The 144,179-nt window shown below is 43.8% G+C and overlaps 1 protein-coding gene and 1 long non-coding RNA gene across 2 annotated transcripts; both read right to left on the bottom strand.

The window, feature by feature from the left end:
- Window positions 1–52,666: 52,666 nt before the first annotated feature.
- Window positions 52,667–106,482, bottom strand: LOC106600477 (supervillin). Its single transcript, XM_082973098.1, has 43 exons — window positions 106,138–106,482; window positions 104,112–104,175; window positions 102,037–102,128; window positions 101,782–101,839; window positions 101,146–101,300; window positions 99,808–100,681; window positions 98,474–98,566; window positions 85,399–86,637; window positions 84,736–84,915; window positions 84,351–84,388; window positions 83,908–83,972; window positions 83,531–83,664; window positions 83,108–83,203; window positions 78,285–78,452; window positions 77,751–77,904; window positions 77,123–77,182; window positions 75,409–75,621; window positions 74,551–75,175; window positions 72,982–73,468; window positions 71,789–71,933; window positions 70,256–70,312; window positions 68,389–68,466; window positions 67,281–67,434; window positions 65,443–65,535; window positions 65,082–65,168; window positions 64,568–64,745; window positions 64,109–64,281; window positions 63,855–64,010; window positions 62,682–62,818; window positions 61,611–61,758; window positions 61,214–61,359; window positions 60,237–60,412; window positions 59,740–59,887; window positions 59,259–59,455; window positions 58,803–59,037; window positions 58,430–58,535; window positions 57,848–58,055; window positions 57,563–57,696; window positions 57,194–57,349; window positions 56,766–56,909; window positions 56,339–56,460; window positions 55,993–56,148; window positions 52,667–54,055 (listed from the first exon to the last, which is right to left on the bottom strand). The coding sequence occupies exons 1-43, from the start codon at window positions 106,199–106,201 to the stop codon at window positions 53,969–53,971; spliced, it is 8,280 nt and encodes a 2,759-aa protein (XP_082829224.1). The 5' UTR covers window positions 106,202–106,482; the 3' UTR covers window positions 52,667–53,968.
- Window positions 106,483–127,097: 20,615 nt separating this feature from the next.
- On the bottom strand, window positions 127,098–132,858 carry LOC145877577 (uncharacterized). The gene is made up of 3 exons (XR_014391903.1): window positions 132,319–132,858; window positions 132,095–132,178; window positions 127,098–127,565 (listed from the first exon to the last, which is right to left on the bottom strand). It is a non-coding gene; the product is annotated as an uncharacterized LOC145877577 (long non-coding RNA).
- Between the last annotated feature and the right edge of the window lie 11,321 nt (window positions 132,859–144,179).

Raw genomic sequence — 144,179 nt, 5'->3', positions numbered from 1 at the left:
CACAGTACATGTTGGCATTCATGGTTCGCTCAATGAACTGAAGCTCCACAGTGCCGGCAGCACTCACGCAGCCCCAGACAATGACACTCCCACCACCATGCGTGACTGTAGGCAAGACACACTTGTCTTTGTACTCCTCACCTGGTTGCCACCACACACGCTTGACACCATCTGAACCAAATACGTTTATCTTGGTCTCATCAGACCACAGGACATGGTTCCAGTAATACATGTCCTTAGTCTGCTTGTCTTCAGCAAACTGTTTGCGGGCTTTCTTGTGCATCATCTTTAGAAGAGGCTTCCTTCTGGGACGACAGCCATGCAGACCAATTTGATGCAGTGTGCAGCGTATGGTCTGAGCACTGACAGGCTGACCCCCCACCCCTTCAACCTCTGCAGCAATGCTGGCAGCACTCATACGTCTATTTCCCAAAGACAACCTCTGGATATGATGCTGAGCACGTGCACTCAACTTCTTTGGTCGACCATGACGAGGCTTGGTGCACCCATGACCAGCTCGGAAACCAGATTGCATAGTGGAGAAGGTACGGTGGGATTCGAAATGGTCGGTGATCTGTTTTTTAACCTGGCTTTCGAAGACTTTAGAAAGGCAGGGCAGGATGGATATAGGTCTATAAAAGTTTGGGTCTAGAGTGTCTTCCCCTTTGAAGAGGGGGATGACCACGGCAGCTTTCCAATCTTTAGGGATCTCAGATGATACGAAAGAGAGGTTGAACAGGCTAGTAATAGGAGTTGCAACAATTGTGGTTGATCATTTTAGAAAGAGAGGGTCCAGATTGTCTAGCCCAGCTGATTTGTAGGGGTCCAGATTTTGCAGCTCTTTCAGAACATCAGCTATCTGAATTTGGGTGAAGGAGAAGCGAGGGGGGGGCTTGGGCAATTTAAGTTGCTGCGGGGGTTACGAGCTGTTGGCCGGGGTAGGGGTAGCCAGGTGGAAAACATGGCCAGCCCTAGAAAAATGCTTATTGAAATTCTTAATTATCGTAGATTTTTCAGTGGTGACAGTGTTTCCTAGCCTCAGTGCAGTGGGCAGCTGGGTGGAGGTGCTCTTATTCTCCATGGACTTTACAGTGTCCCAAAACGTTTTGGAATTAGTGCTCCAGTGCTACTTCCTGGCAAAGATACATTTAACCTTTGCACAGTATCATGTTTTAAAAATAAGGTGTTAATTGTTTCCTAAAAAAATCCTTTGGAGCAAATTCCTCTACCAACCTTCCTGATAAATATCGCAATATCTTCTGTTTCATGTTGAAGACATCAATGTCTTTATTATTTTCTCCATGTCCCTGTAGACTTACAGTAGTTTGTGTAGTGGTTGAGTAGTGGTTGGTGGAGAGGCAAAGGAAGAATTGAAATAACTGGAAATATTGAACTTGCTGAGAATTGTGAGGAACTTCAAAACTCAATTTTCAAAACATACATTTCACTCAAGAAAATGACCAAACAATGCTCTAAGGCTTAAAGTGGATTTGATATGATTTCCAGGAAATAAGAAAGCACAAGGCTATTGTCTGGTATTGTCAGGTATTGAGAGAAGGTGAAATGGTATTCAATTGGTTACGACATTATTCATGAGCTTTAAGCTGTCCTAACCCCTAAACGTGCTTTAATTCAACACACAGCAGCTTTTTGAAAACAGCCTTTAGACTTCTCAATCCCTTGAGATGTCACAGAAAGTCAAGCAATTATCCCTTCAAAGGTTCCACTTCCTTTCTTATGCCGTCAAGGAGACTGTAATAATAACCAGGAAATGTGATAAGTCACAGCATGTCAATTGGCTGACAACATATTAGTTAAAGTATTAAAGAAGCCATCTGAATTGGGTTTGTATTCAAGTAATTTTACCAAATTAGACAGACACTAGACAGCACATCTAACGATGGATTGATGTGCTGTAGCTCATTATGTCTTTGAATTAGCTCAGTGAACACAGACCACAGCCTACTACCTTCTGCATATACTCTTCCTATACACCTCACGTGACTTCAAAGAGATTCACTAAGTGACGTTGAGCTCAACAGACGAGCAAGGTTTCTCAGCCTTGGTCTGCATCCCAAATGGCACCCTGTTCCCTATATAGTTCACTAATTTTGACCAAGGCACATAAGGAGCTCTAATACCGTCCCATTTGAGACAAACTCTTGTTGACCTACTTTGATCTACTTTGGTTCGAGGTTCTACTGCATATACTTCAAAGAAATTCACAAGGTAACATTGAGCACAACAGAGAGGAAGGATTCTAGATCTGCTTGGTGGAGGTTTTCCGCATCTGTGTGTATTGGAGTGTGGAAGCTAGGGGCCTGCCGTCACGTATACTCCCTCTCCGGCCTCTAAGTCATCAGGCTACTGATTATCCCGCACACCTGTCACCATCGTCAAGCGTGCACCTGCGCCTCATGACACACCCCTGGACTCCATCACCTCCTTGATTATCTTCCCTATATCTGTCACTCCCCTTGGTTCTTTACTCAGGTTTTATTGACTCTGTTTTCATGTCGGTGCGTTGTTTGTGTTTCGTGTTCATTGTTGCCTTTATTTATTAAAACACTCACTGAACTTGCTTCCCAACTCTCAGCGCACTTGTTACACCTGCCTTAGGAAAGTAAGGTGGGCATTACAAATAGTACCCTACAGATGTAGGATCATAATTTGAGCCAGTCTCCTACAACATGAAAATAATCCTGCAGCAACAGGAAATGTGAATGATTATGTGGATTATAATTCATGGACATTTTTGAAGTGGTTGATACATTTTATATAAGGGAAAATCAAGTCTGAAATTTCAAAGTGGAAATTACAAACCTTAAAAGCCTTTATTTATGCCTCTAAATGTCATAGATGTGTGTGTTGCAGGAAAGTTCTCCTGCAACAAGGTGATCAAATTAGATTCGACATCTGTATTCCCATAAGGTTTTAGTCAAAAGCAGTGCTCCATATAGGGAATAGGGTGCCATTTAGGACGGTATGGATTCAGTCCTTGCTAGCATCCTGTGATGTAATCTGAGCTGTAATTGTGATGGAGCATTCTGCAGGGATCATTGAGGTTGATACCTGACCTCTGGGTGAGGGAGGGCTAGGATCAGGGCTCCACTGTGACCAGCCATCTGGATTACATCTGGACATGAAGGCTGTGTCACAAATGGCACCCTTTTCCCTATATAGTGCACTACTTATGACCAGATCCCTATGGGCCCTGGTCAAAAGTAGTGCGCCACAAAGGGAATAAGGTGGTGGCTACTTTGAAGAATCTCAAATAAAAAATCAATTATGACATGTATAACACTTTTTTGGTTACTACATGATCCATATGTCTTATTTCATAGTTTTGATGTCTTCACTATTATTCTACAATGTAGAAAATACAAAAAATAAAGAAAAACCCTGGAATGAGTAGGTGTTCTAAAACTTTTAACTGGTAGTGTATATATAATGTTTAAGTCCAAAAATGGATGTAGCAACTACAGATTGCCCCTTTTAAGTCTATCAAAAGTGTGCAAGTTTGAGCATGTGTCCATTTTTTTATCAGTATAAATTAGATTGAGCAATAAAAGCCCCACTTTTATTCCATAGTCCTTGATCCGCACTATGCAGCTGTTGCAAGAGCGCATTTTTCAAAAACAATGATTGATAGGCAGCTTAAACTTCTTGAATTCAACCATTATTGGGTTCAAATACACATTTAGATTTGTAAACAGCCATCCAAAACAACCACAATCTGTAAGGCGCAAGTAGCTAAATGAGAGAGCAGCAGCGTGATTCACATCAATGCGCTATGTAGATATCAATAATAAGTGATATCCGTATCGCCGTAGACTACACCACTGCTGTCATCCTTCCCTCCAAGCATTTATTCAAGTTGGATAATCTGTGGATGCCGACAACGGTCGCACCATTGGAAGACACAGCTTGGACTGTAGCCTAGAAAAGCCTATTCCTGCTCTTTTCCAGGATATATCAAACACATTTGGTGTGTCATCATAGCGGTCTCTGACTTGTGGTCAGACTCACTCAGGCTGATATTTTCAATGCTGATTTGAATGTCATTGAGATAACAGAGAAGTGTAAAATATTATTTTTTTGCAAGTGTCCTTTCTGAATTTAAAAGTAATCCTAGAATTAATCATCTAGCTTTTCAAAAGTATCTGTAATCTGATTGCAATATTTTGGCTGGTAACATAACGGATTATAGTTACCATTTTTTGTAATCCCTTACATGCTACTCCCCAACCCTGCCCCCTGTGCCCAGTACGGGCATGACGCGAACCATTCATTATTTACCTGAACACTTCACTCCTGCGATAACACATTAGTACTGCTGAAGACACCTGGCCGGCAGAGAGACGAGACGAGCAGCAAGCTGCCTCTCCTGGTGTCTCAAAGTGGGCATTATGTTGAAATATCAGGATTGTTGTCTGTGCGAGAACAAGAACCAATGATTAGAAATAGTAAACCCATACTCAATCTCAATGTTAATCGTTCTGTTAATCTTTCTGTCTCTCTATGTCTTAAGGTTAGGGCTATGGTTAGGTAAGGGTTATGGTTTAGGTTAGGGGTTAAAGGTAGGGATTTCCCAAGGATTCCGAATAGTGCTAACTGAGGGTCATTGGGGAGGTCCATGAGACGCTGCCTGAGCCCAGGAGGGTTTGGGGGGCCACTACAATTGACAGCAGAGACTGGGGACTGGCAGTACGGTCCGAAAGACTTACCGTAAATTCCGGACTATAAGCCGCAACTTTTTCCCCACTCTTTGAACCTCGCGGCTTAAACAATGACGCGGCTAATATATGGATTTTTCCCGCTTTCAATTTTTTTTTCTCCAAAAAAACACATTGTGATGTGCTCAGTTTTTTGGCGGCATGAAGCTTTCATTAGACCAATGAAATTGCCGAATGGGTTAAGGTCAAACAACTTTTTTGTTTACTGTTTAGATTAAATCGAGCGCTCTCAAACTTCCCATCATTCTGATTACGGTAGTCATTTTGTCACCCTCATCATGGCAAAGACACGGAGAAATGCATATGATACAGCTTTCAAGTTGAAGGCGATTGATCTGGCTGTTGGAAAAGGAAATAGAGCTGCTGCACGGGAGCTTGGTCTTAATGAGTCGATGATAAGACGTTGGAAACAGCAGCGTGAGGAATTGACTCAGTGCAAAAAGACAACTAAATCCCCGGCTTGTAACAAAAATAAGTAGGCTTTAACGAAACACGGCTTGTAACAAAAAATGTAACATTTGCAGTAAGCTTACCAACATAAGCTTACTGCAAATGTTTAATTTTTTGTTACAAGCCGTGTTTCGTTAAAGACTACTTATTTTTGTTACAAGCCGTGTTTCGTTAAAGCCTATTTATTTTTGTTACAAGCCGTGTTTCGTTAAAGCCTGTGTAAAGTTCATTTGTTTCAATGTACCGGTAGGCACCTGCGGCTTATAGACATGTGCGGCTTATTTATGTTCAAAATAAAAAAAAATGTTTTAATTCAGGCTTATATTCAGGTGCGCTTAATAGTCTGGAAATTACGGTACTGACTTTTACTGTAACACTCCGACCCTGGCGTTGTGTGATCTCAGTGTCAAGGTGAGGAACCTTAAAAACTGAAAGGAAGTGAGGAAGCATCAAAGGCAAAGGGTACCAGGAGCTCTACAAGCTCCCAGGGCTGAAAAGGACAGGAGACCTCCAGTGGAGGGTGGTTCGTGGGGCCCTGGCCAGAAATAGCTGGTTGGCTCGGTTTGACCCGGGGATCTGGGAGGGGTGTCTGTTTTGTGCATCAACTGAAACTGTTCAGCATGTTTTTTTTCCTGCGTGTACGAGGGTGATGCCGGTATTGTCTCTGTTGGACTGTGTATAAGGTTGGGAGTGGTCTTTTCTGTGGGGATGTTTGTCTTGGTCCAGAGTTATTTTAACAGTGAAAATAAATAATGTTTGGGCAGGCCAAGTTGGCCATATGGCTAACAAAAAGAAACCGGATCAGAGGTAGGGGGCAACTGACCCTGTGTTATTATTTAAAGGGAAGGTCTCTGTGCCTTTAGTGTTGAATTTTTGTTTAATATAATGGTGAATAATGTGGAGATGTTTCAGGAGGTATGGGGGTTTAGGGGGGCTGTCTGTATTTCTGACATGTATTTTTGTAGTGTGGTGCTGAATTGTCTATTGGATTGTGTTGGGTTGTGTAATGTGATTTTGTTGAAGTAGTGGTGCTATGTATGTTTTTTTTTGGGGGGGGGGGGGGTAATGTGGTGTTTTTATTATAATGAGAATGTCCCAATAAAGTAACACAAAAAGTCAATCTCTCTCAGTTTTTTCTTACAGGCTGGTACACAGCACATTGGTGCATGACTGAGGGTTGAATGTTCAAGTACTGTAGAGTCCAATACAAGGGATTTTACCATTCAAATTCTCTCTCTCCCTCCCTCTCCATCTGTGATGTTGTTATGATAACTCTGTGTGTAGTTGAGTATGGGGGGTCTGGTGTTCCTGTCTGCCATCTAGTGCTCCATAGAGACCTAACATCTCTGTCTCCCAGGCAAACAATTGACAGATACATTAGGGCTCAAAACATTTTGCAATGGAAAATTAAAATGCTAGACCAATCCCTGTTTTGCTTCAGTAAGTTTTCTTTGGTTTGGTGCCTAACGAATACGATCCTGCTATCACAGAAACAGACAACATGTGACAGGAGGGGCAGGTATGTAAAAAGAATGTGCTCTGATAAGCAGCACAAAGAGGTGGAACAGTGTGGTAGCCAACTGACTGCAGCCAAGGGTCCAAGCATTACCTAAATATGTGTGTGCCTAAATGATAACATCCAGCTAAGAGAATGTATTGAACCAGATCTAAATTGCATCCCAAATGTCATTGTATTTCCTATATAGCACTATATGGGGAATAGCGTGCCATTTGGGACCCAGATTTTTTATATTTTTTATTTATTTCACCTTTATTTAACCAGGTAGGCAAGTTGAGAACAAGTTCTCATTTACAATTGCGACCTGGCCAAGATAAAGCAAAGCAGTTCGACAACATACAAAAACACAGAGTTACACATGGAGTAAAACAACATACAATCAATGATACAGTAGACAAAAATAAGACTATATACAATGTGAGCAAATGATGTGAGATAAGGGAGGTAAAGGCAAAAAAGGCCATGGTGGCAAAGTAAATAAAGTATAGCATGTAAAACACTGGAATGGTAGATTTATAATTTGAAGAAAGTTCAAAATTAAAATAGAAATAATATGGTGCAAAGGAGCAAAATAATAAATAAAATAAATAAATACAGTAGGGGTAGTAGTTTGGGCTAAATTATAGATGGGCTATGTACAGGTGCAGTGATCTGGGAGCTGCTCTGATAGCTGGTGCTTAAAGCTAGTGAGGGAGATAAGTGTTTCCAGTTTCAGAGATTTTTGTAGTTCGTTCCAGTCATTGGCAGCAGAGAACTGGAAGGAGAGACGACCAAAGGAGGAGTTGGCTTTAGGGGTGACCAGAGAGATATACCTGCTGGAGCGCGTGCTACAGGTGGGTGCTGCTATGGTGACCAGTGAGAGGAGATAAGGGGGGACTTTACCTAGCAGGGTCTTGTAGATGACCTGGAGCCAATGTGTTTGGCGACGATTATGAAGCGAAAGCCAGCCAACGAGAGCGTACAGGTCGCAGTGGTGGGTAGTATATGGGGCTTTGGTGACAAAACGGATGGCACTGTGATAGACTGCATCCAGCTTGTTGAGTAGGGTATTGGAGGCTATTTTGTAAATGACATCGCCGAAGTCGAGGATTGGTAGGATGGTCAGTTTTACGAGGGTATGTTTGGCAGCATGAGTGAAGGATGCTTTGTTGCGAAATAGGAAGCCAATTCTAGATTTAACTTTGGATTGGAGATGATTGATGTGAGTCTGGAAGGAGAGTTTACAGTCTAACCAGACACCTAGGTATTTGTAGTTGTCCACAAATTCTAAGTCAGAACCGTCCAGAGAAGTGATGCTGGACAGGCGGGCAGGTGCAGGCAGCGATCGGTTGAAGAGCATGCATTTAGTTTTACTTGTATTTAGGAGCAGTTGGAGACCACGGAAGGAGAGTTGTATGGCATTGAAGCTCATCTGGAGGGTTGTTAACACAGTGTCCAAAGAAGGGCCAGAAGTATACAGAATGGTGTCATCTGCGTAGAGGTGGATCAGAGATTCACCAGCAGCAAGAGCGACATCATTGATGTATACAGAGAAAAGAGTTGGCCCAAGAATTGAACCCTGTGGTACCCCCATAGAGACTGCCAGAGGTCCGGACAGCAGGCCCTCCGATTTGACACACTGAAATCTATCAGAGAAGTAGTTGGTGAACCAGGCGACGCAATCGTTTGAGAAACCAAGGCTACTGAGTCTGCCGATGAGGATGTGGTGATTAACCTGTTAGGGCTAGGGGGCAGTATTGACACGGCTGGATAAAAAACATACCCGATTTAATCTGGTTACCACTCCTACCCAGTAACTAGAATATGCATATACTTATTACTTATGGATAGAAAACACCCTACATTTTCTAAAACTGTTTGAATGGTGTCTGTGAGTATAACAGAACTCAAATGGCAGGTCAAAACCTGAGAGATTCCTTTACAGGAAGTGGCCTGTCTGACCATTTCTTGAACTTCTTTTCCATCTCTATCATTTACTAAGGATCTCTGCTCTAACGTGACACTTCCCACGTCGTCCATAGGCGCTCAGAGCCCGGGAAAAAACAGAATGTCGTCATTCCAGCCCCAGGCTGAAACACATTATCGCCTTTCTCAAGTGGCCGATCAAGGGACACTGGGCTTAGGCGCGTGACCCGACCGCCCCAGCCTTTGGGATTTTTTCCTCTGTTTGCCGAAAAGGAGATTCCCTGTCGGAATATTATCGCTTTTCTACGAGAAAAATGTCGTAAAAATTGATTTTAAACAGCGGTTGACATGCTTCGAAGTACGGTAATGGAATATTTAGAATTTTATTGTCACGAATTGCGCCATGCGCGCGACACTTCTTTACTATTTCGGATAGTGTCTGGAACGCACGAACAAAACGCCGCTATTCGGATATAACGATGGATTATTTTGGACCAAACCAACATTTGTTATTGAAGTAGCAGTCCTGGGTGTGCATTCTGACGAAGACAACAAAAGGTAATCAAACTTTTATAATAGTAAATATGATTATGGTGAGTGCTAAACTTGCCGGGTGTCTAAATAGCGAGCCCGTGATGCCTGGGCTATGTACTTAGAATATTGCAAAATGTGCTTTCACCAAAAAGCTATTTTAAAATCGGACATATCGAGTGCATAGAGGAGGTCTGTATCTATAATTCTTAAAATAATTGTTATGCTTTTTGTGAACGTTTATCGTGAGTAATTTAGTAAAATGTTAGCGAATTCCCCGGAAGTTTGCGGGGGGTATGCTAGTTCTGAATGTCACATGCTAATGTAAAAAGCTGGTTTTTGATATAAATATGAACTTGATTGAACAAAACATGCATGTATTGTATAACATAATGTCCTAGGGTTGTCATCTGATGAAGATCATCAAAGGTGAGTGCTGCATTTAGCTGTCTTCTGGGTTTTGGTGACATTATATGCTGGCTTGAAAAATGGGTGTCTGATTATTTCTGGCTTGGTACTCTGCTGACATAATCTAATGTTTTGCTTTCGTTGTAAAGCCTTTTTGAAATCGGACAGTGTGGTTAGATTAACGAGAGTCTTGTCTTTAAATAGCTGTAAAATAGTCATATGTTTGAGAAATTGAAGTAATAGGATTTTTAACGTTTTGAAAATCGCGCCACAGGCTGCCAGTGGCTGTTACGTAGGTGGGACGCAAGCGTCCCACCTAGCCCATAGAGGTTAACAGAGTCAAAAGCTTTGGCCAGGTCAATGAATACGGCAGCACAGTATTGTTTCTTATCGATGGCGGTTACGATGTCGTTAAGGACCTTGAGCGTGTCTGAGGTGCACCCATGACCAGCTCTGAAACCAGATTGCATAGCGGAGAGGGTGCGGTGGGATTCGAAATGGTCGGTAATCTGTTTGTTGACTTGGCTTTCGAAGACCTTAGAAAGGCAGGGTAGGATGGATATAGGTCTGTAGCAATTTGGGTCAAGAGTGTCACCTCCATTGAAGAGGGGGATGACAGCAGCTGCTTTCCAATCTATGGGAATCTCAGACGACACGAAAGAGAGGTTGAACAGGCTAGTAATAGGGGTTGCAATAATTTCGGCAGATAATTTCAGAAAGAAAGGGTCCAGATTGTCAAGCCCAGCTGATTTGTAGGGGTCCAGATTTTGCAGCTCTTTCAGAACATCAGCTGAATGGATTTGGGAGAAGGAGAAATGGGGGAGGCTTGGGCGAGTAGCTGTGGGGGGTGCAGTGCTGTTGAATGCAGTAGGGGTAGTTAGGTGGAAAGCATGGCCAGCCGTAGAAAAATGCTTATTGAAATTCTCAATTATAGTGGGCTTATCGGTGGTGACAGAGTTTCCTATCCTCAGTGCAGTGGGCAGTTGGGAGGAGGTGTTCTTATTCTCCATGGACTTTACAGTGTCCCAAAACTTTTTAGAGTTTGAGTTGCAGGAAGCAAATTTCTGTTTGAAAAAGCTAGCCTTGGCGTTTCTAACTGCCTGTGTGTATTGGTTTCTAACTTCTCTGAAAAGTTGCATATCGGTGGGGCAGTTCGATGCTAATGCAGAACGCCACAGGATATTTTTGTGTTGGTTAAGGGCAGTCAGGTCTTGGGAGAACCAAGGGCTATATCTGTTCCTGGTTCTACATTTCTTGAAAGGGGCATGCTTATTTAAGATGGTGAGGAAGGCATTTAAAAAACATAACCAGGCATCCTCTACTGACAGGATGAGGTCAATATCCTTCCAGGATACCAGGGCCAGGTCGATTAGAAAGGCTTGCTCGTTGAAATGTTTCAGGGAGCGTTTGACAGTAATGAGTGGAGGTCGTTTGACCGCTGAACCATTACGGGTGCAGGCAATGAGGCAGTGATCGTTGAGATCTTGGTTGAAAACAGCAGAGGTGTATTTAGAGGGCAAGTTGTTTAGGATGATATCTATGAGGGTGCCAGTGTTTGCGGCTTTGGGGTTGTACCTGGTGAGTTCATTAATAATTTGTGTGAGATTGAGGGCATCAAGCTTGGATTGTAGGATGGCTGGGGTGTTAAGCATGTCACAGTTTAGGTCACCTAGTAGCACGAGCTCTGAAGATAGATGGGGGGCAATCAGTTCACATATGGTGTCCAGAGCACAGCTAGGTGCCGAGGGGGGTCTATAGCAGGCGGCGACGGTGAGAGACTTGTTTTTGGAGAGGTGGATTTTTAAAAGTAGAAGTTCAAATTGTTTGGGTACAGACCTGGATAGCAGGACAGAGCTCTGCAGGCTATCTCTGCAGTAGATTGCAACACCGCCCCCTTTGGTCGTTCTATCTTGTCTGAAAACGTTGTAGTTAGGGATGAAGATTTCTGAGTTTTTGGTGGACTTCCTAAGCCAAGATTCAGACACAGCTAGGACATCCGGGTTGGCAGAGTGTGCTAAAGCAGTGAATAAAACAAACTTAGGGAGGAGGCTTCTAATGTTAACATGCATGAAACCAAGGCTATTACGGTTACAGAAGTCATCAAAAGAGAGCGCCTGGGGAGTAGGAGTGGAGCCAGGCACTGCAGGGCCTGGATTCACCTCTACATCCCCAGAGGAGCAGAGAAGAATGAGTATGAGGGTACGGCTAAAAGCTATAAGAATTGGTCGTCTGTGACGTCCAGAATAGAGAGAAAAAGGAGCAGGTTTCTGGGGGCGATAAAATAGCTTCAAGGTATAATGTACAGACAAAGGTATGGTGGGATGTGAATACAGAGGAGGTAAACCTAGGCATTTAGTGATGATGAGAGAGATATTGTCTCTAGAAACATCATTGAAACCAGAAGATGTCATAGCATGTGTGGGTGGAGGAACTGAGAGGTTGGATAAGATAGAATGAGCAGGGCTAGAGGCTCTACAGTGAAATAAGCCAATAAACACTAACCAGAACAGCAATGGACATTGCATATTGACATTGAGGAGAGGCATGCTTAGCCGAGTGATCAAAGGGTCCAGTGAGATTCAGACAGCTAGCCGGGCCATAGGTAGCAAGCTGGTGGAAGATGGAGGGAGGTCTGTTTTTAGCCACCTCGTACGTTTCCGTCTGTGGGTTAGTGGGGTTCCGTGTGGAAGGGGGGACAAGTCCAAGTTGGCAAAATAGTTGGTTATAGTGGCCCAAGAAAAGTGTCCGATAGACCTATTCAGATCGCAGCCGATAAGACAGCTAACGATTAACGATTAGTGGGCCGCAGATGGGCGATCAGCTTACGTCGCGACGGAGGGGCCAGTTGGATAACTCCCTCGGGCAGATAACGTCGGTGGTCCAGTCGTGAAGGCCCGATGGGGCTCCGCATCGGCAGTAAAACGGGTCAGGATAGGTGATTGTAGCCCAGGAGACACTTCAGCTGGCTAGCTCAGGAAAAGCCCACGAGTGGCTGACAGAACTCTTCAGCTGGCTAGCTCCGGAATAATGTGTGTTCATTCCGGGACCGACGTTGCCAATAGTCACTCAGGTAGCAGCTAGTTAGCTGCAAGACCCAGGTGTAAATGTCCAGAGCCTGCGGTAGAAATCGGGGAAAGGAGAGAGAATAGGTCTGGTGTGCTCTGGTCTGAGTCGTGCTGTACAAAAACTGGCGATAGCTTTTCGAGCTAACGGATAGCTGAGGACAGCTAACCGTGGCTAGCTGAACTCCAACGTTAGCCAGTGAAAATGGCTAACCTCTGGCTAGCTTCTGTTGTGGATTTCAGATTTGAGGTAAATAATACTTTCTTTTTTAAATTGGTGAGGCGGGTTGCAGGAGAGTGCTTTGAGGTTGAGTTTTAGAAGAAAACATGTAAAAAGATAATGCGAAGAAAAATATGTAAATATATATATACACGGGACACGACAAGAGGAGGGTAAAGGACGTCTGAACTGCTACGCCATCTTGGAATCATATAGTGATAAAGCATTTTCAGAATTCTGAGTCTACGAAAAACAATGCTTTTAGCCCCCTGTAGTGGTGCAGTTTAGAGAGTATGCAAAATGGGTGTACTGTATGTGGGAGAATGAAGCATTGAACAAGCAGATTAAAGGGTGGATGAGGAAGGAAGCCATCCTTTCCCAACTCACAGCTTGGTCTATGGGGGTTTCCCAAATGGCACCCTATTCCCTACATAAAGCACTACTTTTGAACAGGGCCCACAGAGCTCTGGTCAAAAGTAGTGCACTATAGGGAAATAGGGTGCTATTTGGGAAGCAGCCTGTAATTACCACGTTTTCTCTCTTCTGCTACTGCTCTCATAGAGTGTGTTACACCACGTTCCCATTTCCGTCTCAGGCTTGACGGTTAAATGCAAATGAGGCTTGCAGCTGGAGGAATTACACTGTGGCCCTGTGTAAGTGAATGGCTGAACTGTAATTAAACGCCCTCTTCTTTCTCTCATGCTCCTTCTAGACACTCTCTGATCTGGTCCACTCTGGGTCCCTTCCCGGTACTGCTGTTTGATGACAGAGCACGTGTGTGTGTATGCATCTCTGTGTGTGGCACATTTTCCCCATGTTTCTGTGCAGTGTTTGGCCAGCGAGCACCATGATAATATTGTGAGGTACCCCTGAAGCTGGGTTGAGGGCTTCGCTCCTCCTCGATCAGTGCAACTAAGCTGAAGCAAATGGGCCAAAGGGACTACCTAAACGTGTCCTTTAAGAAATGCTTAAAGGGATCTTCAGGTGGAGGTTCACTAACATGAACACACTTACAGACTGTCCATTAGGGCATCATTGATGCAGGCACCTGGATGCCTTTAGGCCTACAACACCTATGCTTTACCCTGACCAGGCATTCTGGATACACACTCAGCCAGCCATGTATACACACTAAGCCAGCCAGCCACAACCACCAAGCAGAGTGAAATACAGTTGCTGCCAGTTAATGGAATTGATTCCCAATGTCTCTCTTTCCCCTTTTCCATTACAGGTTTAACCCTACCCTTATGTTCGATTCGGCCTACATCATTTATATTTTCGGATCAAATTGAGCAGTACAGTAAGTACAAAATATATTCTAAATATATTTTCCAGAAGCTGAGATTGTATTCTTTTGTATATTTTTTTTCCCTGAGTTGATAGACCAACTGCTAAAAATGTTGAGCCAAGTGTTTGATTACTGTACAAAAGTCATAAATCCATCAAATTAAGCCATTTTTTACATTTCACAAATGTTTTGCTACATTTTTGCCGAACTTAAGATCATTGTTCCTCGGCCTCTGAACATCACAAGGAGAACATCAGCGGCGCAGGTCCTAATCCAGGCACTTGTCATCTCCCGTCTGGATTACTGCAACTCGCTGTTGGCTGGGCTCCCTGCCTGTGCCATTAAACCCCTACAACTCATCCAGAACGCCGCAGCCCGTCTGGTGTTCAACCTTCCCAAGTTCTCTCACATCACCCCGCTCCTCCGCTCTCTCCACTGGCTTCCAGTTGAAGCTCGCATCCGCTACAAGACCATGGTGATTGCCTACGGAGCTGTGAAGGGAACGGCACCTCCATACCTTCAGGCTCTGATCAGGCCCTACACCCAAACAAGGGCACTGCGTTCATCCACCTCTGGCCTGCTGGCCCCCCTACCTCTGAGGAAGCACAGTTCCCGCTCAGCCCAGTCAAAACTGTTCGCTGCTCAGGCACCCCAATGGTGGAACAAGCTCCCTCACGACGCCAGGACAGCGGAGTCAATCACCACCTTCCGGAGACACCTGAAACCCCACCTCTTTAAGGAATACCTAGGATAGGATAAAGTAATCCTTCTAACCCCCCCCCCCCCCCTTAAAAGATTTAGATGCACTATTGTAAAGTGGTTGTTCCACTGGATATCATAAGGTGAATGCACCAATTTGTAAGTCGCTCTGGATAAGAGCGTCTGCTAAATGACTTAAATGTAAATGTAAATGTAACATACTTCTTTCCTTTTAGACAATGGGTGGGTTTAATCCTGGATGCTGATTGGTTAAAACCACATTCCAGGCGGTGTCTATTCCGCAAGTTACCACCGGCTAAGGCTATGATGTTGTAATACCTATTCACTGTTAAATCTCAGTGCGCAATCAGTTGTCTCATCAGCCCAACTACGCAATTCAGAAACTTCATCTCCACTGTAAAAAAGCTTTGGAAGCCCAGAGAGGATATATGCAGGGGCGGGGCCAGAGGTGTTTCCGGGGTGGGTGCCACCCCAAAATGCCATTCGCTACTGGCAGTTTGATGCTGATTGACATCTTATTTCACCTCTTATTGAAAGAAGCATTTATTTTGACTTTCGGCAGAGCATTTTTCAAATCGAGGATGAGGAAGAGAGAATATTAACGTTGGTTGCGAGATACGGAAGAATAAGAACATACAGAAGAAGAGAATATTTCCACAAGCTCTTTTCACGATTGGCGAAAGCATCATATTTGAAGTAAGTTTTAAGGTTTAGCATCGGGTTTAGGTTTATTGAACAACTTTTACAAAAGTTGAGTCTCTGTGTAAGTTAACCTTTGGCTCCATTAACAGACAGTTAATCAGATAAGAGAGATCGGTTCCCAATTTAGCCTAACATTATGTTTACGTCTGTGCTAGTAATACATGTGTATACAGTGCAGTGTCGAAAGTTACAGTATACGAATGTTTAGCTAATGTGGGGTAACTAGTAGGCTACAGCTGTCAGTGTTCAGCAAGTAAACATTCAGCAATTTGAAATCCATTAACTCAGTTAGATTTTTGTACTTGAACTCAAAACGAACAATTGTTATTATCAATCTGTTAAAACCTCTTAGGGATAGGGGGCAGTATTTTCACGGCCGGATGAAAAACGTACCCAAATTAAACAGCCTGCTACTCGGGCCCAGGAGGTAGGATATGCATAGTATTAGTAGATTTGGATAGAAAATACTCTGAAGTTTCTAAAACTGTTTGAATGATGTCTGTGAATATAACAGAACTCATATGGCAGGCAAAAACCTGAGAAAAATCCAACCAGGAAGTGGGAAATCTGAGGTCGAATTTTTTTCAAGTGATTGCCTTTACAGTCTACAGTGATTTAGGGTTCATTTTGCACTTCCTAAAGCTTCCACTAGATGTCAACAGTCTTTAGAACCTTGTTTGAGGATTCTATGGTGAATTTGATGGGAATAACAGCCCAAGGAAGTAGGTGTCCCATTATAAGGCATGGGCTCAGTCACGCGCAGAGACTTGGGAGCGAGCTGAGTTCATATTCACTCCTAAAGAGAACGGATAGGTCCGGTTGGAATTTTATTGAAGATATATGTTAAAAACAAACTAAAGATTGATTCTATACATCGTTTGACATGTTTCTACAAACTGTAGTATAACTTTGACTTTTCGTCTGGACTACGTAAGCACGCGCGTTGTGGATTTGGATAGTGAACCTAACGCGCGAACAAAATGGATGTATTTGGACATAAATATAAACTTTATTGAATATTTATTGTGGAGCTGGGGTTCCTGAGAGTGCCTTCTGATGAAGATAATCAAAGGTAAGTGAATATTTATAATGTCATTTCTTAGTTTTATTGACTCCAAAATTGCGGGTTTCTGTTTGCTTGTTGTTGGTGTCTTCTGGGCTGTACTCAGATTATTGCAAATTGTGCTTTCGCCGTGAACCTTTTTTGAAATCTGACAAAGCGGTTACATTTAGGAGAAGTGTATCTATAATTCTGTGCATAACACTTGCATATTTATCAGTTTATGATAAGTATTTCTGTAATATGTGTGCTCATTGTGCTCATTCACCGGTGGTTTGGAGGGAAAACATTTCTGAACATTACGCGCCAATGTAAAATGGGGGTTTTGGATATAAATATGAACTATATTGACCAAAACATACATGTATTGTGTAACATGAAGTCCTATGAGTGCCATCTGATGAAGATCATCAAAGGTTAGTGAATATTTTATCTGTATTTCTGGTTCTTGTGATGCATCTAGTTGCTTGGAAAATGGCTGTGTGGCTTTTCTTGTTTATGTGGTGTCCTAACATAATCTAATGTTTTGCTTTCGCCGTAAAGCCTTTTTGAAATCGGACAGTGTGGTTAGATTAAGGATAATCTTATCTTTAAAAAGGTGTATAATACTTGTATGTGTGAGAAATTTTAATTATGAGGTTTTGCTGTTTTGAATTTGGCGCTCTGATTTTTCACTGGCTGTTGTCAAATCAATCCCGTTAAGGGGTCACTAACAGGTTAACGTTACTCAAAAGATAACCACAATTTGCAGATAACCTGTTTGCTATCATAAAGGTGTAAGAAATTATAGCTAGCTAAGTTACTTACTTCAGAATAGGGCTAGCCATGATCTAACTCTCCTTCCAGACTCACATTGAGCTTCTCCAATCCAAAATTAAATCTAAAATCGGCTTCCTATTTCACAACAAAGCCTCCTTCATTCATGCTGCCAAACATACCCTTGTAAAACTGACTATCCTATCGATCCTTGACTTGGGCGATGTCATTTACAAAATAGCCTCCAACACTCTACTCAGCAAATTGGATGTAGTCTATCACAATGCCATCCGATTTGTCACCAAAGCCACATATACTACCCACCATTGCGACCTGTATGCTCTCGTTGACTGGTCCTCGCTACCTATTCGTCGCCAAACCCACTGGCTCCAGGTCATCTATAAGCCTTTGCTAGGTAAAGCCCCGCCTTATCTCAGCTCACTGGTCACAATAGCAACACCCACCCGTATCACGCAGTCCAGCAGGTATATTTCACTGGTCACCCCCAAAGCCATCACCTCCTTTGGTGTCACGTCTTGACCATAGTAAGATGTTATTTTCTATGGTAGAGTTGTGACAGGGGGTGTTTTGTGTTTTTCTATGTTTTCTATATCTATGTTTAGTTCTAGTTTTCTATTTCTATGTTGTGGTTTTTTGGGATGATCTCCAATTAGAGGCAGCTGGTCGTCGTTGTCTCTAATTGGAGATCATATTTAAGTCGTTTTTTTTTCCACCTGTGTTTGTGGGTATTCTGTTTAGTCTATGTACCTGACAGAACTGTGAGCTAATCATTTTTGCTTTTGTTATTTTCTTTAGTGTTCTGTGTTAAAATACATTTCATCATGAGCACTCAATACGCTGCGCTTTGGTCCCCTCTCTACGACAGCCGTTACAGAACTACCAACCACAAAAGGACCGAGCAGCGTGGACAGGAATGGACCTGGGAAGAAATTCTGGACGGAAAAGGACCCTGGAGTCAGGCTGGGGAGTATTGCCGCCCGAGGGAGGAGATTGAGGCAGCAAAAGCGGAGCGGCGTTATCATGAGGCGCTGTACCAACCACGAGGCAAGTGCGAGAGACAGCCCCCCCCCAAAAAAATTGGGGGGGCACACGGGGAGATTGGCAGAGTCAGGTTGGAGACCTGAGCCAACTCCCCGTGCTTACCGTGGGGGGCGAGTGATCGAGCAAGCACCGTGTTATGCGGGGATGCTCACTGTGTTGCCAGTGCACAGCTACAGCCCGGTGCGCTCGGTGAAAGCTTCCCACAGTTGCCGCGCTCGAGTTAGCATTCATCCAGGAAGGATTGTGCCTGCTCAGCGTTGGTGGTCTCCAGTGCGTCTCTTTGGCCCAGGTTATCCTGTGCCAGCTCTATGCACGATACCCCCCAGTTCGCCAGCACAAACCTGTGCAACCTGTTACAACACCCCGCGCTTGCCGGACTACGGGGGTTATCCAGCCAGGACGGGTTGTGCCAGCCATAAGCTCCAGACCTCCAGTGCGCCTTCACGGCCCAGTATACCCTGTGCCTGCTCTGCGCACCCGGCCTCCAGCGACGTTCCCTAGTCCGGTGATACCTATTCCAGCTCCACGAAAGAAGCCTCCAGTGATGATCTATGGTCTGAAGCCTCCAGTGATGATCCATGGCCTGAAGCCTCCAGTGATGATCCATGGCCTGGAGCCTGTAGGGATGATCCATGGCACGAAGCCTCCAGAGATAATCCATGACCCGGAGCCTGTAGGGATAATCCATGGCAAGTCGCCTGTAGGAATGATCCATGGCCCAGAGCCTGTAGAGACGATCCATGTCGCGAAGCCTCCAGCGACGATCCATGGCGCGGAGCCTCCAGCGACGATCCATGGCGCGGAGCCTCCAGCGACGATCCATGGCGCGGAGCCTCCAGCGACGATCCATGGCGCGGAGCCTGCAGCGACGATTCGTGGCGCGGAGCCTGCAGCGACGATCCGTGGCGCGGAGCCTGCAGCGCCGATCCGTGGCGCGGAGCCTGCAGCGACGATCCGTGGCTCGGAGCCTGCAGCGACGATCCGTGGCGCGGAGCCTGCAGCGACGATCCGTGGCGCGGAGCCTGCAGCGACGATCCGTGGCGCGGAGCCTGCAGCGACGATCCGTGGCGCGGAGCCTGCAGCGACGATCCGTGGCGCGGAGCCTGCAGCGACGATCCGTGGCGCGGAGCCTGCAGCGACGATCCATGGCGCGGAACCTGCAGCGACGATCCATGGCGCGGAACCTCCTGGGACGAGCCTGCAGCCCGGAACCTCCTGAGACGGCCTGCAGCCCGGAACCTCCTGAGACGGCCTGTAGCCCGGAACCTCCTGAGACGGCCTGCAGCCCGGAACTTCCAGCAATGATCTACAGTCCGGTTCCTTCGACAATGATCCACGGTCCGGTGGTACAAAAGCAGAGGGATCAGTGGGTGGAGCGGGGGTTACGCCCCGAACCGGAGCCGCCTCCTCTGCTGGAGGATAAGGTTATGTGGACTGCACTAGAGCCGCCATAAACAGTAGGTACCCACCCTACCCTCCCTTTTTTGTTTTTGTTTATTAGTAGCATTCGTAGTCTGCACCTTTGGGGGGGGTACTGTCACTGTCCTGACCATAGTAAGATGTTATTTTCTATGGTAGAGTTGGTCAGGGCGTGACAGGGGGTGTTTTGTGTTTTCTATGTTTTCTATATCTATGTTTAGTTCTAGTTTTCTATTTCTATGTTGTTTTTTGGGATGATCTCCAATTACAGGCAGCTGGTCGACGTTGTCTCTAATTGGAGATCATATTTAAGTCGGGTTTTTTTCCACCTGTGTTTGTGGGTAGTTGTATTCTGTTTAGTCTATGTACCTGACAGAACTGTGAACTGATTGTTTTCGCTTTTGTTATTTTCTTTAGTGTTCTGTGTTAAAATAAATGTAATCATGAGCACTCAATACGCTGCGCTTTGGTCCCCTCTCTACGACAGCCGTTACATTTGGTGGCCTTTCCTTCCAGTTCTCTGCTGCCAATGACTGGAACGAATTGCAAAAATCACTGAAACTGGAGACTTATATCTCCCTCACTAACTTTAAGCATCAGCTGTCAGAGCAGCTTACCGATCACTGTACCTGTACACAGCCCATCTGTAAATAGCACACCCAACTACCTCATCCCCAATATTGTTATTTTTTGTGTTGTTGCTCTTTTGCACCCGAGTATCTCTACTTGCACACCATCATCTGCACATCTATCACTCCAGTGTTAATGCTTAATTGTAATTATTTCGCCACTATGGCCTATTTATTGCCTTACTCCCTAATCTTACTACATTTGCACACACTGTACATAGATTTTTCTATTGTGTTATTGACTGTACGTTTGTTTGTAACCCTGTGTTGTTGTTTTTGGACTAATTAGATGCTAAGATGTAACCATAGACTGTCTTATTTTTGCATAGGTTCAATTAAACATAAAAAGAAAGGGAGAGATATCAGACTTATTTTTAAAGAAGCACAAACAGACCCCAGCCCTTGACTCACCACCGGATCCCAGAGAAGCTCCCTACCTGAGGCTAGTCAGAGTCAGTGTGTTCAGACTTCACAAGGACCCAGTAAACCACCACCAGGTCAGAGCATCTAGATGATTTTGTCAGATTAAGCCTCACTTTAAAATGTTGGCTGTTGATTCATGTGTACTTGTTTTGATGGCTGTGGCATTTTAATTGTGATTATGGTTTTTGTGTTATTTTAATGTAATAGATGTATCAAGGGATGACACAGAGACCTCTGGCTCTGAGCAAGACAGTGAGCCAGAGCTGCCAGGAGATGTCATCGAGCCCCTCCCAACTGCATCAAGCACCAGATATGCTGTTCCAAAAGGACCCAATGGTATGCCAGGCCTTTCTTTTAAACTACACATTTTAGTTAGCAGCTGTTAGTATCTAATCTTGTGGAACCCTTAATTATATATTTCCATAGAGATATGACACATTATTTAACATGTATTTCAGAAATTTCAAGATCCAGAGAAGAGGGTCCTGTACAGCCGTGTTTGAAAACATTTCCCAGAACTCAGCATGGTACTAGAAAAGAGGCTTTCAACAGCTCCTGGTATAAGGACAATTCATGGCTTGAATATTCTGTAAGTCAAGATTCGACTTATTGTTTCGCCTGTAGGCATTTTTCTCTGCCCAATACACCTGAATCTGCCTTCACATCACAGTCAGGTTTTTGTAACTGGAAAAAGGCGCTGTTTAAAGATTCTCGGTTTAAGCTCCATTCGAAGGCAGAGCATCATATCAATACTATGTATGCTTGGAATCAGCATAAAAGGGCTATTGACAGCAACTCATCACTTTTAGATGTCATAAATGAGGACCGGAAAAAGAAAGTGGAGGAAAAGTGCACTTACATTAAAACAATTGCAGATGTGCTCCTATTAACTGCCACTCAAAATATAGCGCAGAGGTCATCGAGAGTCTGACTCTCACAACAAGGGTAATTTTTTGACAATCTTAGAAGGAAAAGCAAAGCATGACCCTCTCATAGAGAAAAGGATGAACGTGAAATAATAAGACAAGTAAAAGAAATTGAAGTTTTTAGTGTAATTGCAGTTGAAACCAAAGATTTAATAAAAAAATAACTAATGTCTTTAATTGTGAGGTAATATTACAACGGGGCCACCCACGAAAGCTTTCTACACTTTCAGTCAGCTGAAAGCTTAGATACAGCAGGTCTCACAGAAATGATCATTGATTGCCTTGAAAAACATGATCTGGACTACAGAAATAATCTTGTGGGGCAAGGCTATGACGGTGCATCCGTCATGAGCGGAAAGCATTCTGGTGTGTCTGCATGGATTAAAAACAGTGCAAGATTTTATGTGCACTGTAATGCACATTGTTTGAATTTGGTTTTTGTCGATGTGGTAAAATCAGTGCCTGAGGCAGTTAACTGTTTTGCTCTCCTGCAGAAGCTTTATAACTTTTTTGCTCTCCTGCAGAAGCTTTATTACTTTGTATCTAGCTCATACGTTCATCTCAAGTGGCTTGCAGTTCAGAAAGAGCTGTATCCACAGCAGCAGCCCAGGGAACTACAGAGACTTACGGATGTAAGGTGGGCATGCAGATACATGGCATGACGTAATCTGAGGGACAGGCTTCCAGCAGTTCTGAGAGTGCTACAGGATATCACACTTGAAAATAGTGGTGTTTGATCAGTGGAGGCAAGGGGCCTTCTTTCTCAGATAGAATTACATTTCATAGGGCTTTTGGTTACCTTTTGTAAAGTGCTTGGTGATGCCAAATGTATTTCTGACATGCTCCAATCAAGCTCTCTTGACCTAGCAAGAGCTGTGGATCTAGTAGGTGCCCTTACAGACACATTACAGGAATACAGAAGTGAGGGTTACTTTGGAGAACTATGGAAAGAGGTTGAAGAGATTGCAGAGCACTGCAAAATAAGTGTACAAACAGTGTGTAAAAGACAGCCTAAAACAAGCTTAAGATTTCACAACTCATTGATGATGAGCACTGTAGGACAGAAAAATTGTGACCAAAGTGATGGTGAGAGCTTCCAAAGAGCTATCTTTTATCAGGTGCTTGACAGTCTTACAGCTGAGCTGCAGAGGGTATTTCAAATAAGAATTGCGAGATAATGCAATGGGTCCAGTCTCTCAACCCAAAGATTCAACATTCTTCAATGAGGAGCCTCTGTTTGCCTTTGCTCAGACCTTTGAGTCAGATGTAGAGGAACTCAAACACAAGGTTCATCAAACCAAGCAGCTTCTTGATAGGAGAGAGAAAAGTGGAAGGGATAGACCGTCTACTCTCCTTGACTTTGTTGTGTTTCTAGAACCTTATAAAGAGGTCTTCCATGAGCTATTTCAACTTTGTAAGATTTCTGTTGTTACAGTGCTTCTTGCGAGAGAAGCTTCTCAGCTTTAATACTGATTAAAACCCACCTTAGGACAACAATGGTTGATGACAGATTATTAAGTCACCTTGGAATTCTCAGTGTTGAGTCAAGGAGGGCACGCTCCCTCGACATGGATGAGTTTGTGAAACATTTTGCCAGGACTCACCAGAAATGACCTAGGATAATTTGGCACTTAGGCGGTCCCTCTGGTCATGATTAAAACCTTGCACAGTGTACTAGTTAGTACACTGACATTCTAAAATGATACATCCAAAGGGTATCATGTCACACAGATTTGATTAGGCCAATTCCAAGCCTTTTCTTTGCTATTAGTTAACATAATATATATGAGCGTAAATATGATACTGTAAGTTTTAAATATTGATGGGCACCAAAATTATTGAACATTTTCAAGTGCATTTCTGCTTGATTCCTGGTATGTCAAATTGCAGTGTCTAAATAAACTGCAATTTATGTAACACACAAATGCTATCTTATCTCCTTCGTGCTTGAGCTTTATTATATTTTGGATGTTCAACACTTATAGACCCAGATTATATATTCATGAAAACAGAGTGACCCAAGTCTCTCCAGAATGGGAGGACATTACAGTGTGTGTGAGAGGAAAAGAAATTGAGCTGCAGTTCCGAGGTAGAGACACTGACTATTCAGTGTATGTTAAAGAATTCTAGTGAAAAGTAACCCTTTTGGACCACACTATCTGCCACATTGAAGAACTCTGGGATAAGTGAATTATCACTTCTACCTCTAATCAGCAATCATAGGATTCATTCATGCTCCTTAGATGCCAGGTTAGGGTTACACACTAATTTTCTGTCATCGTCTAATGACCCCCTGAAGTAGCCTTGGCCATCCGCTGGCCACCCCGTGTATAAAATTCTAGATCCGTCAATGGATATATGAATAAAAAACTATTATTCCCTCGTTATGTCGAGATCACAACTTGTTTATTTCATGATCACAACATAAATTGTTTTGTCAAGATCACGAGATTAACTCTATAAATAGGAGTGGGACGTATTGATGATAGATTGACAGGTTGTTTGCAAGGAGCCTTGCATATGAAACAACTTAGAAGGCAGCATCCTGATTTATCAATTCAAAGTTTATTGGTCGCATACACAGATGATATAGCCAGTGCAGCGAAATGTTTCAAGCACCAACAGTACAGTATCAATAAAAAATACACACATTAGATTCAACCACAAAGACCAGGCAGATTTTCCAATGCCTCACAAAGAATGGCACCTATTGGTAGATGGGTAAAAAAAAAAGCAGACATTGAATATCCCTTTGAGCATGGTAAGTTATTAATTACACTTTGGAAGATGTATCAATACACCAAGTAACTACAAAGATACAGGTGTTCTTCCTAACTCAGTTGCCGGAGAGGAAGGAAACCGCTCAGGGATTTCACCATGAGGCTTATTGTGACTTTTAAACAGTTACAGAGTTTAATGTCTGTCATAAGAGAAAACTGAAAACATTGTAGTTACTCCAAAATAAACTCAGCAAAAAAAGAAACGTCCTCTCACTGTCAACTGCTTTTATTTTCAGCAAACTTAACATGTGTAAATATTTGTCTGAACATAACAAGATTCAACAACTGAGACAAGCTGAACAAGTTCCACAGACATGTGACTAACAGAAATGTAATAATGTGTCCCTGGACAAGGGTGGGGTCAAAATCAAAAGTAACAGTCAGTATCTGGTGTGGCCACCAGCTGCATTAAGTACTGCAGTGCATCTCCTCCCTATGGACTGCACCAGATTTGCCAGTTCTTGCTGTGAGATGTTACCCCACTCTTCCACCAAGGCACCTATAAGTTCCCAGACATTTCTCGGGGGAATGGCCCTAGCCCTCACCCTCCGATCCAACAGGTCACAGACGTACTCAATGGGATTGAGATCCGGGCTCTTCACTGGCCATGGCAGAACACTGACATTCCTGTCTTGCAGGAAATCACGCACAGAATGAGCAGTATGGCTGGTAGCATTGTCATGCTGGAGGGTCATTTCAGGATGAGCCTGCAGGAAGTGTACCACATGAGGGAGGAGGATGTCTTTCCTGTAACGCACAGCATTGAGATTGCCTGGAATGACAACAAGCTCAGTCCGATGATGCTGTGACACATCGCCCCAGACCATGACGGACCCTCCACCTCCAAATCGATCCCGCTCCAGAGTACAGGCCTCGGTGTAACGTTCATTGCTTCAACGATAAACGCGAATCTGACCATCACCTCTAGTGAGACAAAACTGCGACTCGTCAGTGAAGAGCACTTTTTGCCAGTCCTTTCTGGTCCAGCGACGGTGGGTTTGTGCCCATAGGCAACATTGTTGCCGGTGATGTCTGGTGAAGACCTGCCTTACAACAGGCCTACAAGCCCTCAGTCCAGCCTCTCTCAGCCTATTGCGGACAGTCTGAGCACTGATGGAGGGATTGTGCTTCCTGGTGTAACTCGGGCAGTTGTTGTTGCCATCCTGTACCTGTCCCGCAAGTGTGATGTTCGGATGTACCGATCCTGTGGAGGTGTTGTTACATGTGGTCTGCCACTACGAGGACGATCAGCTGTCCATCCTGTCTTGCTGTAGCGCTGTCTTAGGCGGCTCACAGTACATATATTGCAATTTATTGCCCTGGCCACATCTGCAGTCATGCCTCCTTGCAGCATGCCCAAGGCACGTCCACGCAGATGGGCAGGGACCCTGGGCATCTTTTTGTGTTTTTCAGAGTCAGTAGAACGGCCTCTTTAGTGTCCTACGTTTTCAGAACTGTGACCTTAATTGCCTACCGTCTGTAAGCTGTTAGTGTCTTAACGACCGTTCCACAGGTGCATGTTCATTAATTGTTTATGGTTCATTGAACAAGCATGGGAAACAGTGTTTAAACCCTTTACAATGAAGATCTGTGAAGTTATTTGGATTTTTACGAATTATCTTTGAAAGGCATTGTCCTGAAAAAGGGACGTTTATTTTTTTGCTGAGTTTACTAACCTAATTGACAGAGTATCTCTACTTGCACATTCGTCTTCTGCACATCTACCATTCCAGTGTTTAATTGCTATATTGTAATTACTTCGCCACCATGGCCTATTTATTGCCTTAACTTACCTCATTTGCAGTCACTGTATATAGACTTTTTGTTTTCTTTTGTTCTACTGTATTATTGATAACTAGTTCAGTCTTCTTTCCACCAGACACTGGGAAATGAATTTACCTTTCAGCAGGACAATAACCTAGAACACAAGGCCAAATCTACACTGGAGTTGCTCACCAAGAAGACGGTGAATGTTCCAGAGAGGCTGAGGTACAGTTTTGACTTCTACTTGAAAATCTATGGCAAGACCTGAAAAGGGTTGACAACCAATTAGACAGAGCTTGAAGAATTTTTTCAAAGAATAATGGGCAAATGTTGCACAATCCAGGTGTGGAAAGTTCTTAGAGACTTACCCAGAAAGACTCAGAGCTGTAGTTGACTCAGGGGTGTGAGTACTTACACTACTGTTCTAAATTTTGGTTCCATCCTAAGGCGTTATTGTTTCTGTTTCTGTGTCATGTCGTTTATGTTTCTTATTCTGTATTATGTTGTGTTTATTTATTAAAACACTTGCTTCCTGACTCTCAGTACACATCGCTACAATGACTACTGTAGCTGGAGACTGCTGATTTTGAATGGAATATCTACATAGGCGTACAGAGGCCCATTATCAGCAACCATCACTCCTGTGTTCCATTGGCACGTTGTGTTATTATTCAGACCCTTTACTCAGTACTTTGTTGAAGCACCTCTGGCAGCGATTACATCCTCGAGTCTTCTTGGAAGTGAAGCTACACGCTTAGCACAGCTGTATTTGGGGAGTTTCTCCCATTCTTCTCTGCAGATCCATTCAAACTCTGTCAGATTGGATAGGGAGCGTCGCTGCACAGCTATCTTCAGGTATCTCCAGAGATGTTAGATCGGGTTTAAGTCCTGGGTCTTGCTGGGCCACTCAAGGACATTCAGAGACTTGTCCCGAAGCGTTGTCTTGGCTGTGTGCTTAGGGTCATTGTCCTGTTGGAAAGTGAACCTTCGCCCCAGTCTGAGGTCCTGAGCACTCTGGAGCAGGTTTTCATCAAGGATCTCTCGATACTTTGCTCCGTTCATCTTTCCCTCGATCCTGACTAGTCTCCCAGTCCCTGCCGCTGAAAAACATCGCCACAGCATGATGCTGCCATCCCTATGCTTCACCGTAGGGATGGTGCCAGGTTTCCTCCAGATGTGACGCTTGGCACAGCGTCTTCCATTTAAGAATGATGAAGGCCACCGTGTTCTTTGAGACCTTCAATGTTGCAGACATTTTTTGCTACCCTTCCCCAGATCTCTGCCTTGACACAATCCTGTCTCGGAGCTCTATGGACAATTCCTTCGAACTCATGGCTTGGTTTTTGCTCTGACATGCACTGTCAACTGTGGGACCTTATATAGACAGGTGTGTGCCTTTCCAAATCATGTCCAATCAATTGAATTTACTACAGGTGGACTCCAAGTTGTAGAAACATCTCAAGGATGATCAATGAAAACAGGATGCACCTGAGCTACATTTTGATTTTCATAGCAAAGGGTCTGAATACTTATGTGAATAAGGTATTTCTGTTTTTTTATTTTTAATACATTTGCAAAAATGTAATTTGCTTTGTCAATATGGGGTATTGTGTGTAGATTGCTGAGGGGGGGAAAGTATTTAATCCATTTTAGAATAAGGCTGTAACGTAACAAACAACTTTGATTCCTCTTCAGGTGAATGTAGGGATGGTGCCAGGTTTCTGAAGGGATGGTGCTACCTGTTTCAGGGTTAGGACTTGAAAATGAGCCAGAGCTGAGAGGATCACCAAAACTAAAGGTATTTTGGTTTCAGGGAATTTTCTTAAAAATAAATACATACTGTGTAATAAAATCACTAATTGTATACTAAAAATGTAAATGTATTTTTGCAGAGCATACAACCATGCCGACTACCATCCGTGGAGTTCAGTGGTTAAAGGGCTAGACAACGGGCTGCACCCAAAAAAACGCATGGTTCCCAAGAAAGCGGTTAGTTTTGCTAGATTCTTAAAATGTGTTTCTGTACGCATCATTTGTATGTTGGAGTCACTTTTAATTCTTAACTGATCTACCGTTTCTATCATAGGCCACTGTAATCGATGGGGGCGCAGGGCGTTACCATTCTGCTCATCTGATGAAGGTGCACATGGATCAGATTCAAACTTTGAAGACCGAGATCAAGTCATTGAAGGCAGACCAGCAGAAAGAGAAACTTTCTCTTCGGGCATTGATACCCCCAGCTGTGCCCTCGATACCATATGTGAATTGATTGCCCCCCATCTATCTTCTGAGCTCGTGCTACTAAGTGACCTAAACTGGGACATGCTTAACACCCCGGCCATCCTACAGTCTAAGCTTGATGCCCTCAATCTCACACAAAGATAGATGTCATCCTAACTAACTCGCCCTCCAAATACACTTCTGCTGTTTTCAATCAAGATCTCAGCGATCACTGCCTCATTGCCTGCATCCGTAATGGGTCTGCGACCAAACGACCACCCCTCATCACTGTCAAACGCTCCCTAAAACACTTCTGCGAGCAGGCCTTTCTAAATCGACCTGGCCGGGGTATCCTGGAATGACATTGACCTAATCCCGTCAGTAGATGATGCCTGGCTATTCTTTAAAAGTGCCTTCCTCACCATCTTAATTAAGCATGCCCCACTAAAAAAATGTAGAATTAGGAATAGATATAGTCCTTGGTTCACTCCAGACCTGTCTGCCCTTGACCAGCACAAAACATCCTGTGGCGTTCTGCATTAGCATCGAATAGCCCCCGTGATATGCATCTTTTCAGGGAAGTTAGGAACAAATATACACAGGCAGTTAGAAAAGCTAAGGCTAGCTTTTTCAAACAGAAATTTGCATCCTGTAGTACTAACTCAAAAAGGTTCTGGGACACTAGTCCATGGAGAATAAGAGCACCTCCTCCCAGCTGCCCACTGCTCTGAGGCTAGGAAACACTGTTACCACCGATAAATCCACGATAATTGAGAATTTCAATAATCATTTCTCTACGGCTGGCCATGCTTTCCACCTGGCTACCCCTACCCCGGTCAACTGCCCGGCACCCTCCACAGCAACCCGCCAAAGCCCCCACCATTTCTCCTTCACCCAAATCCAGATAGCTGATGTTCTGAAAGAGCTGCAAAATCTGGACCCCTACAAATCAGCCGGGCTAAACAATCTGGACCATCTCTTTCTAAAATTATCTGCCGAAATTGTTGCAACCCCTATTACTAGCCTGTTCAACCTCTCTTTCGTATCGTCTGAGATTCCCAAAGATTGGAAAGCTGCCGCGGTCATCCCCCTCTTCAAAGGGGGTGACACTAGACCCAAACTGCTACAGACCTATATCTATCCTACCCTGTCTTTCTAAGGTCTTCGAAAGCCAAGTTAACAAACAGTTTACTGACCATTTCGAATCCCACCGTACCTCCGCTATGCAATCTGGTTTCAGAGCTGGTTATGGGTGCACCTCAGCCACGCTGAAGGTCCTAAACGACATCATAACCGCCATCGATAAGAGACATTACTGTGCAGACGTCTTCATCGACCTGGCCAAGGCTTTCGACTCTGTCAATCACCACATTCTTATTGGCAGACTCGACAGTCTTGGTTTCTCAAATGATTGCCTCACCTGGTTTACCAACTACTTCTCTGATAGAGTTCAGTGTGTCAAATCGGAGGGCCTGTTGTCCGGACCTCTGGCAGTCTCTATGGGTGTGCCACAGGGTTCAATTCTCGGGCCGACTCTTCTCTGTATACATCAATGATGTTGCTCTTGCTGCTGGTGATTCTCTGATCCACCTCTATGCAGACGACACCATTCTGTATACTTCTGGCCCCTCTTTGGACACTGTGTTAACTAACCTCCAGACAAGCTTCAATGCCATACAACTCTCCTTCGGTGGCCTCCAACTGCTCTTAAACGCAGGTAAAACTAAATGCATGCTATTCAATCGATCACTGCCTGCACCTGCTCACCCGTCCAGCATCACTACTCTGGACGGCTCTGACTTAGAATACGTGGACAACTACCAAATACCTGGGTGTTTGGTTAGACTGTAAACTCTCCTTCCAGACTCACATTAAGCATCTCCAATCCAAAATGAAATCTAGAATCTGCTTCCGATATCGCAACAAAGCATCCTTCACTCATGCTGCCAAACACACCCTCGTAAAACTGACCATCCTACCGATTCTCGACTTCGGTGATGTCATCTATAAAATAGCCTCCAACACTCTACTCAACAAACTGGATGCAGTCTATCACAGTGCCATCCGTTTTGTCACCAAAGCCCCATACACTACCCACCATTGCGACCTGTACGCTCTCGTTGGTAGGCCCTCGCTTCATACTCATTGCCAAACCCACTGGCTACAGGTTATCTACAAGTCTCTGCTAGGTAAAGCCCCGCCTTATCTCAGCTCACTGGTCACCATAGCAGCACCCACTCGTAGCATGCGCTCCAGCAGGTATATCTCACTGGTCACCCCCAAAGCCAATTCCCCCTTTGGCCGCCTTTCCTTCCAGTTCTCTGCTTCCAATGACTGGAATGAACTGCAGAAATCTCTGAAGCTGGAGACTCATATCTCCCTCACTAGCTTTAAGCAGCTCACAGATCACTGCACCTGTATATAGCCCATCTGTAAACAGCCCATCTATCTACCTACCTCATCCCCATACTGTATTTATTTATTTATCTTGCTCCTTTGCACCCCAGTATCTCTACTTGCACATTCATCTTCTGCATATCTACCATTCAAGTGTTTTAATTGCTATATTGTAATTACTTCACCACCATGGCCTATTTATTGCCTTAACTTACCTCATTTGCACTCACTGTATATAGACTTTTAGTTTTCTTTTGTTCTACTGTATTATTGACTGTATGTTTTGTTTATTCCATGTGTAACTCTGTGTTGTTGTATGTGTCGAATTGCTATGCTTTATCTTGGCTAGGTCGCAGTTGCAAATGAGAACTTGTTCTCAACTAGCCTACCTGGTTAAATAAAGGTGAAATAAATAAATACAAATAAATATGCTGTTCTGCTTTTCCAAGGATGTGTAACCGAAGAGAGATACCACGAGTGGACACAGAATACCAACTGGGAAGGATCCTGAGGCAAATGTGGCTTACCAGTAAACCTCCGGCTGTTCATCATTAATACTGTGTCTCAGAAGTTTCTGTCCATGACTGATGCAACCCGAAAAAGTATTAAAGACAGAGTTAATGAGTACTTGAGGTCACTGAGAAAGTCTGGACATGGCCTGCTCTCCCTTACGTAAGGAATTAGGCACTTTACCATGTACTGTAGGCTAGGTTTACTTGTCAGACTGCACAGTTGCTTAATAAACATACAGTATCTCACAAAAGTGAGTACACCCCTCACATTTTTGTAAATATTTGAGTATATCTTTTCATGTGACAACACTGAAGAAATGACACTTTGCTACAATGTAAAGTAGTGAGTGTACAGCTTGTTTAACAGTGTAAATTTGCTGTCCCCTCAAAATAACTCAACACACAGCCATTAATTTCTAAACCGCTGGCAACAAAAGTGAGTACACCTCTAAGTGAAAATGGCCAATTAGTCATTTTCCCTCCCCGGTGTCATGTGACTCGTTAGTGTTACAAGGTCTCAGGTGTGAATGGGGAGCAGGTGTTTTAAATTTGGTGTAATCGCTCTCACACTCCCTCATACTGACTGGTCACTGGAAGTTCAACATGGCACCTCATGGCAAAGAACTCTCGCTCTACATAAAGATGGCCTGGGCTATAAGAAGATTGCCAAGACCCTGAAACTGAGCTGCAGCACGGTGGCCAAGACCATACAGTGGGTTAACAGGACAGGTTCCACTCAGAACAGGCCTCGCCATGGTCGACCAAAGAAGTTGAGTGCACGTGCTCAGCGTCATATCCAGAGGTTGTCTTTGGGAAATAGACGTATGAGTGCTGCCAGCATTGCTGCAGAGGTTGAAGGGGTGGGGGGTCAGCCTGTCAGTGCTCAGACCATACGCCGCACACTGCATCAAATTGGTCTGCATGGCTGTCGTCCCAGAATGAAGCCTCTTCTAAAGATGATGCACAAGAAATCCCGCAAACAGTTTGCTGAAGACAAGCAGACTAAGGACATGGATTACTGGAACCATGTCCTGTGGTCTGATGAGACCAAGATAAACGTATTTGGTTCAGATGGTGTCAAGCGTGTGTGGTGGCAACCAGGTAAGGAGTACAAAGACAAGTGTGTCTTGCATACAGTCACGCATGGTGGTGGAAGTGTTATGGTCTGGGGCTGCATGAGTGCTGCCGGCACTGTGGAGCTTCAGTTCATTGAGGGAACCATGAATGCCAACATGTACTGTGACATACTGAAGCAGAGCATGATCCCCTCCCTTCGGAGACTGGGCCGCAGGGCAGTATTCCAACATGATAACGACCCCAAACACACCTCCAAGACGACCACTGCCTTGCTAAAGAAGCTGAGGGTAAAGGTGATGGACTGGCCAAGCATGTCTCCAGACCTAAACCCTATTGAGCATCTGTGGGGCATCCTCAAACGGAAGGTGGACGAGTGCAAGGTCTCTAACATCCACCAGCTCCGTGATGTCGTCATGGAGGAGTGGAAGAGGACTCCAGTGGCAACCTGTGAAGCTCTGGTGAACTCCATGCCCAAGAGGGTTAAGGCAGTGCTGGAAAATGATGGTGGCCACACAAAATATTGATACTTTGGGCCCAATTTTGATATTTTGAGTTAGGGGTGGGTGTACTCACTTTTGTTGCCAGCGGTTTAGACATTAATGGCTGTGTGTTGTGTTACTTTGAGGGGACAGCAAATTCACACTGTTATACAAGCTGTACACTCACTACTTTACATTGTAGCAAAGTGTCATTTCTTCAGTGTTGTCACATGAAAAGATATACTCAAATTTACAGAAATGTGAGGGGTGTACTCACTTTTGTGAGATACTGTATATATATATATTTTTTTTTTTAAATCATCGAACTCAATAATATATTTGTACCACTATAGATGCTGTGTTTTTATTTACCGTAGTTATGTACAGCTGGAGGCATTTTCTTCACAAGTATTTGTGAACTGCAAACAACGTGTCCCCTTGATGGGCTACCAGCAGGACAATAGACTCTTGCCGAGTTCAGGGACTTTAAATGTACAGTATTAATGGAGGACCGAGCACGCCCCAATTCTCATCGACGGGGCGTTAGTGGAGCAGGTTGAGAGCTTGAAGTTCCTTGTCGTCCACATCACCAACAAACTAACATGGTCCAAGCACACCAAGACAGTCGTGAAGAGGGCATGACAAAACCTATTCCCCCTCAGGAGACTGAAAAGGTTTTACAGCTGCACCATTGAGAGCATCCTGATGAGTTGCATCACTGTCTGGTATGGCAACTGCTCGGCCTCCGACCGCAAGGTACGACAGAGGGTACTGCGTACGGCCCAGTACATCACCGGGGCCAAGCTTCCTGCCATCCAGGACCTCTATACTAGTCAGTGTCAGAGGAAGGCCCTAAAAACTGTCAAAGACTCCAGCCACCCTAGTCATAGATTGTTCTCTCTGCTACCGCATGGCAAGCGCTACCGGAGCACCAAGTCTAGGTCCAAGAGGTTTCTAAACAGCTTCTATCCCCAACCATAATACTCCTGAACAGCTAATCAACTGGTTACCCAGACTATTTGCATTGCCCCCCCCCCCAACAATCTTCTACGCTGCTGCTACTCTCTTATCTATGTATAGTCACTTTAATAACTCTTCCTACATGTACATATTACCTCAATTACTTCGACACTGGTGCCCCCGCACATTGACTTTGTACCGGTACACTCTATATATAGCCCCGCTATTGTTATTTACTGCTGCTCTTTAATTATTTGTTATTCTTATCTCATACTTTTTGGGGGTATTTTGGTAACTCCATTGTTGGTTAAGGGCTTGTAAGTACACCCTTAGGCCTACATCGGCTACAGTAAGAAATGCATTTGATTTTTTTGGAATAGAAACACATTGTACAGTGCCATATTTATCAGGTATGAAGGTAAGAACCAGATGCAGACGTCAAATTGACAATGGTTTAATAATCCAACAGGGGCAGGCAATAGACAGGTCACGGCAGGCAGGGGTCAGTAAACCAGAGGTGGGGCAACGGTACCGGACAGCAGGCAGCCTCAGGGTCAGGGTAGGCAGAGGTCAATAATCCATAGGTGGGGGAAAGGTACAGGTCAGCAGGCAGGGGCAGAGGCAGGCAGAGTGGTCAGGCAGGCGGGCTCAGAATCTGGACAGGCAAGGGTCGAAACCAGGAGGGCGAGAAAAAGAGACTGGGAAAAGCAAAAAATGCTGGTTGACTTTTTAAACAACAGACAAACAGAGAACACAGGTATAAATACACAGGGGATAATGGGGAAGATGAGCGACACCTGGAGGGGGGTGGAGACAATCACAAAGACAGGTGAAACAGATCAGGGTGTGACAATATTTTCCTAACGGAAACCCTTAGGCCTACAGTACATCGGCTACAGTAAGAAATGCATTTCTGTTTTTCCCCTTGGGGGGGGGGGGTTCTGTCACGCCCTGGCCATAGAGAGGGTTTTATTCTCTATTTTAGTTAGGCCAGGGTGTGACTAGGGTGGGCATTCTATGTTCCTTTTTCTATGTTCTTTATTTTCTATGTTTTGGTCGGGTATGGTTCTCAATCAGGGACAGCTGTCTATCGTTGTCTCTGATTGGGAACCATACTTAGGTAGCCCTTTTTCCCTCCTTGGGTTGTGGGAAGCTGACTTTGTTTAGGGCACATAGCCTTTAGCTTCACGGTTTGTTGGGTAGAGTTAATTGTTTTGTTCGGCGTCTTTCCTATAAAGAGAATATGTACGCTCACCACACTGCACCTTGGTCCTCTCCTTTCAACCGTCGTTACAGAAATAAATGATGAAGTACATCTCTGAAGAGATGGTAGTTGCAGGCTCATATCTATCAGAGCAGAGAGAGGGAAAGAGATCATAGAAAGTGAATCTCATTATTTTTCATGCCACGAGAGGTACCGGATCCTGGAAAATAGGTTCCGGAACGAAACAGTCCAAAACTGAGAGGTAGCACAGGCAGGGATACTGTAAATATGAAATGTTTTTTCAGTCTCTCAGTCCTCCCAGCTTTGATGCACCTGTATTGTTGCCACCTTCTAAATGGTAGCGGGGTGAACAGACCATGGCTCAGGTGGCTCAAGCTGAATTTCTGTTACGCTTCCTTGACCACACTGTCTGTGTGAAGAGACCATTGCAGATCGTCTGTGATGTGCACCCCGAGGAACTTGAAGCTTTTGACCATCTCCACTCAAGTTTCAAGTTTTATTAGTCATATGTACTGGATACGCATGGTATACTGTACACCGTCCACTGAATTGCTTGCAGGTTCCTTCTTGACAATGCAACAGCAATAAGAAATAATTAAAGATAATAATACGAACAGTCAATGGCAGTAGAATAGAACAATACATTTTAGCATACATTAAAAGTATAATACAGGAAGGCACAATTTATACAATATTTACATGTTTTAGGGAAGGGGGGATGAGGGACAAGTGTATATAAATGAAATAGTATAATAAGAGTCTGGTAGCAGCAGGTGATGCGTGTGTAGCATGAATGTACATGTGTGTGTGGATGTGTGAGTGCATGCCCACAGTCCGGGACCGAGTGAGACGGCCCACAGTCCGGGACCGAGTGAGACGGCCCACAGTCCGGGACCGAGTGAGACGGCCCACAGTCCGGGACCGAGTGAGACGGCCTACAGTCCGGGACCGAGAGAGACGGCCTACAGTCCGGGACCGAGAGAGACGGCCTACAGTCCGGAACCGAAAGAGTCGCCCTACAGTCCGGAACCGAGAGAGTCGCCCTACAGTCCGGAGCTCCCAGAGTCGCCCTACAGTCCGGAGCTCCCAGAGTCGCCCTACAGTCCGGAGCTCCCAGAGTCGCCCTACAGTCCGGAGCTCCCAGAGTCGCCCTACAGTGCGGAGCTCCCAGAGTCGCCCTACAGTGCGGAGCTCCCAGAGTCGCCCTACAGTCCGGAGCTCCCAGAGTCGCCCTACAGCCCGGAGCTCCCAGAGTCGCCCTACAGTCCGAGATCTACAGCGACGCGCTTCAGCCCGAGGTCTACAGCGACGCGCTTCAGGCCGAGGTACAACTATGTAGGCTGTGTGTAGCGGTTAGCGGTTACTGTTTGGCTTGGAGAGGTTTTTTCGCCTGGTCACAGACATCTGTTGTGTTGTGCACTGAAGTCCACAAGCCAAAAGAAAATGGTGAGAAGAGGAGCGCGTAGATGCGAGAAGGAATTATACAACGATTAAAGTGATGATGCTGTTTGTATGTGGCTGCAATGAAAGTGAACTTTGTATGCGGGTGGTCAGGGGTGTATTCATTCCACATATTCTGCTGAAAAACGCTTCTTAAATGGAATCAGACGGAACGAAATGGGGATAGACCTACCTGAATTTGTCCAATAGAAACATTTGTTATGTTGTGATCATGAGATAAATAAGTTGTGATCTTGACACAACAACGTTTTTAAAAATGTTATCATATGTCCTTTTTGGACTTCCATAAAAATCATCTAGACATTATCTCCTATTTATTTTAGAGCTGCAATTGGCTTTCAGTAGCGGATATTTGTATAAACCTGTCACGACTTCCTCTGAAGTCGGTCCCTCTCCTTTTTTATTTATTTATTTTATTTCACCTTTATTTAACCAGGTAGCCAAGTTGAGAACAAGTTCTCATTTACAATTGCGACCTGGCCAAGATAAAGCAAAGCAGTTCGACACATACAACAACACAGAGTTACACATGGAGTAAAACAAACTTACAGTCAATAATACAGTAGAAAAATAAGTCTATATACAATGTGAACAAATGAGGTGAGATAAGGGAGATAAATCAAAAAAGGCCATGGTGGCAAAATAAATACAATATAGCAAGTAAAACACTGGAATGGTAGATTTGTAGTGGAAGAAAGTGCAAAGTAGAAATATAAATAATGGGGAAGCAATTGTGTTAGCTGTGTTGTTGGCTAGCTCCTCTGAACAACAGAACAGTGTCCTGATGAGAGAGCACATTTTCTATGCCAGGTGAAATCACGCATAGTTAGCTTATTGTTATGGATATATCCAAATAAATGTCACTAGAAAACAGCTTAAACAAATGCATGGAAGGATGAAATGGCACGAATAAATTAATCAAAATAAAGTTTGTAAGGATAATATGTAAAACGTTATTTGAATAAGTCGGTAACCCATTGTATAAAAGTGATAATGCCTTCGAAGCCAGTGTTTGGTGGATATATTGACACGGTTTGCTTCGTCTTGGGCCTAACAACAACCGTGCCAATATATCCTCCAAACACCAGCTTCTCGGGCATTATCACTTAAATAATCTACTCCTATAACTCTTTTTCACGTAGACAAATACTGTAGTTGGTCATTTTGGGACCATTTTATACTAGTGCTGGCTAGCATTATGCGTCCAGAGGGGGAAAAGGGTGTGAGACCACCAAGAGAAAAGAGGCCTGACAATTATAGGCCTGACCCCACAAGGACCTAGTCTAAATGTGGGTTAATAACTCCAGCGTTATAGTTACAGTGCCATCCAGCATGGAGGCAGTAGGGAAGCTATTCATCAAGTCTTTTTCTCTCATGAATCATCTACAGTGTGGTCTTTCCGAAGAAAATGATCTGTATTGCAGTGTATTTCACAGGGAGGAGAAACATCAAACCTATTGTATATAAGGATTAGGGTGCCTTTTGGGACACAGACCATGTGATCAAGCAGAAGGGAACTGTATCAGAGGACAATTAGAGATACAAGAAAGTAGCCAGACATGCAGCATGTTAGCATCGGCCAGCTACATTGATGATGTGTTTGGGTCTATACAGAAGAGCATATGGCATGTGTCACAGGACTGATGATTATTGATGTCTTTGTCATGACTTGTTATGGAAAGCAATTATGCTCATCAATCAACTCCCCCAGGTATCCAACATTAAAAATATGTTTAGAAACATAGGAGGAATGCACAATTTAGTAATAGGAAAATGTAATTAAGAAACAGTATCTTGCATATTTCCCCCAAATAAGTTGAACACATCACACTAGGCCCACACTGGTTGAATCAACGTTGTTTCCACGTCATGTCAATGAAATTATGTTGAACCAACGTGGAAAAGACGTTGAATTGACGTCTGTGCCAGTGCGATTCTTCTGTTTTATATTTTATTTCACCTTTATTTAACCAGGTAGGAGTTGAGAACAAGTTCTCATTTACAACTGCGAGCTGGCCAGGACAAAGCAAAGCAGTGTGACAAAAAACAACAGTTACACATAGGATAAACAAAAGTACAGTCAATAACACAGTAGAAAAATCTAGATACAGTGTGTGCAAATGGAGTAAGGAGGTAAGGCAATAAATATGCCATAGTAGCGAAGTAATTACAATTTAGCAAGTTAACAGTGGAGTGATAGATGTGCAAATGATGATGTGCAAGTTGAAATAATGGTGTGCAAAAGAGCAAAAAAGTTAATTAAAACAATATGGGGATGGAGGTAGGTAGTTGGGTGGGCTATTTACAGATTGGCTAGCTACAGCAATTGGTTAGCTGCTCAGATAGCTGATACTTAAAGTTAGTGAGGGAGATGTAAGTCCCCAACTTCAGTGATTTTTGCAATTCGTTCCAGTCATTGGCAGCAGAAAACTGGAAGGAAAGGCGGCCAAATTGGGTGTTAGCTTTGGGGATGACCAGTGAGATATACCTGCTGGAGCGCATGCTACGGGTGGGTGTTGCTATGGTGACCAGTGAGCTGAGATAAGGCGGAGCTTTACCTAGCAAAGACTTATAGATGACCTGGAGCCAGTGGGTCTGGCGACGAATATGTAGCGAGGGCCAGGCAACGAAAGCATACAGGTTGCAGCGGAGGGTGGTATATCCATTTTTTTTTATCAAATCTAATTTATTTATAAAGCCCTTACATCAGCTGATATCTCAAAGTGCTGTACAGAAACCCAGCCTAAAACCCCAAACAGCAAGCAATGCAGGTGTAGAAGCATGGGGCTTTGGTTACAAAATGGATGGCACTGTGATAGATTGCATCCAGTTTGCTGAGTAGTGTTGGAGGCTATTTTGTAAATGACATCGCCGACATCGAGGATCGGTAGGATAGTCAGTTTTACGAGGGTGTGTTTGGCAGCATGAGTGAAGGAGGCTTTGTTGCAAAATAGGAAACCGATTCTAGATTTCATTTTGGATTGGAGATGTTTTATATGAGTCTGGAAGGAGAGTTTGCAGTCTAGCCAGACACCTAGGTATTTGTAGTTGTCCACATATCCTAAGTCAGAACCGTCCAGAGTAGTGATGCTAGTCGGGTGGGCGGGTAGCGATCGGTTGAAGAGCATGCATTTAGTTTTACTAGCGTTTAAGAGCAGTTGGAGGCCACGGAAGGAGTGTTGTATGGCATTGAAGCTCGTTTGGAGGTTTGTTAACACAGTGTCCAAAGAGGGGCCAGATGTATACAGAATGGTGTCATCTGCGTAGAGGTGGATCAAGGAATCATCAGCAGCAAGAGGGACATCATTGATATATACAGAGAAGGTAGGCCAGGGTGCACAGGGTGCACAGAATTGAACCCTGTGGCACCCTCATAGTGCCTGCCAGAGGTTCGGACAACAGGCCCTCCGATTTCACGCACTGAACTCTATCTGAGAAGTAGTTGGTGAACCAGGCGAGGCAGCCATTTGAGAAACCAAGGCTATTGAGTCTGCCGATAAGAATGTTGTGATTGACAGATTCAAAAGCCTTTGCCAGGTTGATGAAGATGGCTGCACAGTACAGTCTTTTATCGATGGCAGTTATGATATCGTTTAGGACCTTGAGCGTGACTGAGGTGCACCCATGACCAGCTCGGAAACCAGATTGCATAGTGGAGAAGGTACGGTGTGATTCAAAATGGTCGGTGATCTGTTTTTTAACCTGGCTTTCGAAGACTTTAGAAAGGCAGGGCAGGATGGATATAGGTCTATAAAAGTTTGGGTCTAGAGTGTCTTCCCCTTTGAAGAGGGGGACGACCGCGTCCGCTTTCCAATCTTTGGGGATCTCAGACGATACGAAAGAGAGGTTGAACAGGCTAGTAATAGGAGTTGCAACAATTGTGGCGGATCATTTTAGACAGAGAGGATCCAGATTGTCTAACCCAGCTGATTTGTAGGGGTCCAGATTTTGCAGCTCTTTCAGAACATCAGCTATCTGGATTTTGGTGAAGGAGAAGGGGGGGCTTGGGCAAGTTGCTGCGGGGGTTGCAGAGCTGTTGGCCGGGGAGGGGTAGTCAGGTGGAAAGCATGGGCAGCCGTAGAAAAATGCTTATTGAAATTTTCGATTATCATAGATTTATCAGTGGTGACAGTGTTTCCTAGCCTCAGTGCAGTGGGCATCTGGGAGGAGGTACTCTTATTCTCTTATTCTCCACAGTGTCCCAAAACTTTTTTAAATTTGTGCTACAGGTTGCACATTTCTGTTTGAAAAAGCTAGCCTTTGCTTTCCTAACTGACTGTGTCTAGTGGTTCCTAACTTCCCTGAAAAGTTGCATATCGCGGGGGCTATTTGATGCTAATGCAGAACGCCACAGGATGTTTTTGTGCTGGTCAAGGGCAGTCAAGTCTGGAGTGAACCAAGGGCTATATCTGTTCTTAGTTCTACATTTTTTGAATGGGGTATGCTTATTTGAAGAATAGCCAGGCATCCTCTACTGACGGGATGAGGTCAATATCCTTCTAGGATACCCAGGCCAGGTCGATAAGAGAGGCCTGCTTGCTGAAGTGTTTTGGGGAGTGTTTGACAGTGATGAGGGGTAGTCGATTGACCGCGGACCCATTATGGACGCAGGCAATGAGGCAGTGATCGCTGAGATCCTGGTTGAACACAGCAGAGGTGTATTTAGAGGGCAAGTTGGTCAGGATGATATCTATGAGGGTGCCCGTGTCCACGGATTTGGGGTTGTACCTGGTAGGTTCCTTGATAATTTGTGTGAGATTGAGGGCATCTAGCTGAGATTGTAGGACAGCCGAGGTCTTAAGCATATCCCAGTTTAGGTCACCTAACAGTACGAACTCTGAAGATAAATGGCGGGCAATCAGTTCACATATGGTGTCCAGGGCACAGCTGGGGGCTGAGGGGGGTCTATAACAGTGAGAGACTTATTTCTGGAAAGGTGGATTTTTAAAAGTAGAAGCTCTAATTGTTTGGGCATAGACTATCTCTGCAGTAGATTGCAACTCTGCCCCCTTTGGCAGTCCTATCTTGATGGAAAATGTTGTAGTTGGGGATGGAAAATTCAGAATTTTTGGTGGCCTTCCTAAGCCAGGATTCAGACACGGCTAGGACATCAGGGTTGGCGGAGTGTGCTAAAGCAGTTAATACATCAAACTTAGGGAGAAGGCTTCTGATGTTAACATGCATGAAACCAAAGCTTTTACGGTTACAGAAGTCAACAAATGAGAGCGCCTGGGGAATAGGTGTACATCACCAGAGGAACAGAGGAGGAGTAGGATAAGGGTACGGCTAAAGGTTATAAGAACTGGTCATCTAGTGCGTTGAGAACAGAGAATAAAAGGAGCAGATTTCTGGGCGTGGTAGAATAGATTCACATGTTAGCAAAATATTTTTTTATTTACCACACAAACTACCAAAATTACAGATTATTAAGAATGGACAGAGAGATAGTCCTGGAATGTGTTCAAGTCATCATATTTCTTCAATGTCAAATTGGTGTCTTGTTTGTAACGAAACTGTGTCTCTGTTTACAAATAATTACATCTGAGACATCATCTGGGAATCTGAGCATTGTACTTTCAAAAGTTAGAGTAGGCTGTTTAACTGTCAAAAGACCGAGTAGGCTTACCAACATAGAAAAAATGTAAGATTTAACTGCAGGCTACGCTTCTTCTGTGGCTTAACCCAACGAGAGAGGGTCTCAAGTGTTTCCATAAAGGCTGTCTAGGTTTAAACATCTTCTGTTGTAGAGAAAGTGAATAGCTTAATCAATTGATAGTGAGAATAAGATTACTTCCCAAGCTTCTCAAATCTGGCTTATTGTGAGGTCAATAACTACATCATGGGCAAGAAAAATTGTTTTTGATCAAATCAATTATAGTAGTAGGAAGCTATCAAAGTCATCTTTAAGTTCTCCTCAAACTGAACAGAACATGGGCTATAGGCTAGTCTGCATGCAGTACTTTTCGGAAGAAGCCTTTGACACTCCTCCTGAACTGCCACAGTAGGACTGCACAGCACAGCCATTGGTTAAGCAGCACACAAAAACGGTTTCGCGGAGCAGGCCAGGGCTCAGTGTTGAAATAACAATTTGCAGTGTGTAATGCGGCCTAGTTTAATTTAGACCCTCCCAGCAGCTATTTTAGAAATATAACTTTCTTTGTGCTTCTTGAACATGCACGTTGTAGCCTATAGCCTATAGGACATGGATCATTTGATTGAGACCACACTAAACAGCCTATAGGCGCACTTGATATTGCACGCCCAGCGGGAAATCAGAAATTCACAACATTGGGTCAGAAATGAGGGACGGCATCAGGCACACATCGATATATATAGCTTAGTAAGCAAATAATTCTAAAACACTGAAAAATATTGACATTTCATCAATTACAAATTACATGACCCTCTCTTGGACTACATTTAAAAAATACGAAACCCTCCGCTTGACTGAATTGAAAAAGCACGACCCTCCCCCATTTTCCTCCAGATACCCATAATGTATATTTCAATCCATCCCTTACTCCGTCCCAACGTTGTGAATCTTCCAACCAGGATTTCTGGAAAATCTGGGAAAGTTACCAGAATTTTGCAATCGTACTCAGGAGCAGGGTCAGAGTAGTGCACTGTAACCAGCACCTCAACCGAGTCAATCCCCTTAGGCACTCCAATCCTCTCCACACAGCTATTTGTCGGTATGGCATTTTATTCTCATACATAATTCACTTACACTCACTCTCACTCAGGCGTGGTGGGGTCTTTGAGAACATGCTGGCTGCATTTCCTCTTTTCTCTCCATCACTTTGTTTGTAAATGACTCCAGTGTGGTGGTAAGATCTTTGGCAGCTGTAATGGAGTAGACTCTCGGTTGCGTCAGAAATGGCACGCTACCCTATTCCCTACATAATGCACGACTTTTGACCAGAGCCTTATGGGCCCTTGTCAAAAGTAATGCACTATATAGGGAATAGAGTACCACTGGGGACGCACTCTTGGACATGTGGATAACCTTTTAAGGGCTGCTATTTTTTGTTGCCATCACAATTATGTATGCATGCATGGTTGCAATCTACCTGGGCCTTCTCTGTTTCCTGGGTGTTGGTTACAGTGCACAACTCTGACTCTGCTCAAAATGGCCAGAAACAAAGAACTATCTTCTATAACTTGTCAGTCTATTCTTGTTCTGAGAAATGAAGGCTAATCCATGCGAGAAATTGCCAAGAAACTGAAGATCTCGCACAACGCTGTGTACTACTCCCTTCACAGAACAGAGCAAACTGGCTCTAACCAGAAGAGATGAGGAGTGGGAGGCCCCGGTGCACAACTGAGCAAGAGGACAAGTACATTAGAGTGCCTAGTTTGAGAAACAGAGGCCTCACAAGTCCTCAACTGGCAGCTTCATTAAATAGTACCCGCAAAACACCAGTCTCAACGTCAACAGTGAAGAGGCGACTCCGGGATGCTGGCCTTCTAGGTAGCATCCCGGAGAAGGTGGAAAGCTTCAAGTTCTCTGCGTACACATCACTGACAATCTGAAATGGTCCACCCACACAGACAGTGTGGTGAAGAAGGCACAACAGCGCCTCTTCAACCTCAGGAGGCTGAAGAAATTCAGCGTGGCCCCTAAGACCCTCACAAACCTTTACAGATGCACAATTGAGAGCATCCTGTCGGGCTGTATCACTGCCTGGTACGGAAACTGCACAGCCCGCAATCGCAGGGCTCTCCAGAGGGAGGTGCAGTCTGTCCAACGCATCACCGGGGGCACACTGCATGCCCTCCAGGACACCTACAGCACCCAGTGTCAGAAGAAGGCCAAAAAGATCATCATGGACATCAACCACCCGAGCCACGGCCTGTTCACCCAGCTACCACCCATAAGGCGAGGTCAGTACAGGTGCATCAAAGCTTGGACGGAGAGACTGAAAAACAGCTTCTATCTCAAGGCCATCAGACTGTTAAATAGTCATCACTAGCCGGCTACACCCGGTTACTCAACCCTGCACCTTAGAAGCTGCTGCGCTATATACATGGACATTGAATGACTGGTCACTTTAATAATGGAACACTAGTCACTTTAATAATGTTTACATATTATTTTACTAATTTCATGTATATGCTGTATTCTATTCTACTGTATTTTAGTAAATGCCACTCCGACATTGCTCGTTCTAATATTTATATATTTCTTTATTCCATTCTTTTACTTTTAGATTTGTGTGTATTGTTGTGAATTGTTAGATACTACTGCACTGTTGGAGATATGAACACAAGCATTTTGCTACATCTGCAATAACATGTGACCAATAAAATTTGATATACATTTGAAGATGATCCCTGGGCTTTGATGGACAGTAAAAGGGTTGCAGTGGAGGTGAAGCTGATCAAGCATGGTGCACAAAGACCACTATCTCACAGTCAATCCATAGCCAACCATAAAAAAAAATCACATACAGCAAGTTTTACCATCTTAAAGTGGCTCTTCCCGCATAAAAAAATACTATAGTGTATAAATGGTAGGAATACTATAATATTCACTGTAGTGTTTTTGTGGACATTACAGTGAATACTTTAGAATTTATATTATTTACAGTTTACTATAATATAAATACTGTAGCAAAAAAATAGTATATACTATAGTAATTACTGTAGTGTTTTTGAGGACTGTAGCATACTGTAGTATTTTCTGTAGTGTTTTGGTATATGGGGAGAGGAATGGGCAGGGTATATGCAAATTAAGTACTGTAGTAAAAAAATTTTTTTTTGCAGACTACTGTTTTTGCAGATATTTCTGTAGAATTTACTACAGTGGTTTTTGTGTGGATAATATTGTGGTATTTACTATAGTAGTACAACACATGATCGAGGGTGTCACGACTTCCACCGAAAGTGGTTCCTCTCCCTGTTCTGGCGGCGCACGGCCTACTAGTCATCACCGATCCCTTTTTCCTTTTCTGTTTGTTTTGTCTGTGGTGCTTTCACACCTGTTTTTCATTTGCCTTAATTTCTGTTTGTATAATTACCCCTGTTTGCCTGCCTAGGTGTGTGCGGGATTGTGCTTGTGATGTTGTTGGCTAAGGTTGTGCCTTATTGGTTCTCACGTACAGTGGGGGAAAAAAAGTATTTGATCCCCTGCTGATTTTGTACGTTTGCCCACTTACAAAGAAATGATCAGTCTATAATTTTAATAGTAGGTTTATTTGAACAGTGAGAGACAGAATAACAACAATACTTTTTTCCCTCACTGTATTATACATAGTGTGTATAAGTTTAGGAGCATTGTTTTTTTGTTTCCCTCCTTCTGTGAGTAACGGGTTTTCTCTGTTGTTAAGAGCATTTGTTCTGGTATTGTACCTGACCTGTATGTTTATGGGACTTGCCTATTAAATACGCATCTCGGACATCTTTGCTCTCCTGCGCTTGACTCCTTCACCTACCTCTACACAATCTCGTCACAGAGGGATATTACAGTGTGTAGTATAGTATGCTACATTTTACTTCAGACTTCTACAATAAGTATAAACAGAATTTATCTAGAACGTGGTTACAATGTTCTCAGAATATACAACATTCTAGACACGTTTTATGTGAAGTTGCAAGAACATTTGTGTCCAGTTTTCTGAGGGTTAATCCATAAGTCTATTGAATGGAAGTATGGAGGTAGTTTTGTGGCAACAAAAATAATGGGTTAAATACTATATGTATCCAAAAAACTTAAATATTTCCTATATCTCCTAGATATCGGACAGAAACTTCAAAACGACATTTTTTTTGCCATTCATGAATGTGTTATTGAATACGTATAGGCTATAGTAATAAAGGCCAAATTGCATATTTTATCAAATAATTTATTTTGGGGGGGTACCTAAAGGGTCCTAAAATTACAAATCAAATAGCTAAATGATCCATGGTCTGACCATCTTAAAACAATTCCGTATGTCAGGTCAGTAGAACCTCCCCAACCGCTTCAACTTTTAGAGGTTTAACATAGTGTTTTCAACTTCGATATTAGACACACTTCATTAGATTTTGCATGTTAATTTATACAGTAATTATTAGTCAACATGTCCTTACCTGGGATATAAACTCACAACCTTTTGGTTCACAACATTCAGATCTTCCTGCTGTCACCATGTCTGCATCAGTTATTTAATTTGACTATTTCTCATCATTAACTTGATTCACTATTTAAACAATTTAAGGGCTTTCTGTATAGTTGTCTGTTGGTGGGGCATATTAACCTATATTAATGATACTCTTGAATCACCATGATCAATAAAAACAATTATTGAGTGTACTTTTAATAGAGCTGAGCTTTACTTCAAAATCCATTCACCCTATTCTTACACATATACCGTTTTTTCAGATCTACTCAAGTGCCTAAGGAGGAGGGGTTAGGGTTTCTTCTGGACAGGTCCTCACTATACTGGGCCAATAAGCAAACAGTATGCCCTAGAGATATCCCTTATTGGGACAGTGGTTAGGGTGTTTGACATTGGTGCTGGTAGCCTGGGCTCAAGACCCGCTAGTCTCACATTCTTAGCAATATATGTTAATGTCATTATTTGGTAACAGTTACAAGAGACCTACCATATCTGATCTAATTCAAATTAGTTTCATATAAAAGATGGGAATCGGTAGAATTCTAGATAGCCGAGCATCTGAAAGTGAATTCTCTATCCTTTTTTTTATTTTTTTATTTTTATTTTTTCACACCACATGTACCATGTAGAACAAACATGCCTCTGATTAGGAATCACATCAGCTCTCGTTATTGTGTTATCTGTAACATTTGTTGCCGAAACTTGGCCCAGGTGGCAGAGTTGCTTCTGATGGAAACACACCCAGAACATGGATGCCATATTCTCATGTGTATATTTACAGTAGCATGTCTGTACTTTTTCACATTTGCCATTTAAGCAATGATAATGCCAGTTATACCAAAACAATACACCACACGGAATTCCATCTCCAAGTTTTAATGTGAAAAAAGACATTCGGGACAAATCACAATATGTTAAAGGGGCTAGGAGGAGTTCTGAAAGACACTCATGGGGGTTTCCACTAAAAGTTGATCAGCAACAAAAAACTGGGACCTAAAAGACAACCACCATGAACACCCACTAAATTTGCCCAAGAAGAGGCAAACAGAAAATCCCACATCAAACTTAAAGACAGGAAGCAAACCAAAAAGTGGAGCAAAACAAAAACAGGGAAGATCAGATAAAGGATTATTTTTCAGAAATCTAAAAGGTGTTAACCCTCCACACCTCTCAAGCTAAATGGAGCACTGGGCCAGCCACTCTTAAATATGACCTGTAACAGCACAGATGAAACACCTTCTGACTAACGAGATGACAAGCCAGCACAGGTGTAACATATACTGACTAACGAGGTGACACCAAATCAGTGTGCCCAACATGCAACCTCAAAATATAAATGGAAAAACCAAAGCCTGTAACACCTTCCCCCTTAAAACAAATATATTCCATATTTGTGTTCAACAAGTTTGCTCACAACCAACAGTAAACAACTTCCATATCCCAACATAATCAACTAATGCATCGCCTTCTCCAATATAAACATGGTGTCTACTGGCTGTCAACAATTAAATACCTGGCAGAAGGGCAACTTTTTTATATAATGTATATATTATGTATCCTTGTAAAATGATAATTTTTACAATCTTTTTCTTATTTTTCCCCCTTTTTTGTATATAGATTTCTTTCAATTGCTGCCTAAAACTGACGTTTTGAGAAACGGGTAAAATTAAGTATGTTTCCATAACTCTCATCCTCTTGGAACGAGCCCATCCAAAACAAAACTCATCTCGAATAGAGCAAAACTTGCAGTCAAAACAAAATTTGTGCCAGGGCTACACACAGGCTAAATGCTACACAAAGGCTTGACTGCCCACCATTGAACGACAATCAGTAACCAAGTTGTCCTTACCACGGACATGTCTGATTTCAAGGGGAAACTCCTACAAAATTAGACTCCAGCAAAGGAGTCGGTGATTCGTGGAACTCGTCTTTTGCAGGAAAACAAGAGGGTTATGATCGGTATAGACCACCAGAGGAGTAGAGTGCTGAAGAGCCAGCACCAAAGCAAGTCTCCTTCTCAATAGTCGAGTAGGGGTTTTGAGGCCAATATCTTTGAAAAGTATCCCACAGAGTGCTCAACATTGTTATGGATGACGGAAATCCGGAGCAGCTAGCACCAGTGCAGAGACCAAAAGGATCTTAGCATTTTGTAACCTGAACGGAAACAGATTATAGTCAGGAGTTACAAAAGCAGGCAACACATTGGCGTGCTCAGTTAGAGGGATCTGCCAATATCCCTTCAGTAGATCGAACTTGCTAACGTACATAGCAGCGCCAAAGCGGTCTACACAATTGTCGACCCTTGGTAAAGGGTACGAATCCGACTTAGTAACGGCATTGAGTTTCTGAAAATCGGAAACAAACCGCAGAGACCCATCCGCCTTCGGTACTAATATACAGGGTGAACTCCACTGACATTTGCCATGTTGTGCAATGCTGTGCTCAAGCATGAACTCCACCTCACAACAGAGTTTCTTTGGGTTTTCAGGGTTCACTCAATAGGCATGTTTGATTGGGGCAGAGTCCACAATGTCAATGTCATGCTCTAGTACATTTGTCTGAGTTGGCACATCTGAGAAAAAAACCTGATATTCTAAAAGCAGAAATGTTTCCTTTTTCTGGAGGTAAGTGTGCCAAAAATACATAAAGGCTTTCTAGAATCTCTGAGTTACTCTGCCGTCCCACAGGCACAGGGAGTATTGGGCTTTCTTTGCTTTCTTGAGGAGGACTATAGTCAATGGTGACAGCAGTGGCTACAGGCAGAACATCACCACCGGTTTCCACTGACTTCTTCGCTAGCAGGTGAAGTATGGTTTCAACATGTTGACATGACACAGCCAGGTTTCTTGAGCTCCGGTGTAATCTAGATGACACATTTTTTTCACTATGGGGTAAAGGCTTGAAAAGCGAGCTTGCAATGGTGACCCCAGAATGGGCAACAAAACCAGGACTTGGTCACCCACATCAAAAGTGCGGCTTCGGGTTTATCGATTGTGCCACACATTTTTGTTTGCGCTTTCTCCAGATTCTTACTGGCAAACTCACAGGCGCGGTGCAATCTGTATCGAAAAGTGCTAACATGCTCCAAAATATTTGTTTTGGTGTTTAAAGTGTCGCCCTGCAACAACCTCTTTCTCAGCAAGTTCAAATGACCTCTAACATGATGTCCAAACACAAGCTAATTCGGACAAAACCCGAGAGATTCCTGAACAACCTCCTGCGCTGCAAACATCAAAAGAGGAACCCCTTCATCCCAATCTTTATAAAACTCGAAGCAGTAAGCTCTCAACATAGACCCTTGGTGGTAGGCACTAGAGGCAACGGGTAATGCCCAACTTTAGCAACAATTGCTGAAATTCAAAACTTGGTCAGATTGCACTACTCACAGATGTTCAAACATTGAAAATAATTTCACCAGGGCCTTAAGAATACTGGGAACTGTGATTCTCCTCAGTGCAATGGCCTCAGGGAAACGAGTGGCAGCACACATGATGGTTAAGAGAAACTGGTTAACACTCTTATTTGGGCAAAGGAAAAACACAAGCCACTTGCGGATACGAAAAACCAGTTTTCTGCCAATCCTTATCTTTTGGCACTGTAGAAAAAGACAAACCTCAGTACAGGTGTAACTTCTCAGGATTGCTTTCACATTAGTACTTTAGTACATTAGTAGCGCCCAAAGTGTTAATGTCAACCTTAAAATATAATTGAAAAAAATAAAGCCTGTAACAATCTAAAACAACTTGATAGGTGTCAGCAACAGGGTGAATGGACTTTAAAGTAAATCTCAGCTCTGTTAAAAGTACACTCAAAAAATATTGGATTGATCATAGTGATTGAATAGTATCATTAAAACCGGTTAATATGCCCCACCAACATTAGATAACTGTACAGGAAGCTCTTAAATTGCTGAAATCTGTACATAAAATCAATGATGAGTGAATAGTCAGATTAACTGATGGCATAGCAGGAAGATCGGAGTACTGTGAACCAAGAGGTTGTGAGTTCAAATCCCAGGTGAGGAATGTTGAATAATAATTCCTGATTAATTGAACATTCACAATGTAATCATATGTAAAATATGTAAATTGAAAACACTATCTTAAAAGCACTGTGTTCCCATGTGTTTGATGCCATTCCACTTGCTTAGTACTGGCTATTATTATGAGCTGTCTTCCCCCAGCAGCCTCCACTGGTGTAATAGTATTCTTTTTTGGGACACATTTTTTCAAAGTTCCCATTAAACGTGTCTAGAACATGGCAATCATGTAATGTGTACATTTGGTGGGATGTTGATGGAATATTTTCCTAAACCACATTCCTTGCACATCACAGGAACATTCCTATGAAAACGTTAGTTAAAGACTCTTAAGGGAACGATCACTAAAGTTGTGGGAACGTTAATTGTTAGCTTGGTCTACAGCCATGCACCAACTCAACTACTTCCTGCTCTCTCCCAACAATTAACCAACATAAACACAGCATATTAGTTGCTAGGTAGATAATGAATTAACACTTGTACAATTCACAACAACTAGTTCTCCATACTACTACACAGCAGTCACTAAGAAAATAACAATATCTCTCGTACAATCTTAATATGTTTGGCAAATGTATACATGACACACAGAACTGGAAACGGTTCAGAACTTAAAAGGCCAGTGCAGTCAAAACGTGATTTTCATGTAAAAAATATATATATATTTCCACACTAGAGGATGGAATAACACTCTGAAATTGTGAAAGTGATGATAATGGCCTTTTAGTGTAAGAGATGAAAAAAATAAAAACACCTGGAAGTTCAGGTATGTTCGAGTTTTTGGCCCATAGCTTGACATCACAATCTGGTCTGATTATTCTAACCACTCATCTTTTATTTGCACATGTATCCTCCTACTTTGAAGGAGTAAGCAGGGTAGGCTCTAGACTAGAGTAGACGATCTTATTCGCCAATCAGGGCTGTGTATGTAAATATATTTCAATTTCTATCAACACGCCCACACGATCAGGAGGCAAAAGGAGGCTCAGGGAAATAAATGATTCAAAATATATGTGTAGTTATTTTCATAAAATAAACACACAGGGATTTATTAGACATACAGTGATCATTTAAAAATAAAGACTGCATGGGACTTTAAGGGATGTTTGGCCTGAACATTCTGAGGACAAAGAGCACCATCTGCTGGGCATAAGACAAACCGCTACAAAGTCAAGCAAGTTTTAGAGTGAATCTCAATTGTATTTCCTAGGGAGAATCTCAGTTGGTTTTGCTCCAGAGGCGGTGAGCACAAGGAACGTGGAATTAAATAAAATGAGACTCTTGCATGTCACCAGGCAAATTATGTTTACAGGGTTGGAATCGCAAAATAAATGTGTAATGTGTTAGCTAGTTGTACGAGACATTTTATAGATTTTATTTTTTTTAAATGCGTGCATGCTTTTGTCTTCTGAGAAAAAACAACAGCTGATTCAAAGGGGATGTGGTGGATTGTACAACACATCCGCGCTAGGTCCTGGTAGGATTATTTTGTGCATCCTCTGCTGAACTAGGTAATAGAGGAGGGAAGCATACTCTCCGGTTCACCTACTAAGGAATTGACACTCTCACCTACCACATCGGTTTACGGGTCACAGAGGAGAGGACGACGGAAGAGTCGAGGAGAGGACAGACTGTTTTCCAATTGAGAATCTCCCCTAGATTCCTTGCGTTCTCTCTTCGTCTCTTTCTCAAAACACATTGGAGGATAAGGTCAGAGGGGAGGAACCACAGATCTTCTACTCCAATGTGATTTTGAAAAAGTGACGAGGAGGGAGAATGTGAGTATTCAAGAAAATACAATTGAGATTCACTCAAATTAATACAAACTAACATGTATTTGGATTTTCATTGTTGTTTATTTACTATTTATTTTATCACAAAGAAAGTCTTCGAAATGCAGACTAGAATTTCTGTATATAAACTGTACACAAAAGCAAGGCACTATACATTCAACATTCATCAAGGTTTTTTTCACAAAGAATTCCATGCCTTTAAAAATACAACCGTTTGTCATTTCTCAGGTACCTGTAAAGGTTAGATGTCATTATGACAGCCCCAGGCAGGTACCATATCTGAGAACGGTACATACTTGGCATGTTTACACCTTTTGACAAGAACAAAAAAAACACTCCTACTGACAGATATTACACAGTACTTTTAAGTTGAATACATTGTCCTTCTACCAGATTTTTTTTTTTTTTACATAAATACAAATTCTTCTAAATACTTCACAAACACACACACAACAGTTAAAACATCACACCCAGAGACCACATCAGTGTGTATGTTATTCATATGTCCATGACATGAAACTCTGCCCTCTTTCATTGTTCTTCTATCTGTTAAACCCTGATGAAGGCTACCGACCAATTTAAACGTGTTGGTTTATTTTAACATTAAACAAGCCTTTTTATCAACTTCCACTGTCCTCGAAGAGTTGCTGAATTTCCTCTTCACTTCATATGGCATGAGCGGTGTCATAATAAGTGGAGACTTGTAGTACAGTATGAAGCAGAGAGAGAAAGAGAGAGAGTGCAGGTCCTGCTTTGTACAGTACCTGATAAAGCCACTCGCATACAATGTGCTTAGCAGAATTTTCATTTTCCTACATAGTTACATAACTGAAAGGTAAAAACAATATGCTACATGATGCTAGCACACCTCAGCAGATCCTCTACCCCAGCCTCCTTTCCTTTTTTCCCCCTGTGACCCACTCAGAGAAGCTGCCCCTGAGAGTGTGTTCAGCAGAGGAAACTGGTGAGGGGTGGATATCTCATAATAATGACTGGAATGGAGTGGATGGAATTGTATCAAACGCTTGGAAACCATGAGTTTGATACCTTTCCAATGATTCCATTCAACTGAAATTATGAGCCCATCCACTGATTTTAAAGTACCACCAGCCACTACTGGGGTTCAGTCACACCGCTGGGAAGGAAGTGCTGAGGGGGACAGCTTGGTGGCCTCCATCATGTCAACAGTCTCTGTGTCCTCTCTCTCCACAACCAACCTGATGAAGGCTAGGAGCCAAAACACGTTGGTTTTAACAATAAAGCAGCATTTTTATCAACTTCCACTGTCGTCCAAGAGTTGCTGAATTGAATTTCTCTCCACAATCATCATCAGCTTAACTTTACACTAAAACAGTCCTTTAGCTTTCTTTAAGTTCACTTGCTTCCACCCTGGTAATCCTTCGTACTCCTCTCTCTTCATGTCCAATGCTTTCTGCATGGGGGAAAGAAACAGCTCCAATTATTACACTGCCAGAGTGAGAGAGGAAGAGACTCAATATGTCACCAGGGGTGGTCAATATATAGTCACATTGGCTGAATTCAAAACAAAGTCATGTCAAATAATGAACCATCATTGATTATCATGCTCTGGTCTCAGCAAAGTTCAAAGTCAAATACATTTTACACAGAAGTACACTCTTTAAAAAAAAGGATCTATTAGAAGTTACTAAAAGGGTTCTTCGGCTGTCCCCACAGGAAAACCCTTTTTAGTTCCAGCTAGATCCCTTTTGGGTTCCATGCAAAACCCTTTCCACAGAGGGATCTACATGGAATCCAAAAGAGTTCCACCTGGGGACAACACGGGGACAACCGAAGAACCCTTTTGGAACCCTTTTTTCCAATACTGTAGTAAACCGCCTGAGCCCATGCTACAAAGACGTGAAGTGATCCACTGTGCTCCACCTTGCTGTGGAGAAAGAAAGAAAAGACAGGTGGAGTGGAGGGGTGCAGGTGGAGAAGGCAAGCAGGACAGCCCAGAGGAAGAGGGAAAAGAAGAGTGAACAAGCATGGTCAGAGGTTATTACAGTGAGTGAAGATGCTGTGTGCTTGAAGACAAGTAAAATCACCAGTGCTCATTTATCATAGTCTGCGTCATAAATAACTAATCTTACCTGAATCCCCTAGAACCCAGCCTGAAAGGTGAGGGGAGAAGTTAGCCTAGACATTAACAGGGAGCTGAAAGTAATGACGGTAAGATAATCACAAATTACATCAGTAGGTATCAACCATCTCAGAGTAGGAGTGCCGATCTAGGATCTCTGTCCATGTAATCTTATTCATTGTGATCTAAAAGGCTAAACTGATCCTAGATCACCACTCTGAAATGCTTGATATATACAGCCCCTGCTATCTCTGCCATTGGCATGCTACAGACCAAAGACCAAGCATCTCTCCGGGCCCTCTGTCCTCATTGTAACCATGGTCACACTATTTGAGGAGGGAGTTGACGCCGAAGGAGAGCGAGAACTCATTTCCTGAGTACACAGAGTGAGCTCCGACACTGGAACCACTCTGTCCTCCTCCAGTGTGTGTGCGTGTATGTGTGTGTGTTGAATTCTGTAAATAGAGATAAACACAAATGGAGAGGGCCTCTCTCTTGTTGAATGGTGGGAGAGAAGAGGAGTGCACCCAGATTGAGGTAATGTGTGAAATGGAGGGTGACCTGACTGGGCCAGTCTGTCTCTCCATCGCCAATGGCATCCTATTCCCTATATGGTGCACTACTTTTGGCCAGGGCTCATGTCAAAAGTAGTGCACTGTAAAGGAATAGGGTGCTATTTGGGATGCACATGCTGACACTATCAGTACATGTACAGGACACAGTGTGACAGATACAGCTCTTATTCCAAGCCGCAGTCAGGAAGCAAGGTGCTGCTTCTCACATGTTCTGCTTTTGTGTTGAGCTTCTTATCTGTGGAAATCCCTTTGACCTTTTCATCCATCACACACAGAGGGGATCACACACACCTCACACGAACGCACACACACTGTGGTTTATGTTTAACATGGACATACTGCATGCATCAGATATGAACATGACTACAATGCATTGATTTCAACAAAACAACATGTAGAATGATTTCCCAGACAAAGATTTAGCCTAGTCCTGGACTAAAAAGCTTTCTCAATTAAGATTAGCTTTTTAGTCTGGGACTAGGCCTAACCTTTGTCTGGGAAACCAGCCCATTCAGTCTTAAATCAAGGTTTACTTTTCTCACAGGGTGTGTTGGTGCTGAATGGTGAGAGGGGTGGTCTCACAACATTGTGTATTTAATACAAACTGCAACTGGACTCCTTTAATCTGTTAATATCAACTATTTCAGAGAGGGTTTGCCGTTAGATAAATAAAAACATTGAACTTAAACTCACTTCAAAGTCCTGGTCTGATAGATAGATCTCCAGGCTGAGGGGGTCGACGCCCCCAGGTAGGGGGCGTGCCAGCAGCTCAGCCAGGGGATATGTGTTCTGACACAGCCTGGCCAGCACATCCTCCACCAAGATGATCTGGTTACACACCTCCGCCTCCTGACTCACACACACACACACTGTTATGGTCCCAAGAAAAAGGACATAAGAGCACTGCACACGTGTGTGTGTGTGTGGTGTGTGTGTGTGTGTGTGTGTGTGTGTGTGTGTGTGTGTGTGTGTGTGTGTGTGTGTGTGTGTGTAATGTACAAGGGGGCTGTCAGATCAGTGCGTGTGGTGTATAACCCACCCTCTCAGTGATCTCTGCGATGTCCTCTCTGTGCTCCCAGCTGGGAAACATGTTGGTAAATGTGAGAGGCTCCAGACCAGCATGAATCAGATACGACTTCTGAGGCTTCTTCTCATTCTTCTCTGTAGGAGGAAGTCAACCCATTTAGGATGCAGCCCTAATGGCGCCCTATTCCCTATATAGTGTACTACTTTTGACAATAGCCCTGAGGACATCAAAACTAGGGCACTATTTATGGAATGGGATGCAATTTGGGACACACTTCAGTAACAAATCCTAACTAGAGAGACTTGCCCTTAGTGAAAAGCTTTGCACGTTAACAGTACAATGAAACTAAATGGTCCTGAAAGATAAACACCAGAGATTACATCATATTTAAAGTGTAATATCACACTGATGTCAAACAGATGACATTATCACATTCTACCTTTGCAGTACCGCAGCACCGTTTCCATGGCGCACTTCCTGTCCATGTCCCATCGTATCCTGGCGGAGCCGGGGCTCTCGCTGTCCTGGGGCCACCAGCCCTGCCACAGGTACACCTCATGGAAGTTATCCACCAGGAACAACGCTACAGGAAGAGAAAGTCATTTTAGATCAGCTATTTCCAATAGTAAGGCCACAGTGAGAGCAGAGGGACGGTTGATTCCTCAAGATGAATGTGGACCTAACTTCACGGTACTACTGGGGAACAATCAAACAAACAGGCTCTGATTGCAAGTAAATCAACCTTAAACAGACCTAATCACCTTCCAAGGCTGATATACAGTATTTGTGTTGTGTTGCACTGCATTGCAATGTGTTGTGCTGTACTGTATGGTATGGTATGGTACTGTATTGTATTGTAGGACTCACCAGGCTGGGAGGCTTGGTACAGATCCTCCTGAAGGAAGGGCAGAGAGCTGACCAGGTCCGGAACTCTGGAGGGGTGGTAGAACTCTGTGGCTACAAACTCCCCTGAAGAACTGCTCAGCTGGAACAGCCGAGGGGTGAAGTTAAATTTACCCGGATCTGAAACAAATGAATTATAGTCAGAAGTATGATGAATAACTGGAGTGCTCTTGTGAATGAGTCATTTCACTGCAATTGTGTGTGTGTGTGTGTGTGTGTGTGTGTGTGTGTGTGTGTGTGTGTGTGTGTGTGTGTGTGTGTGTGTGTGTGTGTGTGTGTGTGTGTGTGTGTGTGTGTGTGTGTGTGTGTGTGTGTAATAGTACTATACTGTACCTTGCAACATACAGTCGTAGGCCTTCCTGTCTTTCCTACCGACCGCATCCCAGAATCCAGTGGGCTCTGATCCCTCGTCACACTCGGTGATGGTCACCTTACTGCTGCTATGGAGCCCCGCCTCCAACGGACATCTAACAGACAACACATGGTTCATATCCTCCACATACAATATACAGGTTGTCCCCCAAATTCTACCCTATTCCCCATGTAGTGCCCTATGGGCCCTTGTCAAAAGTAGTGCACTATTTTGGCAATATGGTGCCATTTGAGACGGAGGCTTACTGTTCTTTGATCCTCTGTGCGGCGGTGAGGCCCACCAGGCGTGTGCGTTGCTGGGCCTTGCAGCCGTGCCACAGGTAAATGAGGGCCTTGTTAACATTCAGGAGGATCATGGAGCTCCTGGAGCGCAGGCTGCTGCAGTGACACACTACCTCCAGGAGGTGGCCCTCTACTGGGACATCCCCTCGCACGCAGTACAGACGCCACTCAGCTGGAATACATTAGAATAACAGTCAGGAGACCTCCCTTCTCACACAGTACAGACACTAATCAGCTGGTAACAGACGGACACGCACGGTCAGTATGATACATACACTAGTACTACTGCTCCTGATCGCAGACACACAGGTACACAGTCAGAAGCCCCTCTAACATGGCACACATTCACAAATATGGTTGCACAATTCCTGTAACTTTCCAACCAGGATTTCTGGGAAACCTGGGAATTTGGGGAAAGTTACTGGAATTTTGTAACTCTATTCACACAAACAGCGCTGCTAATAATACAGTAGAGCTGCATCTAACTGCTTAAGCAACTGTTCTGAGGGCTATGACATCATACTGCTAACCAGAAGAGATCCCTACTCTGTGTGTTCTCCTCTTCCTCCTCTCTCTTCCCACAGTGTATGATCATCCCCCCGTTGAAACACTGGAGGAAACAAGGGAGCTCCTTCCCCTGCTGTACCTGGACCTGTTGGGGGAGAGACAGAGGGACAACGCTCACCCAGGTCATATGCATCTAGGGCTGCTCTCAGATCAGTGACAGTAGATACATGTATGCATGGATTTAGGCTCCATCCAAAATGACACCCTTTTCCCTATATAGTGCACTACAAAAGTGTATTTTCTATTTAGTGCTCTCTGGTCTGGTATGGGGGCTTAGTTTAAAAGGCGTGCAGTATATAGGGAATAGGGTGCCATTTGAGATGCAGCCTTAGTATTTACAGGTTGACAGTACCTGTGCCCCTCTCTCCTCATCCAGCTCCACTGTCATCAGTGCTGACGTTCCTTTCTCGCTCACGGTGGAGTTCCGTCCCTGCCAGAAGAAGTAGCAGCACTTTTCTTTGCCAGGGCCCGCACTCCTCAGCTCTGGGTTCTGCCTCCTCCCAACTGCTGCGCTCACCATGTACTTCCACTTCACAACATACGCGTCTCCCTCATGGAACTGGCCTATACTCTGCTTGGGTAGCCGGCTGGAATAAGAAGAATATCGATTTGATTTATATAGCATTTTTCCACCGTGCGTTGCACTTTAAATAGTAAAGACCACAATGGAAATTGTGGTAGACTTGATTGTGCTTTTAATCCTAGATCATTTTAATGTATGTATTGTTGTACTCTAATGGCTGAGGTAGTTCTATACGTAATTTAAAATATGTCAAATCAAATTCATTCATTTTTGGGGGAAACGGACCTGTAGTCAAACTCCAGGATGTGCCAGACATCCACCGACACCGTGCTGATCTCTAGAGTCCTCATCCTGTCCTCTCCTTCTATAGAGCCGTGGCCTCGGCCCACGTTCATCCCATCCAGCACAGTGCTGACTGCTGTCTGGAGTACAGGCAGCATCAATGCTGCATCATACGGCCTGCACTCCCGCCCCGGCGTCTCCTGAGAGAGAAAGGGAGAGGGAGATAAAGAGGGGGGAGGGGTGTAGAGAGAGAGAGAGAGAGAGAGAGTGTAATTCAGAAAACTCTTGGGTCATGGGGTCTTATGAAAACAGATAGCGAAAGAAGTATGAAAGGGATAGAGAGAGAGAGAGATAGAGAAAGAGAGAAGGCAAAGAGAAAGAAGGGTAGACAGAGAGCAAAAGAGAGAGAGAAAGAGAGACAAAGGGAGCGAGAAAGAGAAAGATCAGGAATGAGAGAGAGAAGGAGAGAGTCAGGAGGACATACCTTCTGCTCACTGACTTGCTCATTGGTGTTCTTCGGTTGTGGTTTCTTAGTGTCTGCCCAGTCCAGGAACTTCTCTTTGAACAGGGTAGTCTCATTGTGCTCTGTCAGCCTGCCGAATATGGCCCAGTCAGGACGGCCCTGGCCCTTCCTGTAGACACACACACACGCACAGAACAAGAGAGTGAGAGCACAGGCTTTAGCACAAGGCCTATACACAAAACAATCCAGGACAAACAGTCCCTGAGGTGATGATTTGAGTTGAGTAAGTGGTGGAGCGAGTGTGTGTGTGTGTGTGTGTGTGTGTGTGTGTGTGTGTGTGTGTGTGTGTGTGTGTGTGTGTGTGTGTGTGTGTGTGTGTGTGTGTGTGTGTGTGTGTGTGTGTGTGTGTGTGTGTGTGTGAGAGAGAGAGAGAGCATGCCTATGTGTGTCTGTGTGTCTGTGTGTGTGTGTCTGTGTGTGTGTGTGTGTGTGTGTGTGTGTGTGTGTTGGTTGCCTGCCTGGGTATGAGTGTATTGCATCCTCCAGGGTCCAGAGGGTTGATATCGCAGCAGGTGTAGTCAAAGGTTCCATTCCACAGGTGTTTAGCCAGCTGGAAGGCTACTTTCCTCTGGGCCAGAGTCACCTCCTTACCATGCCACACATACACCTCACTGCCAAAGTCAAACACCAACACCTGCAGGGGGGCACAAAAACAACAGTGTGCCAGTGTGGCATCAGAATGGGCACAGAGCAACAGCTAGGGCACAATGATGGCCATTCCAGTAAACATTTGGCTGCAATAATATGAAGTTCATTGATAGCAGAGGAGGCTGGTGGGAGGAGCTATAGGAGGACGGGCTCATTGTAATGGCTGGAATGGAATTAATGGAACGGTATCAAACTACGTCCAACATACGGAAACCAGAGCCATATATTTAGAGAGTTAGGACCATAGAATTGGGAATTAATTTAATACGATCTCCATGGTTAGGACCATAGATTTAGGAATTAGAATACTAGCATGGATATTAAGCTTCTTATGATGGGATAAAGGTCAGCCATTTTGGTCAGGGAGTTGGTCAACCATGGTTTGCCAGTGCTGTGATAAGATATTGTATAAAATAATGAAGTTGAATAATTTATGTTTGATTCTAGCTAGCCAGGAAGTTTTAGAGGAAGGATTCCATTGATGAAAACAATGCAGTCAATCCACAGCCACACACTGGCTGAAATCAGCTGATGACGGGACTTAGACAAGTCGTAAATGCAACAAGTACTGATATTGTATCATACAAGGGCACTCACAGCTTTCCAAGGAAACTAAAATTAAAACATGTCTGTTTACATATATTTTAGAGGCTATTTATACAGAAAAAGTGTATCAAACCCATATAAACTATATTAGAATTATATGACAATATTTTCAGTTGACAGTCATTCTATTACATAATTTCTGATATATCACATGCCTTACTTGATCAGTCCAATCACGTACCTCTTTGGACTCCAGTAGATTGCTGTGAGGAACCTTCCCCCACTGGTCATCATCAGGAACCAGCTTGTCATCCAGCAGACGGAAGATACAGTTCGTCTCCACTATGGCACTCTCAAACAGCTCATCCTCCTCTGGTGGCCCGGCAGCTGTACGAGGACACACACAAACATATTAGATATCAAGATAAAGGCTTCTGATGACGCGTAGCTAAATCTTTTCAATGAACTTAGTCCCAATTCTCCACTCTTTCTCCACACTTCCCGTCACGACTTAACAAATGGTGGAAACTCCCTCCATCCAGCGACTCCACCAATGCTTTTCAAACAAAGTGTGCAAGTACACATTTTTGGAGGTGGAGAATTGTGACACAGCCATGGCCTCTGATGCTGTTGCTTACACTGGTAGGTTTGCTCTCCTCTCAGGATCTTCCAGAACTCTGTGGCCGCAGGGCTCTGGGGGTTGACCCCCTCTTCGATGGTCTGGATCTGGCTCGCTCTGCAGCCCAGATCCTTCTTAGTCTGGATGAACAATGCCAGCTCAGAAGCCTACAGTACGAGAGAGATACACACAACAACAGAGAACATTTCACTAACGGAAATACATACACTGTACATGTCCATACCATACATACAGTACAATACCAATACTGTCAGCCCTGAAAGGGGCTTAGGTCAGCATTAGATTTACTTGCAAAGGCCAATGTCAGAGCCTGCTAGTTTTGTCCTACCAGTAGTATTTTATGTTATAATGATGAGGCATTGTTCATCTTGAGAGATCAAGGGTCTCCATGCTCTAACTGTGGGCGCACTGTAATTCGATGTCTGCCTAATGATACCCAAGTTGATACCAGTTAAAAATACTGTAGCCGGTAAAATAAATATCAGGGTTGAAAAAAACTATGTAGCCTAGGGGAATCAAGCTAAAGTCACTGTGTGTCTGAAATGGTGTACTATACACAAACAGGACACATTCCATGGGGAATGGGAGCTGCTGTAGGAACAGATGGGACAGCTCTCTCTTCTACAATGAGAGAACAGCACAAATGAACGGTGTGTCTGTGGCTGAATCCCAAAGGCGACCCTATTTCCTATAAAGTGCACTACTTTTGACCAGGGCCAATAGGATATCACAGAACATACGTCTACTTCAACAGAAAAACACGACAACACATCACCAGCTGTTGCCTGTGTGGGAGACATTAAAGTACATAAAAGCCCATCCAAAAGGCCTTATTAAACATTTGCCTGCACCCTAAAATAACCCCCAAGCTTTTAAATCACAAATTATAGCTAACCCAACCCTAGAGGACTGGGATTAACACACAAGACATTTCCTTAATCCTGGAAGTTGTTTTTCACACTGACACAGTTGGAGAGACGAGGACTCACTTTGCCTTTCTCGCCCATCTCAAACAGTCATGCCCACACACACACACACACACACGCACAGTCAGGAAACAGGGACTCACTTTGGCTTTCTCGATGACGTTAGCGAACTCTCCCATCCAAACAAAGCAGTGTTGAGGAGTAACCAGGAGGAAGCAGTCGCCACTGTTCAGGGTGGAGGCTCTGGGCTCCACTAGTCTGGTCTGGACGTGACGGCGGCCTGGGTAGATAAGCGAGAGGGTGAGATTGTGTCTGAAATGGCACCCTATTCCCTGACAAAAGCTTCAAGGGAATACGGGCCCATAGGGCTCTGGGAATAGGGTGACATTTTGAACGCAACCTGAGGCTCAGGATACAATTCATTCTCTGTCATGATCCGAGCAACTCTGCTATTCTGGGCTTGATTATTTTAGTCTAGAAGGTGGACACGGTCACATCTGCACAGGAAATCACATTCTTGATTTGGTGTGAGTGTGTGTGTGTGTGTCAACCACATGTTTTAACTATCCCAACATGACCCTCTCTTTACAAATCTATTTCCTCCTTATCTTTCCCCTTTGCAAGACTGGCCCTAATATCTTGTGCTCTCTAGCAGGTTGAACACACACACACACACACACACACAGGTTAGCAGACAACACAGGTTAGCAGACAACACAGGACCACAGGACCCTGCCTGCATACCAGACTCTGATGGATAATCAGAGAAAGAAATTCAGGGTGCATCTCAAATGGCATCCTATTTCCTAGAAGTGCACTACTTTTGACCAGAGCCATATGGGCCGTGGTAAAAAGAACTGAACTATGAAGGGAATAGGGTGCCGTTTGGGTGCAACATCCTACTTGAATGACGCAGAGTTCTCCAGAAATAACTTCATTTGTTCTCTTTACCTGTCCTCACCTGTCCTCATTCAGGAACAACCTGGCTGTGGAATATTCTCTGTCCTGTTTCCTATGACATTGGTCAATGTCAAAATAAATGCTGGTCTTGAATTGATACAGCTCACCTCAAAACCAGTCTGTCAGATGTTTTAAGACCTTAAAAGTGGGTGCGATGAGAATATATCCAATGCTATCTGTACTGTGGATCAAGCGATATGCCTCAATCCCAAAATGAATGGGAAAGATACTAAAGACACATCTAGGTCATATTCATTAGGTATGAAATGGAAGAAAACTGACAGAAACAGGGAGGTACTGTATCTACATTTTGAAACAATGTGCAATAAAGCTCAGTAATGCAGTAGGCATCTCACCTTTGACCTGCATCAGCATGACGTTCTTGTAGGGCACAGCGCTGTTGTTGGACATCTGCTCTGAGATGTTGACGCTCCTCAGACTTACGTTGCTGAAGTTCTCCTTACTGGCCAGTCCAGCCAGGGCCGCATCCGAGTACTCCGAAGTCTTATTCACTAAAACTCACAGGACAGGGAGCGTGTGAGTGCTAGACACTATGTGTGACACACAGGCACACACACACTCACTCTGACTTGCACACACACACACTCACTCTTCTCATCCTTGATCCTCTTGCTCTCTATGAGGCCGATGTTGAGTCTCTGCTCAGTGTACTCGTGTCTGATGTCCTCCCTGGCCGCCAGCATCTTCAGAGGGTTCTTAGACGCCTGGACGTTCCTAGATGGTCTCACTGCTCGTTTGTGCTGCGCAATGGCTGAGGTCAACCTGCATAGGGAGGGACAGAGGGCAGGAAGAGAGGGGGCGAGGGAGAAAGGGACAGGAAGAGGGGCAGAGAGGACATGTAGATGTAGTGAAACTCCATGCAATGGAGCTACACCCAATGCCACATGTCTGCTCCGACCAAAGTAGGCTTGCAGAAATCCTGTAACTCCAGAATTCCTCCTGATTCCAGGAATATTAGAACCAGGATTTCTGGAAGATGTTGGGGAAAGTTAACAGGATGTTGCAACCCGGGAGCAAAGACATCATTATTTGGTAAATCATTGCTTACTTGGGCGCCTGAGTGCCGAAGATGGCATCAAAGTCCTCGTCGATCTCGATCCTGCTGGGCATGCGTGGGAAGTCAGCCACGTGACGGTAGAACTTGGAGAAGATCTCATCATCCATCCTCATCACCTCCTTCACAGCCTTCTCTGTCACAGTCAGAGTGGTCTCCTGAAGACCTGCCACTAGGGGGAAACACAGTAAAGTAAGCCTTGTCCAAGCCAGAGCAGCCCATACGGCAGGAGCCCATCTGCTCCCTCTCTGTCACTGTTAGGGTGGTCTCCTGAAGACCTGCCACTGATAGAAACACAGTAAAGGTCCAATCACTACTGTAAATGACGACTGTAACAGACTTCACGATGCTTGATTAACAGAATAGCTTCCTTCCTCACAAGCCCACACTGGTATTCGATATTTGATCTTCTGTCTCACAACACTCTTGAAACATCTTTAGCTAGCTACGCCACTGAAAAGCATTTGATGGCGTGGGTAGAGGCAACTGAAAAACTATTAGCACCAACCTTTACTGTTCAGACGTCCCAAAAATGTCTCCAATTTATCCAGCTTTTTATCCGACTCCAAGTTCATCTCTGGTCTGGCTTCGATTTCTGGTGGATAAAACACCAGACCAGACAACAGAGTTACAAATAATCCTGACAGATATAGTATGGTCATGTTGTGATTGTATGTTTTCATAGAATTGTGATTAAGGTTAAACAATTCTGGTAACGTTCTCCAAATCTCGGTTGGAAGATTCCTTGAACCAGGAGGGAATAAGCAGGAAATCCATGTATCCTCCAACCAGGATTTCAGAATAATTGGGGGAAAGTAATTGGAATTCTGCAATCCTACATTGCATCTTTCATTAAGTGTATGACTGACCCTCCTGCGGTTTGATGACAGGCACGTTGCTCTTGAGTTTGGTGGAAACAGGAGACAGGATGGGGCTGATGGCTGAGGAGGAGGCTGCCAGACCTGCAAACACAACCACACACACACACACACACACACACTCTGAGAGGAAAGAAAATCATACTATCCTCTAGGGTCCAGAAACCTTTCTTGTGATTTCACTTGTTTTTATAAACTTACCCCAAACAGCGAATCACTTTCTCATCCTTGTTGTGCAATATGGGGAACCTGAAAAAACACGAAAAAACACCCTATACGTCCTTTTAGAAACAGCAAAGATCTCAGCATAGTGATGCAGGTCTTTAGATGTTGTACAAATGAAACTGTGTCATTCTGAACTTTATCCGCAACGTTATATTCACTACTTTTGTGCGACTCGAGCCGTTTCCCCTATCCAGCTGTTCCATTCTCTGTGTAGCCTGCTGCTACAGGTAACTGCCAAAATAAAGGAAACACCAACATAAAGTGTCTTAATAGGGCTTTGGACCACCACGAGCCACCAGAATAGCTTCAATGCGCCTTGGCATATATTGTACAAATGTCTGGAACTTCCTGTGTGGGAGCACTTACTTTCAATATTCTTTGTATCCCTCATTTTCTCAAGTTTTCCTTTATTTTGGCAGTTGCCTGTAGAATGGACAGAGAGGTATCGCTCGAGTTTCAACAAAAATGAATATAACCTTGCGGATAAAGTTAGGAATGGCACAATTTCATGTGTACAACATTTAAAGATCTGCATCACTATACTGAGAGATTTGCCATTTCTAAACGTAATGTTTTTGGAGCCTTTGATCATGTTTTTTCAGTGGCCCCATACTGCACAATGAGAATAAGAAAGGTGAAAAAAGGTGTCTGAACCCTTCTAGAACATGCCATTTACATCAAAAATAGAGATTTGGATTTCTAAAAGAAAACATCTCGTTTAAGATCTATTGGTGTATAGTTGTTGTGATCATCTCATATGTTGTTTGTCATGTATGGTGGTTATATAGCTGCCATCCTGCCTATTAATTCCCCTTGTGAAATAAATTGTGTTTTGATATTATTATTACTTATTGTTGTATGTCGTTGGGGAGTTGGGTAGCCTCAGTGGACTTGCACATACTTTGGTTTGGCTGGCGCCTAGCCGAATTCCGCTAGTGTCACGCCCTGACCATAGAGAGCCTTTTTATTCTCAATTTTGGTTAGGTCGGGGTGTGACTAGGGGGGGTGTTTCTATCTAGGTGTTTTATTTCTATGTTGGCCTGGTATGGTTCCCAATCAGAGGCAGCTGTTTATAGTTGTCTCTGATTGGGGATCATATTTAGGCAGCCATTTCCCCACTGTGTTTTGTGGGATCTTGTTTTGAGTTAGTGCATGTAGCACCGCTGATGTTACGGTTAGTTGTTTTTTTCCTTTTGTTTTGTAAGTTTCACTAAATAAAATATGTGGAACTCAGAGCATGCTGCGCCTTGGACTGTCTGTCCACATAACCGTGACAGCTAGGCAAAACGAACAAGTGTGCTCGCATATCTTCGACCTTCACTTGAAAAACGAGAAAAAACCCTAACCCTAACCTTTCTTGACCATGCGTGCAGCCACAGTGTACTAACCTTTCTTGACCATGCGTGCAGCCCCTGTGAACTAACCTTTCTTGACCATGCGTGCAGCCACGGTGTACTAACCTTTCTTGACCATGCGTGCAGCCCCTGTGAACTAACCTTTCTTGACCATGTGTGCAGCCACAGTGTACTAACCTTTCTTGACCATGCGTGCAGCCACGGTGTACTAACCTTTCTTGACCATGCGTGCAGCCCGTGTGAACTAACCTTTCTTGACCATGCGTGCAGCCACAGTGTACTGGGTGGAGTCGTTGGCCACCCCCTTGCCTTTAGACACCCAGGACTCCTCCCGTGTTGAGATCATCTGCTTCCTCTCCTCTATGGACATCTGAGCCTGGTTCTCCATCTCCTCTCCCATCCTCTGAACACACACAGTTACACACTGTTACCTACTGGTTAGTACAGGGTTTCACATAGGGTTAAATGCTGTACAGTAAGGTCACCAGTGATGTATTGGTTAATAAATAGGTGGGTAAACGTTGATCACCGTTCGCTGTGACTAAAGTAACGCTCCCTATACTTTAAATGCATTTTTTCAGCAAAAGGTGGATAAATGCTCACGCAAAATAAAAAAGGTGCGTAAACAGTGTTTACCCTCCACTACACCACTGAAGGTCACTGTATCACTGATAATATGAGAGAAACAAAAAAAGTGGAAATCAGTAGTGGCTGGTGAACGGAGGATGACTCATAGCCATTAGGCTGGAATTGTATCAAACACGTAAAAACCATGCCGTTCCAACAATTCCGTTCCAGCCATTACAATGAGTCCATCCTCTGACTTAAAGTGACACCAGCCACAATTATATTGCTCTGATTATATGAGGACAAAACCTTGGAAATGACAGCAACACAGTACTGTAGCTTTGTCTTTGTAGGACAATCCCATAGAAGTGTAATACTACTCATACACACAAGACAAAGAGGCAGAGTACAGTAAGTAAGTAGCAATAGGGGGAGGGGTTCATATTTTGTGCATACTCATTAACGTAACTAAATTAGATTTTAGTGGACAGGGAAAAGACACATGCATAATCACCTAACCTTTCAATGACATGCATGAAGGGATAATGGAAGACCACTGGCTGAGTCTTAAATGACACCCTAATCCCTATATAATGGCCTACTTTTGAACAGGCCCCATAGGATTCTGGTCAAAAGTAGTTCCCTAAATTCGGGATAGGTGACCAGAGCCCTATGTGCCCTGGTCAAAAGTAGTGCACTATATAAGGAATGGGGTGCAATTTCAGACACAGCCCAAGCTTCCAGTACAGGCAGAACAGTGAAACATGGCAGGTCCGGTGCGTGTTCTTACCTGACTATGAAGGTCAATAACTTGGCACTTATGGCCAAGGGAGATTGGAGGAAAATATGTGGATGAAAAGACAGGCTCCTAAGGACAGAGGTGATTGGATACGTGGATAAGAGGAGAAGAGATGTGGAGGGAGGAAATAGAGAGGGATAGGGAAGAAAGTTACAATCAGGCAGACATATACAGAGGGATGCTAGAGAATAGGGTTGGGCAGCCAGGTATATGATCATACCGTATACCGGGGTATTTTGAAGGTATGAAAATCTGGATACCGCCCCAACGCTACTGGAGAAAGGATGCAAAGGAGAGAGACCATACCAAACCAGAAATGATAATTGTGACAAAGAGACCCAGAGCGAGATACTGAGAGCCACTGAGGGACAACTCACAGAGATTATTTTGGATAAATCAAGTCTGAAATCATGATGATGTTTCCATGGCTGAAGCAGACTGAGCCGGCGTTCCCCAGTCAAACGTTTATCTGCTTCACAGTGTATTTTCCCCTTTAAACAGAGACAACATCTCCAGAGCACCATCACCTGAGCCCTCACATCCATACACTTCACATGAAATGCAAAGACATGCAACAGTCGAGTCTGGTGAGGGGAGGACGGCTCATAGCAATGGCTGGAATGGAAAAAAATGGAACAGTATCCAACTCATGGAAACAATGTCTTTGATGTGTTTGATACCATTGCATATATTCCATTCCATCCATTACTGTGAGCCCGTCCTCCGATTGAAAGTCCCACCAGCCACCACTGGCGTGCAAGTGTTTAATCATGAACATATACAGAGGTGCTTGAATACGAATTAATCGGTAACTGGCAATGCACATTGCAGCTGCTGTACCCAATACCCATCACACAGCTGATACAAATAACCCACTCATCATCATGCTTTGATTATTTGAATCAGCTGTGGGGTGCTAGGGCAAAAAACTAAACGTGCACACAGGCGGGACCCCAGAACCGAATAAGGGAAACCCTGGTCTAGACAAGCCAGTGACTGTCTCAGTGACAATCTGTGATACAGTCATGAAGAGAGGCCAATTGTTCTGTCACTACTTACTTACAGTGGTTCTTCCTTTAAAAGTTGCGGCGTACTGCAGCACAGCTTGCGGGGTGCCGCAGAATTCTATGGCACGTCATTTAAGTGTCAGCCATTGTTGCCAGAATGCCGCAATTTACCACAATCTGCCACCATCTACCACAAACGGTTGCGGCATAAGCTCAAAATGTTTAAAGGAAGAACCACTGTATGTAATAAATCTTCATTTATTTTGTTGAATCAAGTCTCTCTCCATCACTACTATGCAATGTGCAGTTCAAAAAGCAAACATTTAGAGGCGGAGAACAAGCAGTGACTGGCAGCAACGTAGCCACAAACACATCGCATCTTATCTCTGAACACTATAGCGTAGCTAGCTATATTGACTTCAAACCAAGCAAAAGTGCAAGAAGTTCAATCGAAAGCTTAGAAAAAGAAGCAGTCAAGTCCATCACCAGCATCCCATAACACAGCCACAAACCATCAGAGGTAGGATAGGATTAGACCACAGCAGCACTGAAGAGCAGTGAAAAGCAACACTGAACAACTAGAGTAGCAAATTTCTGGTAATTTGCCCAAAATGTCCAGGTTTTCCAAGGAGGGAATAAGTAGGAAAATCGGGGAATTCTTCAGCCGGGATTTCTGGAAAACCTGGGAATTTGGGGAAAGTTCAAAATATTTTGGAACCCTCATCAGAACACAGCAACACTGAACAGCAGTGAACAACAGAACAGAAGAGACTGAAAGAAGCAGCAGGCCACACACAGAGCTCAATGGACCACCGTTGGCACTGGGGCATAGCACCGTCGTCAGGCCTTACCCACAGCTGGTCAGACACAGTGACAGCAGCGAACTCATCAATAACCATCCCTTCCTCCTGAAGACAGGGGAAACACAGAACACGTTCAAAGGGAGAAGGCTAGTGCTAGGCTAGCCTAGTAGAAAATGTGCCAGACAAGACAGAAATGTTGTCTTATCAAATATCGCGTGACATATATTTTGGAATCTTGGCTAGTATAATGTCACCTTGGCTAGTAGAAATTGTGGTCTACTAGCCCAACTGGCCAGTGCCCAAAATCTTTCAATTACAACCCTAGCCCCAACCCATTACTGTTGCTACTGTAACATGAGGCTTAGAAGAAGTGTGATCAACGGGAGGATTTAACATGAAGTATTAAGTACACAAACAGACAGGATTTGACCCAGATTACAGCACAATGGGGTGCATCATTAACAGAAAGGAGGGGCGATTAAATTATTCCAAGAAGTCAGTGTCTCTGTTTTAGATATAATCTGAACTGAATATGCTCAGTTAAACCAGAATTTTTGTGAAGTGGCATAGAGTAGACTAATTCATTAATTCACCGTAATACTGTACAGTAAAAAGACGGTACATTAAACAATACATATAATCACATGCCATTCTGTAACCATATTGTCAAATTACATATTGGTGGCATTAGCACTAGTTTAAGTGAAACTGAATCTTCAATCAGAGTGAGCAATTTTGACTTGCTCTTGTCCCAGTGTAAAGTAGAAAATAGATTTCTCCAAAGGCCCCAGATTGCTAATTCCACAGGGAGACTGGCCCATATGTTCCATGCAGGGCTGTGTTGGCCCCAGGCACTGGTCCCATATAGCACCCTATTCCCTATATTCGTCTTTTGATCAAGGCCCATAGGGCTGTGGTCAAACTATGGTCAAAAGAAGGGCACAATAGGGAATAGGGTGCCAATTGGGACACAAGGGGGCACCAGCCCACTAAGCTGAGCTGATCTCACACGGGAGCAGATGGGGCTGATGAATGGCAAGGGGGGAAATGAAAGGCACCCTCACATAAAGACCACGAGAGGCCCCTTTAAAATGGCAACCAGGAAGAGTGCCCTAATGAGACTACATAAAGATTGTAAGCACAACAAATGTGTAGCATGTCACGAAACGGATGACGTAGTGCACAAAAACAGGGCCCACTTTTGGAAGGTGAGCATCACTTTCGTTAACAAAAAGTTTGAGAGTGCATCTTTAACTTAAAGTATAACAAAAACAATGAGCACACGAACGGTTTGTGTGAATGCATCTAAATCCACCTTACTGTAATCATTTAGTACTGTATGGGTAACGGGTTGAGTAATGATGGTTCAGTATGACAAATTCTGGGTTGTTGAAACACATTTCATTCATTATCATATGATCTCAATAGACATTTTGTGAGGTGTGGGGATGCTGCTTGTTTTACTGTTGTAGTTATAGTGCATCTCCACAGAGTGTGTTTGTTTGTTTGTATCTCTTTGAGCCCACAATGGGGCTTCTCTTTCCAGATTCAATTTGGAGGTCCAGCTGTGTGTAGTCTCACCTTCTTCTTGTAGGTCTGCTCTGCCTCCCATCCCTGTCCTTGTACTGTGGAGTGTCTCTCAGTCACAGCCACCTTTACCACTACCTGCTTCTTATTGATCCTGTTCCTCCAGTCCTCTTCACCACTCTTCTTCAGCAGGGCCAGCCTGACAGAGACAGGACACATAGGTACATGAAATCTTAAGCTAAAAAGTACATTTTGCATGAACTACATCATCATGCACTGACTTTTATACACAACAAGTCCGTTTGGTGGAAACATACCGCTGGTGGAAAAATGCGCATATTTTCTTTTTGCGGATTTTAGAATATTCGCATGAAAATCTGTCGCCAGTTGCATGGAAACCGAGCTACTAACAGTCTGACAGGGCCAAAATGAGAGCAGTACTGTAGAACAGTAGCTAAATCTACTGAAACAGCTTTTAATCTCTAAGGCTACATCCCAAATGGCACCCTATTCCCTTTATAGTTCACTACGTTTTTGGGGGTAGGGGGGTGGCAGAGTGGGATTTGGGATGCAGTCAGGTCATAAGTAGTGCAATATATAGGGACACGGGTGCCATTTGGGACACTGGGACACAACCTAAGGATGTCTACAGACCGCAGCCTGCTCTCCGTCTCCTACTTCTCCTCTCTCCAGGAACAAAGAGGGAAAATGCACAGTGGCCAGAAATAAATCACTTTCACCTCAAAGAGAGGCAGAAACTTAGATCCCACAAGGACACAGAGGGACTCTGAGGGTGCCCCAAATGGAAGCCTATTCCCTATATAGTGCCCTACTTTTCACAAGAGCCTTATGAAAGTAGTGCACTATGTAGGGAATAGACTACCATTTGGGACGCAAACAGAGGCTCATTCACCACCGCCTCATTCTGTCTCATATTCTTTACATTGTCACGTTTTTTTTACAGAGACAACAACGCAAATCAAGGTGAAATCTTTGGCAAGCCGCTATGTCGCCTGAATAATACCTGCATCTTTCACAACAGAGAGCCCATTCAGACAATTACAAAATTCCGGTAACTTTCCCATAAATATAGAAATGATGGTTGGAAGATTCCCGGCATCAGAAGGGAATAAGCAGGACATTTTCTGGAAACGTATGTACAGTACAACACCCTGCCATGTAACCACCCCCATTTGAACTACAGTTGGAATTGTTACCCAATCACAGAAACCCAGGCACAGACTAACCTTTCTTTGATGGACATCTGTTTGGAGGACATCTCTGAGAGTTCTGTTTCGCTGGGGGAGAGGAGGTCGGAGACACTGTGTCCTGTGATGTCGTCACTGTAGTCCAGAGGCAGGGACTGAGACTTGACCAGCGGCTGAGGGAAGGACGTGGGCTTGGGCAGAGTCTGGGGGGCGGTCTGGGGAGGAGGAGGCTGGGATAAGGACTGGGGTCTGGGTTGAGTGTGAGGGGTTAGCTGAGAGTAAGTCTTGGGTAGTGGCTGGGTGAAGCTCCTGTCCCTTTCCTGGGGCTTGGGCTGGGATTGGGCTGGAGGTTCCTGGGTGAAGTGCTGGTGAGGTTTGGAGTATGGCTGGGGCTCAGTTTGTGGGGGAGACTGGGTGAAAGACTGGATCTGCTGCTGTTTCTGCTGGTTACTGGAGGTGTGAGAGACACTCCTGGGCGCTGCCGCTGTTGTCACAGTTCTCAATGACACACTGGTGTGCTCGGTGTCTGTAGACATATAGACAGCCACAAACACGCACACATGCACACAGAAATTGCATTGTAATAAATCCACAGTGTAATCAATACTCACACGGGGGGAGAAGCAGACCTCAATAGCAGCCCCTCGTAGCACACATGCACGCATACGCACGTGCGCACACCGCGTACAGACACACATTGGCGACTGCCAAGATTTTGCATACAGTCGTCATGATCAGTGTTTTCAGTTCACATGGTCTCTAATGCTACGCCGTTGTCTATAATGTCCGTGCTCATTAATGCACAGACAATTGCTCTCTGTTCCTTTTAGGGTTCCTTCCAATTGTTCTCTACGAGTGTTCTCTCTCGCACGCTTTAATAAAAGACGGCCCTGCATCCTCTGGACACAATGTATGCTGACAGTCATCCAGACACACGGACGGATGGGTCAGCCGTGTTACACTGTCTATCTGCACTGTCTGTCTACCCTACCGGCACGGCGGAGCACAATGCCAATGCGTAAACCAAAGCCTGCAACACTGACGTCCATCCATGACATCCACAAAAAACATATCCACACCTCAATCATACTTTGATTTCCATCTGGAATCACAATTACAGACAACCTGTCAGTAAGAGTGGTCCTACATTTGCAGACAAAGGGAGCCACGGGGACAAATGTATGTAGAAATATGCTAATTCGATTCAGCTGAAGCTGTGTCTCTAGTCTTCCTGTCTGTCAGATTGTGTCCGTGATGTGATGAGCACAGACACATTAGGCGTTAAGACAAATCAAACCGCCGACGGAGGCAGTGTGTAGCCAATGGAAAGAGGCATGCAATTAACATACTGCATAATCCATGAGACAATAAGATATTTCCCTTGTCCTCTCTGTCTCTGGTCTGCATCCCAAATGGTGCCATATGCCCTATATAGTGCACTCTTCTGAATTGAAAAAAACGTCTTGAGTGCATCAACCGTCCGTATAATGAATGCATATAAATATTCCTCTAATCTACATGCATGTTTGTTTAGCATTGGTCAAAGTAGTGTGCTACGTAGGGAATAGGATGCCTTTTGGGAGGTATACAATGGTCTGTGTTTCCTACCTGAGAGGAGTTCCCTGCTCCTGCTGCTCCGTGTGCTCTCTCTGTCTGCTGTGTGCTGCAGCTCTGTGTGTCTCTCTGAGCTGTGTGTCTCTCCCAGGTAGCTCCCGTGCTCTTTCCTCTCCAGGGTGATGCTGCTGCTACTGCCGTATTTATCTCTGTCTCTCTCTCTGTCTCTATGCTGCCTGGGCTCCACCAGCAACTCACCCCTCCCGTGCCTCAAAGAGGGAAGCTCGATGGACTCCCGCTGGCTACTGTTGGCGTGCCGCGGCTGGGGCTGGGGCTCTGGGGCTGGGGGCTGATAGCGCTGCTGTCTGCTGTCCCTGTCGGGGGAGTGGAGCCTTCCCTTACTGCTGCTGCCTCCAGCACCACTACTACCACAGCTCTCCCTCTCCTCTCTGCTGGCCCCTCCTCCCCACACATCCTCCTCCTCCTCTCTCTCTCTGTGGCCAGTGAAGGAGCGACTGGCTCCAGGAGCTCCGCTACTGTCTCCTCCTCTCTCTCCGGCTCCTCTACTGTGAGCCTGCTGCTGCGGTTGCTGCTCTGAAAGGGGAGGGCCAGGGGAGTACAGATCTGGTTCAGGGAAACTGGAGGAGTCACCACCCTTGGTCAGGCTGAAGTACCTGAGAGAGAAAGGTGGGGGGGGGGGGGGGGGGGACAGAGAGAGCGAGAGAGAGAGAGAAACAGTCAGACAGACAGACAGACAGACAGACACAGACAGACGTAGAGACAGAGAGAGAATGAGAGAGACAGACAGACACAGACAGACAGACAATTCATGGTTTCAATACCAGTGAAGGCTGAATTATTTGACACCATTTTCAAATGTCATAACATGAGGAAACACACACACACACCTCACCCCTCCCCTCTCCTGGGTGGTGGTGGTGGTGGTGGTGGTGGGGGGGGCGGGTTGTAGGGAACGGCAGTAGATTTTCCAAGGTGGACGTTGCTGCAGCTGGAAGTCGCCGTGGTTACCGTGGCGACCGAGACCTGGGAGGTGACGGCTGCCACGGAGCGGACCAAAGAGGCAGACAGTGGCTCCAGCTTGACCCCTCCTCCTCCGTTCTGCAGCTGCAGGAAGCGAGAGAAGGGATGGAGGCCGGGATGAATTAATGAATTAATGAATGAATGGACGGAGGAATTGAGGGGGACACGGAGGGATAAAGGGATGGAGGGATAAAGGGATGGGGAAAGGACAACATGCAGTCAGAACAGATACAGTAAGAGATGAAACCGATCAAGCAGAGCAGCTCTTCACATTTGGTCATACAAAAACACTATCGCCAAATCTAAACAAAACATGCCTTAGACAAGGCAGGCCTGGGCAGTGGTGTAAAGTACTTAAGTAAAAATACTTTAAAGTACTACTTAAGTAGTTTTTGGGGGTATCTGGTTTGGGGTATCTGGTTTGCTTAATATAAGGAATTTGAAATGATGTATACTTTTACTTTTGATACTTAAGTATATTTTAAACCAAATACTTCTAGACTTTTACTCAAGTAGAATTTTACTGAGTGACTTTTACTTTTACTTGAGTCATTTTCTATCAAGGCATCTTTACTTTTACTCAAGTATGACAATTGGGTACTTTTTCCATCACTGGGCCTGGGCCATGAGGTAATTCAGAAAACAACATATACCTGTCATACAAATAATATCCCAATTCACAAGTCATTGCCTCTGACCATATCCCATTTACCCCATTCATAATAAATGACCAATGGAAAGCACTGTAAGAGGTCATTTTCTTTAGGAGTGCATAATCATAGTATTAAAATGTTATGCATTATAATTCATCCTGCTTTTTAGGAGTGATTCTCTTCTGTGATGTTCACCTGAAAGTGAGCACTTACCCTTTACCATTCTTAAAATGACCTTCACCTTCAGTGCAACCTTAGAACCAAGCAGCATGCATGAACACAACTTCCCTACCATCTTTGATGATGGGTTGAAATGTGATGTCCTCTATCGACTTAATCAACATTAATTAAACCTATAACATTCCAGCCAAATCTGTATGTATTCACCTTTACTGTACACTCTTACTGTACACTCAAGACAAGACAGCATTTGCACAAGAACCAACCTTGCATGCATCTGAGTCTAATACATTCCTAGAAATATTATTACTAAAGTGTTCATGCATACTTATTCAGCCATTGGATAAGCATTTTAGAAGAGCAGAACTCTCTTGCTAACACGATACTAAAGCATCTCGTGGCAGAATATCGTTGTATTCACTAAACACTACGGCGCTTCCATGCCAAAGTTTTCTGCAAGCCAGCACAACGTAGCAGCATAATGTGACGACATACCGTAGTCCTTCATGACTATATGAATGACGCACGATGCGGTCACGTCATATTTTCAAAGTGAACGCCTTCATGAAAATCATGGACTCTATGAGGGCTGAGCATTCCAACATCTTCATGAACATAGCCGTAACACCAAGCCATACTGTTAACGGGCATCAAGGCTTGCCAAACGAACGCATACAAGCTTTTAGAATGCTATGAGCAAGGCACTACCAGTCAGCAGCAATGTTTAGGCAGGTTGCTAGGCAGGCTCCTACTTGTTCTCTCTTAGTCAACGGAGGAGGAGGAGGAAGAGAGGTAACCATAGGATCTATCTCCTGTACGGACACAGCATTACTTCACTTACAGGGTTGTTTTATACTAGTTCGCATGAATGTTTCAGTTCAATACTGCTTTTCTTGAATACTTTCTTGAGACTTGGATCACTTACTAATTGCGTGGTTGTGTAAGTTCTTTAGTGTTTACACAGAATGATCAACCTGTAGTTGTATCAGGGCAACGAGAAACTAGTTTGTGCATAACGACATACTCTCAGGAATTCCAAAAATATGGATAATCTCCATTGGTGGTGTTTTAGTCCAGGACGAGGCTTAATTTGGGTCAGGGAAACTGGCCCTCGGTGTAAGGCTTGACACTTAGAGGCTACAGTTTTGAAGAGCAAGAGAAAGGAAGCCCATCATGTTTTGGTCCCGATTCTCCACCGTTATCCCTAGGTGTGCACTTGCACACTATCTCGCATGGATTTAACAATGGTGGAACCTCCATCCAGCCACTGCTTAAATCAATCCTATGCTTTAAAATCCATGTGCACACTTCTGGACAAGATTGGATAAGTGAAACATGTCCATTGTCTATCTGAGTTCAGAGAGGGGCAGGACTCTATACCTGATCCACCTCTCCCTGGGTAATAGGCTGGGTCTGGAAGCGGCTGTTGGCTCTGCGCTGGCGGGTGTCGCCCCTGGAGGCCCCGGCCCCCTCTGCAGCAGGCTTTGAGGGCTGCTGGGACAGCTGGTTGAACAGGGCCATCTTCTCTGCAAGGCTGTGAGGGGAAAGGTAACATACTGTATGTCAGTGTGTGGTCTGTCACTAGGGTCTATGTCCCCATCACTTCCATTGAATGTTAGCTAGCGGTAAGTAAAGTTAGCTGAAGTTTTTAGTGGCTATTTAAAGAAACATGGATTACAGTTTCTCCTGGCCCATAGACTTCTTTCAGGGTGAGGACCCATCTCAAATCAAGTTGTAAAATTTAAGACATGTTGCCATGAGTTCAAAGACAATTAAAACCAAGCTTCAATTGCAACTTATGAAGTGAATGCTGGCTTTTTGCCATTTCTTTCAATGTGATCTATTTTTGCTTCCAAACACCCTTTAATGTGTTTACATAAGAGGATAAGAGTTGAGCACATTCTCTCTTTTTACCTGAGAGTTGAAAGGTCGGGCTCATCTGGACCCAGGTCAACCATTATCTCCTCAGGCCCAGGCCCTGCTCCATCTCCTTTAGGCTGGGCCTCCCTCTCCCTTTCTTTCTCCCCATCCTGCTCTCCAATGCTCCGCACCATAGAGCTGTGCTGCGATGCCTCCTGCAGGCTGGGAGGAGGAAGCACACACACACACACACACACACACACACACACACACACAGACACACACACACACACACACACCACACACACACACACACACACAGGGGATGAGTGCAGATTGTGCTGCTATGGGTTAACAGCTGTAGGGCCATATGTAACACTGTATTATAATGTACCATACTGTACAATTGCCGGACAATATCTAGCAAGGCCATGTCAACATGCTAGATGATCAATTAGGTAATCAAAACACATTCTGTGAAGTAGCAATACTACATTGTTAATAGTCAGACAAGTCTGAAGTTTGCATTGAGCTCAACCACATGAACGCAATAATACTTAAACCCTGGTGATACTTGTGATCAAACTAACTACTCATCTCCATAAAGCATGTACAGTAAGTATCCTGTGAACAGCATCACGTTAAATAATTGATATTCCTGATCAGAACATGATACCGAAACGCTGCATCCCGATTCTCCACCCTTCTCTCAAAGAGTGCAATTATACACTCCCTGTCATGGATTTAAAAGCAGAGGAGAGTAGAGCACTCAGGATGGTGGATAAGGGTAGTAAGCATTGGCAAGTGCATACTTTTAGAGAAGGGTGGAGAATCAGGATGTAGCCATTGGGCGGCAACAGGAGTTATAAGTAGAGATAATCATGGTGCTCATGCAGTCGGCCATCTGTACTAGAGGATATGGACGGTTGGTTCTCTCAGCATGTTAAGTTTAACCTCAGTCGGAAAACAAACCCCGTGCTACACGCTCGCCCTACATGTGAACCTGACACACTGAGCTTTAACTGGCTTTACCTTTGACCTTTTCTCCCTCAGTCATAGCTTTAGAAGACGTGTGACACATTTCAACATAGGAACTTAAAGGGATAGTTCTCACCCGCATTACAAAATGACATGGCTAGGTAAACAAAACCAAAATTATACCCAAAACCAAAGACAGCATGGATTGCTGTCTTATCTTGTCCACGGACTGTTTACAAGGAATCCCAGTATGTCATTTTGTAATTTAGGTGAACTATCCCTTAAAGAGTACAAACAACACTGAAAGCAGTAGGGGAGAGTGGGGTACGTTGAGCCACCCTTTCTTTCTAGGAAACCATACACAAAACGAATCATGTGACCAAATATTTTGGAAGAGGTCATCATTTCATTGTTTACACTAGATAGCCCAAACACAAAGTCATAATTGGCTATTGTAAAAAGTCATGAAAACAATAATGTGCTTTTTGGTCGTAATTTAAAGTTAGCGTTAACCATAAGGTTATCAGTGCGGTTAAGGTGTGGGTTAGGTTTAAAATGAGATTTTAAGAGGACAAATTGTAGAAACAGGCAGGGTTTATGACTTCGTGACCATGTTAATTAGTGACAACCTCATTTCATGGAGTCTGTGAAGGAAGAAATCACATGGGAAAAGTATTTATTTAGATTTTTTTTAATGTAATTTGAATTAATTGTGTTATAGGTTTCATGATGCTTGTATCGAAACCAAAGTAGATCGTTGTAAGATTTGGGGTCTCTATAAGCTACAATATGAGGTCCTAAACCTAACATGAAAGTGCATCCTTGTAAGTGTGTGGGGTAATATAGTCAAAATGTTTGCCTTAGGGTAAATTGAGCCAATGGCCATGGGGTAAACTGAGCCAATAGCCACCATACTCCATACAAATTATGATTACATTTTGTCCGTTTTATGCATAATGGGGGGAATTCAGATCTGAGTTACGTGTGCGTCAATTAAACTTAATTCCCTTTTTATGCACCCTTCTCTCTACACGTACTCTGACCTTGAACTTAAGTATGGGCAAATGCATCTGTCAGCCAGGTATTCGTTTGCGGTGGAGATCACAGAAATGGAGGTATGTCTACAGATATGCTATATTTTGACCTTGACTTAATTCCCTCATAATTCCACCATGCGCAAGGAAACCTTGAATAAAGTCAAGCAACATGCCAGATCCAAGTGGAAAAACATGAACTTTCTTTTTTCCGATAGAACAATCTCCATGCATTGTAATTTATAAATTGATAAGAGCTAATCCGTTTGGATAAGTGGATTGTAAATGTAAATGACAATTGTTTTAGATCTAGTTTAGCTTATGATCGCTGGATGTAAATGTGAAAGCAGTCATATTTCAGCAAATGGAAAAGCATGTCAAATTTACAGGTATTTTGGCCTCTTTTCAAGTCTGGCCAGACTTTTCAGTTATTTTGAACCATTTCTCTCATATGAATATTAGCCACTATTGGTAGCCACCGTCAGTAATACCCACCTACATAACAACAGTCACTTGTGTGAAGTTTCCTTCAATTTGTAGCCTACATTTTGCATCATACCATTACATCGTTAGTTTACCTTTCTTTCCACTGTCACATCTGTGTGGTTGTTCCTGATGGTCGCTACAAATAGTGGATCAGATTAGGATAAAGTATTACAAGTTGTGCAATCATTTGGGACATGTAGCTTATTTGAATCATTATGGAACGCAGACCATACCTAGCAGTTTAAACCTGGAGCTTGGCGCACGTTTCACGACAATTGGACCTTTTGTCATCACAGTTCTGTGATTAGTGAAGATTAGGGTAGCCTTATAGGACTATTGCTCAAGCACTATTGTACACTTCTCACCTTCCAATATGTCATGGATTGAACAATTTTAATATGGCAACTTTCAGGATAAATTAAACCACTGTATTTTTTATTGACTAATATATTTTGTGTGCAAAGGCTGTCCAACTCTGTTTATGTATGATTCATAAATACTTCCTATACCCTAAATAATCTACAAGATCAGAATATTTTTTTATCTACCAATTGGTGCTGAAAAGGAGACGAATATGCAGGTATTTAGATGGCTTTCTTTCATTGATCCCTATTCTGAACATGTCCCTCGATAAACAGTATATTCTACTGAGTCTGTCGAGAATTTTTTTTTAAATTAAAGGTACACCATATTTAAAGGGAAGGCTTTACATAAATGTACTGAAAACCCTATTGAATAAAAACTCCACAAGAAAATCTGTTGGCTAGCAAGTGGGAGGGTTTTCAGCAGTTTAATTTAATTTATTTAGTGTGCGCAAGGGAGCCACTCCTGCAAAACCCATTACGCACATGCATACGGTAAGTCTGAATACCAACTACTAAGAAGTGCTTAAATCAAAACGTGTAAAAAAAAATAATACATTTCCTAAGTCTGATTCGGGACCAGTATGCATAGTAATTTGCCGTGTGTCATGCATATGAACTCAGGATAGCCGTTTGTATTGTTACAGAGCAGACATCATCATGCCCCGTGTATACAAATGTAAAACAGGCAGGGGTCTAGCTCCCCTTGAGGTTCTTGAGAAAGCAGCCAAGGAAGTTTTGGATGAAAAAATAGACTGAATGACACTGAATAGTTACAATGACAAAAAAAAAGAAAACAAACATGTACCTGTACGAATGAGAGGCTTTGATAGAGTATCAGAGACATACAAGGTCTTATCTGACGACACGAATTCTGAGCTTGCTAATCAAGAATTTTGCGAACCAGTTGCATGGACCTCAAATGCAGAGAACTTGCCTACAAATTGTCACTTCGAAACAGCATCCATGTCCCAGACAACTGGTCAATAAATGGAAGGGTAAGTAATATTGAACAGAGAAATCTATATCTGAATATAGCATACATATTATTTAAGATATATAATATACCAAACCCCCATTCCATGAAAACTTTGTCCTAACCAGAACCATCACCCACTTACCCCAAGGTGGCTCAACATACCCTGTCCCTATGCTCAACTTACCCCATACCAGGGGGTCACTTCTTTTCAAATAAAAATGGTTATGTTTACATGAATTCTGATTATTTTCAGGGATACACAACATCCTGAAATATATGTAGTTATTTGTTAGAGAGAATACTATATTTCCCTGGATGTAGTGATGCTGAATGTAAAAAAGGGCTCAACTTACCCCACTCTCCCCTAATGCTTGCAGAGTTGAAATGTACTAAAGAATCTATTGTGTTAAAACAAGTTTATTCCCCCTATAAGGTTCAACGTCACACAGCTATTCCGAGAAAACAAGCAAGCAGCATGTGAGTGGGCACTATGAACACTATAAACAGCAGAGGGCACTGTAGAGCAGATGTCTGCCTGCCTAGTACATTCCACCTGTAGCTCTAGACAACAACAACTACAGATTTTCTTTATTTTACCTTTATTTAACTAGGCAAGTCAGTTAAGAACAAATTCTTATTTTCAATGACGGCCTATGAACAGTGGGTTAACCATCAGATGAATTAATGAAGTTGCAAAATGATGGTAACTTTCCCCAAATTCCCATGTTTTCCAGAAATCCCAGTTGGAAGATTCCTTGAAACACAGGGAATAAGAAGGACATCCGGAATCATCCAACTAGGATTTCAGAAATGTACTGCAATTTTTTGAAACACTATGAATTAATCAATAATAACGTCATATCCATGCATTGCCACTCAAGAAAATGTAAAGCTAAATGGAAGATGAAAAACATCAGTCTTGCATGGAGTAAGAGAAGAGAAGAGAGGAGGCATGCCAGGTTTAATTGTATATCAATTAGGTAAACCCATGGTAAGCCCATGTCTTGAGCTCACACAGAGACACACACACACACACACCTGTAACTGGTCATGGTGGTGCTGACTACAGTGGGGCTGGGGATACGTGCTACTGTGGTGTGGACCGTCACCGATTGTGAGGACAGAGCAGAGACACTTTATATGTGCAGAAAAGTGTCCCACATAGACAGGGACAGTTACATAGGGAAAGGAGTCACAGAGAGATAGAGAGAGAGAGTGAGAAAGAGAGAGAGAGATAACGAGAGAGAGAAAGCGAGAGAAGTCACAAAGCAGTAGACAAGAGAATCAGAGAAGAAAAAGAAGTAGACGGGGAAAAGAGTCAAACAAGAACATCACAAAAAGAGAGATTGGAAAGAGTATCTTTATATTGACCAAGTGTTGTAATTTTTTTTACCCTTCCATTGTAAACAAAATGACGGCAAGAGGCAGCACTTAGTAATGATCAGAGAGTGACAGACGTACGTGTGAGCGATGTCCACTTCCTCATTGGTGATAGGCTGTGTGCGCGCACGGTCCTGGACTCGTCTCAGGCGCCTCTCCACGGCAGGGTTACGGGACCGCGGTTTGGGGATGCTATCTGTGGTCTTCTCCAGCTCCTGTGGAGGGGAACGAAGAGAAACATGCTTATAGTAAATCTCTGCTCATCAACAACATGCATCAAACCATGGGAATATACTATTTGCGACGGTTTCCCGACATAGATTAAGCTCAGTCCTAGACTGAAAGCATGCTCAATGAAGAATATCAATTGAACTCTTTTTAGTTCAGGACTAGGCTTAATCTGTGTCTGGGAAACCGGCCCTCAATGTAAACAACTACACACAAGGCAGATACTGTACCCTAAATAGTGACCTCTTAGCAGCCACACTCATCTTAGCTCTCTCATCAAGCTTCTCTTCATCAGCTGCAAAAGGTAAGGGCAAACAATTGTCAGTCCACAACACATCCACAATACTAAGGTAAACCCACTGAGGAGTGCAATTAATGGGTTGAATTTAATTAATTTCAGAAATTACGAATTGACCCCAACCCTGGTGTGAATGTATTTCCTTGACCTCAAACACATGTTACCTAAAATCACCCTGCCTGACACAGTAAATTAATCTAGAGGAGGTTTATTTTTTGTTCAACACCTTTCTAATCTTTGTTAACCTCAACAAATCCCTCAGACACATCCATCCATTGTGTTGTCAGATGGTGAGCATTCTGGCTAATGAATAGTAATTCAATTAAGAGTGGTGTTGGTAACTAAATAAAGCAAATAATCTCCACTGTTACTTGCCTTCTGGGTTCTGTAGCTCGGTTGGACTCAGACGAGACCTGAGGGAGAAAACAAACAACAAAACAAACAAGACATTGATCCAAATAGACTCAAGAATGGTCTTTTGCTATACGGCACAAGAGACACATTTATTGAGAGCATAAAATCCCCATGGTCTGCACCATGTATCCCACAAACTCCAGGAGAAAAAAGAAAAGCCACTCTCCACAGTACACCCACTGGTGATCTTAGCAAATGTATTCTGTGTACCTTTTCTGAGAGACCTGTCCCCGAGGGCCTTCAATACCTATCAGACTCTGCAGAGGTTATGGACTGTCCTAAACCTCTCATCTATCAGACTCCAGCTGCTCTGCAGAGGTTATGGGCAGAGTCCTAAACCTCTCACCTATCAGACTCCAGCCGCTCTGCAGTGGTTATAGGCTGCGTCCTAAATCTCTCAGAGGACTTGCGGATGTCTCCAGGGGTGATGTAGCGCCGCGGCCTCCGCGCTGTGCCACGCTCCCGATCAGCGCTCCCAGCAGCCGGATCTACTTCCATGGCAGTAAGCTCTACTTTAGTTGGCTCTCTTTGTAGGGTCACATGTTGGGATGGAGAGAGTGATGAAGGCAACAGAAAAGGAGGATAATAGTGAGAGAACGAACGGCAAGGTCAGTTTTCTTCCACAGCAATCCAGACATCCAGGTTAGAGGTGGTGAAGTCACGCACAAGACGATCACACCGCAAAAATGAACTGTCCCCAAAATGAGGGATTTGTCACCAACCCAATTGTGTCTGAACCCACACACAGCCCAACATGCAGAAACAAACCCCTCAACTTTGCCTAACAGGCTGACAATAACAGAATATGTCCAAGCAGCTGGCTAAACAAATAATACAAACCCATACTGGCTTAGAAGATCTCTTGATATCACGTTTGATTATGCAATATACTGCACTCAAAAAACACACAAGCACAAACATCTCAAGCCTCATATTAGGATGAGAGTCTATATTAGTGTTAGGCAAAGCAAACTGATTAAAGAGTCAGTAAACATGCTGTTCCACCTACAGCTCCGGCTTCCTGTTGGCGTTCTCCAGATATGAGTGTCGGAGCTGGGCCACAGAGACCCTGGTATCCAAGGTCCCCACCTCCCCATTGGGCAGTACCCCCACTGCCACCCCTCCCTCCCTGGCCAGGTGGGCTGCCATGGTAGCCTCTCTGCTGGCGGCTGCCCTCTCCACGCTCCTATAGGCAGCTGAGCGCTGACTTACGCCGATGTCGGACATGGAGCGCGTGCGGACCTTGAGCTTGGGGGGCCCAGCCTGCCCGGCTGGCTCCATGCTCCTGTGTCTGGCCTGAGGGAGGTAGGCACCCCTCTGGAGGTAGACGGCCGAGTCACCCTGCTGCTGGTCCTGCAGGCCGTGTTGACCCTGGAGGTCCTGCTGACTCTGGGGCTGCGGATGCTGCTGGAGTTGCTGGTACTGGTGGAGAGGCTCAGGAGCCTGTTGCTGCTGGCTGGGCTGGGAGTGGGAGGTCTCCATGCAACTGGATGGACCTGTCTCCTTTGTGTCCTGGCTGTGGCTGGACCAGTGCTGCTGCTGCTCCCTGGGCCTAGTTTCCCACTCCTCCGAGTCCGCCCGACTCGTTCTCCTCCCCCTGGACCTATAGCTCTCATACTCCATGGCGGTTGAGGTGGTGGAGTCGTCCTGGCGGCTGACTGGCCCCAGGTGGGGCTCCCCTCTCTGGGGGTCGTCCACACTCTTCTCCCTGCGGCGGATCTCTGAGGGCAGCACGGCCTTCCGGCTCTTCAGCAGCCCCTCGGTGTGGACCTCCTCTCTCAGTGCCTGCCTGCCCTCCCTGTGGGTCTCCCTCTGGGTCGTGTAGATGTGGTCAGTGCTCACCCTCCTCCTTGGAGTATCCACCTCCACCACAGGGGCTCCAGGGAGCTTGGTGGCCACAGGGGCCGGCATGGCTAGGTAAGGCTGAGGGTCCATATGGGTCCCCTGGTGACTCCCCTGATGGTCACCCTGGTGGCCCATGGCAGGGCCTGATGTGTGGGTGCGTGGTGCTGGGGCGTGGGGGTATGGGACGTGGGCGAAGGCAGGTTGGGAGGGCTGAGAGGAGGGGCCAGTCCTTTTGTAGGTGGCAGGGTCAGAGCTGTGGCCACGTTGGGGCATGTAGTGAGCTGTGGTGGTGTGAGCACGATCACGGTGTCTCTTCACTGGGGGCTCTGGAGCTGGACCCCGCTCTGCAGGGGCCCTTTGGACACCGCTCTCATCTTTCGATAATCTCTCTCTTACTCTGATTCTTAAAGGGGGAAGAACCGATTAACGAACCATAGCACTAATTTTGAAGACAATCAATGAGACACCCAAATAAACTACCACAGTGCCCTTGTCAAATTGGTGACGTAGTGATTTGAAATATGTGTCATTAAAACTGTGTCCAAAATATAGTGTCATGGTCAAAAGTAGTGCACTATTTTGGGAATAGGGTGCTATTTGGGATGCATAATGAAATTCCACACCAAGTCGACTATAAATGTCAAGTCAAGTGATTATTAATTAAAGAATGCCATTAATCTAGGGACAACAAACAGGGATATATAAAGACTGCAGCACATGCAGTCACATTTATTTATATAAAAAATGTATGTATGAAGAAACATCTGACTGACAGAATGGTTAAGTTCAAGTAGCGACATCATTCTTGGGTGGCAGGTAGCCTAGCGGCTAAGGTCGCTGGTTCAAATCCCTGAGCTGAATACGTGAAAAATCTGTTGATGTGCCCTTGGGCAAGGCACTTAACCCTAATTGCTTCTGTAAGTCACTCTGGACAAAAGTGTCTCCTCATATGTAAATGTATGTTCCATGTTGTGGTTCAAGACTAATCCTTGCTATATCATCTCTAGCTGACTCAAATTTCTCTATGCCAAAATGTGAGCGAGCCTAAACTATTTTTATCTATGACCCCTTGCTCTTAGCAGCAAAAGGTCACGTTGGGTTGCGTCCCAAATGGCAGGGCTCTGGTCAAAAGTAATGCACCAAATAGACAATACGGTGCCATTTATGACACAGCCCACGCTAATCTCCTTGTACACCACTAAGCCACCCCTAATTGACGGGCTGACGCTTCATTTGACATGGCATGGAAGGAGTTTAAATAGTATACACGCTCCATAGAGACAACAGGACATCTCCATTGTGATCTAATACTTATTGTTACTAGGCAGACAAGGTCACACGTAGCCTGAGTGCCAATCTGTTTGTGCTACCATGCCAAGTCCTTGTCACTCATGTTGGGCTATGACAATGACAGCAATGGAGTTGGCAAAAGCACAAACAGATCTGGGATCAGGCTAGGCCACACAGGCTGCACTGCAGATCCTATCTTGGTTGGAGTGATTGCCACTTATATACCTGTTGGAAAGCTAAACATAGCTAGAACCTCTTCGTAAATTAACTGCTGTGTCTGTCAAACAGAGAGGCTATGAAATGAACCAGATAGCATTGTGTGCTAATAAATACAAGGGAACAGCCAAGCTTTACAATCCACCCCAGGTGTGTGTCCAAAATGCCACCCTATTCCCTATATAGTCCACTACTTTTGACCAGGGCTCATATAGGGCTCCGGTCAAAATGTGTGCATTACAGTATCTAGGGAATAGGACACCATTTGGAACACAACCCAGACAGGTTTCTACTGGGTTGGTGCAGGGCCTCAGTGGGCTGTGCTCGGTAGACCCACACTCACCTGTCCATACTCCTCAAAGTAAGGCTGGCCTGGCCACGGGCCCAGCACCTCTCACACTACAGCCCTGCCTTCAGCTGGCCAGTCATGCAGAGTATCTGGGCCAAACTCCGCTCCAAAAATATACCCCACTAGCCTAGCTAACACTTTCCTCACCACAAGGTCTTAAGACCGGCCAAGCCTACACAACACTCTAGTCACTCTAGTGATATCCACTGTGTAGCCTACATGTCTAGACAGAAAGTTAAAAAGGCACTAATTGTAATCCTAAATAAAACATGATTTATCATAGAAAACGGGTTAGGAGAAATGCGCAATCTGATTAGCTGAAATGCCATTAGCAGCAATTCACAATTCCCCAATATCCAGCTGACTCGTCAACATGAATAATAAGGGTTTGTTTTCAGATTTACACAATCAGGTAATTTCACGGTAATTCTGACTGTATCTCAGTGAGTGGGCAACCTATATGAGTGCAGACATACTCACTCAGCTGGCATTTTCTGACTCAGTGGACACGGCCACAAAGGCTGAGTTAGACCGAGCATCTGACTAATGTTCACACGCCAACACCTACAGTACTCAGTACTCACTCACATACAGCCCAACACCTACAGTACTCAGTACTCACTCACACACAGCCCAACACCTACAGCACTCAGTACTCACTCACACACAGCCCAACACCTACAGTACTCAGTACTCACTCACACACAGCCCAACACCTACAGTACTCACTCACATACAGCCCAACACCTACAGTACTCAGTACTCACTCACACACAGCCCAACACCTACAGTACTCAGTACTCACTCACAAACAGCCCAACACCTACAGTACTCACTCACACACAGCCCAACACCTACAGTACTCACTCACACACAGCCCAACACCTACAGTACTCAGTACTCACTCACATACAGCCCAACACCTACAGTACTCAGTACTCACTCACACACAGCCCAACACCTACAGTACTCACTCACACACAGCCCAACACCTACAGTACTCAGTACTCACTCACACACAGCCCAACACCTACAGTACTCAGTACTCACTCACACACAGCCCAACACCTACAGTACTCACTCACACACAGCCCAACACCTACAGTACTCACTCACACACAGCCCAACACCTACAGTACTCACTCACATACAGCCCAACACCTACAATGCTCAGTACTCACTCACATACAGCCCAACACCTACAGTACTCAGTACTCACTCACACACAGCCCAACACCTACAGTACTCAGTACTCACTCACACACAGCCCAACACCTACAGTACTCAGTACTCACTCACACAGCCCAACACCTACAGTACTCAGTACTCACTCACACACAGCCCAACACCTACAGTACTCAGTACTCACTCACACACAGCCCAACACCTACAGTACTCAGTACTCACTCACACACAGCCCAACACCTACAGTACTCAGTACTCACTCACACACAACCCAACACCTACAGTGCTCAGTACTCACTCACTCACACACAGCCCAACACCTACAGTACTCAGTACTCACTCACACACAGCCCAACACCTACAGTGCTCAGTACTCACTCACATACAGCCCAACACCTACAGTACTCAGTACTCACTCACATACACCTACAGTACTCAGTACTCACTCACACACAGCCCAACTCCTCTGCCTATCAAACTCAGGGCACACATAGAATGTGTCCCAAATAGCACCCTATTCCCAATATAGTGCATTACGTTTGACCAGAGCCCTTTGGTCCTGGTCAAAAGTAGTACACTATATAGGGAATAGGGTGCCATTTTGGACACAGGTAGAATCTGCTTGAACTGTGTCACACTGTCATTATGAATTGAATATATGTAATTATTTGAGGGACATCACCCAAACCGAAAACAAAAGTCATCTATACTATTCCGGAACAGAACCGTTATTTTAAAAGCATGGGAACTGGTGAATAACTTTATTTTACATTCCAGGCATTTTTTGGGGGGTGCTACAAAAATCGCAACAAAACATTTATGCAAAGCTCTCACTCTGTCACTCAGAAACTTATTCCAGCAACTTCCTGCCAGGTGTAAATATTTGCCAGTGGGTGTGTGTGTGGGCTACAGAGTATTTGAGCGGAGCAGAGCTGGAGTGGAGCGAGGAGCAGAGCGTGCCCAATTTGACTGGAGCAAGATTCCCAAAGGCTGGAGCGTTGGCCTTCTCGCCCACCCAATTTCGTTCCAGTATCGCTCCAGTAGTGCTGACTTCACGAGCTCAGGGCATGCCCGGCCCAGCATGCATTTGTAGTCTACTTGTGTGCTGCTATAGCCCCTTGCTTTAGCTACTGTCATGGAGTTCGCTAAATATTTTCATAAAGAAATGGATAAAACACACAAGGTGACATACAAGGCTAAATCAAGGTGACTTACAAAGATGAGGACCAAGAGCAAGAGAGGGAGTGTTGTGATGTAATGTCCACAACTAAAGAATCATCACTTATCCCGAAAGCATGATGGTGTAACCTACTTATTATGTGCACATGCTAAAATAAAGCAACGAGGTGGGTGGCTAATTAAGTGTGTCATTGTAAGTATTTATAAACAAAAACACTGATCTCTTAAACATTTTGTTCATTTTTGTTCTATTATCTATATACAATAGGCCATAATTGACTTTGGCCCTATAGGTCTGGCATGTTCCCATGTTCAAGGAGCTTTCTGTTTTGATTGGGTTATTTTGCTTAAAAACCTTTAGGCCTACCTATTGAAAAATAAAAAAACAACTCTGCATCTCTGCCCAGCCTGGCAAGTGTCCAAAAGGATGTTTAGCATCCCAAATGGCTTTGCAAGTGTGGACAGGATATTCTCTGCTGCTGGCTGGCGTTGTGCCGAAAAGCTCCCGCCTGACAGAATTCCCCCCCTCCTACTTCGCGTGAACGCGCACGAACGCAATTCTTCATTGCTGCAACTTGCTTGCTAGTTGAGATTTATGATCACATTAGGCTGCGTTTCATTGAAATTTTTATGTCGGTTTGATAGTGGGGGAGGCACTAGTAATGTCTGCAGTTTTCGGTTTGGCTATTTGTTTCAAGTGTATTAGTCTATAAATAAATATCTTTCCCAAAATTCATCATCTCTCCCATGTCTTATTCGACTAGTAGTTGTTCTGAAGTGTTTATTGCTTGCCTACATTTATTGCTTGCCTTCTTCTATGTTTAATATAACACGCATACATTAATTATTCATTTCAGTTGCCTATCCTTGTATGACGTTTGTTCCATAGAAAGTATTTGACTCTGATGTGTGCCACAGTAAGTATTTGATTCTAGCCACAAAATTAAGGAAATTAGAAGGGGGGGAGTATTTCGGCAAGGCTATTTTCTTGCTTCCCTCCCTTCTATCTTGGGACTGCAAGGCCTGGCGCACTTCTGAATAATGTTTGGTGACCTATCATGTCCTCTGACGTGTGCCACAGGAAGTATTAGACTCTAGTCACAAAAATGTATACTCTGGGCGAAAAATCAAGTTCAAATATATAAGTCAACATGAGTGCATATCCGTAATCACAGTAAACAGTTATAATAGAAAAAATAAGAAAAAAATAAATAAATGTATAATAATATAATAAACAAAACTATGACTGAATGTGCCTCCATGAAGAATCCCCTCCCCAATAGGTCCCTTCGCCCTCAATAGGACACCCCCAGCACCTCCACCATCGCCATCAACCTCCCTCAACCACAAAACACAATAATGATAATAATAGTAGAAATTAAAATAAAAAATATATATACCAAGATATATATACACATACACATAAATATGTACAGTTCATATACATAAACATATTCACAGGACACTCAACTTATCTCTTATCTCTTTTCCTACATCAGATATGCAGGTGACATTTCCACCTGGATGACAGCACCTAATCAGCAAGACGGAGATGCTCTTCATCCGAGGGAATGCCTGCCCATTCTCAGATGTTAGATAATCCAAGATGATAACATGTAATTTACATTCCAGCCCTTGTCAGCTCCACATTTGACTACTTCAACCCACACCCTGCTGGAATCCCTGAATCCCCTCTGTTATTAATCTCTATTGTAATCAATAAAGTGTTTCAAAATGCTGTACTTTTATTAACATATATGTTCAGATCATTCCTGAGAGAGAAGGGGTGCAATATCTCCAGACGGGCGTGTGGTACCCTTCCTCACCCATGCCACACCCACACTCCAGGTGGGTGTGGTAATTCCTCACCCATGCCAACAAGATGTTACTTCTTGTGGGGTCTTTGCCTTGAAAGTAAGTATAAGAGTATAAGTAATGTACAATTAACCTACTGAAAGTATACTGACTACAAGGCAAAACAGAACTGTCAAATGATATTATAGCTGTGTCGTTGTATACAACCCTCTCCGGGTTGGGCATCTCCGGCGCGGCCCACGCTTGGATTGCGTCCTACCTGACAGGTCGCTCCTACCAGGTGGCGTGGCGAGAATCTGTCTCCGAAACCATGCGCTCTCACCACTGGTGTCCCCCAGGGCTCTGTTCTAGGCCCTCTCCTATTCTCGCTATACACCAAGTCACTTGGCTCTGTCATATCCTCACATGGTCTCTCCTATCATTGCTATGCAGACGACACACAATTAATCTTCTCCTTTCCCCCTTCTGATAACCAGGCGGCGAATCGCATCTCTGCATGTCTGTCAGACATATCAGTGTGGATGACGGATCACCACCTCAAGCTGAACCTCGGCAAGACGGAGCTGCTCTTCCTCCCGGGGAAGGACTGCCCGTTCCATGATCTCGCCATCACGGTTGACAACTCCCTTGTGTCCTCCTCCCAGAGTGCTAAGAACCTTGGCGTGATCCTGGACAACACCCTGTCGTTCTCCACTAACATCAAGGCGGTGACCCGATCCTGTAGGTTCATGCTCTACAACATTCGCAGAGTACGACCCTGCCTCACACAGGAAGCGGCGCAGGTCCTAATCCAGGCACTTGTCATCTCCCGTCTGGATTACTGCAACTCGCTGTTGGCTGGGCTCCCTGCCTGTGCCATTAAACCCCTACAACTCATCCAGAACGCCGCAGCCCGTCTGGTGTTCAACCTTCCCAAGTTCTCTCACGTCACCCCGCTCCTCCGCTCTCTCCACTGGCTTCCAGTTGAAGCTCGCATCCGCTACAAGACCATGGTGATTGCCTACGGAGCTGTGAAGGGAACGGCACCTCCATACCTTCAGGCTCTGATCAGGCCCTACACCCAAACAAGGGCACTGCGTTCATCCACCTCTGTCCTGCTGGCCCCCCTACCTCTGAGGAAGCACAGTTCCCGCTCAGCCCAGTCAAAACTGTTCGCTGCTCTGGCACCCCAATGGTGGAACAAGCTCCCTCACGACGCCAGGACAGCGGAGTCAATCACCACCTTCTGTAGACACCTGAAACCCCACCTCTTTAAGGAATACCTGGGATAGGATATAGTAATCCTTCTAACCCCCCCCCCCCCCAAAAAAAAAGATATAGATGTACTATTGTAAAGTGGTTGTTCCACTGGATATCATAAGGTGAATGCACCAATTTGTAAGTCGCTCTGGATAAGAGCGTCTGCTAAATGACTTAAATGTAAATGTAAATGTAATGTATACTTGCGAATTAGAATCTTAAGTGTAACATAATTTTGTTGGGGAAAACTGAAATGCCCATCAAATTTCTCTCCCAGTTTGCTGAATGTGTTCTGAAGGAGGAGTCAATTGCCTTTTCAAATACGGACAAAGATGTTAACGTCATGAGAGAAGAAATAGCAGTCACTCTCCTCAATTTCTAATCTTTGGGATCGGTGTCCCTTCCACGGGACGGTTGAGCTAATGTAGGCTAATGCGATCAGTATGAGGTTGTAAGTAACAAGACAATTTCCCAGGACACTGATATTGGCAGAAAGCTTAAATTCTGGTTAATCTAAGTGCACTGTCCAATTTACAGTAGCTATTACAGTGAAAGAATACCATGCTATTGTTTGAGGAGTGTGCACAATTTTGAACATGAAAAGTTATTAATAAACAAATTAGGCACATTTGGGTAGTCTTAATACAACATTTTGAACAGAAATGCAATGGTTCATTGGATCCGTCTAAAACTTTGCACATACACTGATGCAATCTAGTGGCCAAAATCAAAATTGCACCTGGGCTGGAATAATACATTATGGCCTTTCTCTTGCATTTCAAAGATAGTACAAAAAAAATACAAAAGAACGGTTGGTATTATCTTTTACCAGATCTATTGTGTTATACTCTACTACATTCCTTTCACATTTCCATAAACTTCAAAGTGTATCCTTTCAAATGGTACCAAGAATATGCATACCCCTGCATATCCATATACATGTAAAGACGTATAGATTACTTGACATTATGTTTTGCTAGATGACACGAGCCAACTGTGCCACTTCTGTGGGGAGGTGGACAATAATGAGGAAGACACTTTCGGCAGGCAAGAAAATAGCCCCTCTAATTTACTTAATTTTGTGGCTAGAGTCAAATACTTTCTATAGAACAAACATCACGTCAGGATAGGCAACCAAATGAATAATTAATGTATGTGTGTTATATTAAACATAGAAGAGGGAGTTAAATGTAGGCAAGCAATAAACACTTCAGAACAACTACTAGTCGAATAAGACATGGGAAAGATGATGAATCATTTTGGCAAAGAGATTTATTTATAGACTAATACACTTGATACAAATAGCTAAACCGAAAACTGCAGAAATTACTAGCGCCTCCCCCACTATCAAACCGACATAAAAAATGTAACGAAATGCAGCCGAATGTGATTAGAAATCTCAACTAGCAAGCAAGTTGCAGCAATGACGAATTGAGTGCGTGCGCATTCACGCAAGGGGGGATTCTGTCAGGGGGGAGCTTTTCGGCACAACACCTGTTCTCCAGGCACCATCGCATGAGCCTGAAGCAAAAGACTGGCAAAACTTGTGTTTCTAAAAATGAATTCAAAGGCACTAATAAGTCCTTTTCATTTAATTTGTATTGAATTCTAAGTAAGTCACAGCATATATGCACAATTTATAGACTCTAATGATTTAATACAACGAAATGTAGTTTAAATGCTGAGCGCTTTTTTTATTTTTATTTTATTTATTTCACCTTTATTTAACCCGGTAGGCCAGTTGAGAACAAGTTCTCATTTACAACTGTGACCTGGCCAAGATAAAGCAAAGCAGTGCAACAAAAAAACAACACAGAGTTACACATGGGATAATCCAACGTACAGTCAATAACACAATAGAAAATCTGTATACAGAAAATCTGTGCAAATGAAGTAAGGAGGTAAGGCAATAAATAGGCCATAGTGGCGAAGTAATTACAATTTAGCAATTAACACTGGAGTGATAGATGTGCAGATGAGGATGTGCAAGTAGAAATACTGGTGCGCAAAAGAGCTGATTTTTTAAAATGTTATAAATATGGGGATGAGGTAGATAGTTGGTTGGATGGGCTATTTACAGATGGGCTGTGTACAGGTGCAATGATCGGCACGCTGCTCTGACAGCCGATGCTTGAAGTTAGTGAGGAAGATATAAGTCTCCAGCTTCAGTGATTTTTGTAATTCGTTCCAGTCATTGGCAGCAGAGAACTGGAAGGAAAGGTGGCCAAAGTAAGTGTTGGCTTTGGGGGTGACCAGTGAGATATACCTGCTGGAGTGCGTGCTACAGGTGGGTGCTGCTATGGTGACCAGTGAGCTGAGATAAGGCGGAGTATTACCTAGCAAAGACTTATAGATGACCTGGACCCAGTGGGTTTGCCGACAAATAGGTAGCGAGGGCCAGCCAACGAGAGCATACAGGTCGCAATGGTGGGTAGTATATGGGGCTTTGGTGACAAAACGGGTGGCACTGTGATAGACTGCATCCAATTTGCTGAGTAGAGTGTTGGAGGCTATTTTGTAAATGACATCGCCGAACTCAAGGATCGGCAGGATAGTCGGTTTTACAAGGGTATGTTTGGCATCATGAGTGAAGGAGGCTTTGTTGCGAAATAGGAAGCCGATAATAGATTTAATTTTGGATTGGAGATGCTTAATATGATGCTTTATGTCCCTACCAGCCTATTGTCTCATACTTGTAAATGCTTCACAATGTATTTCTTTGTAGGCTATAGCCTTGAAATAATTGAAATAATATAGCCAAAATAATCCACTTCTTAGGCTCCCTGTCTGTCTTCTGACCTTTTTAGAGTGTTTATATGCTGTTTAATATGACATGTCGCCTATTTGAAATTATGTTCGCTTCTTACATTCACCTTTTCATGTTTATTCAAATACTTTTCATTCAAATCATGTGTGTTGGTTTCAATACTTAAAAACCAATTGGTAGGTCCAGGTAGTCACAAAAATAAATGGGTGTTGGTTAAATTGTGATTTTAATGAATGGAGCGAATTTGGAGCAGCAGTTTTTTTTATTGTGAGCTCAGCATTTATTTTTTTTGCGAAGCTGTAGGAAAGGGCATGGCCACAGCAGCAGTGTGCAACCGCTCCATGAGCGATGAGCAGGACTCCACTCACATGGGCTACCTGCCCCTCCCCACAGAAGTATAGGTTACTGTAGCCTACTGACGACGTTACAAGTGTAATTCAGAAATTAGGGAGAGATATTCTGTGGGCCTAATTCAGATAATGCATGTCATAGCAAGATGCCTAGCGCTTTAAGGCAAGCTTCCTCTCTCACCCTCAAAATGTCAGTTGCATCTAGCACCCTACACTGTGACTGGAAGCACAGTGTGTGCTTGTCCTACTACTGTATACTACATATCTGACCAATAACTAACGTGTGACCAAAGCATTCACTTCTATTACTTGTGTGCATCCAGGTTTCCATCTGATTCCCTGATGAGGAGGCTTGATGACATTTGAGAGATAACATCCTTAGAAGTTTTAAGGATAATTAAAATGGATGAGAAGACCAAACGTTAATTTGAATAATGAGGGGGTTGGGAAGGAGAGTTAAAGAACTGCAATCCAAACCTCACACTGAGAACTAGAAAACACCAGTTAACTTGGAGATGACAAAGGGGAATAATTACTATGATTATATAGTAATATATAATACAGGATATATTATCATATAAATTATATACCGTAATTTCCGGACTATTAAGCGCACCTGAATATAAGCCGCACCCACTTAATAAAAAAAAAAGTTTTATTTTGAACATAAATAAACCGCACGTCTATAAGCCGCAGGTGCCTACCGGTACATTGAAACAAATGAACTTTACACAGGCTTTAACGAAACACGGCTTGTAACAAAAATAAATAGGCTTTAACGAAACACGGCTTGTAACAAAAATAAATAGGCTTTAACGAAACACGGCTTGTAACAAAAAATAAAAAATGTGCAGTAAACAGTAGCCTACCAAGAAAGTCATTGGTCACTATCTTCCTCCTCCTGTGCACTGAAACCACTGAAGTCCTCTCGTTCGGTGTCGGAGTTGAATAGCCTCAGAATTGCTTCATCCGATATTGGATCGTTTTCATTGTCGCTCTCGTCACTTTCATCCGGAGGCAAATCCCCCGCTGAGCCCTCTTCAACATGCAGCAGTCCAGCCTTTCGAAACCCATTGATGATAGTGGATTTTTTGACAATGCTCCACGCTGTCAGGACCCACTGGCAGACTTGACCATAAGTTGCTCTTCGCATGCGGCCCGTTTTAGTGAAGGATTTCTCCACACTTGTCATCCAAGCCTCCCGCTGAACACGGAGCGCCACCTTAAATGCACGATTTACACTGATGTCGAGTGGCTGCAAATACTTTGTTGTACCCCCAGGAATCAGGGTGACAAAATAACTACCGTAATCAGAATGATGGGAAGTTTGAGAGCGCTCAATTTAATCTAAACAGTAAACAAAAAAGATGTTTGACCTTAACCCGTTCGGCAACTTCATTGGTCTAATGGAAGCTTCATGCTGCCAAAAAACTGAGCACGTCACAGAATGTGTTTTTTTGGAGAAAAAAATGTGAAAGCGGGAAAAATCCATATATTAGCCGCGTCATTGTTTAAGCCGCGACGTTCAAAGCCTGGGAAAAAAGTTGGGGCTTATAGTCCGGAAATTACGGTAGGTTGTCTATCTGTTGGGAGGATGTGTTAGGTAGATGTTTTGGGGTCGACACACACACATCCATACGGTAAACAGACCTGGGTTCAAATACTATTAGACATAATTTCAAATATGTGCTTGAGTGAACTTGCCTGTTGCAATAGAACCAATAATAAAGTCTCTAAATGACAAACCCCACCGACCTGCAGGCTAAAGCAAATGTAGAAAGTATTTGAAAGATTTACAAAAAGTATTTGAACCCAGGTCTGCCCCTACAGTATGTTCCTACCACAGTACCTGGAGGGCCAACTGATGACAGGCTGAGTGCCAGCAGCGTCATCTTCTGAGTCTGTCTGGAGAGACCAGTCGCTCTGAGACAACACTGCCTGGCTACAGGACCAATGTGGTGAAGATGACGACATAGCTTAGAATGGTGCTGGGTCATTTGGACTACTATAATACTGAGGTTATGTCCCAATTGCACCCTATTCCCTATATAGTGCACTACTTTTGACCAGGGCCCATAGGGCTCTGGTCAAAAGCAGTGCACTATGTCGGAAATATCAATATTAATCAATGCTATAAAGAAGACATTTAGACCACTCACTCACTCACTCACTCACTCACTCACTCACTCACTCACTCACTCACTCACTCACTCACTCACTCACTCACTCACTCACTCACTCACTCACTCACTCACTCACTCACTCACTCACTCACTCACTCACTCACTCACTCCTCACTCACTCACTCACTCTCACTCTCTCTCACTCTCTCTCTCACAATGGTGGATACATGAAGATGTCTTACTCAGGCAGTTTACCATTGGAAACATTTTTCAAGGTTCCCGTCTTTGTAAGTGGGCTTTCCCTCTCTCGCGTGAGCATGCTTTTCTGCGTGAGCTTACGGTTCCTCCATAATCTCTGGCATGTTCATGCGAGAGAGTTAAGGCCCACTTACACAAACAGGATTTATTTTCAATGGGAAACTGCCCAATAACAGCTGGCACTGGTATAATTATTGTCACCGCCCTGCTCACCTCACCTGACCTGCCAAGAGAAGATTAGCCAGTGAGATGTCTCGCTTTCTCTACCGTCTCTGCTCTGGCCATAGAGTTGGATAGAGGGTGTTTTCAGAGGCAAAGATGAGCACTCTATCTAACTGTATGGGTCTGCCCTTACAGGGCAAGCTGTGAAACCCAACCAACTTAACAAATCCCCCATCATAAATCCCCCACAAAACCACACCCTGTAGCCCCTCTGCGGCTCCTGATGAGATACCCAGGCAGGCAGAGTACCTCCTCTATGAAACCAGAATAGTTCACAGTCCGGATACAACCCCCACTGGCACCACAAAAACACTGTTACCAACAACAGCACAAGGGCAACAAAATACTGCAACTACTCCTTAAAGTGGTCAGTCAATGGTGAAAGCAACCTGTTTTTTACCCAAGCCACTCCGCCCACCCCAGAGACAGTGGGAGCATTTATCAGTGTGCCAATATCTTTACATTCGTTGTTTTTGTACTCAGCACCTGCACCTATTTCATACTGAAAGCAACCTGAGCACAGAGATCAAACTCATTGGAGACAGAATGCAGTATGACATCAAAGCTGATCTGAACTCACCCCTGTCTGCTGAGGATGGCCTGAGCCTGCTGCTTGATGAACAGGTCCCCGGGGGAGATGCCGTAGCGTGTGGAGGGCAGGGAGGCCCGGCGGGCCGTACGAGGGGAGCTGGGGATGGCCGCCACGCTGCAGGATTCTCTGGAGGAGGCCCTGGATAGAGGAGGGCTGAGCTGCTGGATGGAGGGGGCCTGGGCATGATCATGGGGCCTGTTACTGGCTCCTCTGAGGCCCCCCCCTGGCATTGTCCTCTCCTGGGCCCGCCGGTAGTTCTCCAGGTTCATCATCCTCTCCCGCTCTGAGAAGGTGCCGGCCCTCTCCTGGGTGGGCGGAGGGGCTTGAGTATGGGTAGGGCCTGCATGGGCTGGACCGTGACCTGAGGCAGGAGCGTGGCCAGGAGTAGGCTCAGCAGGGTGAGCCTGCATGTAGATCCTGCCCACTCCAGAGCTGTAGGGAGTTCTGCGGGAACTCTCCCGGCCTCCTCCTCCTCCTCCTTCCTCCACCTCCTGTCTTTCTCTATCTCTGTCTCTCCTACGCTCTGTGACTGCTGGGGCCCCTCTCTCCGAGGCGTCAGACTCTCTACGTGAGCACGAGTAGCGAGGACTGTAGTCCATGTCTATCTCCTGGTCCAAGAGGATGCCGTAACGCTCAGAGAGCTGGCGCCGGCGCTCTGCTTTGTAGCGGGCGATCCGCTCGGCCTTGGAACTGAGGCTGGCTGCGTCCACTGGGCCATCGGAAGGGGATAGGACAGGCTCTGCATGGGGGTGGGCGGCCGGTCCAGGATGGTCCCCCGGTCTGCCCCGGGTCCTAGACTGTCTGTCTGGGGAGGACACCGGCATCTGTGGGACCTCCACCTGCTCTCTGCTGTAACGTCTCACTGTGGAACGAGGAGGGAGACAAGCACACAGTAAGGATGTGTCCCAAATGGCACTCTGTTCCCTTTATAGTTCACCACTAGTGCCCACTGCATGGGCACTACTATATAGGGAACAGGGTGCCATTTGGGACGTACCCTAAATCATATGAACACAACAATGTCTCAAACATGGCATGGTCTCACTGTGGAACCAGGAGAAACCCAGACGCACAGTTAAACATACAGGCAGACCTACCATGCCTCTCTCCCAAATATAATCTTTCTCCATCCCAAAATAATCAGAACCTAACAACCCATGCTCTGAATAAGGGTCTAGGTGTCATATGCATTCCCCCTCACTAGCATACATTATGAGGCTTCACTTTTTCTTTACGAGGAGCTTAAAAATCTAAGTACAGTAGGCCAAGTCTACAGTATATGTTTCATACAGGGCTTGCATTGCCTTGTGTGGTCAGTATAAGTACCCATGACTGGCTCACAGGGGTCTGAGGCCCGGGTGTATCGTGGCGGGTCCTCCTCCAGCATGCGGTTGGCCACCAGGCCGGCACAGCTCGGTATCAGGGCAAGAGGAACCTCACTCTCGATACCCTCCAGGCGCCTGGCTATCCTTTCCTTCCTACTTCATACCAGGCAGAGACAGACAGAGGGATATAGATATATTATAATATCATATATTGCAATTTTTCAAATATTTCTTTTCAAGTCTCTTTTGCAAGGGCGCCCTGCATCTCAACAAGTACACAACAATTACACAATCAAGGCAGCATAGGAGCATAGGAAATACACCAACAAAATATAACATAATCATGAAAAACAAGCACATTCCTCAGTAAAGAGGTCCTCAACAGACTTCTGTTTATACAGGAGAGGTTTGCAAAATTCCAGGTTTTCCAAAAATCTCAGAATTAGAATGGAGTAAGCAAGACATAAGGAAAACCTGGGAATGTTGGGGAAATTTCCAGAATTTTGCAGCCCTACACAGTAACAACATGAAACGGTCTGAGGTAACTACGAGAGTTGATGAGAACTGAAGGATGTATGAAAAGGAGGGACAGATGGAGGGTTGTCAAGGATTACGATTTTGACATATGCAAACATACCTGTTCATTTCTAAATCACTCGAGACAATGCTTTCAAAATGTTTCTTTAATTCTGAAACTGGGAAAAAATATATATAAAATATTACAAAACATGGCACGACAGTAATCTGTTAGTTAGTTCATTATTCCTATCGCAATAACTATGTGTGCGTCCCAAAATCCCCTACACATAGTTTACTACATGTGAAAAGTAGTGCACTGTATATAGAATAGGGTGCCATTTGGGATGCTGTCTGTGTTTGGGAAGAAGCTCACCCTTGGGTAGGGCTGACAGAAGATTGGCATCGATATCAGTGGCACTCTTGACCAGCTCGGTCTTGTCCCTGAAGGAAAAGTCGTTCTGAAAGCTGAAAGTAAAAGAGTTCCAAAGAATTTAGCATCTTATCATGAGACTATTGCTACTGAAGACGTACTGTATATAAGTTGTATACCAGTCTTCAGTGAGGTGCCCACACAAATTCGTACTGGATATATCATCTCACATATTGGACATATTACATTTACATTGTAGTCATTTAGCAGACGCTCTTATCCAGAGCGACTTACAGTAGTGAATGCATACATTTCATATATTATTAAAAAAATTTGGTCAAATGACAAAAAAAATTATACTATCTCATGTTTCTGTAGCGTGAGGCAGCTTGATGTACAAGTACACCCCCTGGACAGCACACTAGTCTCTCGCAGGTGCCTAATCCAACTCCTTAACGCTGAGTGCCAAGCATAGGGTTCCATTTTTAGAGTCTTTGGTATAACCCGAGCTGGGATCGAACCTCCAATCTTCCAATCTCAGAGCTGACACTCTAACCAAAATGCCACTAAGTTGCTGACTTTGATAAACCATTTTAAGATTGTGAACACACCATCATGTCTACTACTATTACTGTATTGACTGCCTTTAAGTGGATAAACATACTGTCAGTCCCCAGGGTCAGTTCGGGTAATTTTGTACTGTGCTTCGACTTCCGTGAGGGAAGAGGGATCTAGCTAAGAACTAGGTTAACCCCTAACCCTAACATGGCACACCTCCAGGAAACGATCAGGATCATGTCCTAGTGGTTTTATCCAGAGCAATCAAAAGGACACATAGCCAGGCAAGTATCTTCTAAACATCTCTGCCGTCACAATTAAACATTCTGACCCACTTACTTGTCAATCAAAAGATCTCATAATGGTCCGATGTGAAACAGAACAACTCTATGAAACATTACTGAATGACCACATGACCACAGAAATCCAATAATTCACAAATTAAATGAATTATAGTATCTCTACTTAATGTATCTCTGATTCTCCACCCCAACCTGGCCTCAGAGCAAAACGTATTATATTTTACTAAAATCCATGCCACTCCATTTATTATGTTACTTTACTTTAGGTTACATTACATTTGCCTACCAATGTAATAGCGGTCATACAATATAATAGGAATTATAGGACGTATAGTATCCTATGTCTTGATCGCAACAGTTTGCTTTGACCCATTTAGTATGATATATTACGTTCGACTGCTTTAGTATGATATGCCACGTTCAACTGCTTTAGTATGATATATGTAATAACATTAGATTAGTGTAAGCATTGGTAGGAAGGAATGTTTAACATTGTTAAATCCATTTCAGGAAGTTTGCAAGTGCATAATTTTGGAAAAAGGGTGGAGAATATTGACATAGACTAGCTTTGAATGGATACAGCAAATGAGCTGTCAGTTACAGAAGTACACTAATTCCATCAAGATAGGAGGGAGGGACTACTGAATGGAGGTATTACAGTTCTGTTCTGCCATTTGAACAAAGTATCTTAGGATAAGCTGCTCCAAGCATGTCCAGCTTTTAATGCTTACTGGGCTAATTTTGCCCAGTAAGCATTAAAAGCTGGAGTATTTTGTTGCCCTTGTGCTGTTGTTAGTAACGGTGTTTTTGTGGTGCCAGTGGGGGTTGTATCCAGACTGTGGACTGTTCTGGTTTCATAGAGGAGGTACTCTGCCTGCCTGGGTATCTCATCAGGAGCCTAGTCTAAAACCAGTCTGAAGAACCTACCCTTATCCTTGTCTATCCCTATCTTGATGATGTAGCAGATATAACAACATGGGGCCAATAGCATGTTCTTCAGGATTACAATGTGTAATGTTTGCAATAACAACCTGATCAAATGACCTTACATTTGTTAACTTTCATCTGAAGTTTAATGTTGGCTCAATCACTTTCTTTGATAAAAACACTCTCTTTCTGACGCATAATTGTGCGTGCCACAACACTACTGTGAAATGGGTCTACTGTATATGTTAGAATATGACAAGTGAAAAGTGCATACAAAATGGTTTCCTCCACCTTAGAGTTTCTGTTGGCAATGGGGTTGAAGTGCAGAGTTTGACATGAGCCTCAGTTCCAAAGCCTAGAGAAACAGACAGAGAAAATATGTTAGAAAAATATGTTCTACTTCTGTGTATGTTAATTGGTTTGATTTTACCTGTCACACAGTATGGTGAAACAGGGTGGTGAAACGCGCCAAATGACTTAACTGATAAAAAGGACTGACTACATAAATATAACAAAGACATATCAAGAATGTGTCAGAGTGGACCAAAACCAGGAATCCACCACATTTTACAATGACTCAATCTTCCATTGCAATCTGACGAAAAAGCATATTACGTCATCATCATAACCTAAATGGAAACATGATGGAATTACACACTGTAGATAACCAGCACCAGCTACGGTGACTAACTCTAGACTCCAGCCTAAATAAGGCATTCACTTCTTCAATATCAATCAATAACCATTGGAAAATGAGAGCGAAACAACAGCTTTTTCAATAAAAGATCTAATAATACTGCTGCTACCTTGCTCTCCAACCAAGCTCCATGAAGTGAAGAATCATTTTTATCAACCTCCACTGTCATCTAAAACGTTTTGCTGTGAGGTGGTGGGGAGGTAGTTTGAATTAATGTTTTCATCTAATTAGCTAAACAAAACTTGTTTAAACAATGAAATTGTCGTGGAAAATCAGCTTTGTTTACATAGTGGGGGATGAAAATAATGTAATTTAGACTGTAATGATCTCCAAAAATTGACGCATTAGGTCATCGCACCATTGATATAGCAACGGACGCTAATAGCTTATCGAATCCCATTGTGACGCGGGGGGACGGGGGATCGGGGGGACTTTTTGGCAGGGGGATACTATTTTGCATGACAGGCCTCCAAAAGGCTAGAGCCAGCCCTGAGTATGTGTGGGTGGGTGCAGGTGTTGTCATGGGTGGTGGCCTGAGAGCAAATGTGTCAATCAGGTCATCTAAATCAGAGACAGGTCAGTCGTCCACCCATGACAATGTCCAGTTGGTTCGTGGGCAGCCGTGCGAAAAGGACATGCCAAAGACGAGCTTAGGAGACTGTCTGTCAAAAGTGAGCTCAGTGAAGAAAGGGATTTTCTATAAATACACAGAGGGAAGCACAAGGTGAAAAATAGACCCTGTTAAACAAACTGCACCTCGTCTCAAGGCAGGCAGGAATCACAGGAGCGAATAGACTTACCATGTGTCCATCCTCAGTTAAAGTCATGGAAACCACCCTCTTTATCAGCCTTCATAGTCTGATCGGACAATGACAGAGTAGGAGTGTTGATCTAGGATCAGGTCCCCCCTCTCCATTCATTATAATATAAAAGAACTAACAGATCCTAGCGGAAATCTCAATGGATCAGCACTCCTAAGACGCTTGATACATACAAGCCCTGAAGAGCATGGATGAGAGGGGTATAATGATTTGCAGCAATACAGTAATAAAGTACCAAGGATAAAGCACCTGTTGACTACTAGGGAAGTTTGTATCAGATGAGAAGAAAGTAATAAAGAAACAGCATCAGGTACACTTCTTCAGTCCACATGGACAAATAGATACTTCATTCATTATTCAATGGTGCTACTGCAGCTGTAGCAGCCCTTGCACATACGCACGCACATACCCATACACGCACGCACATACATGCACGCACATACACGCACGCACGCACGCACGCACGCACGCACGCACGCACGCACGCACGCACGCACGCACGCACGCACGCACGCACGCACGCACGCACGCACGCACGCACGCACACACACACACACACACACACACACACACACACACACACACACACACACACACACACACAGTCAAAGCCAGTTGAGTCCCTAAGAGAGCATGCACCAAATCAAAGTAACTCATGTCCTTGGAATCTCTCACTCACTGCACAACACAAGGACAGTTCCTTACTATGAATGGTCAATAAGTGCTAACTACTAAGTCAAAGCCTACCACACACACACACACACACACTCCAGAGTCCCCTCCTCCTCCTTGCCCTTACCTTGCCCACCGACACTGTATTTGACATGCCTCAGATAATTAGTGATCCGTGGGTTCCGGAACATGTTTGAAGGGAAGCTGAAGACAGACAGAACATACGCTGCTGACAGGCTCCCTGTTGTCCCAGGTTGTCCCACAGCTAGCGGTGCTTACAGACAGTCACAGCAACAGTGATGCAGACAAACTGACACACTGTGGCAGTGAGGTACTACACAGACAAACACACACACAGCGAGGCAAGTAGCATTAAGGCCTGACCACACTGAGTGGATCGCCAGCTCAGACCAGCAGCCTAAAAGACAGACAGACACTGTATGTGTGTGTGCGTGCGTGCGTGCATGTGTGAGCTCAGCCAGGGAGATCAGCGCCAATAGAGGGACAGACAAAGAGAGAAGAGAGAGTAAGAGAGAGAGGAGAGAGAGAGACAGGTGTAAGCAAAAGAGAGAGAGAGAGAGGGGAAGAGAGAGGGGGAGAGAGAGAGAGACAGGTGTAAGCAAAAGAGAGAGAGAGAGAGAGGGGAAGAGAGAGGGGGAGAGAGAGAGAGATGAGAGGCAGGAGGCAGCGTGCTAAAGCTGCTAAGAGCCCCTAATCAGATTACAGACAGAAATTAGCTCTGATGATAAAAACGCTGAAAATGGATTGGAGGACAGTGCCAGGAGGACTGAGGAGTGTAGCACACACACACACACACACACACACACACACACACTCACACATGTACACACACACTGGCATAGACTTGTTGGAAACCTGGACAGGTTTCAATAATGCAGCACAATGGTGAAATAGTTCAGACAGTGCCCAATAATGGACAAGAAATACCACTTGTTTAAGTCCTCACAAATAGAGTAGGACTATAGGGAGGGGAAGCAGAAGAGAGAAGGGGCAGAGAGAGAGGCAGAGAGAGAGGCAGAAATAGCATGGAAGGAAAGAGATAGTGTGAGAGAGAGAAAGAGAGAGCAAGGCAGAGAGAGAGAGCATGGGGAGAAAGAGATAGTGTGTGTGTGAGAGAGAGACAGAGAGGCACACAAAAAACGATACATACCTCGGCCTAAACATCAGCGCCACAGGTAACTTCCACAAAGCTGTGAACAAGCTGAGAGACAAGGCAAGAAGGGCCTTCTATGCCATCAAAAGGAAAATAAAATGTGACATACCAGTTAGGATCTGGCCAAAAATACTTGAATCAGTTATAGAACCCATTGCCCTTTATGGTTGTGAGGTCTGGGGTCCACTCACCAACCAATAATTCACAAAATGGGACAAACACCAAATTGAGACTCTGCATGCAGAATTCTGCAATAACATCCTCCATGTACAGCGTAAAACACCAAATAATGCATGCAGAGCAGAATTGGGCCGATACCCGCTAATGATCAAAATCCAGAAAAGAGCAGTTAAATTCTACAACCACCTAAAAGGAAGGCAGCAGAGACGGCCCTAGAAGCTATTATTACACTCAGGTGTTTCTATTTCCTCATTATGATTTCCCCCTTTAAAGAGGTGTGTTTGCTGTTCCCTTTGCAGAAGCTTGATTTTGGTTGCCCTGTGTGTGTTTGTCGAGTGAGTGAGTGAGTGAGTGAGTGAGTGAGTGAGTGAGTGAGTGAGTGAGTGAGTGAGTGAGTGAGTGAGTGAGTGAGTGAGTGAGTGAGTGAGTGAGTGAGTGAGTGAGTGAGTGAGTGAGTGAGTGAGTGAGTGAGTGAGTGAGTGAGTGTCTAGTGTTTGTTGTTTTCTCCTGGGTTACTGTGATCCTAATGTTATCTTTTCTCAGTAAAGTATTTATGTTTATCCTTAATCATTGATTCCTCATGTGGTCCATTCTCTGCACCTGAGTTCAACCTCACCACGCCATAGCAAGCAGAGATTACCCTGATCAGGAATGTGATAACCCAGTAAGAAGCACTGTTGGGACGGCAGCAAGGACAACTCTCTCAAATCTCAGAGACCCTCCCGCCACTTACCGATTCCCTCCAACCACGGCACGTCTCCAACCCATGAGGAGCCAATGCCCAAGTCTCTTCGCCCAGTGCTACAGGCGTCCCCGTAGTTCCTCCAGGGAACCTGCACCTGGAACCCAAGATCCCAGCCCCAGAGCGGTATGACGGCCACCCGGGAGGATGCAAGGGTTTCCTCATTCAGTGTTCTCTGGTGTTCGAGATACAGCCCTCCTCGTTCCACACTGATCGGCCATGATCGCCTACATCATCTCCCTACTCTCAGGCAAAGACCTGGCGTGGGCAACGGCGGAGTGGGAACAGCAGCCACCATCCTGCAGCTCTATATTAGTCTTCACTGCCGAGCTGAGACAAGTCTTCGACCACCCAGTCGGCGGACAAGAAGCGGCCAGCCAACTGTTAAACATCTGCCAAGGGGGCAGACCAGTGGCTGACTTCGCCATTGGCTCCGGTCAAGTGGAATATTAGACCAAGCCCATTCTACTGCAGGTTGGGGTGAACCACTCAGAGAGACTTAATTTCTTTTGATCTCTGCTCCAGAGAATCCCCTTATGCTAGGGTTACCACTGGCTAGCTCTACATAACTCCCTAGTCTACTGGTCCATGGGACACCTACTAGACTGGGGTAATGACTGCCAGACTAAATTTCTTCGACCCCCATCAAGAGCTTCGCCGTGTCCTCCTGCATCCATTGAAGATCAAGACATCCCTCCCGAATACTTCGCCCTCTGGGAGGCCTTCAGTAAGAAAGAAAGCCGCCCGGCTCCACACCTCCCCGGGGCCGTCTGTACTCCCTCTCGACCCCTTAAGCAGCAGTCATGGACAATTACATCCGGGAGTCGCTGGAGGCAGGTTTCATTTGTCCCTCTACATCCCCAGCTGGTGCAGGCTTCTTCTTTGTGGGTAAGAAGGATGGAGGCCTGCGTCCTTGCATCGATTACAGAGGGCTGAACCGGATTACGATCATGAATCGTTATCCCCAATTCTTCACCAAACTGGACCTCCTCAAGGCTTACAATCTGGTGAGAATCAGGGAGGAAGATGAGTGGAAAACTGCCTTTAACACCCCTAGTGGTCACTATGAGTATTTAGTCATGCCCTTTGGATTACCGAACTCACCGGCAGTCTTTCAAGCATTGGTCAATGACACCCTTAGGGATATGTTGAATCAGTTCGTCTTTGTTTACCTCGACGACATTCTGATCTTCTTGGAAACCCTTCCGGAACACATACTGCACGTCTGTCAAGTCCTGAGACGCCTCCTGCAGAGTCAACTATATGTCAAGATTGAGAAGTGTGAGTTCCATGTATCCCAAGTTTCCTTCCTGGGTCACATTATCTCTACTGCAGGCATCCAAATGGATCCCATAAAGGTTGAGGCAGTTGCCGATTGGCCCAATGCCACCTAACTCAAGCAGGTCCAGCGGTTCCTCGGGTTTGACAATTTTTACAGGCGACAATATTTTACAGGCGTTTTATATGGAACTTTGGTGCGGTGGCAGTGCCTCTCACGGTTCTAACCCGCAAGTCCCAGAACCATTTTTGCTGGACTCCGGAGCAGGGACGGTTCTTTCACAGTGGAACGAGGAGGGCAAGAAACTGCACCCATTCACCTTTCTCAACATGGCGGTTCTCGGCAGCGGAACGCAACAACGATGTAGGCAACCGGGAGCTCTTGGCAGTTAAGTGGGCCCTTGAGGGGTGGAGACACTGGTTGGAGGGGGCACCTTATCCTTTCGTAATCTAGACAGATCATAAGAACTTGGTCTCCATTCAAGAAGACAAGAGGTTGAACGCTCGCCAGGCTAGGTGGGCTCTGTTTTTTTAACAGGTTCAATTTCACACTAGCCTATAGCCCGGGATCCAAGAATCAGAAGGCAGACGCACTGTCTCGCCAACATGATGTCTCTAACGAGGAGAGGGACCCCGAGCCCATCATCCCCAGCTCACGCATCTACTTCCATCTTTAAAACATAAAACATCAAACAGGGCAGGGACTCGGGAGGAATAACAATACATAGTGTAACCATCATCTGTGTACATTTTGTTTATTTATTAGCCATTCTTTCTTTTTATAATCGTATTTTTATTTAATTAAATGTATCGACCGAAGATTACACAATACAACAGCAGTAGTTTTGTACTGTATACATGACTATATGTACTTATTATAATCACTACTGAAATTAACTGCATTTCATTATCCTCATTGCATTGTACTGTATTTACTGAAATGCTTTACCACTACTGCTCTGGCAATATCTACTGTCTGTTTCCAAAGCAGTTAGAATCTGGAGTGTCAACTATTAACCCCATAACTTATACACAGACATAGGCAGCCGTACCAAACAGTAGGGCTGCGTCCCAAATGCACCCTATTCAAAAGTAGTGCACTTCATAGGAAATAGGGTGCCATTTGAGAAGCAGTCTTTGTTCCTGAATTAGCAGAGATGTACAGTATACCAGAGGGTCGATACCTGACAAATTAGAGCTAGCCTATTGTGGTACCCACTGAGAGTTAATGGAGATTGGACTCACTGCAGAGAACAACACTGTACTGAGGCTTTACACTGTGAACATGAAAATAGAACCAAAGTGTAGCCATACACACACACACACACACCGAACATAACACTGTCAGTGTCTTTTTGGATATTGGAAATGCTTTGCATTTATAAAGACAACATGATTTGTCTCTCTTGAATGGCACCACGTGGGCTTAGGTGGCAATGTTTACACATTTAACTCTGCCTCACCCTTGCCCCTCCCGAGTCCACCTGCCTCCCTCCACTCCCAGTAGTCAACCCTAATAAGGCAACGTGTTAGCTGAGTGGCTGCCTGATGAAGGGAGAGAGAGAGGTCACCCAGTGTTTACCACCAGTGTGTGTGTGTGTAAATGTGTGTGTGTGCTCGCTTTCCCTCTCCTTCCTCTCCTCACCCACCTTCCTGGCAGCAATCACGGCAACAAACATGATCCCTGTGAGTCCCCCCCCCCCCACCACGTTGACCCCTCCCCCCACCCCATCTCCCACCACCTGCCCTCCCTAGGCACATCTGGCTGTCTCTTTTCCCAAAAGGCCACAACACCCATCACACAAACATACAATCCAAAACAGCCCCCAGTCCCCACAGCACACAGGGGCACGTCGACATAAACTCAGCAAAAAAAGAAACGTCCTCTCTCTGTCAACTGTGTTTATTTTCAGCAAATTTAACGTGTAAATATTTGTATGAACATGACAGGATTCAACAACTGAGATATAAACTGAACAAGTTCCACAGACATGTGACAAACAGTATTGGAATAATGTGTCCCTGAACAAAGGGGGGGTCAAAATCTAAATTCATAGTGTGGCCACCAGCTGCATTAACCTGTTAGGGCTAGGGGGCAGTATTGACACAGCCGGATAAAAAACGTACCCGATTTAATCTGGTTACTACTCCTGCCCAGTAACTAGAATATCCATATAATTATTGGCTTTGGATAGACAACACCCTAAAGTTTCTAAAACTGTTTGAATGGTGTCTGTGAGTATAACAGAACTCATATGGCAGGCCAAAACCTGAGAAGATTTCAAGCAGGAAGTGGCATGTCTGAGAAGTAGTGTTTCATCTTGGCTCTTTTTATTGAAGACTCAGGATCTGTGCAATAACGTGACACTTCCTACGGCTTCCATAGGCTCTCAGAGCCCGGGAAAAAGCTGAACGATATCGAGGCAGGCTCTGGCTGAAACACTTTATCGCTTTTGGCAAGTGGCCACTCAGAGTACTCTGGGCTTAGGCGCGTGCCCGCGTCGACCGAATGCTTTCTTTTCCTTTGTCTGTTTAACTAAACGCAGATTCCCGGTCGGAATATTATCGCTTTTTTAGGAGAAAAATGGCATAAAAATTGATTTTAAACAGCGGTTGGCATGCTTCGAAGTACGGTAATGGAATATTTCGATTTTTTTTGTCACGAATTGCGCCATGCTCGCCACCCTTATTTACCCTTTAGGATAGTGTCTTGAACGCACGAACAAAACGCCGCTATTTGGATATAACGATGGATTATTTTGGACCAAACCAACATTTGTTATTGAAGTAGAAGTCCTGGGAGTGCATTCTGACGAAGACAACAAAGGTAATAACATTTTTCTTATAGTAAATCTGACTTTGATGAGTGCTAAACTTGCTGGGTGTCTAAATAGCTAGCCCTGTGATGCAGGGCTATCTACTGAGAATATTGCAAAATGTGCTTTCACCGAAAAGCTATTTTAAAATCGGACATATCGAGTGCATAGAGGAGTTCTGTATCTATAATTCTTAAAATAATTGTTATGCTTTTTGTGAACGTTTATCGTGAGTAATTTAGTAAATTCACCGGCAGTGTTCGGTGGGAATGCTAGTCACATGCTAGTCACATGCTAATGTAAAAAGCTGGTTTTTGATATAAATATGAACTTGATTGAACAAAACATGCATGTATTGTATAACATAATGTCCTAGGGTTGTCATCTGATGAAGATCATCAAAGGTTAGTGCTACATTTAGCTGTGGTTTGGGTTTATGTGACATTATATGCTAGCTTGAAAAATGGGTGTCTGATTATTTCTGGCTGGGTACTCTGCTGACATAATCTAATGTTTTGCTTTCGTTGTAAAGCCTTTTTGAAATCGGACAGTGTGGTTAGATTAACGAGAGTCTTATCTTTAAAATGGTGTAAAACAGTCATATTTTTGAAAAATTGAAGTAATAGCATTTCTAAGGTATTTGAATAACGCGCCACAGGATTCAACTGGCTGTTGAGTAGGTGGGACGATTTCAAGCGTCCCACCTAGCCCATAGAGGTTAAGCACTGCAGTGCATCTCCTCCTCATGGACTGCACCAGATTTGCCAGTTCTTGCTGTGAGATGTTACCCCACTCTTCCACCAAGGCACCTGCAAGTTCCTGGACATTTCTGGGGGGAATGGCCCTAGCCCTCACCCTCCGTTCCAACAGGTCCCAGATGTGCTCAATGGGATTGAGATCCGGGCTCGTTGCTGGCCATGGCAGCACACTGACATTCCTGTCTTGCAGGAAATCACACACAGAACGAGCAGCATGGCTGGTGGCATTGTCATGCTGGAGGGCCATGCCAGGATGAGACTGCAGGAAAGGTACCACATGAGGGAGGAGGATGTCTTCCCTGTAATGCACAGTGTTGATATTTCATGCAATGACAACAAGCTCTGTCCGATGATGCTGTGACACACCACCGCAGACCATGATGGACCCTCCACCTCCAAATCGATCATGCTCCAGAGTACAGGCCTCGGTGTAACGCTCATTCCTTCGACGATAAACGCGAATCCAACCATCACCCCTGGTGAGACAAAACCGCAACTCGTCAGTGAACTTTTTGACAGTCCTGTCTGGTCCAGCGACGGTGGATTTGTGCCCATAGGCAACATTGTTGCCGGTGATGTCTGGTGAGGACCTGCCTTACAACAGGCCTACAAGCCTTCAGTCCAGCCTCTCTCAGCCTATTGCGGAAAGTCTGAGCAGTGATGGAGGGATTGTGCGTTCCTGGTGTAACTCGGGCAGTTGTTGCCATCCTGTACCTGTCCCGCAGGTGTGATGTTCGCATGTACCAATCCTGTGCAGGTGTTGTTACATGTGGTCTGCCACTGCGAGGACAATCAGCTGTCCGTCCTGTCTCCCTGTAGCTCTGTCTTAGGCGTCTCACAGTACGGACATTGCAATTTATTGCCCTGGCCACATCTGCAGTCCTCATGCCTCCTTGCAGTATGCCTAAGGCACGTTCACGCAGATGAGCAGGGACCCTGGGCATCTTTCTTTTGGTGTTTTTCAGAGTCAGTAGAAATGCCTCTTTAGTGTCCTAAGTTTTCAGAACTGTGACCTTAATTGCCTACCGTCTGTAAGCTGTTAGTGTCTTAACGACCGTTCCACAGGTGCATGTTCATTAATTGTTTATGCTTCATTGAACAAGCATGGGAAACAGTGTTTAACCCTTTACAATGAAGATCTGTGAAGTTATTTGAATTTTTACGAATTATCTTTGAAAGACAGGGTCCTGAAAAAGGGGTGTTTCTTTTTTTGCTGAGTTTAGTTGCACGTGAAAGAACGCTACATTGTATTTGGTCCAATCAGTTAACCTGGCACAAGTTAGTCCTATAACTTGTGTAAATATTACCTATAATACCTCACCAGCTGACAGTGATTATTACCTGTAACAAATTCTGCATCAGCCAATCAAAGATATTAGACTTTATATTCACTAACCAACTGTCACGCCCTGACCTTAGAGACGTTTATTTTCCTCTAGTTTGGTTAGGTCAGGGTGTGATGTGGGGTGGGCAATCTAGTTTTTCTATTTCTTTGTTTTGGCTGAGTGTGGTTTCCAATCAGAGGCAGCTGTTCATCGTTGTCTCTGATTGGGAACCATACTTAGGCAGCCCTTTTTCCCTCCTTGAGTTGTGGGATCTTGTTTATGTGTAGGTGCAGGTTATGCACTCCATGACGTCACGTTTCGTTTGTTCTGTATTGTTTTTGGAGAGTTTCCTTTATTAAACAGGTGGAACACTACGCACACTGCGCCTTGGTCTCCTCATTCTTACGACGAGGGTGACAGAAGATCCCACCACAAGAAGACCAAGCAGCGTGCGCCTATGGGAAAGACGAGGTGGACATGGGAGGACATCCTGGATGGCAAAGGATCCTGGACGTGGGAGGAGATCCAGGCCGGAAGCGATCGCCTCCCATGGGAACAGGTGGAAGCAGCGAGGGAGGAACAGCGACAAGATCGGGAGGCACGGCAACGAAGGAAGCCCAAGAGCCAGCACCCCCCAAAAAGTGTGTGTGTGTGTGTAGGGGGGGCACACAGGGAGTTTGGCAGAGTCAGGGTGGAGACCTGAGCCAACTCCCCGTGCTTACCGTGGGGAGCGAGTGACGAAGCAAGCACCGTGTTATGCGGTGATGCGCACTGTGTCGCCAGTGCGCACTCACAGGCCGGTGCGATCTGTGCCCGCGCCCTGCAGTTGTTGAGCTGGGTTGAGCATCCAGCAAAGACGGGTTGTGCCAGCCATACGCTCCAGACCTCCAGTGCGCCTCCACGGCCCAGTATATCCTGCGGCAGTTCTGCGCACTGTGTCGCCAGTGCGCCTGCACAGCCCAGTTTGTCCTGTGCCAGCACTCCTCCCTTGCCGGGCTAAAGTAAACATCCAGCCAGGACGGGTTGTGCCAGCCTTAAGCTCCAGACCTCCAGTGTGCCTCCACGACCCAGTATATCCTGTGCCAGCTCTGCGCACCCGGTCTCCAGTGCGTCTCCCCAGTCCGGTGAGACTTGTTCCAGCACCACGAAAGAAGCCTCCAGTGATGATCCATGGCCCGGAGCCTCCAGTGATAATCCATGGTCCGGAGCCTCCAGTGATAATCCATGGCACGAAGCCTCCAGTGATAATCCATGGCCCGGAGCTTCCAGTGATAATCCACGGCGCGAAGCCTCCAGTGATGATCCATGGCGCGGAACCTGTAGTGATGATCCATGGCACAGAGCCTCCAGCGACGTCCCCCAGTCCGGAGCCTCCAGCGACGTCCCCCAGCCCGGAGTCTTCAGCGGCGGTCTGCATCCCGGAGTCTTCAGCGGCGGTCTGCATCCCGGAGTCTTCAGCGGCGGTCTGCATCCCGGAGTCTTCAGCGGCGGTCTGCAGCCCGGAGTCTTCAGCGGCGGTCTGCAGCCCGGAGTCTTCAGCGGCGGTTCAGAGCCTCCGGCGATGATCCATGGTCTGGTTCCTCCGGCGACACAGAAGCGGGGGGATCAGCGGAAGGAGTGGGGGCTACGCCCCGAATCAGAGCCGCCGCCAAGAATAGATGCCCACCCGGGCCCTCCCCTATAGGTTCAGGTTTGCAGCCGGGAGTCCGTACCTTTGGGGGGGGGGTTACTGTCACGCCCTGACCTTAGAGACGTTTATTTTCCTCTAGTTTCGTTAGGTCAGGGTGTGATGTGGGGTGGGCAATCTAGTTTTTCTATTTCTTTGTTTTGGCTGAAGGTGGTTTCCAATCAGAGGCAGCTGTTCATCATTGTCTCTGATTGGGAACCATACTTAGGCAGCCCTTTTTCCCTCCTTGAGTTGTGGGATCTTGTTTATGTGTAGGTGCAGGTTATGCACTCCATGACGTTTCGTTTGTTCTGTATTGTTTTTGGAGAGTTTCCTTTATTAAACATGTGGAACTCTACGCACGCTGTGCCTTGGTCTCCTCATTCTTACGACGAATGTGACACCAACTGCTTTTCTTAAAATAGGTCAACTTGGAAGGATATTTTAAACCTCCAAATTCAAGGATTACGTTTGTTCCGCTTGGTCTGTGTAGAATGCGATTATTGGATGATGGTGTATCTTGACTAGGCTACTAGCTACTAACATTGCATACAACTTAAAACATTTTTGCATATATGACAAAATCCCATGTTTTTGCTAATCAGTTTCCCACATATACATGTGCTTTTACAAAAAAAGATAAAGGAGGTCTATACAATAAGTTTATTGTACATTGTAAAACAAAAAAAAGTCAAAGAGCCTTACTGACTTGTCAGAAAACTGTCATGTACTTAGAATTGTATTCTAGTGGCAGACACTGTTAATAGTGGTTGATTCTAGAATGACAGTGCACATTAACCGGGTATTTTACCCCCCCCCCCCTCGTGTCAGGATATTTTTGGGGAAAACACTGTTCACTGCTGGTCCGCGAAGATCGATTAAAAAATGCATATGTGACGAAGTAGATTATAATAATGTATACAAAACGTTGTACATGAACAGTACCAGTCAAAAGTTTGGACACACCTACTAATTCAAGGGTTTTTCTTTACTTTTACTATTTTCTACATTGTAGAATAATAGTGAAGACATCAACACTATGAAATAACACATGGAATCATGTAGTAAGCAGAAAAGTGTTAAAAATATAAAAATATATTTGAGATTTGAAATTCTTCATGTAGCCAACCTTTGCCTTGACAGCTTTGCACACTCTTGGCATTCACCTGTGTCAGTTTAGTATAGGTACAACTGTCCCAGAGTCCCGGTCAGAGGACTGATAATGACCAGCAGGAGACAGGGATACAATTCACACTTTATTTCACACCCAAGACACCCACAACTTTACAGAGGATGGATAGAGGATAGTGTATAGTGGTTGTACGGTCAGTGACGCACTAACGCACGGTTTGGAAGTCCAGGGTAGAGGCTTATCCTAGTAAGGGTCCAGTGTGTTGAAGTGCTGTAGAGTTTTTCTAACCTGTTGTCTCTCTGCAGCCATGTCCAACTGTTCCCTGGCAACCTGGTCCCTAACACAAAGGTGTGAAGTGGCCTCTGTCACTGAACAATAGGGTCAGGCTGAGGCAGGGGAGGGTAGTCAACCTCAGCAGTAAAAGGCTTCAACGTTTGTCTTTTCAGTCACAGAGCCAGGGAGAGGGTTTGAATGGTTAATGTCTGAGTGTTTAATGATCAAAGTTAGAGGGTTTTGTACAAGAAGGTGGCCCTCCGACCCCTCCCCCTCAGCCCAGTCCAAGCTCTTTTCTGTCCTGGCACCCCAATGATGGAACAAGTTGAAGCTAGGACAGCATAGTCCTGGCCCACCTTCCAAAAACATCTGAAGCCCTACCTTCAAAACATTATCTTAAATAATCCTCCTTCTAACCTCGACCCCCCCCCCTCTCCTAGCTCTGACAACTTTCTATGTGATATGTATGTTGCCCCACCTAGCTATCTTAAGATGAATGCACTAATTGTAAGTCAATTTTGGATAAGAGAATCTGCTACATGACAAAAAATGTGAAATGGAAATGTATTTATGTTAGGCTACTAAGACAGCCGTCAGCAGATAAGCCGTGTGTGTATGGTTTACATGCTGTCTCTACGAGTTGGCCTCAAGGAGCCTGTTGCACAATTTCTAACCTGTGTAGGTCTCAAAGGCAGTATTTATTCATCTTTGTATAGTAGTGCAATACTTGGACCAGGACAGATATGGTCAGTAACCCTAAATGTACTTAGTCAGATGATATAATTACACTGTGTGTGTGTGTGTGTGTGTGTGTGTGTGTGTGTGTGTGTGTGTGTGTGTGTGTGTGTGTGTGTGTGTGTGTGTGTGTGTGTGTGTGTGTGTGTGTGTGTGTGTGTGTGTGTGTGTGACAATGCTGCATCATCCATCATGACTAAACACATTTTAAGGACAGGAGCTTCCCTGAACACATTACCCTCCTCTGCTCCGAAAGTCTGTCCTCTCTGTTGATGTTCCACAGAACTCAGTGCGTCTCTCCACCTCTTCAACTCAATCCTCCGCTCATCGATACCCATATAAGTCCAGGGAGAATTCTGCACTGACGCCCCAAAAATGTCAGCTCCAATGACACAAGCCAGGAATGAACGCAGGAACGTGGCTCTCATGTGGAAGCCAGAGTAAACGTTCTGAAGGAGCAGGATGGGCCTCTATCTGGCTCTTGCTGGCTGTGTGGAGCTCAGCTCAGAGCAGCACATTGCTAACCTAAACACACAGCCTGCCTGCCTGCCACTGTCTCCTAATAAAGGCAGGATGGAGAGACAGCGGGATAGGGCAGGGTAGGGTTGGGCCTTATTCCATGCGACTGCTACTTCTGCGGCTGCACCGAGGGGGAGGGGTCGTTACAGGTAAGGTAGCTACTTAAAAAGATAAGAGAGCTTTAAGGAGAGTCTTGGGTTGCCCGTAGCGCTCTGGTCAAAAGTAGTGCAGTACAGGGAATAGAGTGCCATGTGGGACAGTATCTTGTTGACTGGGATTGTGGAAGAAGAGATTCCTCACACACTAGGTCCATCTGAGGCCCAAAGAGCATTCTGCTACTATAGGCGTACAGTATGCTCTATATCAAGAAACCACGGCATGTTTGTAGACCACATTTACCACGCCTCGTCATCCTGTGGGTGGTTCCAAATCAAATCAAATGTTACGTCACACGCGCTGAATACAACAGGGGTAGACCTCACCGTGAAATGCTTACTTAAGGTTTCTGTGTACTGCTGAACACCTCTGGCCTGCTGGCCCCCCTACCTCTGAGGAAGCACAGTTCCCGCTCAGCCCAGTCAAAACTGTTCGCTGCTCTGGCACCCCAATGGTGGAACAAGCTCCCTCACGACGCCAAGACAGCTGAATCAATCACCACCTTCCGGAGACACCTGAAACCCCACCTCTTTAAGGAATACCTAGGATAGGATAAAGTAATCCTTCTAACCCCCCCCCCCCCCCTTAAAAGATTTAGATGCACTATTGTAAAGTGGTTGTTCCACTGGATATCATAAGGTGAATGCACCAATTTGTAAGTCGCTCTGGATAAGAGCGTCTGCTAAATGACTTAAATGTAAATGTAAATGAACAAGTAATCAGTACAACAGAGCATCTCTTTCACACACACACACACACTGAACACCAGATCAATTGATGGTTGTACCATGGTGTTGGTTTTACAGAGTTCAATGTAGTGTAGGGCCTAGCCTATGTGAAGTATTTTCCCCAATTGTTACCCACTGTTATGACCTAGTATCAATTTTAGATAAATATGCATCTGTGTTGGTAACTTTTGTAATACGCGCTTTAGCAAATCATGAACTCAGGATGCCCTTGTAGTGAAGAGTACGGGTATAAAGCATATCCGATGTATGCAAGCATAGTACCTGACCACAGGAATCAATTGGACTGCACAGGGTCAAACTTCAAAGCCTGAAATATGTTCAGTGATCACACACTGTGTGTGGGGGGTGGGGGGGTGGGGGGGAGTCCCCCAATAATCTATATTTTGTGACTGTGTGCTTGCATGCGGGAGTGTGTGTTTCGTACAAAGGGGGGGTAGTGGAAGAGTAGCAGTAAACCTGTCTGTTTATAGTGATGGAGGTGACAGGTGTGAGAAAGGGACACTAAACAGCTGCAATATCCACCCTTACACACACACACACACACACACAACATGGGAAACTGAAGGCTGGACCCACTGGACAGCATTGAAACACACACACACACAGACAGGAACAACAAACTGGTCAAACACATTCCTATCAGCCTTATTCAAGTCAGCTGAAATCAAAACCAATAGTGTTTTCTGGGAGGAAAGCAAAAAGGGGACACACACACACACGTCCAAAAGAGAGTAAATATACACACGGATTACTTCCAGACAAACTAACTAATACGTAGGGATGTAACCATTTTACCGATACGATTCGGTCCCCGATTCAAATGTTAAAGATACTACTGTGTCGTTCCACGGACCCAAAACCGATCCAAATGTAGCAAGCATCTCAAATTCACGATATTTGGTTGTTGCTCATATTACTTTATTTCTACTTTCCAAAAATACCTAATATTATGTGACAACTGATTAGTCCTCTCCTTCAGTGTCAAACTAAACATTTAACTGTGTTGACAGTCATTGATCTATAAGCGTGGCAGAGGTGTTACTAGCCTCTGCCCAATACCATGCCCTGAAGTTTCATCACTGTTACTAGCCAACTAACTACCCTGCACCTTAGAGATTGCTGCCCTATGTACATAGTCATAGAACACTGGTCACTTTAAAATTGTTTACATACTGTTTTACCCACTTCATACGTATATACTGTATTATTTTCAAGGCTCATCCTATAGAACTACTGCTGTACATACCTTTTAATATTAATATACTGTCTGTACTGTCTAGATACACCAGTATATACAGTATAAAATTCAATATACACAGAGTGTACAAAACATTAATAAATACCATGGTTGAACATTTAGGGCTCCCGAGTGGCTGAGTGGTCTAAGGCACTGCATCTCAGTGCTAGAGGCATCACTACAGACCCTGGTTCGATTCCAGGCTGTATCACAACTGGCCAAAATTGAGAGTCCCATAGGGTGGCACACAATTGGCCCAGTGTCGTCTGGGTTTGGCTGGGGTAGGCCATCATTGTAAATAAGAATTTGTTCTTAACTGACTTGCCTAGTTAAATAAAAAATACATTTAAAAACATGCCCAATGGTACAACTACCTGGGACTAAAGATCAGTGTCTCTGGTGTATTTGGTCTGGCAGTGAATGCACTAAAATAAATGGGCCACAAATCATTTTACTCAATAAAAAGACAATTCTCAAAAATATATATTTCTATCCAAATCTGGTGCAAAATATTCAATAAAAAAAGCAAAAAAACGAATTGGCTTTGTACCCAAACACAGAACCATACACACTAATAAACCAGCATGCTCATCAGAAAAGCAAAGCAAAAGTATTTACATGTTTTGTTGATTTTAAGAATGCTTTTGATTCCACATGACATTATATTACAAAACCCTCCAAAGCAGCGTTGCGGTAAAGTACGACATCATAAAATCTATTTACTCGAACAACACATGTAGTATTAAACTGAACAATAAAATAACAGAGTTTTTTGCACAAGGGCGGGGGTGAGACAAGGGTGCATTTTAAGTCCAACGCTGTTCAAAGTCTACCGATCTGCAGCCTCTGGACTCACCCTCAAAGATGAGGAGGTCAGATTCCTGCTCTATGCAGATTACCTTGTCCTACTGTCACCAACAGAGCAAGATCTATAGGAACAACTGAACATTCTTTGGGAATACAGCGTCAACTGGGCAATCAAAATCAACTTTCAAAAAACCTAAGTGGTGATTTTCCAGAAAAAGGCCAGGAATCTGAGCACGAGATACTCCTTCAAATTAGGAAATACCATGGTTGAACATGCCCAACTACCGGGGACCAAAAAAGCTCTGGTGGATTTGGTCTGGCAGTGAATGCACTAAAATAAAAAGCTTGCAAAGCATTTTACTCCATAAAAAGAAAATTCTCAAAAATCAATATTCCTATCCAAATCTGGTGCAAATTTGACCAATTGCACTGTATGTAAGCATTGGGAGCAAAACCCAATAGAAAATCTACATACAGAATTCTGCAGATATATCCTAAATATCCAGAAGAAAGTACCAAATAATACATGCAGAGTGGAACACGGAAGATTCCCTTTAATTGTAAATATTAAAACAAGGATACAAATATTTTGGCACCATTTGAAATTAAGCCCCAAAACATCCTTACAATTAAAAGCACTGGAAACCCAAGAGCTGAACCCTGAAAAGAGTCAGCTGTTAAAAACACTAAACAACCCTATTATCCAAACACAAAGGGAAATCAATCAAATTTTTACAGAAATGAAAACCTCCTATTTTACAAATTTAGAAAATGAAACAAAAACACAGAATAAACTTAATTGCTATTTGGCTTCAAAAGAGAATAGAAATTGGCAGAAATGTGCAGAATATATCTACTCTGTCAGCAATACAGGGTTGGCAGTTAGCCTAGTGGTTGGAGTGTTGGCCTAGTAACCGAAAGGTTGCTGGATTGAATCCCCGAGCTGACAAGGTACAAATCTGTCATTCTGCTCATGAACAAGGCAGTTAACCCACTGTTCCCTGGTAGGCCGTCATTGTAAATAAGAATTTGTTCTTAACTGACTTGCCTAGTTAAATAAAGGTTAAATTAAAATCATTGTACTGTATTTACTGAAATGCTTTACCACTATACTGCTTTGGCAATATCTACTGTCTGTTTCCAAAGCAGTTAGAATCTGGAGTGTCAACTACTTACACACAGACATAGGCAGCTGTACCAAACAGTAGGGCTGCATCACAAATGCACCCTATTCCCTATATAGGGACTGTACAAAACATTAGGAACCCCTGCTCTTTCCATGCCCTAGACAGACCAGGTGAATCCCGGTGAAAGCTATGATCCCTTATTGATGTCACTTGTTCAATCCACTTCAATCAGTGTAGATGAAGGGGAGACAGGATAAAGAAGGATTTTTTACAATTAAGACATGGATTGTGCGTGTGTGCCGTTCAGAGGGTGAATGGGTAAGACAAAAGATTTAAGTGCCTTTGAATGGGGTATGGTAGTAGGTGCCAGCCACACGGGTTTGTGTCAAGAACTGCAACGCTGCTCGTTATTTTAAGCTCAACCGTTTCCTGTGTGGATAAAGAAACTGAATTAGTCAGGTGTTCCTCATTTTTTGTACACTCAGTGTATGTAGGCTATATTTATATTACAGACTCTGACAAGCTGATTCTGATATTTCTTCATTTCTTTCTTTTAATTTTGGGGATTTGTGTGTATTGTATTGTATTATATAGTTAGGTATTACTGCACTGTTGTAGCTAGAAACATGAGCACTTCCCTGCACCTGCAATAACATCTGAAAAATACTGTACAGTATGTGTACGTGACCAATAAAATTTGATTTGAAGTCGTTTTGCATGCCGAACAAACCTAGGGAATATCAGTAGCCTAGTCAAACTGTCCAGTTTCGCTAGCTGACAAATGCGAGTTCAGTGTGTCAAATCGGAGGGCCTGTTGTCCGGACCTCTGGCAGTCTCTATGGGGGTGCCACATGGTTCAATTCTCGGGCCGACTCTCTTCTCTGTATATATCAATGATGTTGCTCTTGCTGCTGGTGATTCTCTGATCCATCTCTACGCAGACGACACCATTCTGTATACTTCTGGCCCTTCTTTGGATACTGTGTTAACAAACCTCCAGACGAGCTTCAATGCCATACAACACTCTTTCCGTGGCCTCCAACTGCTCTTAAATGCAAGTAAAACTAAATGCATGCTCTTCAAACATTTGCTGCCTGTGCCCGCCTGTCTAGCATCACTACTCTGGACGCTTCTGACTTACAAATACCTAGGTGTCTGGTTAGACTGTAAACTCTCCTTCCAGACTCACATTAAGCATCTCCAATCCCAAATTAAATATAGAATCAATTTCCAATTCCGCAACAAAGCCTCCTTCACTCATGCTGCCAAAAATACCCTCGTAAAACTGACTATCCTACCGATCCTTGACTTCGGTGATGTCATTTACAAAATAGCCTCCAACACTCTACTCAGCAAATTGGATGTAGTCTATCACAGTACCATCCGTTTTGTCACCAAAGCCCCATATACTTGCCCACCACTGTGACCTGTATGGTCTCGTTGGCTGGCCCTCGCTTCATATTCATCGCCAAACCCACTGGCTCCAGGTCATCTATAAGACTTTGCTAGGTAAAGCCCCGCCTTATCTCAGCTCACTGGTCACCATAGCAGCACCCACCCGTAGCACACGCTCCAGTAGGTATATTTCACTGGTCATCCCCAAAGCCAACTCCTCCTTTGGCCGCCTTTCCTTCCAGTTCTCTGCTGTCAATGACTGGAACGAATTGCAAAAATCACTGAAGCTGGAGTCTTATATCTCCCTCACTAACTTTAAGCATCAGCTGCCAGAGCAGCGTACCGATCATTGCACCTGTACACAGCCCATCTGTAAATAGCCCAGCCAACTACCTCATCCCCATATTGTTATTTATTTTTTTGCTCCTTTGCACCTCAGTATCTCTACTTGCACATCTATCACTCCAGTGTTAATGCTAAATTGTAATTATTTCGCCTCCATGGCCTATTTATTGCCTTACCTACCTACTCTTCTACATTTGCACACACTGTACATAGATTTTTCTATTGTGTTATTGACTGTACGTTTGTTTATGTGTAACTCTGTTGTTGTTTTTTGTCGCACCGCTTTGCTTTATCTTGGCCAGGTCGCAGTTGTGAATGACAACTTGTTCTCAACTGGCCTATCTGGTTAAATAAAGGTGAAATATATATTTTTTTTAAATGGGCAGGAACAATGTCCTACTCTTTTTGACCAGACAGCTTCAGATAGATGGGCTACAAATACAGAGACAGAGGGGCGCTGTTTCGCTCACTCGGATGCTTTATCCGATGAGATACATTCAGCCTCTTATGAATTGAAGGAAAATCATGAAACACAGAGAAACGATACATAAATAATTGTTTCTTTTTTTCTTCAATTTTTTTGGGGGGAAGCCTGGCTTCCCTTGACATCCATGAATACACGCTCTTGCTATACAGGGATCTGGTCAAAAGTAGTGCACTACATTGGGCTCTGGTCAAAATGATTGTACTATATAGGGCTCTGGTCAAACGTAGAGCACTATATAGGGAATAGGGTGCCATTTGAGATGCAGTCCATGAGTCTCACCATGAAGGCGTTGACCATAGATCCCAGTATGGCCTGGAGCAGGAGCAGCATGGTTCCCACTGGACACTGGTCAGTGATGACACGGTAGCCGTAACCGATGGTGGTCTCTGTCTCGATGGAGAAGAGGAGCCCATCTGTAAATAGCCCACCCAACTACCTCATCTGCATATTGTTATTTATTTTTTTGCTCCTTTGCACCGCAGTATCTCTACTTGCACATTCAGCTTCTGCACATCTATCACTCCAGTGTTTAATTGCTAAATTGTAGTTATTTCGTCACTATGGCCTATTTATTGCCTTACCTCCCTAATCTTACTACATTTACACACACTGTATATAGATGTTTCTATTGTGTTATTGACTGTACATTTGTTTATCCCATGTGTAACTCTGTTTTGTTTGTGTCACACTGCTTTGCTTTATATTGACCAGGTCGCAGTTGTAAATGAGAATTTGTTCTCAACTGGCCTACCTGGTTAAATAAAGGTGAAATAAAAAATGACATAAAAAAATGTGAGGTATGCGTACTGTTACTGTAGGTTTCGACCAGAAGTGATGCCTCCTTCTCTTCACTCCAAAAGATTGGCCGCTTCGTGGGCATAGGCGTGAATCTATTCAAGTAAGTGAATACATTTTGAAAATGTAAAAAAAACAATGTATTATTAGCTAGCTACAGCAGGCCACTGTGTGTAGGATAATGAGCTGCTTGTTAGCTAACTAGCCAACTTTACATACTATAGCTCAGTGAAATATCATCAGCTAGTTAACTTATCTTGATGTAGGCGTTTTTAAGATTTTTTAATGCTCCAAATGCATTTGTAGATAACAGCAATGTTATTCTGCTCCAGCTGTCAGAAAAGAGAGTAGGTGTACTAGTTAGATAGGGCAGGTTGTGGGATGACATTTTGAAAATATTCTCCAGTTTTAATACCTAGAGAGGAAAACTATGAAGACAGACAGAAAGATAATAGTCAGGTCTGTCTAATTGTAATATAATGAAGCCTGTTTCTTTGTGATGTCTGTCCTCAGATATGGAGAGCTGTGAAAGCCTGTCTGCAGATGAAGAGGTCTCAGTGAATGTCCCAAGTGACTGCTGGCACATCCTTGTATGCCATGGGTTGTATGTGTACTTATGTTAGCAAATGTTGCATACAACAATACAGTTAAGTCACACACAATATAGGCTACAAATGTATATTAAAACTGTAGCAGGCCAATCCTTCTCCTAGAGGTATGCTGGGTGTGCAGGCTTCTGTTCCAGCCCAGCACTAACACACCTGATTCAACTTGCAAAACTTAAGTTGATAATAATGTGTATTATTGCTGGGCTGGAATAGAAGTCTGCTCATACAGTAGATCAGGGAGTGGAGCAAGGTTGGCCACCTCTGGTATGGACTTTTTTGTTCACCCGAAAGTATGCTTCAGTAATAATAGCCTACTCACTAAGATGTAATACAATCACAAACAAGTTATATTATTTGTACATTTTGAAATTATATGCTGATTAATTCAACGTTGATTCATTGAAGTGAAGTGTTTAAAGTTGTGTTAACTGTTAACTTTAAAACATTTTTCAAGATGAACTAGTGTCAATGTTCATTCATCACAGATCACAATTCTTCAATAAAAATGTGTGAATGGGATCTGTCTCTAATTTGTCTGTGTTTCTGTGTTGCTTTGTCAAATTAACATCAGCTTTTTGTCCAGTTGTGAGCTCTCCTATCGGTTTTATTTGATTGTCACTCTGTCTCAGGATATCAGCCATGTGAACACATTTTGCAGCTTGTCATGGTGGCATGCATCCCCAATGCAGCCATAGGCCTACAGTATGATGGCATGACTGTCATATACAGTACAAGTCAAACGTTTGGACACAAATACCACCACTAAAGAAACCACCACTAAAGGACATTCCAGGGTTTCTTTATTTTTACTATTTTCTACATTGTAGAATAATAGTTTCTTTATTTTTACTATTTTCTACATTGTAGAATAATAGTGAAGACATCAAAACTATGAAATAACAAATATGGAATCATGTAGTAAGCAAAAAAGTGTTAAACAAATCTAAATATATTTTATATTTGAGATTCTTCAAAGTAGCCACCCTCTGCCTTGATTACAGCTTTTCACACTTTTGGCATTCTCTCAACCAGCTTCACCTAGAATGCTTTTCCAACAGTCTTGAAGGAGTTTCCACATATGCTGAGCGCTTGTTGGCTGCTTTTCCTTCACTCTGTGGTCCAACTTATCCCAAACCATTTCAACTGAGGTCGGGTGATTGTGGAGGCCAGGTCATCTGATGCAGCACTCCATCACGCTCCTTCTTGGTCAAATAGCCCTTACACAGCCTGGAGGTAAGTTGGGTCATTGTCCTGTTGAAAAACAAATAACAGTCCCACTAAGCGCAAACCAGATGGGATGTTGTATCGCTGCAGAATGCTGTGGTAGCCATGCTGGTTAAGTGTGCCTTGAATTCTAAAAACAATCACCAGCAAAGTACCCCCACACCATAACACCCCCTCCTCCATGCTTCACGGTGGGAACCACACACGCAGAGATCATCCGTTGACCTACTCTGCGTCTCACAAAGACATAGGGGTTGGAACCAAAAATCTCAAATTTGGTCTCATCAAACCAAAGGACAGATTTCCACCAGTCTAATGTCCATTGCTCAGGTTTCTTGGCCCAAGCAAGTTTCTTCTTCTTATTGGTGTCCTTTAGTGGTGGTTTCTTTGCAGCAAATCGACCATGAAGGCCTGATTCACACAGTCTCCTCTGAACAGCTGACGTTGAGATCCGTCTGTTCCTTGAACTCTGTGAATCATTTATTTGGTCTTCAATTTCTGAGGCTGGTAACTGTAATGAACTTATCCTCTGCAGCAGAGGTAACTCTGGGTCTTCCTTTCCTGTGGCAGTCATCACGAGAGCCAGTTTCATCACATCGCTTGATGGTTTTTACTACTGTACTTGAAGAAACTTTCAAAGTTCTTGAGATTTTCCCAGATTGACTGACCTTCATGTCTTAAAGTAATGATGGACTGTCGTTTCTCTTTGCTTATTTGAGCTGTTCTTGTCATAATACGGACTTGGTCTTTTACCATTTTGCTGTACTGTTTAAACTCAATGAAAGGAACCCTGTTAACACTTTTCAGCAAGTTGCAATCATGAAACACAGAAATAAACCGTTTTTCAAAAACAAGGTCTAAGTCATGTTTGAGTCACTCTGTAAGTACCATTTTGCTGTACTGTTAAGCTCGATGAAAGGAACATTGTTGACACTTTTCAGCAAGTTGCAATCATGAAATACAGAAATAAATAGTTTTTCACAAACAAGGTCTAAATCATGTTTGATGCACTCTGTAAGAACCATTTTTGCTGTATTGCTTAATCAGGATGATAGGAACACTGTTGACACTTTTCAGCAAGTTGCAATCATGTAATACAGAAATAAACAGTTTCTCAAAAACAAGGTCACTCTGTAAGTACCATTTTGCTGTACTGTTTAAACTCAATGAAAGGAACCCTGTTAACACTTTTCAGCAAGTTGCAATCATGAAATACAGAAATAAACAGTTTTTCAAAAACAAGGTCTAAGTCATGTTTGAGTCACTCTGTAAGTACCATTTTGCTGCACTGTTTAAGCTCGATGAAAGGAACATTGTTGACACTTTTCAGCAAGTTGCAATCATGAAATACAGAAATAAAGAGTTTTTCAAAAACAAGGTCTAAGTCATGTTTGAGTCACTGTAAGTACCATTTTGCTGTACTGTTTAAGCTCGATGAAAGGAACCCTGTTAACATTTTTCAGCAAGTTGCAATCATGAAATAAAGAAATAAACAGTTTTTCAAAAACAAGGTCTAAGTCATGTTTGAGTCACTCTGTAAGTACCATTTTGCTGTACTGTTAAGCTCGATGAAAGGAACATTGTTGACACTTTTCAGCAAGTTGCAATCATGAAATACAGAAATAAATAGTTTTTCACAAACAAGGTCTAAATCATGTTTGATGCACTCTGTAAGAACCATTTTTGCTGTATTGCTTAATCAGGATGATAGGAACACTGTTGACACTTTTCAGCAAGTTGCAGTCATGTAATACAGAAATAAACAGTTTCTCAAAAACAAGGTCACTCTGTAAGTACCATGTTTGTTGAACTGCTTAATCAGGATGATAAGAACACTGTTGACACTTTTCAGCAAGTTGCAATGAAGTAATAAAGAAATAAACTTGGTCTTTTACCAAATAGGGCTACCTTCTGTATACCACCCCTACCTTTTCACAACACAACTGATTGGCTCAAATGCAATAATAAGGACATAAATTCAACAGATTAACTTTTAACAAGGCACACCTGTTAATTTAAATTAATTGACTAGCTCATGAAGCTGGTTGAGAGAATGCCAAGAGTGTGCAAAGCTGTCATCAAGGCAAAGGGTGGCTACTTTGAAGAATCTTAAATATAAAATATATTTTGATGTGTTTAACACTTTTTTGGTTACTACACGATTCCATGTCTTCACTATTATTCTACACTGTAGAAAATATTAAAAATAAAGAAAAACCCTGGAATGAGTATGTGTATCCAAACTTTGACTGGTTGTGTATGTTCTCAATTTAAAATGATACTATTAGATAATGTATATGAGGCTAACCATAAGGCACATTTTCAACATTATTTTTCTGACATTAAATGGTTTAGTGCAAATCCAACCCTTGTATTCTAGGTATAGTACTGTACGTGAAAATAAGGAGCTGGCAACTTGTAGGCTAATTAAAAATATAAAAAAGAAAAAGAATGTGGCGTGGGGAGCATTTTAAATCTACCTCGTTCATTTGCTGAAAATTATTTTAGAATACAGAGACAAAATCAGAAGGTCAATGGCATGGGGCAGATTGCAGAGATGTTGGTGTTGATGAGGGGTAAAGACAGATTTGCACAACAATGTTTGCAAGTCAAAGCCATAATTTCCATTACCCAAAGAACCCATTTATGTGCATGTAGGCCTATGTATTTTACAGGAAGTAAGCTATAATGATCAAAGTCATGACACAAGTATAATTAAAGAGCCATAAGCTATTATATTTGAGAATCACTTACTTTACCATATGGTAAAATTCATTCTTAGTGTATAATTTACTATGTTATACTGCATGTTACTGGTGATTTATATCCTTTGGTGGGCAAATTTCACAATTTGGTGGCTTTGATCAGTTTTTAGGCTGCTTGACATTCATAGCTAGCTAGCAGCACAAACAAACAAACTCTGCAATCCTCTTCCATGCCATTGACCTTATGATTTTGTCTCTGTATTGTACCAGAGCAAAATCAAACAGAATGGAAAACCAGACACAGCGATGATTGGCTTTCCTCCATCTTTTTTGGTTGTCCTTGCCTGGAACTAATGACAGGCAGAAACTATAGTATGTTCCATAAAGGAAGATTTTGAAAACATTTGCTTCTCACCGGATTGGTTAACGGCAGCGGTGCCATAGAGCAGAGCAGAACTTTTTCTATCGCTCCGCTAGCAGGGTTCGCGCCGCTCACCTTCCCACGATCCTCTGCGCATTGCTCCGCGTTCTCCCGTGGAAAATGTATGGGGGCGGTATTTCGTCTGGCTAATTCGGAAGTGGTGGAAATCCTACGTTACTGATCTTGCACATCTACGCGGCACCTTCAGCATTCAAACGCTAAAATGGCTTGCGTGATATTAGGCTTTATTAGTTGAGTGACAACCTATGTAATTTGCTAGGTTATTGTTATCTATGTGCTGTTGAAAATTGTGTTTTAGGGTTATCAGACACAAGTCTCTTCTGGCTATACCTGCTGAATGGGGTTTATGGTCAAAACCATTTGATTTTGAGATGGGGGTGAAATCCAAAGTTGTGCTATATAGTCATTGTTTACGTCATATCTAATTTATAAACGGTAAATATTGATACATTACTAGCTCAAGCACTTAATCTGCACAAATAAAAAATTCATTAGCGGGTGATGATGGTGATTTCAGAACCAACGTGGGGGGACAAAACATGGGCTACATTGCCCCCCCTTAATCAGATAGTGATAGTGGGGTGGTAGATACCTAGTCTCCTTTATTCCTCAAATCAGGTGCCTAAATAGTATGCGCCATAGACATACATAATTTAAACACAAATGTGTCAGCTCATAGAGGCCCAGCTCATGAGCTCCATCAGATTGAAAAATGAATATGTTTATGCAACAAATGTTAGTTAGTGCATTGAATCGTATCGCATCAAACCAAATCGATTCATTCTCTAATAAAACCGAATCGCACCGAATTGTTTCAAACTATGACACATCGTTCCTGTATCATATTGGAGCCCATGTATCGAATCACCTTGAAAGGGAAAGATGCCAATCCCTACTAGTACACGACAGCAGCAAATAGATTTACAGCAAATCCTGTTTCTGTCTGAGATTTACAACACACCACAGGCTGTATATCTAGACGTAGTCAGGGGATTTACTGAGACTATAACCCAGCGATTCAGGAGGTGACTGATGACATTTTAGCCAACATAACATCTATTGTGATGCCTTCTGAGGTAAGGCATGACTGAGGTAAGGCATGACTGAGGTAAGGCACGACTCCCCATACAGTGGGTTTGGGGTTTACAGTGGTGTGATCTGCGGTCTGCAGTAGACAGTAGTGTTCCCTTTTATCTTCACCCCAGGCTAAATGGAAGAGCACTTAAATACGACAAGATAGTACTTTACTAATCCCCCAAAGGGGAAATTTGATTGCGTAGGTCCTATGAATGACTCAATACATATCTATAATCATACATATTCACATCAACATTGAAAGATGAATACCACAAAGTAACAGACTAGCAAGTCTTAATAAACAATAAGAGGAAGGAAGTAAATTCACTTACTTTTCCTTGGTTCCAACTACATTCAAACTCTCAGCAGGTGATTGATATGGTGGCGCAACACCACAATAGTGAAGTCCACCTGTCCTGAAAAAAAAAACAAATTCAGGGTTTTGAAGCCAAGGAAGGAAAAGATTCTTATTAGTCCTGGGAGGCTAGTAGTCTTATCAGTGGTGAGGAGGCTGGAGGTGGTGCAGGTGTGACAGGGTTAGGGTTAGGGTTCACACCTTCCCAAAGGAGCACCAGGATTCAGCCTCATCCACGATGGAGAAGATAGCTTCAGCAGCCGACAAATATAGAACAGTGCATTCCAGACCTCTCTGGAAAAAGCTGTGCCAAATAAATCAGTCCAAGAAGTAGATACAGCAGAGAAAAGACGAGAGGGGAAGAGAGGGGTAAGGAGAGGTGGGCAGGGAATGGGGTTAGGGAGGGAGTGAAAGAGGACGAGAGGGGAGACAGAAAATAAACAGGGGTAGTAAAAAATAAGCAATAGTCCACAGGTGGTTCTTCTTAAAACTATTCCAAAAGTTCTCAATTCTAACTTCCTTCGATTCTACTCTGAACTAGTCCAGCAATCCATCAACCGGTCCGCTGTGCCTGCCTGCCGGATTTTCAAAATGTCCATTCTAACAACTAACATTAGGCCTCTGACAATCTCACACTAAGAAGCAGTGAGATGCCGGCCTTGCGCACTTCCACGACTGTGCTGAGGAGGACTGTGTGCCAAAAGCGGCGTGGTGGTAACTTCATACAGGAGCAACCATGTATGGGCTGAAGAGAGGAGCTTTGATAGCGGGGAATCTGCCATAAATAGCCAGGGAGACGGCTAGCTCAGAGGGAGAGAGGGATCGAATCAGCTGTTGGAACAACAATCTAGTCTTCCACTGCAGCTCCAGCAGTCCACACACACAGGGCTCCGCTTTCACCATGCTGGGAAGAGCAGAGCTAACGAACGCCATAGATCTATAACACAAAGGAGTGCAGCATAGCAGACACATAAGGTGTTTCTCGACCAGGGTTGGGGTCAATTTGAATTGAATGCAGTCAATTCAGGAAGTAAATGCAATAATTCAATAATTGAAAAAATGACATGTATTTTTCAATTACTTCTCAATAAACTGAAAAGAAGAGGCTATTAAAGTTTTTCAATTCAAATCACTTCCTAAATTGACTGCCTTCAATTTGAGTTGACCCCAACTCTGTTCTCGACAGAACAACACAAAGCATAAGCTGACTCACACCCTTTAATAGATACAGAGGTGCTGACTAACGGAAAGGTAAACTTATAACACTTTGTAGGTAACTGACAAAATAAAGGAAACACTAGAGTAAATGAGGGATACAAAGAATACTGAAAGCAGGTGCTCCACACAGGTGTGGTTCCTGAGTTAATTAAGCAATTAACATACCATAATGCATTTAACGTGTGCATGTTTTTCTCTTCTGATAAAACAAAAGCTGATTCAAAGAGGGTGTGGCAGATTTCAAAACTCTTCCATGGTAGGATACACATGAATATCCTCGATAAAAGGTGGCTATTAAGGAGGGGAGGACACTTCTGTTTGCCTACTAACAAATTGACACACTCCTCGACCACTTATTGGTTTCCGGGTCACGGAGGAGAGAGTACTGAGGACAGAGGACTGAGGACATACTTTTACCTAAACTAGAAAACCCTTTTGATACTTATGTGTATCCTAATGTGGAAGTGTTTTGAAATCTGCCACACCCAGAGTGGGTAGCAAGGGAATATTTCTAAAACTAAATGCATTGTATTTGGAACAAAACACTCACTAAACCCTAAACCTCAACTAAATCTTGTAATAAATAATGTGGAAATTGAACAAGTTGAGATGACTAAACTGCTTGGAGTAACCCTAGATTGTAAACTGTCATGGTCAAAACATATTGATGCAGTAGTAGCTAAGATGGGGAGAAGTCTGTCTATACTAAAGCAATGCTCTGCCTTCTTAACAACACTATCAACAAGGCAGGTCCTGCAGGTCCTAGATTTGTCGCACCTTTACTACTGTTCAGTCGTGTGGTCAGGTGCCACAAAAAAGGACTTAGGAAAATTGCAATTGGCTCAGAACAGGGCAGCCCAGCTGGCCCTTGAATGTACACAGAGAGCTAATATTAATAATATGCATGTCCATCTCAGAGATTGACATCATAGCTACTTTTATTGAAGAAAGGTAGTGACATGTTGAATGCACCGAGCTATCTGTCTAAACTACTGGCACACAGCTCAGACACCCATGCATACCCCACAAGACAAGCCACAAGAGGTCTCTTCACAGTCCCAAAGTCCAGAACAGACAATGGGAGGCACACAGTCCTACAAAGAGCCATGACTACATGGAACTCTATTCCACATCAAGTAACTCACGCCAGCAGTAAAATTAGATTTAAAACAGATTAAAAAACACCTTATGGAACAGCAGGGACTGTGAAGCAACACAAACATTGGCACAGACACATGCATACACACCCACACACGATAACATACGCACTATACATACACATGGATTTAGTACTGTAGATATGTGGTAGTGGTGGAGTAGGGGCCTGAGGGCACACAGTGTGTTGTGAAATCTGTGAATGTATTGTAATGTTTTTAAAATTGTATAAACTGCCTTAATTTTGCTGGACCCCAGGAAGAGTAGCTGCTGCTTTGGCAGCAGCTAATGGGGATCCATAATAAATACAAATACAAAATACACCCCCTTTGAATCAGCTTTTTTGTCAGAGGAGAAAAACAAGTTTAAAAACAATGTTTTATCTATGAAATGTCTTGCACAACTAACATTAGTTTGGATTACTTTGCACATTTATTTTGGGATCCACCCCTTAAACGTAATTTTCCTAATGACGTGCAAGTGGAGAAGGACCGTCTCATTTCAAGCAAGTGCTTTCCCATCCATGTTTACTCTCCTTGCCGATTCTCCTCGATTAACTGTGACCTTTTATAAAAGAGGCAAGAGGACAGAGTAGAGAAGACACAGGAGGTGAGCAAATCTACAGTGCATTCAAAAAGTATTCACACCCTTTACTTTTTTCACATTTTGTTGTGTTACAGCCTAAATTTTGAATGGATTACATCTAGATTTTTTTTGTCACTGGCGTACACACAATACCCCATAATGTCAAAGTGGAATTATGTTTTTAGAAATGTTTACAAATGAATAAAAAATGAAAATATGAAATGCCTTGAGTCAATAAGTATTCAACCCCTTTGTTATGGCAAGCCTAAATAAGTTCAGGAGTAAAAATCTCACTCTGTGTGCATTAATACTGTTAAAAATTATTTTTGAATGACTACCTCATCTCTGTACCACACACATACATTTATCTGTAAGGTCCTTCAGTCGAGCAATGCATTTCAAACACAGATTCAACCACAAATACCAGGGAGGTTTTCCAATGCCTCACAAAAGAAGGGTACCTATTGGTAGATGGGTAAAAATAAGAAAAAAGTGTACATTGAATATCCCTTTAAACATGGTCGTTATTAATTTCACTTTGGATGGTGTATCAATACACGCAGTCACTACAAAGGCACAGGCCTCTGTCATGACGTTGGCCTCTTTGAGTACAGGGAGGACAGTTGACCCCCTCCCCCCTTGCACCATCCCCCAACCTACCTTCCCCCACCCAGGCCCTGTGTGAAAGGGTTGTAAAAACTCTAAGAGGAGAATCTCTTGCCACATGGCCCATAGAGAGACACAGGAAATTCTTCCAACTCACAGAATTGGGGAGTCAAGCGACCTTTGTGTTCTGGAGAAGGTATGGAAGATTGGTGAAGAATCCAGCTACGAATTGGTCCGCTTGGTACAATTTTGTGATACTCAGAAGAGACAATATAGCCATATTACCATAAAACGGTTTATATAATAGCCTCAGCCTTGAGACTTGCATCCACATGGTTGTATAGAATGTATTAATAAGGATAAAGCTATTTGTAATACATTGAGATGCTATGTACTGATGTTAATGTGATAGAATTATATTTCTGTACCAAGCTTAACTCAGTCATCGGCACGCCCCCAGGGACACAGACAGGACCAGGTGTCATGTGACATGTTCACTATAAAACCATAGCCTGATCTACTTTCTTCAGACCTGGCCTCCACTCCATTGCGAGTTGGCCAATAGGTTTGACCATCCAAGTACTCTACTGAAAGTGAACTATACCACGTGGTTAACTTTTAGACTATTGATACTGACAGAATAAGAACAAGTCTTTGATATTAATTATTAGTCTGCAGCTAAGTAAATTATATCATTGAACGCGAAAACCAATGAGACATCCATTCTATGACGACATTAATGAATGTCGCTTTGAAAGATCCATTCTAACCCGAGAGAGAGAGAGAGAGAGAGAACGCGGACAAAACTCTCCAACGGGGCGATGCTCCAACAAGGATCCTGACGACACACTGAGCGTAAATATATATTGATTGCAATTGTTCCCGAATGAGTGAGCGTTCAATTGTCAATTGTTAATATTGATGAACTCTGTGTACCTCCTCAGCTGAACATTTTATGACCCATTGTTCTACAAGACACCAGCCATGCCTGTTTAGACCACTAGGGCACATTACTCTACCAATTCTTTGTGATGATAATTACTGTTTGTATACTTTATGTGAATTACTTAGTTTAGTAAATTAATGATTTTAAGACAATTGATGTATGGATGACTCTTAGTAAAGACTGGGTTCGTGCAGATACAACAATTTACGACGTTTGGAATGAGACTGGACGCGAGGTAAAATACACTATTTAAACCAGAAGATAATCGGCCTATACTATAATAGAATATAATATATAATGTTATAATATAGGAAAGTTATATTAGGAAAATTATAACTTTGTAATCTGAATATTTTCCTTGGTGCCCCGATCTCCTAGTTAATTACAATTAAACGATGAATCAGTTTGATCGCGTGATAATAATTACAGGGAGTTAATTGATAAACATGTCTTCAGTTTAATGGTACCCCAAAGACACGACACCTCCTACCTAACTCAGTTGCCGGAGAGGAAGAAAACCGCTCAGGGATTTCACGATGAGGCCAATGGTGACTTTAAAACAGTTACAGAGTTTAATAATGGCTGTGATAGGAGAAAACTGAGGATGGATCAACAACAGTTACTCCCTAATACTAACCTAATTGACAGAGTGAAAAGAAGTAAGCTTATTCAAAAACATGCATCCTTTTGCAACAAGGCACTAAAATAATACAGCAAAATATTAAGCAAAGTAATTCACTTCATGTCCTGTGTCAAGAGCAGAAGGCTAAGGCCCAGGTTGTCTGTGACACAGGTCATGGGTTGTTAGGCCCCACTTGCATACATCCACGCACACACTCATAAAGACGTTTCACTTTCACACATGGAGCACAAAGAAGAAGGAACATTAAGAGAGAATTGATATTGATTAAAGAGAAGAAGAAAAATAAGAAGAAATTAATTGGGACTGGGGAATTTATTAAAATAATAATTAAAGGTTAAATATGTTAACTGTTAGTATACAGTGGGAGACATTTAAGGGTGATTAAAGTAATTTCAGTAATAGTTAACAATGTTATAATGTTTGCTTTAAGGTACTGTGTGATGCATATAGACTATGTTTATTAGGCTTCAATGACAAGGCCTTAGCAGGTTGATAATGAGATGTTATAATGATGAAATGTTATAATGTTGAAGTGTTTAAAATGTTGGATGTTTAGGATGTAATGTGAGTAATAAATTAGGTTGGAGTGAAATTGGAATTGAGTGGAGTAAGAAAGGATAATGTTTAAAAATAAATGTTTTAAAAATGGAGTGTACTAAGGGTGCTAGCTTGCCCTGGAAATCCCCAGGTCAGAGCTGCTAGGAGGAGGCATCCTGTCGAAACAAACATCCTGTCTAGGCGAGAAAAGGTGGGGGCTAGTGAGTGCTGGAAAAGCACCTTTTGAGAAATGACCGCATTAGGTGTCAACCACTGAATGAATAATCTGGCCAGGTGTTAGCCACGATGAGTTAGCAGAAGATGAGGATTAGGGTATAAAAGAGGCAGGATTTTTGGGAGAGGTGGGACTCTCTTTGAGCGTGCTAGAAGAAACTGTCATCTGCTGAAGGAAGATTGATTTGTGATTGATTGATTGATCTGGGATTTTCTTATGCCTGTTTATGGAATTTAGATTAAACTTGCTTTATTGTTCTGTGTCATCAAAGAGTCATGCAAGCAATGTTCTCTCTAAACTGCATGCGCGCAGCTCCCCCTGGACTGCCACACAGGAAAAGCAGCCCACAGAGCACGAGATTGAACTTCACTCAACTTTCTAGAGCAGTGGTCACCAACAAATTCAGCTGCCCTGCGCACCGGGTAGACAAACTGTTGCCATTTTGAACCATTTCATGTGTCTGAAGGTACAACCTCTGCCTTCCCGGTGGGCCCAGAGAGCAAATCAAGTGCACTATAGGCTTACCGCTGGCCAATCGGATGGCTCAGATTACTTGTCTGCTGTAACATAGCAGGCATAAAAGAAAGCTACAGCAGAGTTGATACTATGAGATTTGAAAACGTTCAAAACCATGACTGGAGAGAGACTGTCAACGAATACAGCAAAGAGCTGCTTACTCTGCACTGTCAACACTTTGTATTCAACACTTTTATAAGCCATAAAATGCTTGTTCTTCCTATTTCCACTCAGCGCTAAAACAAGCACTGCAGCCGTAATGAATGAGTAGGAAAGTGTATCTATAGGCTTGCGTTGTTGTTATTACTAGCGGCTTGGGTCTTTTTTTATACTTAAGGAATATTTAACTTTCTCTGTTCATAGAAGTAACAAAATGAATTTGTGAAGAAATAATGCAGTGCGACACGAGTTTTGCCAACAACTGGAAGACGGTGTCCCTTTTTGGTCAGTGGAGGAAAGGGAGAGCAGAGGGATGTTGAGAGGTGGACCCTCAGTCTGCTGCTCTCACCCTCCGCTGAGACTGACCATCAGATGCAGGCATCATCTGTCACGACTTCCTCCAAAGTCGGTCCCTCTCCTTGTTCGGGCGACGTTCAGTGGTCGACGTCACCGGTCTTCTAGCCATCGCCGATCCACCTTTCATTTTCCATTTGTTTTGTCTTGTCTTCCCACACACCTGGTTTCAATTCCATCAATTACATGTTGTGTATTTAACCCTCTGTTCCCTCCATGTCCTTGTCTGGTATTGTTTATTGTAAGTGCTTGTGCACGTTATGTCTGGTGTGCGTCGGGTTTTGTACCCATTTATTGATTGTTATGTTTTCCGGTGGTTTTTATTATTAAACTGCGCCGTTGGAAATACAGTTTTTGCTCTCCTGCGTCTGACTTCTCTGCCGCCAGTACGCACCCCTTACACCATCAGCCCAGTAAAACGAAAATATAAAGCACATTATTTAAATGTATGCTCACTCAGATGTGCTTCACAACTAATTCAACAACGGATTTATTACCGGTGTGATCATGTAGCCTACCTCAAATTTTTAAATATAATTTTAAAACATGGCCCGAACAACAATGCATTGGCATGCCAATATGCAATGATAATGTACTGGGCATTGCTTACTGCATAAACCTTATTGCTACAGTTTTTAATTGGTTAATGTTGCATAGGTTTACGTTTTTTAAATCATGCTTGCATTTTGACTCAAAGTGATCTTGACTCAGAAAAGGTTGGTGACCACTGTTTTCCTGTTAACACTATCAACGTTTCCCTTTACTGTGGCAATTGTGATCGAATCAACGCAATATTAGCAACTTTCTATGTAACATGCTGAAACAAAACAAACAATGCAAGAGATTTTTTTGTAGGCAGAACGCATCAGAGTAGGATTCTAATGCATTGACACACTACTCAGCCCGTACTCTACACAGACCTGTGAAGCATAAACAATCAGAGCTGCAGTAGATCTCTATGCAAATAGACCATTGCCATATATGTATCTGTGCCATTTACTTTGAACTGGACTGTGTTTACAGCATGAGCGTTCGTAAGTAGATGCGCTTGTTTTGAGATCAAAGCGAGAGCCGCACCTCAGACGTGTGCACATTTTGTTCATATCCTTCGCTAGTTAGTGAGTTATTAGCCCAGTTATAGATCATTTGTAGTCAGCAATAGGGGGGTGATTGCTTCCTACAAGAGCATAAACGTGTATATTTCTAGTGTCACAGTTGTTGTCGGTGAATGAGGACCAAAACGCAGCAGGTACGTGAATGCTCATCTTGATTTTTAATTATCTTCAAAAATGAACATACAAAATAACAAAACCGAAAAAACGAACAACTAACAAACAGTCTGGCAAAGCAAAGCTCAACACAGAACAATCACCCACAAATCACAAACACAAACACACCCTAATATATGGGACTCTCAATCAAAGGCAGATAGACAACACCTAGAAAAAAAGAAACGCACACCTTTAAAGGCGAGGTGCTGGCTAGCGGAGTAGAACACTAGAAAATAAAGGAAAGCCGCACACTCTAAGAGCTCAGATGCAAAAAAAAATTTTAATCACCAACGTTTCGACAGCGAAGCTGTCTTCATCAGGGTATCATCAAACACTGCGAGATGAGTCATTTATATAGTGTCGAGAGACACACAGGTGTTTGTAATCATGGCCAAGTATGGCCTAATATCATTGGTTAACTCAAATATTTAAAAAAATGGCATACAAAGAACATACAAAAAGACAAACAAATGGATAGCATACGATCATAGCATTTGTAGTCTAAAATGTATCTAACAAACAATTACAATGGCAAAATCACAATTATCACAAGAATGGCTTCAGATCAAAGTCTATGTTGAGACCGAAGGGAGCAAGGGTCTTTAAATTAAAGATCCAGGCAGCCTCTCGTTTCAACAACAAATTATCAAGGTCACCCCCTCTCCTCGGGAGGGTGACATGGTCGATACCAATATAACGCAGAGACGAAATCGGATGGTTTGCTTCCAAAAAGTGGGCCGCAACTGGGTAAGTTAAGTTTTTGCACCTAATGGTGCTACGATGCTCTGAGATACGTACTTTTAATTCACGCTTTGTTTTACCCACATAATTTTTACCACAAGGACAAGTTATAAGATAAATAACTGCCTTAGTGGAACACGTAATAACACCTTTAATTGGGATAGATTTCCCTGTTTGGGGGTGTTTGAAGGATCTACATTTATAAGTGCCATTGCATTGAGCACAGCCATTACACTTGTAATTTCCATCCAGTATGGGCGCCAATAGTCGTTGTTCAGGAATATCTTGGGGTGGTAAATCAGAATGTACCAATTGGTCTCTGAGATTTCTTCCCCGCGAGAATACGACCAGGGGAAGATCAGAAAACACATTAACGAGACTATCATCATATTTCAGAATGTGCCAATGTTTGTGAACGATTCCTTTAATTTGTTCAGAGCACTTTGAATAGCGGGTAGTGAGAACGCAAGAATGCGTCTTTTTGCGAGACTGACCTTGAAAAAGGTCATGTCTCGTTTTGTTTTGAATTTTCTCAATGGCAATATTAATCTGATCATTGTTGTACCCCCTCTCCTTGAACTTATCCTGAGTCTCAGCCATATTTCTGTCGAAATCTGATTGTTTAATACAAATTCTTTTGATTCGACAGAATTGGCTGTAGGGCAAACTATTTTTCAAGGGCAGTGGGTGACAACTATCAGCCCTCAACAAACTGTTACGATCAGTAGGTTTCCTGTAAAGATCAGTGTATAAAACATTATCTTCACACACGATCAGAAGATCAAGAAAACTGATTTGACGTGTATCAGATTGCATAGTAAATCTCAAATGTTCAGAACAGGAGTTAAGAAAAGCATAAAACGCCTGGAGCAGTTCTGCATCACCCCTCCATAGAACAAAAATATCGTCAATATACCGTTTCCAAATAATGATGTTAGGCAAGAAAACATTTTTGAGAGGGTTGAAAATGGATTGTTTCTCCATGTAACCCACATACAAATTAGCATAGTTAGGAGCCATGGGGGATCCCATAGCAGTACCCTTCGTCTGAATAAAGAAATCATTTAGAAACATGAAGTAGTTATGTGTGAGTACTATTTCAGCCAATGTTACAATGCAGGCACTGGAAGGTAGCTCATTAGGGTCACGTTGCAGAAGAAAATGTTCCATGGCTTCAATACCGCCCTCATGTGGAATATTTGTGTATAACGACTCAACATCAAAAGTAACTAACAAGGTGTTCTCAGGCAGAGGATCAAGAGATTCAATGATAGAGATCATACTGCTGGTGTCCTTTACAAAGGAGGGGAGCTGTTCTGCAAGTGGTCTAATAAAAAAATCCACAAAAGTAGAAAGAGGGGCCGTTACTGCATCAATGCCCGCTACAATAGGGCACCCTGGAGGGTTTGTAACATTCTTGTGTAATTTCGGCAAAGTATAGAAAGTGGCAATTTTAGGGTGTTGAATGGCCAGAAAGTCATATTCTTTTTTAGTTATCTGACCAGAATTTAAATAACCATCTAGGACAGTAAAGATAGTATTCTGAAATTGGGAAGTAGGGTCACTTCTGAGTTTCTTGTAAAAGGAATAACGCGCACCGTACTGTGCGTGCGTATGGGTGAGATAGTGCGCTCCTCAGCGAAACATAGCGCTCTCCACCCCATACGCTCCTCCATATAACCACGGGTAGCTGGCTTCCGGCTCTTCTTACGCCTAGCCAAACTACCCGTGTGCCCCCCCCCCAAAATGTTCTTGGGGGTGCCTCTCGTGCTTCTCCTTCAGCGCGTACTTGGCCTCGTACCACCGCCTCTCTGCCTTGGCTGCCTCAATTTCCCACTGCGGGCGTCGATAATCCCCAGCCTGGTGCCAAGGTCCGGCCCCGTCCAGAACTTCCTCCCAGGTCCATTTCTCCCGCCAGTCCAACTCGAATTCCCTCTGCTCCTTCTTCTGCTGCTTGGTCCTTGAGTGGTGGGTGATTCTATCACAGTTGTTGTCGGTGAATGAGGACCAAAACGCAGCAGGTACGTGAATGCTCATCTTGATTTTTAATTATCTTCAAAAATGAACATACAAAATAACAAAAAACGAAAAAACGAACAACTAACAAACAGTCTGGCAAAGCAAAGCTCAACACAGAACAATCACCCACAAATCACAAACACAAACACACCCTAATATATGGGACTCTCAATCAAAGGCAGATAGACAACACCTGCCTTCAACTGAGAGTCCCAACCCCAATTAACCAAACATAGACATACACTCACTAGACTCCACATAGAACTACCTAGACATAAACCAAAACCCGGAAATACTAAACCAAACACCCTTTTAACAAACACACCACCCCGAACCACATAAAACAAATACCCTCTGCCACGCCCTGACCAAACTACAAAACAATTAACTTTATATACTGGCCAGGACGTGACAGTACCCCCCCCCCCCCCCTTAAAGGTGCTACCCCGGAAGCACCTTAACAAAAAAAAATAACCCCAAACAATACCCAAAAGAAAAATTCCCCCTTACTAAAGGGAGGGAAGGGAGGGTGGCTGCCGTCAACGACGGCACTGTGCTACACCCCCCCTCCCAAACCCACCTATTTTTTGGAGGTGGCTCCGGCTCAGGCCGTTCCAGGCTGTCTGGGCAGTCTGGCAGCTCGGGACAGTCTGGGCAGTCTGGCAGCTCGGGACAGTCTGGGCAGTCTGGCAGCTCGGGACAGTCTGGGCAGTCTGGCAGCTCGGGACAGTCTGGGCAGTCTGGCAGCTCGGGACAGTCTGGGCAGTCTGGCAGCTCGGGACAGTCTGGGCAGTCTGGCAACTCGGGACAGTCTGGACAGTCTGGCAACTCGGGACCGTCTGGCAACTCGGGACCGTCTGGGCAGTCTGGCCACTCCGGCAGTTCAGGGCAGTCTGGCCACTCTGGCAGTTCAGGGCAGTCTGGCCACTCCGGCAGTTCAGGCCACTCCGGCAGTTCAGGGCAGTCTGGCAGTTCAGGGCAGTTCAGGGCAGTCTGGCCACTCCGGCAGTTCAGGGCAGTCTGGCCACTCCGGCAGTTCAGGGCAGTCTGGCCACTCCGGCAGTTCAGGGCAGTCTG

This window comes from Salmo salar, chromosome 03 (genome assembly GCF_965601325.2).
Source record: "Salmo salar chromosome 03, fSalSal1, whole genome shotgun sequence".
Lineage (NCBI taxonomy): Eukaryota > Metazoa > Chordata > Actinopteri > Salmoniformes > Salmonidae > Salmo > Salmo salar.
Note: the sequence above shows the minus strand (reverse complement) of the source record. Positions and strands in the feature narration are given on the sequence as shown.

Coding starts and splice junctions, on each gene's coding strand:
- LOC106600477 (XM_082973098.1), bottom strand. CDS start 106,201: ATGTTCCGGAACCCACGGATCACTAATTATCTGAGGCATGTCAAATAC. Junction 65,169..65,442: donor TGTCATCAAACCGCAGGAGG/GTCAGTCATACA, acceptor TTTATCCACCAG/AAATCGAAGCCAGACCAGAG. Junction 54,056..55,992: donor TATCAGACCAGGACTTTGAA/GTGAGTTTAAGT, acceptor TCCCCCATGCAG/AAAGCATTGGACATGAAGAG.